The following is a 102,886-nucleotide window of genomic DNA, read 5'->3' as shown; positions in this document are numbered from 1 at the left end:
GGGTTTTTTTTTTGTTTGTTTTGTTTTGTTTTTAAGTAAGCTCTAGGCCCAATGTGGGGCTTGAACTCATGACTCAAGAGTCACATGCTTGACTGATGGAGCCAGCCAGGTGTCCTTCTTTATGATTTTTACTCTTACAAAGTCCTTCATTCAAATTTAATTATGTACTTATTTTTTAAGCTTTTTTAAGTGGTGTTATTTTTACATGTAATGCCTTAATGCATCTGCAAATTATTTTATCTTTTAAAATGTTTATTTACTCTGAGAGAAAGAGAGCATGCATGGGTGAGCAGGGGAGGGGCAGAGAGAGAGAGAGAGGAAGACAGAATCCCAAGCAGGCTTTGCACTCAGCACAGAGCCCAACCCTGGGCCTGAGCCGAAATCAAGACTTAGCTGCTCAACTGACTGAGCCACCCAGGTGCCCCATCTGCAAATTATTTTATACTACCGTATAAAGTGTGGATTGAACCTCCCCACCTCCCAGCTAATTTCTCCAACACCATTTGCTGTATAATCCACTTCTGGTTTGTGAGCTTGCTTTCTCATGCATAAAATTCATATATTGCTTGGAATGGTCTCAGGGCTATTTTTTTCTGCTTGATTTGTCCATTAATTCTTGGACAAAACAAAAGCTTTGTTTTACTTCTTTAGCTTTATAATACATTTAACAGCCGGCAGAGAAAATGTCCCTTCTTTATCTCAGTTATTATTTTTTTAATGTTTATTTTTTTTTGAGACAGAGACTGAGCATGAGTGGGGGAGGGGCAGAGAGAGAGGGAGACACAGAATCGGAAGCAGGCTCCAGGCTCCGAGCTGTCAGCACAGAGCCCCATGCGGGGCTCGAACTCACTGACTATGAGATCATGAGGTGAGCCGAAGTCCGATGCCTAACCGACTGAGCCACCCAGGCGCCCCAATCTCAGTTATTTTTATCTTCCAAAAATTTTACAGTAAACTTACCTGTAAGTTTTCCAGTGAAATATAGCCATGGAAAATTTGCCAGTTTCTAAATTCCAATTCTGTCAAATTCTTTTAAATTTTATTTTTTTTAATTTAAAAAAAAATTTTTTTTTCAACGTTTATTTTTGGGACAGAGAGAGACAGAGCATGAACAGGGGAGGGGCAGAGAGAGAGGGAGACACAGAATCGGAAACAGGCTCCAGGCTCTGAGCCATCAGCCCAGAGCCTGACGCGGGGCTCGAACCCATAGACTGCGAGATCGTGACCTGGCTGAAGTCGGAGGCTTAACCGACTGCGCCACCCAGGCGCCCCACTAAATTCCAATTCTGTCAAATTCTTTTGAATTTTAACTGAAACTATGATAAACTATAAATTAACCAGCAGAGAATTGGAGGTTTTATTTCATAAGCTCTCCTTTTAAGAATATGGATGTTTCTGTATTTTCTCACATCTTTTATACTGCTTATAGATCTCGTACTTTCTTTTCATACAATCTTCATACACTGCTGTTGTGGCTGCAATGTTTCCTGCCATCACACCTTCTAGCTGGTTCTATAGAAATTAAATAGTAAATAGAAAATATTATAAATAACATTAACTAGAAAAACTTGACTTTTTGTGTGTGTATTTATTTTGCACACAAGCTCTTTTGTGTTATTAATTCTAAAAATTTTCAACTGATCCCAGTTTTTTGGCTGTGTAATTATATTTCTGCAAGTGATCATGATATTGCCTTTCTGTATCTAAATTATGAAAGGATTTCAATCTAAAATAGAACCAAAGGATATGAAATGGAGAATCTCACACATGCACCCTCAGAAAAACAGAAATTAAGAACCATTAAATGCCAGACTTACAGAAGACCAAGACTTATCTCCTAATCCATAAACATCTGCCGAGAATCTCTCCCTATCCTCAAGCCAATGAAACCCACTGCTTGGACTCTGGTTGCACCCCCTGTCTATGTGCTCCTTGACTGGAAATACAGCCCATCCCAAGCCCTCAGCGGTCTCCCCCGAAGCTTGCTAAGGCATATATTTCTTGAATTGCAATTCCTCTGCTATTCCAAAATAAACTCAAATTTCTGATAATTTGAGCTTGCCTCAGTTGACCTCCTTCTTTAGGCTGACATTCAATGGTGTCAGAAGTGAGATCGGAAAGCCATGACCCTCCTGCCCCAGGGAAGAAGAGCCTCAGAATCAAGAAAGTCGCCTGCACTGAGCCCTTTGAGCTCAACGCTTTCACGAGTGGCCTTCTGCTTCTAGTTTTGTGAGTCTCCTCTATGATTTCGAGCTCTCTCCTTTTGGTTGAGCTCTCTGATTTTTTTTTTTTTTTTTTTTGGATTTGGATAAGGACAGATTGTCCTTCTGGTGAGTACTCTTTTGGTTTCTGAATTTAGAATGCACTTGGTTTCTGAATTTAGAATGTGCTTGGTTTATGAATTAGAATCTGCTTGGTTTAGATTTAAACTTGTGAGTTTTCCTGAGAGCAAGATTAAACTAAACTCGATGGGCATGGGTTGAGCACCTCGATGCTGCTAGAGCACATGCTGCCTTTCTGTGAGAGAGAGCCATCTCTGAAGCACAAGGCTGTTGGGTAAAGATAAGGTGATCATGGGTGAGCAAGTTTCACGGTAGGGCCCTTGCCACCAGCCAGAAAATTCTGTGCAACGAGGGACACCTGGGCACAGGTCAGATAACTAGGGCAGAGGCTGTCTGCCAGGAAAAAGGAGTATCCCGTGAAAGGCACACTGTCAGACAAAACCAAAGTCAACCCCAGTTGGGCATGTCCCCTAGGCAATCTAAGATTTTTTTCTTTGCTCTCAGGAAAACTTCAAAAATGGGATCCCAGTCATCTAAATGCTTTAAGGATGGCTTAAAGGATGCCTCCTTAGCAACTATGGTTGGTTTCATGTTAAAACAATTATGGTCTCTCTTCACGTGCATGGACTAATCTCACGGAAGACAACCTAGAACAACAGACATTATGAGAAATGTTCCAATTAGACAGGATCATTCATTTAAAAAGTGCACTCGAGGGGCACCTGGGTGGCTCAGTTGGTTGAGCGTCTGACTCCTGATGTCACTCAGGTGGTGATCTCAGGGTCGTGGGATCAAGCCCCGAGTCGGCTCTGTACTGAGTGTGGAGACTGCTTCAAGATTCTCTCTCTCTCCCTCTGTCTTTCTCCCCTGTTCATGCGTTCTCTCTCTCTCTAAAAAAACAAAACAAAAACAAAAACAAAAAAAACTTGCATCCGAAAGCAAGGGTTCCCAAATCAAACAAACAGAATGGGACATGGAACACCTATTTTAATTGGCATGCAGAAGCCCCCGGAGGGCTTCAAATTTCCAAAACAGTTTTATTGAAATATTCATTGCAAAAGGCTAATGAAAAATTAAAGGCATGAGGTACCTAATACAAAAGGCCGTGAGACTGACGTCCCTCCCGCTTCTCCTTCTACTCTCCTTCGCTTGAGTCGTTGTTCTACTGGTCCTTCGTCTGATTGGTCTCCACTCTGAAGAGACCACAATACTGTAAACAAAAGTCGGTTGTTGGTGGTCTTACAGATGCCCCCGTGTCGTCCCCTCAAAGAGACCCCTCCCGTGGGCTGACAGGATCTGAGGGATTTTCTGGTAAACTGCTACCAGTGATTTCCTTAAACGGTCAAGGGAAATTAAAATGAAAGTTAATGGAGAGGCACCTGCGGGGCTCAGCTGGTTGTCTAACTTCAGCTCAGGTCATGTTCTCATGGTTCATGGGTTCCAGCCCTGCTTTGGGTTCTCTGCTGTCAGCGCGGAGCCTGCTTGGGATTCGCTGTCTCCCTTTCTCTCTCTGTCCCTCCCCAACTTGCTCTTTCTCTCTCAAAATAAATAAACTTAAAAAAATAAAATAAAGTTAATGGGAAATCTTGCCAATTTCTGGCTAGATACCAGAGCCACACCCTGTACTTAATATTTATTTATTTTTTTAATTTCTGGGATTTAAAAATTTTTTAATTATCTTTTTAAATTTTTGAGACAGCACAAGGGGGGGAGAGGCATAGAGAAAGGGACAGAGGATCTGAAGCATGGGCTCTGTGCCGACAGCAGCAAGCCTGATGTGGGGCTTGAACTCATAAACTGTGAGATCATGACCTGAGCCAAAATCAGACGCTCAACCCACTGAGCCACTCAGGCACCTCACACACTCCATACTTTAATTTTTTTTTTTTTAACATTTATTTATTTTTGAGACAGAGAGAGACAGAGCATGAACAGGGGAGGGGCAGAGAGAGAGGGAGACACAGAATCGGAAGCAGGCTCCAGGCTCTGAGCCATCAGCCCAGAGCCCACGAACCCACGGACCGCGAGATCGTGACCTGAGCTGAAGTCGGACGCTTAACCGACTGAGCCACCCAGGCGCCCCCACACTCCATACTTTAAACCCCACTTGCTTTAGATCCTGTCGATGGGATCGTAGGAAAGCTGGCCACAGCCAGCAAAAGGTGAGAATTCTCACGAGGGTCAGCTCTCCCGAATCTCTGCCCTGCTCAGTTGAGAGACGAAGATCAAATTTCACATTGTCTCTTCCTTTCCAAATCCAAATCCATTGGTTACTGATCCTTTTTCCTCCTGGGTAGCTGTTACTTTCTTGTCTTGTTTTGTGTCCTAAGAACTTGGCAACCATCATGTTGGAGGTCCCCAAATATGGCCGGACAGGAATGTGGGCTGCAGCCCATTTGCAGGCAGGGTCTATTGCCAGCCCCAGGGGGACTCGTCTAAGTCTTTCATTTATTTAACTACCTTTGGAGAGTGGTTTTGGATCTTTGGCAGGTATCACCTTTCGCAGCCTTTGGGGGAATGCCCCTTGGGTCCGTGGCGTTGTTAAATACTGCCAGGAATATTCACTGTGCATCCTGGCTGAAACCTGACAAGATATTTGAAAAGATTTTTTTAAGTGGCTCCACGGGCAGAAGTTGGCTACATTGGAAGCTGATAAAATCTGTATCTATGCGTATGTGCGTATCTGCATCTATATCTATCTATCCATCTACCTACCTAGTTACCTTTTATGTATAACTTTTATTTCCATCTCGGGTCTTGCTGTGTTGGTCAGAAATTCCCGGAACAATGTTCAGCAATTATGAGATAATTGGCTCTTTCTTTTCTTCCTGGTTTCAACTGGAAATACCTCTGATATTTCACTATCGTGTAATGATGCGTGCAGATTGGAGAGATTTATGTCCTTCTTGCTTATTTTCGTTTTGCTTGTGTGTTTGTTTTGTTTTACCTGGCCCTCAGGTACAGTTCGTGGTACATCGTTTGCCTGTAAGACCCCCTCTGGCATGTGTTATATATGTTAAAAAAATTTTTTTTTAAATGTGTATTTATTTTTGAGAGAGAGAAAAAGAGACAGAGTGCAAGCAGGGGAGGAAGACACAGAATCGGAAGCAGGCTCTAAGCGGTCAGCACAGAGCCCAGCGCGGGGCTCAAACCCACGAACCATGAGATCATGACCTGAGCTGAAGTCCAACGTTCAACTGACTGAGCCACCCAGGTGCCCCTGTGTTATGTGCGTTTATCCCAGGTGTATCTTCTGCTGCCAAACTAACCCTTCCTCTGCCAAACAACCCTGCTCGTCTGTTCAATGTGTATCTTTTCCCATGTATTCTTACAAACCCAGCATTGTCACTTTGCCTGCTTATCTTCTTCATTTCCATAGTGTTATTTGGTACATCTCATTCTGTTTCTCACTTTTTTTCGTCAAACGCTACATTTTTAGGATGCTTCCATATTGCTATTTGTTCTTCCAATCAGATGCCTCTAATTGTGGAAATAATTCTTCAGGGTGTAGAAGAATTTTATCTGTCCTCCTCCCCGGATCTTTTAACTCTCTGTTACCACAAATAGTGCTGCGGCAGCCCCTTTGTTCACATGCCCTTAAAGAGCCGTGTGAAAATTTCTAGGAGTAGAATTGCTACATCCTGGTACCACGGACACCAGTCCACCTGCCCCGTATCCTCAGCAGAGCATGGAAATTCCGGTATCCCCATCGCTTCACTACCATTCAGTGCTTCAGAGTCGTGTAACACATGAAACCCAGTTTAAAAAACCACGTTTTTTTCTTTTTTTAAAGTTTATTTATTTTGAGAAAGAGAGAGAAAGAGAGTGGGGGGAGGCAGAAAACAGAGAGAGAGAGAGAGAGAAAGAATGAGAGAGAATCCCAAGAATCCCTGTGCACAGTGCAAGAGCCTGATACAGGACTTGATCCCTCCAACTGTGAGGTCATGACCTGGGCATAGACCAGGAGTTGGATGCTCACCCGATGACTAAGCCACCCAGGCGCCCCAAAGCACTGTTTTTTTCAGTGGTTACTTTCATTGATCTAAGTCATATTTTGGATATGTTTTAAGATAAATAATTTTATCATGAAAAAGAAATAGCCTCCTAGTTAAAAAAAAAAAATCCCCCTGGCAGGGGGCTGCTGGGTGGCTCCGTCAGTTCAACATCAGACTCTTGATTTCCGCTCAGGTCATGATCTCACATTCGTGAGTTCGAGCCCCACGTTGGGCTCCGTGCTGCTGGTGCAGACCCTGCTTGGGATTCTCTCCCTCTCTCCCTATCTCTCTGCCCTTTGCACATGCCCTCTCTTTCTCTCGAAATAAATAAACTTTAAAAAAATCCATCTTTTGGAAAAAAAAAAATCCCCGTTGGGATTGCCTATAGAAACTGTCACTTTTGTTTAAGCCCGCTGACATGGTTCCCTGACAGTAACAGTTTCTTAATCTTAAATTGTCCTTGATTTCTTAAAACACAGTCTACTGGATGTTATGGCAAAGTCATATGATATACTTTTAAGTTTAATTTATTGCTTGATATTAAGAAATACGGTTATATTACTGCTGTCAGTGACTCTGATGTATCCCTGAGAGTGACCTGGAAAACCCAAAGCATGTGACTCTCAGTATCCATTAGTGTTGGTAAACTATGGCTTATCACCTGTTTTTGTATGGCCCAAGAGCTTTTGAGAATGATTTTTACTTTTTTTTTTTTTAATTTTAGAGAGAGAGCTGGAGTGGGGGAGAGCGGCAGGGGGAGAGGAGAGAGAGAATCCCAAGCAGGTGCCACGCTGTCAGCGCCGAGCCCCATGTGGGGTTCGATCCCGTGACCCCAGGATCATGAGTTGAGCCGAACCCATGAATCAGGTGCTCAGCCAACTGAGCCACCCAGGCGCCCTGAATTTTACATTTTTAGATGGTCGAAAGAAAGATTTTCTAGAAGAATAATATTTCATGGCATGCAAAACTTATATAAAATTCAAATTCAGTGCCCATAAATACGGTTTTATTGGAACAGAGCCATGATCATTTGTTTACATGTTATCTATGGCTGCTTTCTCACTCACTCTGTTCACAGAGTTGAGTAGTTGTAGCAGAGGTCCTGTGGCCCACACAGCTGAACATATTCACCATCTGTGCCTTTACATAAAAGCTTTGCCAAACCCTGGTATAAATTTTTTAATCAACAAAAGTTTATGGAGAACCTACTAGTGAAGAATGTGCTATTCTGGTCCCCATGGGCGATTACTGTCCTACCAGGAAGAAGTCACAACCCAGGGTGACAATTCCTAGGATGAGACAACATGGGGGGGCGGGGCTTCAGGGGAATATAGCAGAGGTCTCTGAGCCACACTGGGGAGATAAGAGAAAGCTCACGGAGGTGGTCACGTGTAAGCGGACACCTACAGAGTAAGAAAGAGCTGGCCGTGTGAAGATGGGTGAGGGGAGGTTGGAGGTGGCAGGAAGAATATTCTGGGCAAAGAGAAGAGCAAGTCAGATGACCAGAGGATCCCGGCTTGTTGAAGGAACTGGGAGATGTTTGCATTATCGTTTGCATTATGGGCTTGTTTGTAGTTAGACCAAGTTTAGTTTGCATGTGAATAAATAATTGCCTGCATAGGGCTCTTAGTGATACAAGCAAAGAAGAGGGGAGGAGAAATCATTGACTGATTGGTTCACTCACTCATTCATTCAATGACCATTGACTGAGTACCTTCTCAGTGCTGAGCACTAAGTTCTGAGGACACAGAGGAAAACCTGAGGAGGTCCCTGTCGTGAAGTGAGGAAAGCAGATAGAAAAATAATTTTCACAGGTATGAAGAGTGCCCATAGCGCCATGTCAGGGGGGACCCACATCATTTCCTACCCACTTCTCCCTGGCTGCCTAGTCATTTCCCAGGCTCCCTTGCAGCTAAGGATGGACATACAACCAGTTTTAGTCAACAAGACATAGAAGAGATCTGCTGAGAAGTGTCTGGGGAAACTCTTCACATTAAAGGTGAAGCCTCACAGAACCCCATCACTTTTATCCTCTTGTCTACCTTGGAATTCGAATGTGATGGTGGCACAGTGGGATCTGTGGTAGCCATCTTGTGATCATGAGGTGATGGTCCTTGTTAGCATCATCAAGCTGCTGCACCAAACCTGGAACTATCTCCCTTCAGGGACTCCTAGTTGGTTAAGATCATTACATGTTATTGCTTAAGCCAGTGGTTCTTCCCTGGGGGTGATTTCGCTCTCCAGGGAACATTTGGCAATATCTGGAGACATTTTAGGTTTTCACTACCAGAAAGGGGATGACTCCTGACATCTAGTGGGTAGAGGCCAGGATCTACCATACACAGGACAGCCCACCCAACAGATAATTATCTGGCCCCAAATGTCAGGAGAGCCAAGGTGAGAGCCAAGGTATAAGACATTGTTGACCAAGGGTGCTCATTACTGATACAGAGAGGGTGAAAGGCTGGCCAGAGCCCCAGGAGGGTGAGTGCAGGGAATTATGTCAGCTGGCCTCTCTCCCACAGCACCTTTAGGTTAAACACAAGTTGGGTGAGAGAGGTGTGGTCCACAGCCCCTCAGCTGAGACCTCATCGTGGGCTCCTCTACACCCAGTGTCGCCACTGCCTGAATGCCTAGTATGTACCCCAGGTGAGGTGCTCATGAGAATCACCTTCTTGAACTTTCCTGGCAATTCTGCCAAGTCGGTAGGTATCATTTATTCCCATTGCACAGCTATGAAAACTGAGGTTCAGAACACTAGGGGGCCACGGTTAATGACCTGTTTGGAGACTGACAGGTTTTCTTTTGCCATTTAACCATGTCCCTTAAACATTTTGTGTTTTTGCGTGTCACTTTCCAGGTCTGTAAAATGACAATATCAACTTTATAAACCTTGTTGTGGGGACAAAAATAAATAACACACGTAAAAGCTCTTAGTACGAGTCCCGACATACAGTAAACATTGCACAAACGGCTGTTGTTGTTACTATTACTGGTATGCCCACCACAGGCGAGGAGCTGGCCTGCAGCACAGCTCTGTCCAAAGTCAAAGCCATGCCATCACGATGGTCCCTTGAGTTGCCCACTTGCCGTGGGGACCCAGAAACAACGGAGGATGGGGAGATTCTCGGAGCCACTGGAGGACAGGAAGAGTCACTGAGGCAGGGGAGAACAGATGGGAATGGAGATTCATGGAGCACTAAGGCCCAGCACCTAAATTCAGTCATTTTGTGCAGAAGCCTAAAGAAATTCTGAGGCCAGAAGACTTTGGTCCTTGGTCCCTGACCAGGCTTGGGAAAGTGTGAGGTCATAGTGTCCAGGTACCTCTCACTGAGGGCAAAGAAGATGTCTTTCCAGGAAGCTCTGTGAGTGGAGGGCCCACACAGGGCTGGAGCTGGACTTTGGTGGCTTCCCGGCAGAGGGTGTGCCCCTGGGAAGGAGGGCGTGTCCGCGCTCTTGTGCTCTTTGCTCCCGGGAATCACCATTTCCATAACGCAAATTATCTTGCTGGGATGACAGTTGGATTTCTGGGAATTGGGATTCTAGCCTCAGACAGATTTGAGCGCCTCTTGTGAAAATTCTTCTTTAAATACATCACTCAGAACTGCCCCTCTCTTGGCTCCCGAAACTAGAGCACTCTCCTCTACCTGCCCCTCTTAAATCAATACCTCAATTTTTGCTGGAGACCAAGTTTATCTTTTGTGTCTCCGTGTTGCATACGGAGGCCACACCAGAGGGTAGTCTTTCTGAAAAAACAACTAGGTAGACCCTCGGGGTGGGGGGGGGGGCGGGGGGGAGAAAATTCTCCATTTTGTGAATATGTCACTGTTGTTCATTTTATTGTTACAGGGCCTTGGAGTACTTTCAAGTTTTTGAGTTTGGGGCTATTACCCAATAGTGCTGCTATAAGCCCTCTTGTAAGTGTTGTTATGGGGGAGCCTGCGCACACGTTTCTGTTGTGTTTGCATCTAGGAACGGACGTGCCCCCGCCAGAGGGGTGGGTGTCTGTCCAGCTTTCGGAGACATTGCCCCTCAATTTCCCGAAGTGGTCGCATCAGTTTCTACGGTCTCCAGCAGCGCATGAGAGTTCTGTTCCCCCCCGCATCCTCGCAGACACTTGGTATTGTCAGTCTGAGAAACGTACAAATGTGGCTCCGCGCAGCGGGGCTGAAACCTGCACTAGAGAGAAAGAAGCCAGACGTGAACAAACATGCAGTCTGGTTCCCGTGCCCCGAAACGGGCCAAAATAATGTAAATCGTGAGAGGTCCCCGTAGCGGTACTGGGGGGAAGCACGTGCTGGGTTCCGTTTCCTGATCTGGGTGCTGGGCGTTCATTCTCTTCGCAAAAATTCTCAGTGGTTATGATTTGTGCGCTTTTCTCTAGGTTATATTTATGTATTTACTTATAAGCGTTTATTTATTTGGAGAGAGAGCGAGCATGAGCAGGGGAGGGGCAGAGAGAGAGGTAGAGAGAATCCCAAGCAGGCTCCGAGCCATCAGCGCAGAGCAGAGCATGACTCGGGGCTTGAACTCATGAACCTGAGACTATGACCTGACCCGAAATCAAGAGTCGGTCGCTAAACCGATGGAGCCACCCAGGTGCCCCCTCTCTAGGTTATATTTAAATACAATCTTCAAAAACTATTCTGTCTCAGTTTCCCCCTCTCCCTTCTTCTACTTTCCTCACAGCACGGATTGGGAACTGTCCCCATCAGAGTCCCCTCCGTGGCCCTGTGACCTGTACAGTGGCACAAGGTTTGCACTCAGAAAGGCCTGCAGTGGGTTTCATGCTCCGCCGTCTCTGTCTTGGAATAATGAGCACTTTTTGAACAAGGGGCCCATCGTTTTCATCTGGCACCAAGCCTCGCACATCGCGGAGCCGGTCCCGGCCACGGGCCGCTGCCAGTGTCTGTCCACAGATTCCCGCCGAGGTTTGGTCTTTGATGGGCACCAGGGACAGGGCTAGGCTGCCCCTCTGCCTGATTAGAGATGCCCGTAATGGCCCTGGGACAGCTCTCCCTTCTGTGAGAACCTGGCGTCGTATGTACTTGTGGATGGACTTACTGGGTCATAGGGTAAGTTGGTGCACGTCACCCCCTTGACTCTGCCCCTGCTCTTCCATCTGCTTTTTTTAAAAAAATTGTGGTATGATATGCCTAACATAAAATTTACCGTTTTTCAAATGTGTGGTTTTTAAAAAAATCTGTAGTGTTTATTTTTCAGAGAGAGATAGAGTGTGAGCAGGGGAGGGGCAGAGAGAGAGGGAGACAAGATCTGAAGCAGGCTCCAGGCTCCGGGCTGTCAGCACAGAGCCCGATGCGGGGGCCCGAACTCACGAACCGTGAGATCATGACCTGAGCTGAAGTCGGACGCTCAATTGACTGAGTCACCCAGGTGCCCCTAAAATGGGTGTTTTTTTTTTTTTTTTTTGATGTTTATTTGTTTTTGAAGGAGAGAGAGAGACAGAGTGTGAGCAGGGGAGGGGCAGAGAGAGAGCGAGACACAGAATCCGAAGCAGGCTCCAGGCTCTGGTCTACCAGCACAGAGCCTGACGCGGGGCTCGAACCCACGAACCGCAAGACCATGACCTGAGCCGGAGTTGGATGCCCAACAAACTGAGCCACCCAGGCACCCTTAAAATGTACCGTTTTAACCATTTTTCAGTCTATGGCCCCCATGACATTAAAGTACATTCACACTGTTCAACAACCAGTCTACCACCCATCTCTAGCTCTCTTTCGTCTACCCAAACGGATACTCTGTACCCATGAAATGATCCCCCCATTCCCTTCCACCTCCGCGTATGATTCATCTGTGCATCTCTCTTCCCAACTACACTGTGAACACCGTGAGGGCTGGGGCAGGGGTGTACTTATTCACCTCTGAATAAGAAAGAGCATGTATGATGCAGATGGGGCCGGGAGGACATGGCTAAGAAAATGTAGTTTCATTAAACAAACGAAAAGAATAAGTGTGTGTATAGGAGGGATATAATTTAACCCTTGTTTGAAGCCTGGGTCAGCTCTTGAGCTAATAAATCCTCTAAATTCAGTGTTGAGACAGTGCCCAGCACATAGCTGGATCCAAAATCTGTTTGCTTGCAGGATGAATGAAATATTAATAACTGTGCTACCAGTCATAAAATATTGGCCCTTTATTGAGCACTTACTAGGTGCTAGGCATTCCTAATACACAGACAGTACAGAGAAAAATGCCTGGCACTATATTTTCTTCTTTTCCTTAGGAGCATTATCACATTTAGCCTTACGATCACCCTCTGAGGTGACTAAGTTTTTGAATAAGAAACTCAGAGACATCGTGTCCCCCACTGGAGGTCACAGAGCTGACATATGGTTCCAGGTCTGCGTACCTCCGAAGTGCAGTGCTTTCAATATGTACTTGGTGATGCCTCCCCATGACAATGATCCAAAGTTGGATCTCTAACAATTTTTGCTTTTGTTTAAATAAAGCTAGTTTCCTTTTTTCTTTTTATTATAAACATTATAAACTCTCTAAAGAAATTCAGGCATAAGTGAACATATGGATTTTTAAGACTTCTTAGAATGTTCCGGGAGCCTGGGTAGCTCAGTTGGTTAAGTGTCTGACTCCTGACTTTGGCTCAGGTTGTGATCCCATGGTTCATGAGTTTGAGCCCCACACTGGGCTCCTCGCTGCCGGCTCCCAAGTGTGGAGCCTACTTGGGATTCTCTCCCTTTCTCCCTGCCCCTCTCCCACTCGCTCATGCTCTCTCTCTCAAAATAAATAAATAAACTTTAAAAAAAAGACTTTTGGGGTGCCTGGGTGGCTCAGTCGGTTGAGCATCTGACTTCAGCTCAGGTCATGATCTCACGGTTCATGAGTTCAAGCCCTGCATCAGGCTCTGTGCTGATGGCCTGGAGCCTGGAGCCTGCTTCAGATTCTGTGTCTCCCTCTCTCTTTGCCCCTCCCTCGCTCACGCTCGGTCTCTCTCTCTCTCTCTCAAAAATAAATAAATGTTAAAAAAAATTATTTTTGAGAGAGAGAGAGAGAGAACATGAGTGGGGTGGGGGCAGAGAGAGAGGGAGACACAGAATCCGAAGCAGGCTCCAGGCTCCAAGCCATCAGCACAGAGCCCGACACGGGGCTCGAACTCTCTATCTGTGAGATCATGACCTGAACCAAAGTCAGACACTCAACCGCCTGAACCACCCAGGCACCCCCCCCCTCCCGCCCCCCAAAGACTTCTTAAGATGTTCTGTCAAGATTCATGGCGACTCTATCCAGGGATGGTGGGATTTGGAAAACGTGCCCCTTATCAACTCCTCCTTTTGAGTTTTTCCTCCAGCTCAAAGGATGGATGTGTTGCATTCAGTGGCCTTTCTTTTTAGAGCCTTCTCTATTTGGAGAGAACTGAAGGTGGAGGTGATAAAAACTACCTCGTCCTTCTCCCCCCCCCCCCACCTGCGTTCCCCATAAGGACTTGCTTTCTTTTCCAAGGACTGGCCTTCCTCCAGCCAGGTCTAAGGTTGTTTTTTCTGAACACTGGTTTCTTGTTGAGGTTTGGGTGTGATAGGGAAGTGTCAAGTGAAACTGTTTTTCTCCAGGTAGCTGAGGTAAGCCTCCTATCGCTGGAAGAGCAGGAAGCAGCCCCGTGATAGGACGGGACGGGGCCGTAACTGGCCAAGGTTGGCGTGCACTGGCCCTCGGCTCTCTGGATTGGCTGCCCATGAGCTCAGTTCCTAGAAGTTAGGATATATATACATGGGACCGGGGCCAGAGCATCTTCTGAAACACTGGAAAGTGACAGCGGCAATAGCGGCATCTCCTTCCTGGGAGATTGAGGAGGACTCCCCCTCGATACGACTTCCAGCTGACAGGGAGCGGACCCAGACGATGCGAGGGTACCCGACGTAGAACCCCCTGGTCTGGAGGTCCTGGCCAAAGGTGTCCTGCGACAGAAAAGAGCGACTTCTGTGGTCTGAGGTTCGTTGGACGGTACTCTCTCCTTAGGGGGCCGGAGTAGTGGGTAGACATCTTGGGGGTCCTAAAAGTAGAGCAGACCCAAGACTCAAACCCTGAGTCTAACCCCAGTTCTGCTCCAGCTTGTTGGACCTTCCCTAGGCCTCAGCGTCCTCATCTTTAGAAAGAGCAGACTTCAGTGAAGGCATCTCAGCCAGACTTACAAGCTCTGAATTCAAGTCCCAGCCCTGCCACTCACTAGCCCAGCAACCCCGAGCAAGGAATTTCACTTCCTTGAGCCTCAGTTTCCTCATCTGTCGAATGGGAGCAGCATGACCTATCTCTCCTGCTCATTTCTTTCTTTTAAAAAAAAAAAAATTTTTTTTTTTAACGTTTATTTATTATTGAGAGACAGAGTGACACAGAGCGTGAGCAGGGGAGGGGCAGAGAGAGAGGGAGACACAGAATCGGAAGCAGCCTCCAGGCTCTGAGCCGTCAGCACAGAGCCCGACGCGGGGCCCAAACTCAGGGAGTGTGAGATCATGACCTGAGCCGAAGTCGGACGCCTAACCAACTGAGCCACCCAAGTGTCCCGACTCTTGCTCATTTCTTTATTGAGTGTTGTAGAGGTCAAATCGTAGATTTTATGTGAAGGTACATAGTGAAGGGAAACCTTGCATAAGCAGGAGGTGTTATTGTTACCCATGGCTGGATTCGATTTTTATCACGTTCTTGGAATTTTGTCCAAGGACAAGAAGATTTTGTGAAGAGTTCTGGTGGCCTGCTGCTCTGACAGGGATTTGAGGGGGGATTATAGCATTGCACTGCCTGTGGTCTTGGAGAGAGGACACAATGGGGTAGGGACAGGATGGGGCATCAGCAGAACGCAGTCTAGTCCTCTTAGGAGGTTTCCAGCTTTGGCAATGAGGGCCCCACTGCACCCACCCAAGTGTGCCCCACTGTGTATCATAGCGCCTGAAGTTCTGCCGTCGGGGAGCTCGTTCTTTTGGGTTTCGAAAGATCTTCAGGACGTGCAAATGCCCGACCTTTGGAAAATAGGCACCAGCTATAAGTGTGTCTGGCAGCGACAATAAGGAACAGGCAGATGGTCAAAGTCCACCCCTCTATGCTGCAGGTCGGCCTGGGCAGAGCTGGCCCCCCAACGGTGCCATGTGGTTGCTCAGATGTCCCTGTGATCTGAGGCTTCGTGCAGAGGTCCCGCCATGCTCTGCCGTGGTTGGGCCCTGGCTGGAGCCTCTGTCCTGGCCTAGGCCTCACGTTTTGAAGTGGGCAAGGACCAGCAGGGGAATATCCAGAGGAGGTGCCCAGATACCGGGGTGATGGGGATGATGGACTGGAACAGAGACTGCTTAAGGGATGACACGGCCTCCCCTCAGGGGTAGGCAGGACAGCCGCTGGTGACTTAAGCTCCGTCTCAGCTGAGCTTAGGAGCTGAGCTTAGCTTTAAGGAGGGCTTCCTTAAAATCTGGGCTGGCTGACAATGGAATGCTCTGCCTTGAAGGGTGGTGAGCTCCCACTCCACGAAATGTTCCAACAGGGGTTCTAAGTCTGCCCTGCGGGAATGTGGCATAAAAGAGTCCTATGCAGGAGGTGGGGCTAGATACTTCCAGGTCCCTTCTGGCGCTCAGAACCTATTAGGAGCCCCAGAAAGGAGAAAGAATACCTTGAATTGTTACCATCTAACACCTGAGAGGTGGGCATGGGTAGAGGATGGGTCTGGTGTTGAAAGAAGAGATGACAGCCTTGTCCCCCACTTGAGTCTGGCCAGTGGAGGTGGAGGGTCTTTCCCAAGAAGACCCTCACTACACTGTATGTGGGGGATGTGAGCTGTGGGTGGGACCCACATCATTGTGGGAGCCCAGGTTGAAGGCTTTGAACTTGGACAGAACTCCTACTCCGGGACTTTGGAGTGTCCGTGGGGCCGATGAGAAGTAAGTGTGACCTCAGGGTACAGCCCTTGATCCTTCAGCCTACTAATTGGCTTCCAGCCCAGGGGTCTGTGAGCCGCGCCTAGGGTTTACAATCTTTGCCTGTGTGGCACAGGTGTCTGTACGAAGGTACATGTAGACCTGTGACTCCATGTACACAGGTGACGGCATGCCTATGTGTAGACGTGGTTACCTTCACTGGTGTGGAAAGCAGGCTTGCTCACCCTTAAGTCCTTGTGTGTGTGTTCATATTTACGGAAAGCCACCGGGTGTAGGAGAGAGAAGGAAGGATTTAGAATCCAGAGAGGTGGATTCAAGCCCCAGCTCACAATGCTTCCCAGCTGTGGAAGCCCAGGCAGGTCTTTCAACCCTTCAGAGACTCAGTTTCCCACTGCCAGCCTGTCTGGTTCAGCTGGGAACCAGGCAGGCTCAGGTCCTGTCTCTGAACTTGGAGGTAGACATGGGAGTGGGGCGGGGGGAGGGGTGTGTGGCAAATGAGCTCAATTATTCCCTTGCATTTGGGGCAAGAAAACTACACGGTGTTATGAATCCACATAGGTTTATGTGTGTTGGGTGTGCTTCTGTGACACAAGAATATGTGAGCCCATTCAGGCTGCAGCGACCCATAGACCGGGGGCTCAAACAACAAGCCTTTATTTCTTCACAGTTATGGAGGCTGTGAGTCCAAGGACAAGGCGCCAACAGAGTTGGTGTTTTTAAAAATTTCTTTTAATGTTTATTTATTTTGGGGGGGGGAGGGGCAGAGAGCGAGGAAGACAGAATCTGAAGCAGACTCCAGGCTCTGAGCTGTCAGCACAGACTGATGCGGGGCCCGAACTCATGAACCGTGAGATCATGACCTGAGCTGAAGTTAGACGCTCAACTGACTGAGTCACCCAGGTGCCCCTAAAATGTTTTTTTTTTTTTTTGATGTTTATTTATTTTTGAGGGAGAGAGAGAGAGACAGAGTGTGAGCAGGGGAGGGGCAGAGAGAGAGGGAGACAGAATCGGAAGCAGGCTCCAGGCTCTGAGCTGTCAGCACAGAGCCCGATGCAGGACTCGAACCCAGGAACTGTGAGATCATGACCTGAGCTGAAGTTAGACGCTCAACTGACTGAGTCACCCAGGTGCCCCTTGTTTTTTTTTTTTTTTAAGTGCTTTTTTTCTTATAAATTTATTTTATTTTGAGAGAGAGAGAGTGCGCGTGTGCCCACACATGTGGGAGGGGAAGAAAGAGAGGGAGAGAGCGAGAATCCCAAGCAGGCTCTGCACTGTCAGCCCAGAGCCCGATGCGGGGCTCGAACTCACAAACCAGGAGGTCGTGACCTGAGCTAAAGTTGGATGCTTAACCGACTGAGTCACCCAGGGACCCCCAGATTTGGAGTCTTGTGAGGGCCTCCTGGTTCACAGACAGTCAGCTTCTCAGCGTGCACTTACGTGGTGGAAGGGGGGAGGGAGCCAGTCTCTTTCATGAGGGCTTTGCTCTTGTGACCTAATCACCTCCCAGACGCCTCACACCTAATACCATCTCACTGGGGCATGAGGATTTAATAAAAGAACCTGGGGGGTGGGGCACAGACATTCAGTCTATAGCAGTGAGTGTCTGTGGGTGTAGACTCTGGGCCCCCATGTGGGTGCCACACACGCTCCCTCAGAGGGGCCAGCTATTTGTTAAACATTTGTTGTGTGAAGCACAGGGGTGGAGAGGCGGGGCGGCAGAAGATCCCTGTGAACTGGCGCCAGAGCAGTTAGAGATAATGTAGTCGGATGAATAAACTGGAGAATGGTGTACGGGTGAGGTCAGTGTGTAACTGAGAAAAGAAAACAAAAGTGTCAGTATGCTTAGAAAAACCCCAGAAAACTTCCTGCTCCACAGTAACTCAAGGTCAGCCCCGTGTGCTTTCTCTGGTGGGTGGTTGTTCTTTTTAACACGTCACTGGCCTGTGTCACGTCTTATCAGAAGTCCCGTGATCTGCACATCACTTGGGTGTTCCTGAGCAGACTTGGACTTTGTTCTGAAGTCTGCTTTCTGCCAAGGCCATAAACGAGTTTACGAGAGCAGTTGGGTTTCCGTGCGGCAACAGTTTGCTGCAGTTTCAGGGTTACGGGTCTGGAAGCGCATCCAGGACAGGGTGAAATTCCCCGACGGGGTGCATGTGGGTGGACGCCCAGGCAAAGCTGGGGTGCAACACACGTAAAAAGAGGAAGGAAGGAGGAGGTCTTGCTTTGATGAGTTCTGGATCGGCGGAATTTTACAGTCAGAAAGTCCGCAAAGATTTAATTTCAGCACCCATAGAATTTGGGGTGTGTGTGTGTGTGTGTGAGAGCACGCGTGTGCGCGTGAAAACACAATCCTCGCAGGGCTTTAAAAGTCTGAGGACACGCTGGCCAAAGGGAGGATTTTCCAGGGTGTCTCCCCGGGGGTGGGTGGGCTTGGCCTCCTTGGCAAGCCACACGCTCTCAACTCCTGGGGCTGGTGCTGGCAGACAGAATCTTTGGAGTGTTACAGAGGAGGAGCAGGGGTAGGGGGGAGAGCAGGCTGAGCTGGGTCACCGCCGCCTGGAGGGGGAAGAGTTGCGGGAAGCACGGAGGGGGCGTGTGAACACGGTATCCAGTGCTGCAGCCCCCGCCCCCTTGCAGTACCCACCCCCATAAGAAAGGACGAGGCATGGGAAGAGTCCCTGGATTTGGAATCGGGAGGCCTTGGGAGATCCTGGAGTCTGTCTGGGGAAACGCTCCGATGGCTACAGCCTCTCCCAGCCCTTGGGGCTGCTGCAGCTACTGCTCCCTCCCTCTGGGCACAGGGCACGGTGGTTCCAGGGAAGGGGTGGCCAAATCAAGGCAGTTTTCTGGAGAAAACATTAAGAAGGAAACCACTGCCTGGTGGCATTGTACTGATGCTCTGATTGCAAGTTGCGGCGTGTCCTTTGAATGCAAGAGGACGCTACTGCGGCCATCAGCCACGGTGGAAACCGTTTCCATAGCAATGACAGCTTTTAAACAGATTATTGCGCCTCTTTTCCCAGTAGCTGGGAAATGCGCGATGTCCCCCCCTCCCCCCACCCCTGGAGCCAAGTTAGCGTATGAAGAAGAGGGACTGAGCCGGACTAGGGTGTTCTGTTGTGTTCTGCTGGTTCGGTGGTTTTGTGATCGAACAGCTTCTCTGCCAACCCCACCCATTGTGCCCTGACCACAGGAATATATGGAAAAAAGAGAGAGAACCCTAACACCATTCAGTAAATATTTCTGGCCCCGCTGACTTGGATCTTAAATTAAATAGAGCTTCAACCTAAATTTATCTTCTCTTAAGACCATGTGCTACTAAAGAGAGAGACAGAATAGAGCATTCCCGTCACCACCACTTACTGGGGTGCCCATTTGAAGAAGACCAGAGCATTCTCTCTGAGGGCACAACCTGTGTCTGGTTCGTTATCCCCAGCACCGGCCATAATTCCTGGTACTTAGTGTGTGCTTATTAAACCCTTGTTGAAAGACATAAACGAGAAGAAAGAGAATATTTTCCTCTATGATTTCTTAGGCTTACCCCACCCTACACGGTATTTTGAAAGCACAACCATAAGGCAGCCTCCGAAGGCTTTCAAGAGCATTAGTTAATTTCCATATAAGGTACAGACATGTCGTGCTACGAGTTTTTGTGTAACTCAAATGTTCCTTTTAAGGCACATCAAACAACAAATAAAGCTTTCCAAGTTGCTTGCTTCCTCCCCAGCCCATTTTCTCATTTCCTCCAAGATTGTCCGCGTGTGTCTATTGCTGCCCACTGGCCTCTGGCCGCCCTTTGTAGTCCCTCCTCCCCCATACTCGTGCTTGAAGGAGGGAAGACTCCCCGAATGTTACAGTCACCTTCAAATCTCTCTGTATTTCCCCATGCGTTTCCTCTCTCTCTTTACGTATTGTCCTCATAGTCACATGGATCCCTGAACATCTGAAATTGCAATTATAGATTGCTGGTTTTGCCTATAAGCTGGACATGTAACAGAGCACATTTTAAAGGAATGAGTTAGTCGGTAAACGCAGGAGACACGATGTAAATACATAATACATGAATATGTAATACGCTAAATAATACTTAGTAAATGCACGATGAGGCGATGATTACAAATTAGAATAGGCAGTGCAGGTGTCTGAACTCCACGGGAAACTCTGGGGGGGCTCAGATTTGGGATTCAAGATCATTTTAAAAAAATTTTTTTAAACTTCCACCGAAGGGCAAAGGGGGTCTGAACAACTTTGGAAAAATTGGGAAGCCACGGGAGTTTCAGATTAAAGACACACAAATGAAATTCACTGTTCCCATCCTGGCCTGCTTAAAATGCTGCCCAGGAGGAGATGGTTCTTTTTGTCTTGTGCATGGGCAGCTGCTTCCTTCTGGATGGAGAATGAAAGGCCCCTGCTGCTCTCATGTACATTTCCTGTAGGTTAACTACACACCCAAAGATACCCTATATATTGCACAGTTTACTAAATGAATAGTACATGTATTCATCTGTTGAATTAGTACTTATTGAGTGCTAGTGATGTGCCGGGAGCTGTTCTAGGCACCCAAGGTACAAGACCTAGCAAAACAGACAAAGGGAAGGGAGAGAGACTCAGACAATAAACAATGACACACACCAAGGTGTGATATTGCGTAACATCACATAGTACAGGTGGGGAGTATGTGCTCACGAGGGGTGCACAGAGAGGGCCTCTCTGGGAAGGTGACATTTCAGTAAAGCCCCGAAGGGAAGCAAGGGAACAAACCATAAGAATGTTCTAGAAAGAGGGAACAGCCAGTGTGAAGGCCCTGAGGCAGCGAGCAGTGCTTGTGTGAGTAGAGTGAGTGATGAGAGGTGGCAGGAGGCCTAATGGGACCAGGTTGTACAGGGCCTTCCTGGCCACTATAAGGACTTTGACTTTGACTCTGAGTGAAAGGGGGGCTGTTGGAGGCAGGAGAGTGACGTGCTCTAACTTAGGTTGGAAAAGGCCCCGTGGCTTCTGAGGGGAGAATCTGGAAGGAAGATGAGAGGACAGGAGGAGAACCAGTTGGGAGGTGATTATGGTAGTCCAGGCCAGCAGAACTGGGGCTAGACTCAGGCAGTGTTGAAGGAACTGGGGAGACAGGTCGGGGTCTGGGCGTGCTTTATGGAACCACCAGTCTTTGCTGATGGATCAGATGTGGGGAGTGAGAAAGCAAGGAGTCAGGGGTGACTTCAAACTTTTGGCCCAAGCGATTGGAGGAGTAGAGTTGCCATTTACCGAACTGTCTTGTGAAATATTCTTAACGGCCTGTGAGACAGACAGGCAGGTCTCAGGCATATTGCAAGTGAGGACAGTGGCACATGAGCTGCCCAGAGTCCCCAGGGGCAGGTCTTGGCCCCTGGCTTCCTATTGTTGCTGCAACAAAATACCAGAAACTCAGAGGCTTTGGAACAAAACGAATTCATTATCTTTCAGTTCTGGAGGTCCGAAGTCCACAATCGGGTCTCCACAGACTAAAACCAAGGTGTTGGTAAGGTCCTGCTCCTTCTGGAGGCCCCAGGGGAGTTACAGACCAGCTGTGACGTCTGGGGCATGACCTCCCATAGTTTAGTTTCCTCCTCTGGAAAATGTGGACAAGGATAGCCCTCCTTCCCAGGGCTTTTGAGGAATTTAACGGAGACAGCAGCTTTGAGGGCTGATATCACTCACATTGATGGGCAGGGTGGATCGGCGCACGGGGCAGCACTGGTAACCCGCCACCACGTCTCTGGTAGGTCTCCGGTAAGGGAGCTGTTTGCTTTGTTTGCAGTGCAATGGAGCCCAGGAAGCATCTGTCAGGGAGGAGAGCCAGGTCTCTGGATAGGTCACAGAGCCCCAAGAAGGTCCGCCGGTGCTTCTCCCTGCCCACTACCCCCTCCAGGAGGATGCTCCACCAGGCAGCCAGCGATGGGAGCAGATGTCCCCAGAGCCCAGCTCAGTCTGTGGAAGCTCAGGATGCCAAGGCCACAGCCCCCAGCCTGGAAGAGACCAGGGAGTTTCTTCCCACTGACCGGAGGCTGCCACAGGACACCAAGAAGGAAAAGACCCAGAGACGGGGCCAGCAGGGGTGGCTGAAGACCTTAATGAACTTCCTCCTGAGGACAGGCCCGGAAGAGCCCAAAGAAAAGGCCAGCCGGAAGGCAAAAGGGAAGGAGGGCCTCCCCAAGCCTGCAGAAACCCCGGAGGCACCAGGGGAGACAGCTCCGAGGAAGAAAGCCCACGACAAGAAGGCCAGTCGCAAGAAACACAGTCACAAGAAACATGTTGCTGAGGAAACCAAGGGGGCCCAAGATCAGGAGGCCGAAGGCCAAGAGATAGGGCTGCCCAAGATGGCTGCCGCCCCACGCCCTGAGGAGGCTGACCTGGGCCCAGCACCCAAGGGTGAGCAGACCATGCCTGGTAACCCCACTGCCCCAACCCCAAGGGCTAGGGTACTCTAAGCTGACTCCTCAAACCTTTCAACAGAGGGGACGTGGAAGTTGGGACAACCATCAGGGACAGCACCACCGTGAAATTTCTTTGAGGCAGAACAGCACGGTGGCTGAAAGCCTGAGGTCAGACCCCTGTTCCGCCATTCATTAGCTGTGTGACCTGGGGCTGGCGACATTCCTCCCCGAGCCTCGATATTTTTTTCGTCCATGAAATGGAGATGATAACAGTTGCTATCTCCTGGGTAGCCGCGGCCCAGAGCTGGCACGCGGAAGGTGCTCCGTTAAGTGGCAGCTGTTGTTAAGTACTCTAGTTGAAGGAGCACAGACCAAGGAGAAATGGAAAGGCAGGGAGGGAGGTGAGGGGGGAAGCCTAGCCCCCAGCATTGATCCCTGTGCGAAGACTGGGGATGGGGCCAGAGAAGTAGATAGAGCCATCCGCCCTGGAGGCCGGATCTATACTTGGCTATTTCCAGAATACACCTGCTCTGTGACCTTGAACAGATTGCTGCCCCTCTCAGAGACCTTTGGGTCTTCATTTGTAAAATAAGGAAGCTGGACCCTCCCCCCCCCCCCCCAAGGTGCCTTTCTTCTTTGACTTTCAGGTCCTGGGGTTGAATGCCCCACAGGCACCTGGAGGGAGACAGAGCTTTGCCCTGTAGCTCTCAAAACTCTCCCTGTTCTTAATGAGAAGGATGTCTGGGTTGATGCCACCTCTTTTCAGATGGAAACCTTGGCAGGTTTCTGATTTTTTTTTTTTCTTTTTGGTTAAGCCTAGTGCTGGCTGCAGCAGCCCATCCTGCTGTGAATTCTGTGTCATTTTATTGTGCTCACGAACAAAGTCAGAAAAATGTCACTGATGCCACTACTCCCGTCCCCCACACATACGCTTCCTTTCCTCTTTCTTCCAGGTGGGAAAGGTTCTGGTCTCCACCAGTCCTTGCTCATTGAAGCCGGGGGTCCTGCAGCATCCGAGGTTTCTTCTCAAGCCACAGGTCATCGGCCCGAAGAGGAACTCAGAAAGCTTGACCGTGAGTCCTCATCTTCTTAGTGTCCTCTTGCCCCGCAGCCGGGGAGGGGGCCGTTACCAAATGAGATGGATTGTTCTGGATGACTGCTTGCACCTTGGATGGTCCCTCTCAAAATGCATGTACTGATCTTGCTCCTTCTGGCGCTTCTGGTCACATTTACTTATTTTAGAGTTTCACAGAAGGGAGTCTCAGGAATTAGAACGGCCACTGGCAAATGTTCCTGCCTTATGTGTTAATGAGCATGGGACTTTTTTTAGTCTTTTGAGATTTATGGAAGGAATGTGATATGGAGGAATATAGAACTTATATATATTTTTAAATAGATGCCAGCGTGGAATAGCTCTACGTACACTCCTATACTCACAATCGTCGACCGGAGGCCAATATTGGCTTCAGAACTGTGTGCGTGTGTAATTTTGTGGCTGAACCATTTTAAGGAAAATGATCCCTCGTCCTTAAATATGTAAGCACACATCTCCGAGAAATGACTACAGTGTCACGCACAACCACAATGCTGTTATTGCCCCTAATAAAATCGATAATGAATGCTCTACTAATCTAATTCCCTATAAGGAAGGGGCATATTTTAAGAGATGTCAAACATCTATGCATCTGTCAGAGAGTAACTAAAAGGCATTTAGTTGGCTATTTTGCAGGCTGTTTATTTTGCATGCTGTTTTTTCAGACGAGAGAAGTCAGCTGGTAGACTGAGACAAGGAACAAAAGCCAAGCAGGATTTATAAATGAGAGAGAGGTGAGGGGTGAAAAAATCTGCAGTCCAGGGACCAGGGAGCCTTAAACAAACCTTTTCTGTAAACGGATCAGCTGGCAGGTAGCAGAGGCAACTCTGGGCCTATTGTCTTTGGATCAGTCAGCCGGGATATCAAAGAAAGCCATTCATGTCGTTTGTGGTTTCTCTGTAAAGATGTGGTGTGAGGCATCGATGCGGCAGGCTGTCCGTGTCAGGCCTGCTGGGGTCCCTCTGCCCTGCACCTTAGTGTCGCTGGGTCTCTACCATTTCCCCTCCCGGAATTTTGCAGCGTTAGCCTTGTAAAGTATCTCCAAGCAGAGTTCCTTGATGGCCTGACAGCCTGCTGAGGGAAGCGGGGACAAGGATCATGATTCACACTTCACAGGGAAGGAGACGAAGGCACAGAGAGGTTAAGAGACTTACTCAAGGTCACACGGCTGGCCGAACCCAAAGCAGATATTTACAAATCCGTAAAGGTCAGAGGAAATAATGAGGTCACAGGTTGAATGCTTGAAGGACTGACCTGAAATTGCCTGGGTAAAATTTTGCGCTTTGGCCTCCCGCCCTTTCCCTGTGGATCTCCCAAGCCTCTCTCAGAAGGACTAGCTCCTGGGACATGGTGCTTTTCGCCACTTCCATGGCCTAACAGCATCCTCACTTAATAGAGACTCAGTTGATCTCAGAAGTTCAAGACAGTCATTAGAAAGAGTTCTCGGGGCATCTAGAAAGATTAACTGGGTGCATTTACTTTTTTCCAGAGGATAAAATCATCAAGATGATAGTGGAATTCCTCCAAAAAGTGGGAGACCAGTGGGAGGAAGAGGTAAGGAGCAAATGGTCTGCGTAGACCCCCCCCCATCCCCCCCCTCCCCCCGGGGGCTCGCTGCTTCCTCCTCCTCCTCCTGCTCAAGGCCCGCTTGCCCAGTGCTCCCCAGCTCTAGGCTCTGTCACCTCCCTCGCCTGGGGCCACCACGAAGCACTTGGCTGCTCTTTAGTTGTTTCTCAGAGAGCCTTCCCCTCTCCTCAAGGTCAAGGGCCCGACCCAACGGTTTCTCTCATTTCTCCCACAGCAGCTTCAAGCTCCTCAACCAGAGGTGGTTGTACAGATTCCAGTGTCATTTGACAGGAAGAAATTCCAAGAGAAAAAGTCTAGCTTCAAGAGAGCGTTTTCTCATAAGAAACATGGCTCTGAGGAGGCTAAGAGAGCCGGGCCTGCAGACGTTTCCAGCCCGGAGTCCCGGCCACCCAAGAGGCCCAGCTTTCTCCCCCTGTGTGTTGGGGGCCATCAGCCCTCCACCTCCAGCAGCCCTGGTGAGCAGGCTCAGGGTTACCATAGCAACACTGCAGCTGCCTCCAGCTCTGGAACCTTCTGCGGGGCTGGAATCGGCCATTGGAAGTCAGCCCTCCTAGTTCTGACTTTTGCTCTGCTCTGAGCAGCGTGGGGAGGGCAGTAGGGAGGAGAAAGGGATGTCAACAGGTCACCTCCCTACACGAGACCTCTCTGGGCAGTCCAGCTAAGCCCCCCGTGGAAATTGTGCCGAGGAATCCCCTAGCCCTCCACATCTCTCCACAGCCTCAGCTGCTGTACCCCGGCAGGGGGCAGCTGTGCAGGAAGGAACCACAGCCTGGGAGGCAGGAGGCCTGAGTTCCGACCTGTACTTTCTACCTCATTCCCCATCTCCGTGCCTGACTCAGTCTCCTCACCTGTAAAATAAGACACTTCCCTACTGTGTGTCTATACTCAACCAGTTTTCATAGCCGTATCATTATCCCCATTTTACAGATGGGGGAGCTGAGGCTTGGGGAGGTAAAACAATGTGTTCAAGGTTCTGTGGCCCACCAGTGATGGAACCTGAGCTACAGAGAGGATCATCCTGGGTGCCAGGGAGGAACAGCCTAGCCGCTTAGCCTGGCCAGAGGAATTTACATTTTAAAAAGGAGCCCCGGCGGTGGAATTTCCGGCCACAACTGGAGATACCTTCGTGCAGGGGGATTCTGGCTCTGCTGCATTACTTCATGCCATGGAATCAGGCATTTACTCTCCAAGCCAAGATGCCAGAGGGATGAGCTTGCCAGGGAAGGGAGGAGAGGAGGGCAAAGCCCAGGAAAGCCGGTTGTAAAGAGGTGCAAAGGGGCAAGGGAGCTAGGTCTGGGCCAGTACATCAGAGCTTTGACCCTGACCCACAGCTCACCTCTGTCCCAGCAAGGCCTTTGCATGATCTAGCCGTGGGGTGAACTCTGGAACCTCTTCTAACTTGTGTGTTAGTTAACACCCTCACCCTGATTAAACACACCCGCCATTTCATCTTGCTTCTCAGGCTCGGAGGAACCCAAAGTCCAAGAGGTCCTGCCTACAAACAGCGGGGGTCTGAGTCCCTTGGAGCTTTCCACCCCAGCAGGGAGCCAGGGACCCGAAGAGGACTTGCAGGCGAACAGAGCCTTGGAATTCAGTTAGTACCCCCTCCTTTTCTCAGACACCCCTCGGAAATCATCCGGCCTGACCCCATACTGACCCAGAGAGAGGCAGTAACCTGGCCTTGACTTCCTCTGGGGGCCGCAGGCCGGGAAGGGGCAGTGTGGGGTCCAGAGCACCGACCCCTGTCTTACTCGAAGTGAGCCTCAGCAGTAAAATCACAACAGTGAGGACGCCCTCCTCGATGAGGCCGGCACAGGCCATGCCAGGAAAGCCTTGGTCCGTGGCAAGGGCTCTGTAGATGATGTGATCTTTAGGGCGTGGGTTTGCATTGGACTCTGACCTCTTCCATCTGTGTGAACTTGGATGAGTTACTTCATCTCTGGTCTCAGCGTCCTCAACTGCAAGATGAGGGTAATACCAGTTCCTAGATCCTAGAGTCCTCGGAGGCGCTAATGGAATTAATGCTGATAAAGCAGTTAGAGCAGTTAATAAGCTATTTAGAGCTAATGAATGTTACCTGCCATTTACTGCTATTATTCCTGTGGCTGTGTAGCCCTGTAGCCTGGGGAGAAATTGAGAGGCTGGTGGGGGTGGGGGGGTGGGGGGGATGGGGGGGCTAGGGGGGTGGGGGGGCGGGCGGTGGGTAGGGGCCACAGGAGGGAAACACCACAAACGGCAGCTGCTGATGCTATTATTAACCCCTTACCAGTGGCGGAGCCCTGGCTAGAGAGTAGGGTGGGGGCAGAAAGAGAGAGGGAGAGAGAGAATCCCGAGCAAATTTCCAAAAGAGAATCCGATGCAAGGCTCAATCCCATGATTTTTTTAATTTTCATTAAAAAAAATTGTTTTTAATGTTTATTTATTTTTGAGAGAGAGAGAAAGACCAAGCGCAAGCAGGGGAGGGGCAGAGAGAGAGAGAGAGAGGGAGACACGGAATCCAAAGCAGGCTCCAGGCTCCGAGCTGTCAGCACAGAGCCTGACGCGGGGCACGAACTCACGAATCGTGAGATCATGACCTAGGTCGAAGTTGGACGCTTAACCGACTGAGCCACCCAGGTGCCCCTGAAGATACTTTTAAAGATCTACTTCCCCCACCCACCCCCCATCCTATCTTACCTGCTTTTCACAGAAAATGTGCCTTGAAGGGGAATTGAGAAGGGCCCCTGTTCTAAGTAGAAGAGGACGGTGCTGGGTGAGGGGACTTTTGGGGACCAGGCCTTTCCACATGGCCTTGAGGCGCCTTCTCCTGGAGGCAGCGGCCTCTGTTATTTTCCTCGCACTTAAAGTGGCACATCTGGGTGTTCGCTGACCAATGGAGAAGTGAACGTATTGCAGCTCTGCCCTCAGGCCACTTCCGAGGAGTCTGAGGTGTCCGCAGGCCAGGGCCTGGGACACCCAATAAGTGCAAGCTCATTAGCACATGGAGACCTGTGAGAATCAGCCAGGAAGCCACTTGGGCCTCAGGAAGTGAGGACTGACCGTAGAAATGCTTTGCAAACGTTTTGTTCTTTTTTAGGAGAATTCATCCAGAAGATCATTGCCCTACTCCAGGATGCGGAAGAGCAGGGGGGAGAGGTGAGGAAGACACTCCCCACGTAGATCTTGACCCTCACTATGAACACCCCCACCCCTGCCTGGCATAATAACTTCCCTGCCCTCCCCCATGCTACATCTTTCCAGAGCCTGGCTCCTGTCGCTCCTCCTTCCCCAAGCCCCCACCCCCACCCCCATCGCTGCCGGCCACTCTTGCTCTGGCCAGGCCGCACCCTCTGCTCCCCAGCGGGTCTCAGTTTGTTTCAGGGGGTGCTGGTGTCCTTCCCCGGCTCACTCACAATCTCCTCACGGTCGGGGCCCTGGCTCAGTTTCTCTCATCTCCCCCGCAACAGGTTCGAGTCCAGGAACCAGAGGTGGCTGTAGAAAACCTGTCCCCACCCTACAGAAGGAGATCCCAAGAGAAGAAGTCCAGCCTCAGAAAAGCTTTTTCTTATAAGAGACATGGCCCCAAGGAGCCCAGGAGAGCGGGGGCCGCAGGTGCTGCCAGCCCGGAGTCCCGGCCGCCCAAGAGGCCCAGCTTTCTGCCCCTGTGTGTGGGGGGCCATCAGCCCTCCACCTCCAACAGCCCCGGTAAGCAGGCCCCGCGTGGCCATGGTCACAGAGGCTGCCTCTGGCCCCAGGCCTCCTCCAGGGCGGGCTTGGCCAGCTTCATGGCTTCTGCTTCAGGCTTGACTCTCTTGCTCTCGGCTCCGAGTGGGGCAGGGAGGTGTGGGAGGGCTGCGGAGAGGAGGGGGCCGCTGACTGCCAGCTGGACTCACCACCCACAACACACGCCCTCCCTCCACCCATACAAAAACACACCAACACTTAAAAACAAATGCCGTTTGGGGCGCCTGGGTGGCTCTGTCCGTTAAGCCTCTGACTCTGGATTTCGGCTTGGGTCATGATCTCACAGTTCGTGAGCTCGAGCGCCGCATAGGGCTCTGCTGAGAGCAGGGAGCCTGCTTGGGATTCTCTCTCTCCCTGTCTCTGCCCCTCCCCTGCTCATGTGCATGCTCTCTCTCTCTCTCTCTTCCTCTCTCTCTCTCTCTCTCTCTGTCAAAATAAATAAACACTAAAACAATAACAACAACAAATGCAGTGTGAGAGCAGCACATCGGTTTATTGGCTTAAGGGCATCAGACTCACCCGAAAGCTAAGGAGGAAACACAGACCCGGGTCTCATGAAGTAGGATATGGCCTGGGCCTCTGCTTTTTCACCACTGCCAAGTGTGAGGTATACAGTGATTCCCTTGACATGTATGGAGTGCCTACTGCATGCCACGCTCACACATGGGATCTCGTTCAGCCCACTTACAGCCTGGTGAAGTCAGGCTTGTTATTCCCACTCGACAGATGGAGAAAGTGAGGTTCAGACAGGCTTAGTGATTCAGTAAAGCCTCACAGAGTCACGGGGAAGTGGGCTCATTTAGGGGGATCTTGGCAGGCCTGCTTTGTTTCCTCCCGGACTGTGAGGAGGCAGAGGGGGCTGGTGGCAGAAAAGAGGAATGAGATTTCCAGAGGGGGTAAAGAAGGCCCCGTGAACGCCTCTGAGGCGGGCCCAGGGGACTGCGGGCTTGCTGAGGAGCCTGGGAAACCAGGACCCCGTCTGGTGCCAGTGTCTTTGGACAGTTTCTTGTCAGAACCTGGGCCCCGTGATGGACTTGTGGATTTGAAACAGGCACAAAACACTCACACCATCTCCTTTCTGCCCTCAGACCTGGAAGATGTCGAGTTCCAGGAGTCCTCGCCTGCAGAAGAGACACCTGTGGGATCCTCCGACGTGCCCTCCCAGACCAGAAGTCACCAGCCAGAGGGGGGACCTCAGCCAGACGGAGTGTTCGAATCTAGTTAGTATACCACCCTGCTCTCTCCTGGGTCAGCTGGCCTAGGGCTTCTTTTTGCATGGGTCTCACAGGCTGAATTCCAGTAGAGACTGGGAAGGCTGGGGAGACACTGGCAGGGCAGGGAGGAGGCAGGGTTGGCCTTTCAACGGGGGCTCTTGGGGCAGAGGTGCAGATGGAGAGTTCTCTTCTCGTAGAGAACCCTGTCTGCTCGGTGGGATGTAACTTCGGTGGGCTTGCTTGAATGTTTCATATCCAATTCCTGCCTTGCCCTGGGTCTCATAACCAGTGGCGGACTGGCAAACAGGCTGAGGGTGGGTGCTGAGCGGGGGCAGGGGGGAGCCCTGATTTGTAGCGTTTGCAGATTGCTGTGATGTAAATATTCCCACCGTGGCTGATTTCAAGCTGCCAACAGTTGATCACAAAAGGTCCACAAATATCCTGAATGCTTGCGATTAGGTCTTGGTGCAGGCCGCCACGTGCGTGTGGCCCTTTACAGCCCGGACCGGTGGGTGTGTTCCTGTGGCATCTGTGGCTGTGGCGTCCCCCCCCCCCCCCCCCCGCTTTCTGATGAGCTGCTCTGGGCCCCCGCTCCCATTCCTGACCACGCTACTCTGTAGCCTGGACCGGGGACACTGGGAGGTCTCAGGTTCCCCATCTGTCGAATGGAGCTGAGGTGACGCTCAACTGGCCGACGTCCTTTCAGTTTCTATACAACAAACTCAGATAAAGCTTTCACTCTCCAGCCCTAGTTTCGGGGAAGATTTTTCTTTGCCCTTCGAAACGAATCTGTGTGCTGTGCTTTAGAGACAAAGTGCCGTCTGTGATAGATGGATGTGTTGTTGCAGAACTTGTCAACAGCCCCTGAATCCTTCTTTGTTTTCCTTAGAGGAGCTGGTCATCCAGAATCTGGTGGCCCTTCTCCAAGAAGTGGATGGCCAGTTGGGGGAGCAGGTGAGGAGTGCTCGGTACCCCCAAGGCTGAGGCCTGAGTTCAATCTCTATCCCTGCATCCAGGTGACCTTGGGCATGTCCCTCAACCTCTCTGAGCCTCAGTTTTCTCTTTTGCAAAATGCGGGGGGGGGGGGGGGAACTACCTACTTGACAAAGTTTAGTGCATGTACGGAAACTGCCGGCCACATAGCAGATGAGATAAATGTTAGTTTACAATAATATAATGCTCACGAGGTTTATCCTGCCAGCCAGGACCTCCCCCCATCCAAATCCCCCTTGCAGTTCAGCTCGTGTCCCACCTCCCTCCTTCCCCCAAGTCCAGCCTGCGGGTCCTGCTGATCTCGTCCTCTGCTAGCTCCTTTTCACTCTGTCTTGTCGCACATTTCAGCATCTACGTGGTCTCCAATCCTTCCACGCTTTTAGATTGTCCTCTCCTGCTAGATAGCCTGTGGCCTCACAGATAGACTGAAAACCTCACAGTCTACTTGGAGAGAGCAAGAGAGATCGCATCTGAGGTGGCAGAGATGAGCACGGGCCGTGGACGGGTCATGAGCATAGCGGACGCTGTGGGTACCTCGCCTTCCCGCCACAGTGCACGCCGGCCCACCTCGCCGCTGCCGGCACCCGCATCTTTTGGCCTGAGGACCGGCCCCTAGAACCATTTTACCACCCACGTGGGAGGCCAGAATGATCGCCCCCTACCTCCCGAGAAGCAGCCCTCAGCTCATGGAAGCTGGTGTATACATAACTCAGGCCCCTTGCCCCTCGTAGTGCTAACTCTGAGGAGTGTGCTCTACGCGGGCTCCCGGAGCGCCCTGTGAGGAACACGCTCAGCAGCCAGTCTGCGTGGGCTGCCTTCCCCTCCGACCCCAGATCTCCATTCCCCCATCGCTGTTTCCCAGCATCACTACCTGCACCCGAGCCCTCGTCTCTGGGGGAGCGCAACCTGGGACACTTAGGTATTGAGAGGAGGCGACTTAAAGTGAGAACGAAAATTCATCCAACATCCACTCTGCGTGAGACATTTGACATCAGCTAGCTCACTTCCTCCCCTTCCCCCAACAACACTGCGTGCGGGTGGGGGTATCGTTCCTGCCATTTAACACATGACTAAACAGAGGCTCAGAGAAGTCACAGAGCGAGGAAATGCCGTTGAAGCGTCCGTTATACAAAGACCTGCACTTTTTTTTTTTTTCTTCCCCACCTTGTCCTGATGCTTGGAGGTGAACCTCGCAGAACAGATTCTGAGAGGCTAGAGGTAGAGGAAGCATTTAACAAGGAAGCTCATCCCAGGGACGGGAGGTGTCCAGCCCAGTCTGGGCTCGTGGCGTTGAAGGCGGGGGGAGCAGTTGGGGGAAGGGGGCTACCTGCCAGCAACACTGACGGCCGGCCTTCATTTCTGCTTCCAGATCAGGCGACATCCCAGCTTCAAGAGGTTTTTCTACAAGGTCTCGGACTCCTCCCTCAGGAAGCTGGCAGCCACCCTGCACAGCCAGAAAGCCCGCTCTCCTGAGCTGGGCAGGAACCTCACCAAGAGACCCTACCAGCTTGCCTTTGGCCTCACCAACAAATTTGCCAGCAACAATAGCCACGCCGTCTTCAGCCTCATGGGCCTGTGCTACAGCCACGCCAGTTACACCCACTTCCCGTACAGGGAGGCCCAGCAGGTGAGAAAGAGCCAGACGGCACAAGCGAAGACAAGTTCAAGATCCCAACAGGATCCTCTTACCGTCCTCTCCCCTCCCCTGCTGAGTTCTACGTTGGCTTGTTTTCCCGATGGAAGCTCCTTAAGACCTTTGACCTCTCTTTCCTCAGCTTTATTTTCTTTGCCCAGATATGGGGTTATTATGGAGAATTTGCCCTCTCGGTTGGGTTAGGCAGTAGCTTATGGAGTTTTTGTGAGAGACATTATAGAAACATCAGTTCTGATATCCTCAGTGGCCCTAACTCCGTCTCCTGGTTTTACTAACCATTCATTCACTCATTCATCCATTCATTCATTTAACCAATAGGTGTTAAGAGCCTCCACTGTGCCTAGCTGTGCAAGGTGCTGTGAGAGCCTGAGGATGGTTCTGCTATAGAAAAAGACAGAATGTTTACTGATGACAAAATTAAGTATCAGTAAAATGCCAGATTAGTGGTCGCTGAGGCCAATGAAGTGATTGGTCCTGGAAGCCTTCCAAAATCTATGTCAAAAGGCGTAGATTTTTGCCCTTGGAGGATGGCGAGGAGAAAGAGGGGGAGAAAGGGCCAGGAGAGCACTGCAGGCAGGAGGTAGTGAGTAAAGGTCCAGAGGTGACAGCTGATGTGCTGTGTTGATACGTTAAATTAGGAGCCTGTTGTTACTAGAGTAGGACCCACAAGTAACTGGGCTATGGCTAAAACCTATGTTCTTTTTCTCCTCCCAGAACATCACAAATCCTGAGAGCCAGAGTCCAGATTAAGAGCTGTGCTTTGCGCTCAAGTTCCCTTGAGCTATCAAACAATGGCGGCTTTGACCAGGAGCCTCGGAAGATGCCTCACGATAGCCCAATCCAGTGCTTCACAGACATGAATGAAGACGAGAGTGGATGGCCACCTGTGTCCCTGAGCCCTTGTGGGCTCTCTGAGACTGAGATACACAAAGCGTTCTTAACTGGAGGCAGAGGCCATGTTAGCGGAAGGAGCTGGGGAGGACTGGGGAGGTGGGAGACCAGAGCTCCGCCGGCTGACCTGCCCCAAACTTGCTGCGAGACCCTGTACTTGTGTGCCCTCCTCTCCAGACCTTGGGCAAGACTATGTGACCCATCGGACCCCTTCTGACTCTATCATGCTGAAATCTCCCTAAAGGGGGGCCGTCGGTGCTTTCATTCTGTGGCCAAATACACCCCACAGAGCTGGAGACAGTCTTTAAGTCCTCGTTGGATGCATGAACGAATGAGGGAGAGAGCTCCTGAGATCGCTCCTGAGATCCAGGCAATTCTGCCAGGCATTCCTTGGGAGGCCTTGGTCCTCCACTGGAATTGTGGAACCAGTCATTCTATCTCTAAACTGGGGTTTAGGGAGGAAATGGGGAGCTACCTTGACTCAAGCCTTTGCATTTTGGGGCTAACCCTAATACCGACTTATGTGCCCTTTTCACATTCATGTATTTTCTTGCTCCACAGGGGCCCAAATCATGCCCCACTATCACGTGGAAGTCCTGCTGGCATTTTTAAAATGTTAATTTCAAATGAGTCGTAGTTTTTTAAAATAAATTTTTGTCTCATCTCTCACCAGAGTGCCCAAAGGAATCATGCATTTAAACAGATGTGCATCTATATGCAACAAATAATTTATTCAGTGCACCAATGGTACTTAATGCCCATATGGATTTGTAGACGCCTCTCAGGAAGTCTGCAGGCCTCAGATAGAGAAGACCTGCGGATTGGGGATCCCTGGCCTCTCAGAATCCTTCCAACCCTGTGTCCCAGAATTCTTTGTTCAGAGAAGTGAAGCTGATGCCTTGTACCTCTCCCATATCACGCCTTGCCAAGAGTCAGTGAGAAGATGAATGTGAAGAGTTCTGAAAATTACATAGTGCCTTGTCCATGTATGGTGTTATTATAGTTATGATCTGGGTAGTTTTCAGGAAATGAGGGAAGACTTTAAGGTGGATTGCCATGGATGGTTGCACGGACGTGCACTGCTCAAGAACACCATACCCCAGGAAGTGCTATTCATTTCCTAGACATTGTAGATTTGTAGATTTATGATAATAGGTTTCTACCTGATGGCAGTAAAATGTCTTGAGAAAGGGCTCCTTTTTATTTTTGCACAAAGGTGAAGTGTGGGCTGTTAGAGGCTCTGCCTTCTACAAAGCTGAATAGTTTGAACAGCTTGGCTCACATGGGCAATTTGCCACATGTCCATTATGTACATGCATGCCCAACAGGGCTATGCACATAGCCCTTGGACACTGCCTGGAACATACGGTCATAGGGGAGAGGGTGTTAAAATATGGACTCACTGTTGTTACCCTTGGTAGATACTCTATTGCTATATTGAACATTCACTGATCACTGTGGGGTAAGGCTGGGGAGAGGGGTGAAACCTAGGGCAGAGAGGCCTTGGGCACTCAGATGGGACTGGCCTCAAACCTGAGGCAAAGTTTTAGGAAGTTCAACAAAGCATATTCCGGAAAGTCATTTTCTTTTATTGCTGCTTCTAAGGAGGTGGGGGAGAGGTGAGCTATTTATGGATTTCGTTTAGACAGTGTTCAAGAACACAGCCCCCAAATGTGAAGGATCAGAACCAGATCTGACACGAGGGTCAGGAACCTTCTGTACATTGTTTCTTATTTAGAATGATGTTCTTTAAGCTATATGACTATTTGGTATGAGTTCCCGATGCTGGCATCTGAGTCTCATTTTTGTACTGTGCTATTTAAGCAAATAAAGAAATTGACTTGCACAAAGGTCTCATCTGGATTATTCACAGTGGTGGCAAGATGGGAGCCCACCCGCCACAACTAGGCCAGTCTGGCGCCTGCAAGGCTGTGAGGGTCAGCCCCCTTGTCCCCGCCTGGGGGCCCTCTCTGGTTGCTCCCCAGGTGTCCCGTCCTTGAGCGCCAACTTGCTAAGACAGTAATGAAGTGCCCTGGGCATCAGGAGACCTGGGTTTTAGTCCAGCTCCCCACAGGCTGAGGGACGTCAGGGACGTGATACTTGCCCTCTGGACCTGACATCCTACAACTCTGGGACCCTTAGGATGACAGTTAATTATATGTCCAGGAAAATCTGGGCCAGTCTCGATTCTACACCGTCTGTTTTACTAAGTCTCTAATTTTGGCCATTCAGAACCAGGGTAAAAATGGACAGAATACAGTGTCTGGCTTTTGGTCCAGAGAACGTGGTCTCTGCTGGAAGGCATCGAAGGCCTCCTCTCCCCTCTCTCAGATAACACAGGAGTCTTTCCAATGGCTGCCCGGGGAGGGCGACCCTCTGGTGTGCATAGCTTGTCTTCTTTCCAAACCACTTTCCGCTTCCAACCCCTGAAGCCTCACTGTCATGCTCTGAGGAGGGCAGAAGAGGGCAGTGCCTCACTTCATAGATGAAAAAAGCTCAGAAGGGGCAGGTGCCTCGTGCAAGGTCACGTAACCACCCCCAGACAGAACCAGGCCAGGACCCAGCTCCCAGAACCCCCGTTTTAGGGCCTTTCCTTGTTGTCTAATCCATTAGTTCTTTTTCCCAATACTTTTTTCTCAATACTTATTGAGCATTTACTATGTGCCAGGTCTGATCTAGCTCTATGGAATAAACAAACGCAGAAGGCACGACCCCTGCCCTTGGGATGCTCGTGGACCTCGCTAGCTATGGGAATCTCGTGCCAGTAGGAATGTAGGAGCGTGGGACACCATTGTGTGAGAGTGGGGCTCCCTCCACTCACACCACAGAGGCTTTCAAGAGCACCGAGGTGCATGGGACACCCTGCTGCTTCGAATCGCTTTCAAAAGGTGGGTAAGTGACATCAGGACTTTTAATTAACCTAATTTCTGACCCTGAGAAGTCAGGAGGCTCAGTGAGTCAGAGATAATGGGGTCAGCCAAGACCTGGTTGAGTTCGGGATGTTAGCTGAGTTACAGGGAGGGCAGAGCCTCAGGGGTCATTTGGACGTGCTTGTTTGGAAGCCCAGAGTGTGCTCTGCCCTTGACCTCCACATCAGTGAGACCTCCAATTTCGAACCACAGTGACTGACACATCAAAAACCAATCCACTAGTATTGGCTTTAAAAAATAAGAAAGATAAGGAGAAAGGAACTAATTGGAGTTGCCAAATTTAGCAAATAAAAATATGGGTGGCCTAGTTAAATTTGAATTTCAGATACACAACAAATAATAGCAATCCTGGGGCCATACTCATGCTAAGTATTCATTGTTTCTCTGAAATCCAAATTGAACAAGATGTCCTGTATTTTATCCAGCGGCCCTGAAACCAATGCAAGAACAATTCTCTTAATTGCCTCCTAATGGGGAAAAGGGACATACGAAAAATGAAGGGAAATATACACAGGAATTTATTGATTCTAACTGTAACCTGACTCTAACAGAAGGGCATCTGGGCTCTGAATACAGGCTTTCAGGTAAAACAACAGTTAAGGTCATGTTCAGTTCCCCCTTGCACAGCAGGGCATAAGCATTCCCAAGTTGTGCGAGCCTGAAACCCCCCCCCCTCCCCTGGTTCACAGGTCTCAAGGGCTCTGGCCGCGCCCGCCTGCAAACCACAAGACCACTCCTGGGGGAGAGGCTAGGGGACCGCCGTGGACTTGTCTCTCCGCCCCCACATGGTCCCCGGGGCGCTCCCCTTGACTGGTCTGAGCCACAGACCTGGAGTAGGAAGAGGGTGCAAGAACACCTGAGATTTTGATTCTTCTCAGCTTCTCAAAGATAGTTAGATTCTTCCTGGCAGAACGTATTAAAGGGAGCTTGTGTGGACTCCTGCTCCCTGACGTGGTCCTGTTAGATGTAGGCTCCTCCAGGCCCTCTTGCCACAGCCCCCTGCCCTCCATGGCTAAAATTTGCATGCATCCTCCAGAGGCCCCAACCAAGCTCAGGGCTGTCTTCCACCCAGTCCTCTGGGGTTTGCATTCCAGGATTTGCAAAGCAAATACATCCGAGGCCGTGGGCAGCCCAGGCTTCCTTACCGGGCCTGGCTGGGGCTGGAAGCTATCCACACTCCAGTGAGCAGTGGGGCTAATTTTTTTCTAGCTGGGTTGGAAAAATTGAGGCTGAAGTCTTTGTTGTGGAACATTTTAACTGAGGTATGAACAGCAGACAGGGTCTGCCCTCGTGTTGCCCTCATGCTGGGGGATGGGAGGGGAAGGGACGTTTGGCCTCTGTGTCCTCTACAACCACACCAGGACTCAGGGAAGTCCAGGACGGCTGGCTCACACAGCCACACCACACAAGCCCTGGGGAGCTTATCATGACCTCATGCCGGATCAGCTCCACGAGTGATTCCAGGGAGCAGCTGAGGCAGAGTCCGGTGGTTCTAAGTCAAGCCTTTGGGACAGTGAGAGAATTAAAAACAAAACAAAGCAAAGCAAAAGAGCCTGATCTCTTGATGGGAAAGAGGAAAGTGAGTCCGTGGCTCAGTACCGCTCGATCCGCAAGGGTTTGGCCCTGTAGACTAGATTCTGGGGGGCCGGGGTCTGACACGGCCCCGTCTCAAAGAAGCGAAGTCAGGCCGGGGCCGGGAGGATGTTTAGACAAGGAAGTGCTCGCCCAGGGGAATCAGGACTCTTCACACCAACAGGCTTGGTAGTGGGTAACACCTGGTCCCCAGAAGGCATAGGGTGAGGGGACTGCATCTGAGAGCCTTGGGGAGAAGGCTCTACCGTGGGGTCATCAGGTTCTCTCCCATTCCAGCTCAAGTTTTCTCTCTCGGCTCACAGTTTCCTAGAAAAAGGACAGAGATTCATCATTTCTAAGTCCCTCATCTAGGACGTTCCTCCCCTTATTTCCGCTGAGAACATCCTTCACAGTTTCAAATGCCTCATGCAGCCCCAAGCGAGTAGCCAGGCCCCATGATAGCCAACTGGATGCATAGAAATCGGAAATCTCAATTTATACCAGAAATCAGCTATCAGATCCTGCTTTATAATTACACGGGTCTTTTGCAAATGGAGAATTCCACTGACAGAGCAGGACTTGATAGGGGTGTTTTGAAACATCATTTGATTTACAAAAGTCTGGTTAGTATTTGGTTTTGCAGGAAGGGGAAAGAAGTGGAGTGGCCTCCAGAGCGCAGACTGCACACTGTACAAGGAGACACTGCTAAGACAAAGGGTGAGCATTTCGTGGACGTATTCATGCTGTGGCTTATTTGTACAGTTTTCTGCATGTTATTTGTTCAGTTCTGTACCTTTGTACATCATTCGTACAGATTTCTAGCAGGCGGCAGTCAACCGTTTTAACAAAACCAGTATATTATCACAATCTTCCAGCAGCTGGGAATCAAGTTCTCCAGGAAAGGGTACTGTTTTCTCAGTGCACAAGGCAATATATGGGCTAGCGTTGGCCTTGACTATGGCCAGGAAGAGGCAGGTGGGGTCAGAAAGGAAACTGGGCAGACAGCATCCCAGGGCAGAGCAGGCAGTGCCTGGCTTCCAGGGTCACCCTGGGCAGTTCCACACCTCAGGGCAGCTGTATTCCTGGATCCGGCCTGTAGCTGTATTCCTGGATCTGGGATGAGGCCTGTAGGTGACCCAAACTGTCTCGGACGTGGAGAGCAGAGAGAAGTCAAGTGGGCAGGGAGCAGACCTGGATGCGAGAAGCCAAGAAAGCACATGTGAGGAGAAGTGAGACAAAAAGGGGGCTCTGCAAAGACCTGAGTTTCAAGGCCCCTTCCATGTGCTGTGTGACCCTGGCCAATCATTTGCCCTCTCGAGGAAATGGAGGCACTAGGACTAGGCCCCGTGACTTCCGATTCACTCCAGTGCTCCTTCTACCACTCAGTGATCAACACTAAGACACTGGTGACAGATGACTCGGATCCTGGCTCTGCCACCTACCTACTGTGTGACTTTGGACATGTTGCTTACCCTCTCGGTGCCACAATGCCTGGAACATAATAACTACTCTGGAAGTTTTAGCTATTATCATTACATTCACATTTGAATAGGGAGAAATTCCATAGTAACTCAAAGGAGGGGCTCTCTACTGGTAGAAATTGGAGGAGTCTGACAGAATGGGTAGCAGTTGAGAGGATGTGAGCAGCAATGAGCAAGAGGGACCTCTTCCTTTTCCACTTGTAGCCTGGAGGCAGTCCCTGGATTTCTCAATCCATCTTGCCACTTTGAGATCAGTTACACAACCCAAATCAGATGACCACTGAACTCTTACTGGAAGAGAGACGAGGCTAGCAGTGGAAAGCTAGGCTGATACATATACACAGCCATGCCCCAGACTCCCTGTAACCTAAGCAGCAGCATCCCAGCCAACTCACAGGACTATGGAAGAGGAGAATAAACGTTTGTTTTATAATCCACTGAGAGCGGGGGGGGGGGGGGGGGTTGCTTGTTATATAGCATTATCGTAGCAATAATAACTGACTAATACAATTAGCACCAGAATATGAACTTGAACATCTGATTTAAAAGACACAGGAGAGAGAGCGAGAGAGAAGGAGAGAGATATTAACGTATGGAACATCTACCTTGTAGCTTTTACTTACTTATTTATTTTTTTAAAGTAGGCTCTAGGACCAACGTGGGCCTTGAACGCAAGACCCTGAGATCAAGAATCACATGCTCTACTGACTGAGCCAGCCAGGCGCCCCTTACCCTATAGCTTTTATTCTAGCCTCTCTTCTGTTTGTTGGGAGGAATATCAGTTGGGGATCAGGAGTTTGCACAGGACTAGGCCATGGATGTGACAATGTCACTTGTGATTGTAGATTTCCTCTCTTTCTGGGTTGCTCCTCCTCTATGCCTAACCTTTTCGAGCATCTTTTTTTGACCCCCTACCCTGGTCTTTGAAGCTCAGAGTATGGATTTGCATGGAATTGCTTAAGACCGTCAATTGGTAAATTGCTTCCAGGCAGTTTCATAATCTGTTCTATAAAGGAACAACGCAGACGGAATGTGTGACCTACTGACAACAGTATTTCCCACAGCTGTGAATGTTGTTTTGTTTGTTTTTATCACAGGCTGTTGCTTTATAAAGGCACTTGAATCCTAGAAGTTTATCGGCCAAGGTAGAGCTCGCTGAGTTACACAGTTTCCACTGCTCCAATGTATAGGAAGAGGCCTGGCCCTGGAATGAAGGGACCCAAGTTTGGGTCTGGCTTCCAGATGGCACTCCCAGCCCCGAGGAAGCTTCCCTACCCCCACAGCAGACCTGCTTATGCTCTCATGACCAAACTTGACCTTGAGCTGCTAGAGACAGAGATATGGACCCTCAAAAGTCAAAGAAATGTGGAGGCTGAAGACCAAGGAACAGAGTGAGACTAATCCCAGGACACACTAAACCGATGACCCCTAAGGACCACCAATGGCCTGCTGGGTCCTGCACCCTCCCTGCCCATCCTTTAATCCAGAAAGTGACACATGCATCTGCCCCACTTTCTGCAGCAGCTCTGAGAATCTCCTCCCCACCATACTGCTTCCCACCACCCACCAAGTACCTAACTGCCCAGACCTCAAAGTGGGCCTGTTGCTGCCAGAGTGAGCTTTTGACCTTCATCTATCTGATAATCTCTCTGCCTACCCAGGGATCCCATCTGGGACAGGAACAACACGGAAGGATGTCACTTAAAATGACTTGGGGATTTTTCTGACCAATGGAGGCTTGAAGCGAATTAGATAGCAATGTGGGTCTGTCCCATTCAGAGAATATTTTGATAATCCAGTAAAATAGTTGTAGATGATTCCTGGCTTCATTTGTGTTTAAAACTGGTATTTTTCGGGGCACTTGGGTGGCTCAGTCAGTTAAGCATCTGACTCTTGATCTCAGCTCAGGTCATGTTCTCATGGTCCATGGGATCGAGCCCTGCATTGGGCTCTGCACTAACAGTGCAGAGCCTGCTTGGAATTCTCTCTCCTTCTCTCTCTGCTCCTCCTCCACTTGTGCTCTCCCTGTCTCAAAATAAATAAACTTTAAAAAAAAACCACAAAAGCTAGCATTTTTCATTTGCAAGTGTATATGTATATATGCATGTCTCTTTTAAAAAATGTTATGGCTCAGTAAAAAATTAAGACTTCGTTCTTGTCTTTAGCTCAAAGTTCAATTTTGGGGTAAACTCTTAAAAGTTGGGGATTGAGTTTAATTCATTCGCTATCTCCAGAGACAAGTAGAGTGCTTGGTATCTATTAGGTGCTCAATAAAGGTTGACTAATGGAATCAATGACAATATAATATAATTAAAAAATATATACCAAACAGGCCTAAAATGGTTAGGGCTTTTAGCTGTAGCTTGGCAACAATTTGGATCTTTACGTGTTGAGGGTCACAGCGTCACACAACTGTCTGGTTTGTTTTTTAAGTAGAGTTCTATTGAGATGGTAGTTAGTTAACCTCTGCCTATAACCCTAATATCTACTAAATTATTGAGTGCTAATTACACATCTTGCATTTTGCAGCAAAGCACTTTACATGTTGACCTCATTAAAGCTTCACAATATCATCCCTATTTTACAGGTTGGGAAATAGAGGCTCAGATAGACCACTTGTCCTAGGCATGCTCACTGAGTGAGATAGCGGCAGACCAGGGATTTTCTGTTGGGTGGGTCAGACTCCAAAGCCCAGCTCCTAACCCCCCCCCCCCCCCCCCCCCGCTCTTACTGACTCCTCCCTACTCCTTGTGATCTTCCTGCAGACTGTTCCCAAAGCTTTTCCTCCCCAGGGAATTTGAGAAACATTAGCCACACTCACTGCGCTTTGCTGCCTGGTTTTTTGGACCGTGGATGTCTTGGGAAGCCTTTTCTAGTGCCATTTGTTTTTTGTTTGTTCTTCTTGAATATTTTGCTCATCCAACTTGAGTCTTCGGCAGGGTTGTCCCTGAGTGAGAGATGAAGCAAATGGTTTGTTAATAACCTGTCCTGTGTTCCCCACCATCAGGGCCCTGCTCCAGCTCAGAAGGTAGACAGACACACCAATGCTATGGTTTTTAACCCTGGATGAACACCAGAGTTCCACGGCAAACATTTATTTTATAATCAATGACTATTTAAGTAACATTATGCCAACTAGTCAATGGAAACTCAAACTTTTATACAGTTATATGTCAATGCAATAAAATTTAAACCATGTGAACAAAAATGCCCAAGCACAAATTTTTAAAATTTATGCAAACTCTTTCAAAAAGTCTTTAAAAAAATGTTTATTTATTTTTGAGAGAGAGAGAGAGATATCAAGGAGTGGCAGAGAGAGAGAGAGAGGGACAGAGGATCCAAAGCAGGCCCTGTGCTGACAGCAGAGAGCCCGATGCAAGCCTTGAACTCATGGACCATGAGATCATGACCTGAGCTGAAGTCGAATGCTCAACTGACTGAGCCACCCAGGTGCCCCCCAAAAGTCTCATAATGAAAATTATACTTAATGTGAGAAGCAGGTATATTTTAATATATTTGATATGATATGGAGTGGGAACATCAGAAGGACCTGCTCTCTCAATACCTGCAACTGTGGCCCTGAGAACCCCAGCCTCTGCCAGAGCTGCCCCGGGGCAGGAGGCATTAGGGGAGGGGAGGGGAAAGATACCCTTTGACCCACTCTCTGATCTCCTGCTGGTGCCTGACAGTGGCCAGCCCAATTGGCAAGCAGCCAATGAGGGAGACTGGGTAATGTGGTCCCTAAAAAAAAGAAAAAAAAAAAAAACAACAACAATCCTCAGGCCCTCTCAGAATGACCTCAAAGGTAATAATGGAGAACACGTTACACAACCCAGACAACTGATGTGCATTATAAAAAAAGATTTTCTGGGGACCATCTACAACCTAGGAATATTAGCCCTCTTACCATGCTGATAGAAAATAATTTGGATTAAGGAAGGCCTTTGATAGAGTCCCTCAATTCATACTGTGCAGGGGCTACCTCAGGGTAGGATGTAACATGCCTGCTAGCTCTCTTGAACTGAGCTGGCTCCAGAGAGTAAGAAGTGAGGGGCTGCACATTCTCCTGCTGCTTTTGGAGAAGGTACATTGAGCACAAATAGCTCATTTCCCACTTGTTGCCCCCACTGAAGAAGAGAGAAGTGTAAAGGGGTGGACTGTAATCATACAAACTGGAAAAGGATCCCAGTGTTCCTAGGGCAGCTAAAGGAAAAATTCACTTAGCTAGGCCCCCCATTCCTTGGCCAAAGGAAAGAATGTGTCCCCAGTTAAAGGCAAACTTACATTGCACAGGGCTTGTTGGTGGCTTCCTTCACGTTAACCACAGGCATGGCACCTTTCCGACTTGAAGAGGCAAGGGGAGCTACAAAAGCAAAAATCAAGGAGACGTGAGTAAGGCATGGACGGGGAGGAGTATTTAGTCATTTTTGAAATAACAATAGGAAGTAAGCAAGAGTATCCAGAAACAGTAAACTACTCTCTTAATCTCAAATTCTCATGTTGACGGAGACCCAGGGCAGTGGCATCTTGTGACAGGATGGATACTGACCTTTGGTGTAGTGTTATCAACAATCCCCTCACAAAAAAGCAACCGTGTTAGGGCAAGTTTTCAGGAAAATCCCCCATAGGGGCCTGAACCTTCCATCACCTGCTATGTGTAAAGCTTTTTTTCTTTTTTAATGGAAAAGAAAATATTAATAGTTTCATGACCATTGTTCTTAAGAAAGCCCTTTTCCTATTTTCTGTGAGTATGGGGATAGATAATATATGAAGATGACTGTGTAATTTTGTAATATGTATAAATAAAAATAATGTAAACTATATTTAAGTTCCTCCACTTGAAGTTCTTCCATTTGGGGTCTCGTTGGATATCCCTGGCTTTCCCAAATCTATTTGCAACTCCCGTGTTTACGGATTTTCCTGGGACATTTTGCAACCCCCTTCACCCCTAACAGCAACATGGCCACCACTAAATGACAGATCACACTAACCTCTGAGAGGCTCCCTTCTGCCCATCTCCCACAGATGGCCTAGGCTGTCGTTACTGAGGCCCAGCTGAAGACCATAACTATACAGCACTACTGAATGTAAGGGCCAGATGTTTCTTCATCATGAGGCTCTGCACTGTAGAATGTTCAGCAGCGTCCTCGGTCTCTACACACCAGATGTTACCCACTAGCTGAAAATCAAAGATGTCTCCCGATATTGCCAAATGTCTCCTGAGGATAAAATGGCCCATAGTTCAGAAGCACTGGACTGTCTGTCCCCTCTGTCTACCCCCAGCATGAGCAAGGAATGCCAACTCAGGGCCCAGGATTGCCCAGGCTACCTGAAGATGGCTATCTTTGGACACGGGTGTGAATAACATAAAACAAATGCATTTAATTTAACAGCATGTAAGACAGCATGTGAAACACTTTGGCCAATTTTCTTACTTTTAAGGTCCTGGTATTTTACTGTGATTAAAAGGGTCAAATCTATTCCAGAGAAAGTGTACCCCTGATTTGGGGCAGATCCGCCAAGAAAGAAACTGTCATGCTAGTCTGTGCTAATGTTTGCCCTAATAACTATGGGAGTTTGGTGGATGGACCATGGAGACCCTATGAGCTGGCTTTAGTCCATCATTTGGGGACCTCTCCCTTTGCCCCCACACAGACCATCCACAGTAGCCAAACAGGTATCTTCTTCATCCTGAATGTTCCTTGCACTTTCCTTCTCTGAAACTGAACATCTAGAATAAACAAAATCTGAATTTCTCATGCTACTCTGCCCCATCCTGTCTCACAAACCATGATCATCAAAATCTTGTTCATTTCAGCTCACCTGTCACCTCCAAGAAGCATTTCCTTAATCAATCACCTCAGACAGAAGTGATCTTTTAAAAAATTTTTTTAAATGTTTCTTCATTTTTGAAAGAGAGAAAGAGAGACAGAGCACGAGTTGGGAGGGGCAGAGAGAGAGGGAGACACAGAATCTGAAGCAGGCTCCAGGCCCTGAGCTGTCAGCACAGAGCCTGATGCCGTGCTGGAACTCACTGACTGCGAGATCATGACCTGAGCTGAAGTCAGATGCTTAACTTGCTGAGCCACCCAGGCGACCCAGAAAGTGATCTTAATCTCTACGGCTACTTGACTACCTCTCACGCTCCATTTTTGTTAGTGATGTAGCGGTTACTAATTTTTTCTGTATTTTTGAGGCTGGTATCTCTGTCATCCCCTCTGCTGGAGGGGAGATTTCTTGAGTGAGGAACTGAAAATGCTTCATCTTTGAAGACTCAAGAGCGGTACTTTGCAAGCTGTCTGTAGAAGATATTAGTTGTGAAGAACCAGTTTTTAAAAATCTTTTTTTTTTTTTTTTTTTTGCAATCCATAATGGAACTAGTACTTTTGTGAAATACAATGAATTAGTAGGAAAATGACCAAGCTCTCGGATGTCCTGACAATATTTATTGCTAAAAATAGTCCTAAATGCTTACTTTCAACCTCTGCTCATTTCATTGTAAATTAGTAACAAATAGTTTGGGGACCAGCATTGGTCCACAAAGCACTCTTTGAGTAGCCCTCCCCCAGCACAGTGGCTATCACAATAAAAACCTTCTGGTACAGTGCTTCTCAAACATGGTTCTCAAAAGAACCCCCTGGAGGACTTGTAAAAAATATAGATACCTGGGTCCCACTCCCTGAATCAGTAGGTCTGTGGTGGGGCCTGAGAACTTGCATTGCTAACAAGTTCCCAGGTGATGAGTTTGCTGTCACGGCCTCTGACCAACCTTTGAAAATCACGGGACTAAAAACCTGAACAAATGTCAAGAACACGGTCCCCTTGTGGTGGCCTAGCCTCAAAACAGGTAAAGCCTCTAAAGCTAACTGCTCACATCACCACTGCACCCCTCTAAAGCAATGGTTATCAGCTACCATGTTGTTGCACATTTGCCAAGGGGCTCCAGACATAAGAAATACTTCTGGCTTCTTCTGTGAGAAGCCAGAAGTGTCCATACCTTGGGGCTGTTCTGGGCCCAGGTCTTCCACGGGTAGCTGTGTAGGTGGCGCTGAAGGAGAACATTGGGGCAATGTTTGAGATGTCACTACAGCTGGTGGCCTGGGTGACACAGATGACTGGGAGGGTGGGGATCTTGGTGGTGATCCAGTCGTTTGTACCTGCTGCTGTGATTGGACAGGTGTTGAGCTGAGTGCTAAGTGCACAGCTGGGAGTGATGCAGGCATCAGGTCAGCTGGAGAATGTGATGGTGATGAGGCCAGCGCAGTGGCAGGTGACTGCTCAAATGAAGAGCCAGCTCGTGAAACAGGTGATTCTACCCGACGCTCATGTGTGGATTCAGGTCTCGCCACAGGCGAGAACACAAGTGGACCATGGCCGTCCTTTCCTTCCTCTTTGGGAGCCCACTGTGCGTGAAGTTGTATGGATTCCTCCTCTGTCTGGAGGCTTGATTGGCTGCCTTCAGGGCACTCATTGCCAAGGGCAAGTTCTATATTGCAGTACACTTCTACGCGGGGGAACATCACTCTCTTGGAGGGAGAATTGAGATAAGCATCATCTAGGAAAACAACAGCATGGGGTCACAGGTGGCATTTCTAACCCCTGGCATCAGCATGGTGTTTGCAAAAAGGGATTTCCCATATTATTTTCATAAGCAGGATTAGTGCTTTTCAATGGCCTTTCTTCACTTACTCAAATTTATATTACTTGGTTGTGGATTGATTCACTTATTCAATGGGTATTTATTGAGCATCTATATATGTGCCAGGCATTATATCAGGCATTGAGGAATGAAGGGGACAAAAACAGTGTGATGGTTCCTGACTTCTTAGAGTGTGCAGTCTAGCATGGGGGCAGGCATTGACCCCCCAAATAATCTCAAGTTGTAACCAAGACAAGTTCTAGGTAAGAGTGAAACATGATATTAGCAGACAGGGAAGCAGGGAGGACTTAATCAGGAGGACTTCCCTGAGGGAGTGATATTTAAGCTGAGATCTGAAGGGCGAGTGAAGGTCCAGGTGGGGGTCAGGATGGATGGGGAAGAGCATTTCCAACAGGGGGAACAGCACACACAAATGCCACAAGTTCGAGGGGGCATGAGGAGCGCCTGAAAGGTTAGTGTGGTTAGAACCGGGGTGGGGGCACTGCGGGGAGAGATAGGGCTGAGGAGGCCACAGGGGCCAGACCATGCTTGTAGACAATGTTGAGGGCCCTTGGTTTCCATGGAGACCATGAAAGACTTATAGGTGGGGCGATGCTGCACTACCTCTGGCTTTGGCGAGATCACTGTGGCTGCTGAATGAAAACTCACTGAGAAGGGCCTAGGGGACCCAGGGAAACCTGTAAGGCTGCTATGGAGAGGTGTTTGGGGCTTGCACCTGGAAGGAGATAGAAAGAAATAGAAAATTCTGTTTTGGAGGTAAAATAAATAAGAATTGGCACTGGACTGATTGAAGGAAGAGAGGAGGTAGCTGGTTTGCACAGCCAGATGGACGCTGGTTGCTGGGAGGGTGACCATGGAGGGGATGGGTCGGGGGAGCAGTGAGGAGGGCACAGGTTATGAGGTTGTTTGGGGACATGTGGATTTTAGGGGGCCTTAAAGATGTCCAAGGAGAGATGACAAATGGGCAGTTGGATACATGGGTTTGGATCTCAGAGGAGGGTGAGGGTGAGGGTGTACCTTTGGGAGCCTCATCTATGGATGGTAACTGCAGCTGTGCTGGTGGCTGTGGAGGGATTGCCCAGGGAGGAAAAGCACAGTGAGAACAAGAGGGAGTAAGGACTGAGCGAGGAGAGGGGGAAGGGCAGAACCCAGGCCAAGTTTCTAAAATAGGCAAGAAAGATGTAGTCTTTCAGTAGACCAAAGAAAGTTGCTGGTAAGAATCCAGTCGAGAGGTGGGGGTTCGATATATAAAAGAGAGATAGAATAATGGATAACTCAAGAGTCCTGAGATGGTGAAGGGGTCTGAGCACAGGCAGGGTGTGGGTTTTAGGCAAGAAGAGGGTTGCTTCCTTTAACTTTCGAGGAAAGAGGGAGACAGAGAAGGGTGAGTCTGTATATTCGGTAGTGCAAAGTTGAGAGAACTTCCCTCTGTTGGCTTTGGTTTTTTTCTGTGAAGTTGTTTGGATACAAATCCCTCTGCTGGGGATCAGGGAGAGGGGTAGTCTTGAGGTGGTGATTACAGAGGAGGAGAGAATGGCTTGACAAGACAAGTACTGCACGACTGTATTTTGTGTAGAAATCCACAAGCTAGTTCTAAAATTCATATGGGATTGGAAAGGACCTGGAATATACCAAACACCTTTGAAAAAACAAACAAAAAAAACAAACAAAACAGGGGCGCCTGGGTGGCGCAGTCGGTTGGGCGTCCGACTTCAGCCAGGTCACGATCTCGCGGTCCGTGAGTTCGAGCCCCGCGTCGGGCTCTGGGCTGATGGCTCAGAGCCTGGAGCCTGTTTCCGATTCTGTGTCTCCCTCTCTCTCTGCCCCTCCCCCGTTCATGCTCTGTCTCTCTCTGTCCCAAAAATAAAATAAACGTTGGAAAAAAAAAAAAAAATTAAAAAAAAAAAAAAAAAAAAAAAAAAAAAAAACCAAACAAAACAAAGTTGGAGAACTAAGACTACCTGATACCAAGATTTATTATAAAGCTGCAGTGATCAAGACAGTATGACATTGACATAAAGACAGAGAAATTGATCAATGGCACAAAACAGAAGGTCTAGAACTGGACTCGTGACATATATAGACAACTGACTTTACTCAAAGGTGCAAAGTCACTTCATTAGAGAAAGCGTAGTCTTTTCAGTAAATAATACTGGAGGAACTGGATGTCCATATGCAAAAAAAAAAAAAAAAAAAAAAAAGAACTTTGTTTTATACCTTGAACCACATCCAAAAATTAACTCAAAATGGAATATAGACACAAATGAAAAGCCAAAAAACCATAAAACTTCTAGAAGGAAACAGAAAACGTTTTTGTGATCTTGAGTAAGGCAAAGATTTCTTAGGTAAGACACCAAAAGCATGATTCATAAAGGAAGCAAATTAATAATAAGGGCCCTATCAAAATGAAAAACTCCTTTTCAGAATACTGTTAAGGAATTGGAAAGAGAAATCACAGACTGAGAGACAATATTTGAAAGTCATGTTTCTAATAAAGGGCATTTCCCTGGGACCATGACCTGAGCCGAAATCAAGAGTCAGACGCTCAACCGATTGAGCCACCCAAGTGCTCCTAATTTCTTAAACATTTAAATAATTATTAAATTATTGCCAAATGAAAAAGCAAAAACTATATACTATTCCAGGTATAGAAGAAGCCTTCTATGTTCCCATTATCTTTCCTACATACCCTATCCTGAGTTTGAGATTTATAATTTCTATACAATTTTGTACTTTCCGAATTTATGTACTATAAAAATATACATTATTCTGTATATTTTTAAATTTTGTATCAATTGAAATAAATCATTATCCATTCTCCTTTTTTTAAAAAAAAGAATATATAAAAGCTTTTAAATAAAACAATTCAATTTTTAGATGGGCAAAAGGGCCCACTGAAAGAGTTTCCAATGGCCAAAGCTGGAACAATGTGAGTAGCAAAATAAATAAAGTAAGACTGAAAAATAACCCAAAGTATAAAATAAGTATCCACGAGTCCATACTGAAACAAACAAGCGATTGAAGAAGTACACAAATGGGGGAGAAGAGACAAATCTTCCAAGCAGAGAGATTTATGTAGATACCCTGCCCTCAAGGAAGTAAAGCCTAACTCTCACCCCTTAAGTGTGGGCTGTGCATAGTGACTTCTTTCCAAAGAGCACAGTATAGAAAGGGGGGAAAAGAGCAACTTCACAGTGGAGAAACCCAATAAACACCACTGCAGACAAGTGCAAGGTCAACATCATGGGTGATATGCCATGGGGATAGCATGTATGTACCCTCGATATAATGTGGCGACAACGGCACTTTGCCTCTGTGGTCTTCCTCTCTGGAACCCAGAACCCCAGTCTAATCATGAGGAAAACATCAGGCAAACCCTAACTAAGGAACATTCCACAAAATATCTGGCCAGTACTCAAATCTTCCAAGGTCATTAAAAACAAGAAGAGTCGGGCACTTGGGTGGCTCAGTCGGTTGAGGGTCTGACTTGGGCTCAGGTCATGATCTCACAGCTCGGTTCGTGTGTTCAAGCCCTACATCGAGCTTGCTGCTGTCAGCACAGAGCCCACTTCAGATCCTCTGTCCTTCTCTCTTCCCCTCCCCCGCTTGTGCTCTCTCAAAAATAAACATGAAAAACAAACATAAAACAAGGAGAGTCTGAGAAAGTGTCATGGATACAAGGAACCTAAAGAGACACCATGGCAGAATGTGATGTGGTCTCCTGAAGGGGATCCTGGATCAGAAAAAAGACATTAGGTTAAAAAGGAAGGAAATCTGAATATACGGCTTCAATTAATAATAACATCAATATTGGGGCGCCTGGGTGGCGCAGTCGGTTAAGCGTCCGACTTCAGCCAGGTCACGATCTCGCGGTCCGGGAGTTCGAGCCCCGCGTCAGGCTCTGGGCTGATGGCTCGGAGCCTGGAGCCTGTTTCCGATTCTGTGTCTCCCTCTCTCTCTGCCCCTCCCCCGTTCATGCTCTGTCTCTCTCTGTCCCAAAAATAAATAAAAAAAAAAAAACAACAAAACGTTGAAAAAAAAATAATAACATCAATATTAGTGAAATAATTGTAAACACTACACTATACTATGTACCAAATTTTCCACGTACCATCTCATGGGTGTGAGACATTATACTAGGGAATGAGGAGTATATGGAAGCTGTCCATACCATTTTCATATTTTTTCTGTGAATCTAGAACTATTCTTAAATAGTGGGAAATGACCAACAGAATCGAACACTTCGACCAAGAAGATATGTAGATGGCAAATAAGCACATGAAAAGACGCTGAACATCATTAGTCATTAGGAAATACAAATTAAAATCACAATAAGATACCACCACACAACCAATCAAATGGCTCAAACTAAAAAGACTGACCATTTCAAGCGTTGGTGATAATTTGGAGACACTGGAACTCCCATACGCTGCTGTGGGGATGTAAAATGGTCCGGCCACTTCAGAAAATAGTTTGGCAGTCTCTTAAAAAGTTAAACATACATTCTGGGTATATGTCCTTAGTCAGTATACGTCCCAAAGAATTGAAAACAGGATCTCGAAGATTATTTGCACATCCACGTTCATTGCATCATTATTCACAATAGCCAAGAGGAAGAAGCAATCCAAATTGTTCATTGATAGGTAAAGATGGATAAACCTTGAGGACATTATGAGAGTGAAATACACCAGTCACAAAAAGGCAAATACTGTATGACTCCATTGACATGCGGTATCTAAAGTAGTCAGTCTCCTAGAAGTAGAAAATAGGACGGTGGCTTCTAGGGCTTTGGAGAAGGAGAAATGAGTTGTTGATCAATGATATAGAGTTTCAGTTTTGCAAGACAAAAAAGTTCTGGAGATGGGTTGTACAATGTGAATATACTTAACACTACTCGACTGTCCGCTTGCAAACGGTTAAGACGGTAAATTCTATGCTATGTGTGTTTACCCTGGTTATACGTATATAGAATTCTATGATTAAATGTACATTCACCATACCACCTTGACATTCCACTCCTAGGTATTAACCCAAGAGAAATGAAAGCATGCGTTTGTGCTAAGACTCCATGAGTATTCGCAGCAGCTTTATTCATGAGAGCCCCAAACTGGATACGACCTAAATGTCCATGAATGGGGGAATGGATAAACGAACTGTGGTATCTTCATAAATGGAATGGAATGGAAAAAGGAATGAACCATTTATACATGCAATAACACGATGAATCTCAGAATAATTATACTGAGTGAAAGAATGCGGACCAAAAAGAGTCCATACTGTAAGTCCATACTAGGAATGTGTATAATGACAGGAAGTGGGGGGAGGAGGGAGGGGTCACAAAGGAGGTGGAGGAAACTTTGGGCATGATGGATGATGGTTCACTCTCTCGACTGTGGTGCTGGTTTCACAAGTGTGTGCGTGTGCGAGTGTGTGTGTGTGTGTGTGTGTGTGTGAAAGAGAGAGAGAGACAGAAGTTAAATTGTGAGAGGGAGGATGGTGCCAAAGAAGCAAGAAGGCCAAGAAGGAAGGGAGGGAGGGAGGAAGGGAAGAAGGGAAGAAGGAAAGAAGGAAAGGAGGGAGGGAGGGAGTCGGTCAGCCTGGCCAGGCACGCCCGGATGCCAGATGGATATTTTAGACAGGGCATCCTCTGAGCTCCAACCTCACTCAACGCCCACATGCACACGTCTGTGTGGGGAATGTGGATTTTCAAGCACGCCAGCAGGCAGTGCCCTTCCCTTTGGCAGAAGGCTGCTGCCGGGGGAGGCCAAGGGTGGAGAGGGAAGCTCGCCTGGCAGCAGGAATAATTAGGAGGATGTGAGTCCTTAGGAGGGCGGAAAAGGGGGATGCCAGGAGGCGGGTGGAGGCATTGAGGGCGACACCGCGGGTGTGGCTTGCTGCCAGAGCTGACCCCCTCTCCAGAAACCAGCAGGGCGGAAGGCTGGAGCGGACTCCCATTTTTCTGTTCCCAGATGGCAGGTGGGAATTAAGAGTGTGGCTCTGGGCACCAGCCACGATTTCTCAGGATGTGTCATACCTCCTGCTCGCATCTGGTGCTGAGAGGAAAATCCAGCCCCACCACACCCAAGAGGATGTAGGGGTGGAGCTGAAGGCCGCACGGACAAAGCCATGCCAACACTGGCAAATTGGAAGAGCGATCAGAAATCGTAGCCGGCACGAGGCATTTTCTTCCTTATGAGTTGTGCCTGTTCCCACTTGGAGTGATTCCAGGACCTCTGGGAAAACCCGCCATGCTCCACACACAGCCCTAATTCTTTAGCGGATGCCCGAAATGCTACTATTTGAGTCTTGTCCTTGGCTTTGAGACTGCCGTTTACACCATCATGTAAATGATGGGGCCGGGGGAGGGGGGAATGGCTCTGGGTTCCTCCCAGAGGCTGGCAGAGGGGCTACTGAGAAGTGGGGGAAACCAGAGATGCTTAGCAAGGCACTTCATAACTCTCCCCAGGGCTTTCCCTGAGAGGAAGAGAAGGAAATTCTAGGGGAGAGACAGGCAGCCAGGCTGCAACCTGAGGTGTAGACGGGTCTCCTGAGGCAGGGGACTGGTATCTGCTCTAAAATCCCGGCCCCAGATCAGGGGATCCCCCAACCCCAAGTCCCCTAGTACACGCCATCACAGAGGAAAGAGTGAAGGGGCTCCCCAGCTGGTGGTGGGAAGGACCCCAGGCCCTCGCCAGCCCCTCCTATTCCTGAGGCTCTGTAGGTGAGACCCATCTCCACCCCTTGGGTGGTCCTCCTTTTGGACACTTGGGAATCAGTCCTCACATCTGTCACCCATGTAAATGTGGAGCGGGGAAGTTGTCAGAGAAGAGTCAGGGCTAGGGGGAGCCTGTCCTGCAGAGAGCTGAGAAGAGGTGTGTGTCTCCAAGGTCAGAGGGTCAGTGGGCTGGATTGACTGTGTCTAGGAATAAAATTCTGATCAGCCCCCCTCTACAGATGAGGAAGCTGAGGTGCTGGGAGATGAATTACCTGCTCAAGGCCACACAGTTAAGTACGGGTCAGGAATCAGGATTTAACCCTCTTTACAGATTAGGAATCAGGACAGAGAAGGCAAGTGATTTCCCTGAGTTCACACAGCTGGTGGGGAGGGGAGGAGTGAGAATCCTGGCCCAGGCCTTGCCTCCAGAACCCATGTTACCTCCATCCTTCTCTCTTGCTTCTCCTACCCCTTGCGGGAAGAATGGACCCAGGAGAAAGGAAAAAGTCAGGAGAAGGGGAACTTGGGAAAGCAGGAAGCAACTTTGAAGGAAAAAAAGTCAACACATCCTACGGAAAACAAAAACCCCACGTTCGATCCCTTAATCTCGCTCCTAAAATATATATATTTTTAAGTATATACACAAGAAGCTCACCGCAGCATTCCCTATAATAGTGAACATTTGGAAACTCAAAGGAATGATCAAAATTTGCTGCACAACTGCGATGAAATATCACACAATTGCCAAAAAAGACAATCGCAAAGACCATATGACAACGCGGGGGGAAAAACACTTCCTTTGATCCAGGAATCCTATTTTCTGGAAATATGTCCTATGGGCACAATTCTAAGTATGAAAAAAGCCTTGTTTCTTTCCTTTTATCAAAGATGTTTGCCATGGTCTTCATGGAGTTAGCGTGTGTAATACACGCCATTGGAATCTTCCACACAAGAATGCACGGAGGAGGTGCAAGTGTAGGAACCACACTTGCTAAACCAACACAGGGCACAGGCTCTTCCCTCTCATTTGTTGATCAATAAGTCACTTGGAGTCTTACACAAATATAAACTAGTCATTTCTAGTTCTACATTAACAATACGATGGTCTTGGAAAGAATATAAAATGAAACAGCACGAAAATGGAATCCCTCCAGGAAGATGCGAGCTATGTGTTTTCCTAAACATGGTTCTTAAATCCAGAAACATACCTGTACAAAAGCTTATCCACTGACCCCGCGGTTACCCTAAAAAGCAGTTTTCCACGAAGATCCCAATTTCTGGCCCGGACAATGCAAGCTACCGGACCCCCGCACCCATTTTGGGAACTCCTGGGAAAGGGCATCTCGAGTTCACAAAGTAGAGGGGAAGCCTCCTCGACAGAGCCCTTCTACTTCCTGTCTTTGCCCCGCCCTTCCTGTCTTTGCCCCACCCCCAACCCACCCCTTCCTTGGGGCCCCATTTGGTACTTACTCAACCTCCTCAAGTAGGACACGGCATCTTCGTACCCTCGGTAGTAGTAGTTGTGCAGGATCTGCAAGGAGGGAAAGCGGGAGAAAAAACAGCCTGCAGCAATGGAGACAGACGACGTCCCTTCACCGAAAGAAGCTACTTTCATTGCCCTTGAGCTTTATTTGATGAGCTTTTCAAAATGTACCTATCCAGCATCCCATCCCTCACTATCTGCTAAGAAGTGGGGAGCAGTTCCTGATCATGCGTCCATAGTGACGGTGCGTTAGTTTGTGAAACCATTTACAGCTGATCATCAACTTCCCCTGGGCAGGGGAGGGTGAGATGTTTCTAATAGAACCAGAGAAGGTGCATTTGGGCCATATGAAGAACAGTTTGGAGACTGGGTTCAAATTCCAGTGCTGCCACTTCTTGGCTGTGTAGATACAACCTCTCACAGCCTCAGTTTCTTTACCTTTAAAATGGGAATAATAATAATAATAATAATAATAATAATAATAGTATCTACTGCAAAGGATGCTGGAGGATTACATGACATTGTTCACAAAGCCTTTTCATAAAGAGCCGGATAGTAAATATTTTGGGCTTGGAAACCACAGATAGTCTCTGTCTCTTCTTGTTGTTCTTTATGTTCCAGTTCTCGTTCTTCTTGTTCTTCTCCTTCTCCTCCCTCCTCCTCCCTCCTCCTCTTGTGCTTCCCTTCTCCCTCCTCTTCCTCCTTCCCCTCCTCCTCCTCCTTCTTTTCTTTTCTTCTTCTTCTTCTTCTTCTTCTTCTTCTCTTCTTCTTCTTCCTCTTCTTTCTTCTTCTTCTTCTTCTTCTTCTTCTTCTTCTTCTTCTTCTTCATCTCCTCCTTCTTCCCCCTGTCCCCCTCCTCCTTTTTCTGCTTCTTCTGTTTCTTCCTCCTTCTCCTCCTCTCCTTCTCCTCTTCTTGTGTTCCATCCTCTTCTTCTTCTTCCTCTTCTTCTCTTCTTTCTCCTTCCTCTTATTCTTTTCCTTCTCTTCTCCTTTACAACGCTCTAAAAATGGAAAGCCTATTCTGAGCTCACAGGCCAGAATAAAACCCACGCCACCTTGAGAATGGAAGTTCTGATTGTAAGCAGAAACATGAGTTCCAGAGGCTCTGATGAATACAATGCATTTGTTCCATCTTTCTTGAACTGCCTATGTGTGGATTGCTTTTATGAAACTAAGTAGACATAATCTTTACGGATAAACTAGTATAAGGCAGATGCTAGAATTCCTAATGCAACAGTTGGAGGACAAAGAATCAATCGGATTAATAAAATATCTTGTGTACCCATAGCCTGGCTAAGCATAATAGTGTTTTGAGTGTGAGTTTTGTAAATAATAATTAGACTATAAGTCACAAAACTGGCTTAGAGGAGTTATCATTCAAACAACAATTACTGAGAACCTTCTATCAGCAATGCCTTTTGTAGACACAGTGAGTATAGTCAAAGAAATGAGTAAAGCTTGATGCCTGCTTCTAGGATCACACTTCTGTGCTGAAGAAAGACATGTATTTTGTAAGTGATAAAAAAACAATTTTTTAAAACAAACTTTATTTTTGGGGCACCTGGTGGCTCAGTTGGTTAAGCATCCAGCTTGGCTCAGGTCATGATCTCACGGTTCATGAGTTTGAGCCCTGTATCAGGTTCTCTGCTGTCAGCATAGAGCCCACTTTGGATCCTCTGTCCCCCTCTCTCTCTACCACTACTCCACTCATGCTCTCTCTCTCTCTCTCAAAAATAAATAAACAGTAAAAAAAAAATAGACTTTATTTTTTTAGAGCAGTTTTGGAAATTTAAAAATAAAAACAAAAACCAAGACGCTGGCTGGATTTGGCCCATGGGCCATCATGGCTGATGCCTACATTACATGTCAGAGGGGAAATGCTCAGGTGACATTTCTCTCAGCAGTTCTGACATATCTCATTTTACAGGGGGGGAAAATTGAGACTGGGAGCACTTAGGGGTCTCATTCACATAGCTGGTTCGTGGCAAGGCCAGGAATCAGGTTTAGAAGGAAGTTTAAGGAGACGTAGATGGAGCTGTGTGGGCCCCATTGGCTCCCAGGCCTCACCACCAGTCCCTGCCCCCCTCTCCCAGTCCTCCTCCCTTCCACGTCTGTCCTCTCACCAGCAGGTCTGGCGGGAACAAGGCATGGGTCATCCTGGCGATGTTCTCCAGGGAGAACTGGAAGGAGCAGTTGAACATGCGGAAGTCGTGGAAGATGGCGGGGCAGTCCCGGGGGCAGATGTCCTGCTGCCCGCTGAAGGTAGAGATGGTGATAGAGTCGGTCCAGAAGGAGCAGGGCTGCATGCCCGTGAAGCCCCCATCGATGTAGCGCTATGGGGGGGCAGGAAGAGTGATAAATGCTCATCTGGGGTCAGAGGTCCTCTTCCCCACCCAAGGAGTACACCCAGGAAATGGGTCCCTTGGGACAAACCTTGAGACCCAGGTCCAGGTGGGTGCGTGGTGTGTCCATGGTGGCCCCCAAACTCCCAGCCCAGCGCTCTGTCCCTACACTGTGTCCCCACAGCCATCTCAGTGGTGCCGAGGTGGGGCTCCCAGGCCTCTGTGGGGAGAAGGCCTTCCATACTCTGGATAGAGCAGGAGCAAATGCTCCTCCATACACCTCCCCTCCCAGGCTACCCCACCTGAACCACTCAACTGATGAAGGGGGCCCTGGGATGGCGCCTGTTCCCATGGCCTTTTGAGAAGGTGAACACAAGGTGGGTCCGGGCAAGTCTCTCCAGACCGCCGTGGGTCCACACTGCCTCCCTCTTTTAGGTCAGGTATCCTCAGCACTCTCCAGGGCACCCCTGATCATGGCCTAGCCACCAGCCACCACACTTCCCTTCCCTCCTGGGGCTTCTGTTTCCTCAGCTATGAACACAGGACCACAGATCCTGAGGCTCTAACTCTCTGGGGTGCCTGGGAAGTACCCAGCTGACATGTAATATGTGCTCCATCTACTAGCTGAATCCTGGGTCTTATTTTCTTTCTATATAAAATGAGAAGGGGCATGAGTTAGAGCCTCCTCCTCGGAGTGTGGGGCCTGGACCCGCAGCACTGGCATCAGCCAAAGCCGGTTAGAGGTGCAGAGTCTCTGGCCCCAGGTCTAGTGGATCAGATTTTGCATTATTTTACAAGACCTCCCTGGGTGATTCATATGCACTAGCCTAGATGACGTTAAAGGTCCCCATTGTTCCAGGTACCAATGTCACAGGGTCTGTATCCTACATTCTCTGTCAAGTATGAGAAAATCCAGCAAGCCTATGGAGTTTTGACTAGCCAGGCTCAATAATGGGTTGGTGGGTCCAGAGTGAAGCCCGATATATGGAGGGGAAGTTCATCTCAAAGCCCCAGAAATCCGTCTACACTGGGAATTCTAAGTAGAAAAACACAAGAATCTTTCCAACTCTTGGTCTTTCCACTGAATCCTGAGACCACCCCCAACCCAGGGGCCCTCCCAGATGAGGGCCATAGGGACCCGAGGCACCCCTGGGTCCTGGCTCACCCCCTCCCATGCCGAAGCACTCACCACGCCCCGGTAAGTTGGAGGAATGAGGCCACAGTACACGGGGACAAAGCAGCTGCAGTAGAGTGCCTGTGGGGAGAGAAAGGGCTGAGATACCCTGGCAGCTGGGTGGGCTGGGAGGGCTCACCAGCAGGCTTCTGGGTCACCACCATCCTGGCCCTTCTTAAATCCAAGGCAGACGCACTGCCCTGGGGAGCAGAGCCTCGAGTTCAATTCCTGGCCTGGCCCTAACTACCTGGGTCCTCGTTACCCTACTAGGTAGTCAGGGCCCGATATCCCAGCTTTAAAGAGAGGGAGCCGCCTCAGTGACCTCCAGGGTCCCTTCTAGCACCATGTCTCCACGAATCCAGTGGAACCCAACAACCATTCATGTATGTGTGGCCAGGTCCAGGCTCTGGAATCAAAGGAGGGTGAGACGCCCACCCTTACGAATGCCCAATGAGGGAGAGTAAGCATGTCATTTACTAATGACAGTACATGGTGAGACAGGTGCCACGATGGAGATGAGCCAGGGCACTGTGGCCCCAAAAGAGGAGTATCCAACCCAGAGGAGTGTGGGGCAGGCTGGTGATGATGGAACGTACCCAGAAAAAGCAGCTAGAGTCTTGTCAAGCAGGTGAAGTGAGCTGGGAAGGAGGGAAGGGCATCCCAGGCAGAGCACCTCAGGTGCAAAGGCACAGAGGCCTGCTTTCTGTGGTTTGCTCTGGTTGGCATGAGTAAGAGTGGAGCTGATAGAAGAGGGCTTGGAGAGAAAAGTCTTGAAGAGCTGAGTGCTAATAAACCCAGGGGGACACGAAGTAGGTGGAGGAGGTGTCCACACCCACTGCCTATTCATTCCCCCATGGCCACAATCATGGCCGTGCCAGTGTGGGGCTGTGAGGATGGGTGGCAGGGCCTTGTATTCAGGAGAGGAGAAGGGGGTGGAGACATGGGACAGAGGGAGGGGCCCGGAGAAGGGGCCCCTTAACCCTTTTGTCCTGAAAATTGGGCAGACCCACAGCGCTGTCCAACAGTAATCATTCATGACTGAAATTTATATTAATGGACAGAGTGCCCTTTCCGAAGTGATGCCCCACTGGGTGATAATTCAACCTTTTTATCAAGGGCCGTTGGAAGACAGGCGACAGAATGGGGGACCGTCTCCACAAACTGGGCCCCACTCCCTGGGCCCCGCCCCCACACCCTGGGCCCTGCCCCTTGCCTCGATGAGCTCTTCCTTGGATGTGTACTCTGAAACCACGACACTCTCTCCATCTGTGAACCGAGTGAGGGACACGTGGAGCTTCCCCGTGGCGGCCTTGTAGGAGTCCTCAGGCAGGACCTTGTACAGAAACTGCCTCATCATCTGCACCATCTTGCAAGATGGGGACAAGGGTCCAAGGAAGGATTTCTTCACCTCGGCCACACCTACATTGAGGACCCTGAGGTACTCATCTGTGGAGGAAGCAGAGAGGAGCCGGCGGTCAGCAGCTCTTGGACAAGAGGGGTCGCTGATGACTATGCCACCTCACGCCGTCTCCAACAGATGGGAAACCCTAGAATTCGGAAGCAGGGCCGGTCTCCGGGGTCGGCTTGTCGTTCTGTGCACGAGGAGAACAAAGCGCGAAGAATGAAGTCACTGGCTCCAGAGAGTCCACGGCTAGTCAATGGCAGAACTAGACCCAGGCATCCTGCCTCCTTTCATATCGAGGACAGGGGACCGCTTTCCTACCCCGCACTATTTTCTCCGGCGTCCAGTCACCACATCTGGAAATCTACCACCGGACTGCATTCTTCTGGGGTCTTAGGGGCTTTTTGCCCTGGGTGAGATTCCTCTTAAAACACTGATACGGTGGAAAGCCTTCACCAAGTGACACCTTGTGACACTTGCTTAGTGCCCACTAAATCTGTGAGCAGGGAAGGGGCACTGGCCTTGAGGCGAACTTTGTCTTGAAACGATTGCGTCATCTTCCCTTTATAGCCCCTGGTACAGGCGTGAGAGAGAGAAGGCCCTGAGGTGTGGAGCACAAAGGCCAGGTCTCCGGGATGGGGAGAGGAACCTTCTCCCTCCTTCTGGGAGGAACAGGTTGCATAAGGACCTACCCATGCGAGATGGGGTTTGGAGGGCAGACGTGTTGTTCAGGCGATTGCAGAGAAAGGTGTAACCTGTCTCCAGAATTCCCCTGGGGACGTTAGCCTTGTCAGCTCAAAAAGAAACTGCAATGTTGCCGATTCTCACAGCAACACTATGAGGTAGGTATTTCCAACCTCATTTTACTGATCCGGAGACCGAGGCTCGGAGAGATCGGTCAAGGTCAACTGGCCCAAGGTCAACTCCCTGGCGAGTGCACAAAGTCGGATTTTAACCTAGACCCCAGAACCCATACTGCGCCCACTCCACTAAGCCACAAGCTTCTAGAGCCGGGCCTGTACCTGTTACTCACCAGTTGCTGTTAATGTCTACCCTGTGCAAACCCTCTGGCAAAATCGGAAGCAGAAATAGCATTTGGGAAGTTGGGCAGTCAGGAGCTCTCTGGCCCTGGAGGTAATTAAGCAGAGGTGGGGCAAGTACCTCAGTCAGAGGACTTATCGAAGAGATTCCTGCGTGAGTGCTAAGATTCCTTCCAACGTGGAGATTCTTAGATTCTTGTGGGGGTGCCCGGCAATATATCTGGGGAGTTATCGCGGTGGATATTATTTTCCTACTTACAAATAGAGCGGCTGAGGCACAGAGAGGTTAAGTGATTTGCCCAAAGTTACACACAACAATTTGGAGACAAACCAAAGCTCGGGACTCTCTACACCCTCATGTTTTACGGTTCAGATTATTTCCCATTAATCCTGGAGGTGAATAGGATAAAGAGATTTAGCATTGTTTTACAGATGTAGAAACTGAGGCAGAGAGAAGCTAAGTGCCTTGTCTGAGGTCGGAGAGCCAAGCAGTGTTTGCTCCCACTCTAAACCCCACCTTCTTCCCCTGGGCGTTGGACTGATCCCAGAGGCTGAGCCAGCTGGGTTGCTATGGTGACAGCCTTCTTTTCTCCCCCCACCGACATCCAGAATCACAGCTGCATATGTGTAGTAGGGACTGACCTGAGCGACAGAGCATCGTAGCTGTCACCCTCTTACAGGGGAGGGTGCTCCTGACAGGTGGGAAGGCCCTGCAGTTTTGGTAAGGCTGGCTTTACCATATGCCAACAACTTGTACCAACAGCGTTTTCCCTCAAGGGAGGGCGATGGCCAGCTCACCAGTAGTGAAGTGACTGCACATTTGGACGCCAAGAGGCTAGGTCACAGACTTCTCGCCCACAAGACCAGTCAGGATGGGGAGGCAAACCAGGGTGGGGGCATGCCATTTCAATGAGCAGCTTGAGTGGCCTTGCATGGGTTGGTGGCCTTTCCCACAATGCCTGTGGGCCAGGAACCCCTAGTTGAACTTGCCCCCACACACCTGAACTCCCGGCAGGAGATGCTCACTGGGACTGCTGGAAGAAAATTTGCTCCCATTGCACAAGAAACACATGTTCCTCGTGAAAAAAAAAAATTTTGAAAAATGCAGAGAAGCAAAAAGATAAAAATTGAAGGGTTTTGGGATCCCTCCAACCAGAGATTAACATCTAGTTTATGTCTTCCCGGATTATATATTTTATTACATGTATTCTACTTATAAGAATACATACATGGAGTCATATAATATACATTATTTTGTAATTGATTGGTTTTTTTAAACCTAATAAATCATGTCTTTCCACATCAGTAAATACCTGTTTATAACCCAATTTACACGCAGCGTGGAAAGCTATTGTAAGGTTGTACCATTATTTACCGAGGAAGTCCCCAGTAGGGGTCGGTTATTTATTTTGTTTCTTTGCTTTTTCTATGCTTTTCTATGTTTCTTTGCTTTTCAATGCTGCAGTGAAGAATCTCATGCTAATTGTGTGTGTGTGTGTATGTGTGTGTGTGTGTGTGTGTGTGTGTGCACGCGTGCCTATGTCTTGTTCTTAATTATTTTCTTTAGGATAAATTCCTAGAGGTGGGAATGCTAGGTCAAAGGCATGCATGTTTCATCTTGCAATGCTTATCTGAATCATGGCATTTGTGTATTATCCATTTACAGCTTACTCTCAGCTCTTCATGAGTGGTGATGGGCGACAGGAACAAAGCAGTGACCGAGATAATAGAAATAGTATAGACCTCTCCAATATACTGACATCTGAAAATGGCGCTGTCTAGAAATCAGCAGTGCTCAAGCCAGAATCATGTAGCCAGGGAGGGAGGGGACAGGAGATTGTCTGATTTCTCCCACTCGGGTGCCCAGTTTAACCTTCTTTCTTGCTGTGCATTGGGACTGTATAGCAAAGGATGCCTTTATCTCTGCCTCTCCTTGTTTCCTTTTCGAGGGCTCTCTGTGTGTGTCCCTGTCGTCAACATCTCTGACCATCCCTTTCTCTGTCTCTCTTTGTCTCTCTCTCCCTTCTTTCTCCCTCTTTTCCCAGCCGAGAGAGAAGCGACTAATCTTCTGGTTAAACAAGTCTCTGCTGGTAGAGAGTCAAGTGTTAAGCATAGCAATTGCTGGATGCTGGGAGGAGGGATAAATTTAGCTTGCTTCTTTATCTCTGTACTTTCCAGCACCTTCTCCCATTTAAAGGCCTCCTTCCAAGCTGCAGGCTGCTGGGCTCCGAGACACAGTATCCCACACTGACCACAGCAAGATGGGATTTAAAAGCAGCACCACAGGAAACTCAAGGTTGGCTCTCCCACCCCAGCCCACACTTGCCACATTCATTTCTGCTTCCTCCCACCTCCTTTCGCACCTTTTATTATCTAAGTGCAGTCTGTCTCCCAAGCCAAGAAGAAGATTCTTTGGGGGAAGATCCTTATGGTCCTCGCCTCTCTAAGGCCTATCACTGCACCCCGCCTGCGGAAGGCCCTCCAGAAACCTTTGCTAGAAGCTGGAAACTCCTCAAGGACAAGGGATGGGCCATACTCACCTTTGCCCACCAAGCAAGTGCCCACGACACTTGATGGGCGTTCAATATTTATTCAGTATGTGAACAAAGAAACATAAAAACCTGACAGGGAGGAAAAGCAAGCATTGGAGATGCTCCCAGGGAAGAGCTACTTGACTTAATTACCTAGTAAAAGCCTGAAGGCAAGGTCATCCCAGAGAGACGGATAGATAACAGGGTCAACGGTATTGATAACTGTGGCCAATTGACCAAATTTTATGCATCTGTCGTGCCAAGAATTTCAATAGAAAAATAAATACATAAGATCTTGGGACTGGGAGGTTTTGAAGGGCATTTGGAAGCTACTCCGGGTCTTAGCCACAGAGTCGTTTTACTCTTTTTAGGACCAGATCCATTTCTTGGAAAGAGCGCAGGCTTTGGAGCCAGGGAGATGTGGTTAAAATCCCAGCTTTGCCACATACTATCTGGGCCATCACTGGCAAGTCAAATAAGTTCTTCCAGTCCCAATTTTAGAATCTATAAAATGGGAATAATACTACCTTACTGGGTTGTGATGAGGCAGATCGCTTTTTAGGTGCCTGCACATAGTACTTGCTCACTATCAGTTACGCCAGGGATTCTCCTTGTGACCACGGAGAAGTCTTCTTGATGTTTCTGGCTTTCAGCTTTCTCATTTGAACTGGGGACAATGATCCCTGCCCCCACATCTTTATCGAGGTGGGCTCAGGCTCACTTTTGGATGCAAAGGAGCAAAGTAAAAACACTGTGGAGACGGGACAGTGTGCCTCTGTTTCAGGGTGCAGTAAGGCGCTAGGTCAGCTGTAATGTAGTGCTGTTGCTATCCACACTCTCTCCCTCTCTTGCCAACTTGGGGGGCTCTACAGATTTAGTAGGGAAAAGGGGCAGGGCTTAGAAGTATCACTGAGGAGGAAGGAATAAGATATATATTTATCTTATGTATTTGCTTAAATCTAATGCCTCTCCCCCCTCCCCCCCCCCCATCTCTTTGTGAGACCAAGGATGGTCTCAATCTGGCTTATCCTTTCGTCCCTAGCGCCCGATATGGTGCCCGGAACACGGTAGGCACTTAATAAACATGATTGCATGCATGGATAATGAATAAATGAATGAACCTCAGGAATCGAAGGAGGGCACTGAGGTCCAGAGAGAGAAGCAGCTTATCCGAGGTGCCCCGAGAATAAACCCGCTTCTCTTCCCCTCCTCCACACGGCCTCTTGCTAAGTGAAAAATCCTGGAAAGATGGGCACGTGGCGGCCGACAACTTAAACTGCTGGGGATCTCCTTCACAGGGTGCCCGGATGGGGTCTGCGGCGGCGCGGGGTAGATCTGCGGTGGAGGATGGGACTGAGCGGCCCCCCGTCTCCCGCCGACTGGTAGCCTAGCAACAACCTCGGCTCAGCCAATCACCGCCAGGCGCCCCCCCATCCCCCCTCCCCGCCGCTGGCCGTGCTTCCCAGCAGCGGGCGCGGTAAGCAGGGGGGAAGCGGGCGGCGCAGCAGCCGCAGGGGAGGCGGCGGCGAGCAGAGCTGCGTTCCCAGGAAAGCCCTGCAATTCTCGGAGTCCCTGCACGGAGCACCTGGGAGTGTGCAGCTCCTACCTGGTCCCTAATTGTAGGCTGAATTATAGGCTGCCTATCCCCGTGGGTGTATCCTGACTGCCCGACTGCACTATAATAATAAAAAATTCCTATTATCTTAACAACAGTCATTTACCCATTCGCACTTGCGATCTCAGTGTTTCTTCACAGTGACAGCGTGCCCCTGAGGGGTAGTGACCCTGGTTTTATTCACCTTTTTATTTCCATACCCCACACGACAGGGGCATTGATTGAAAAACGATTTGGCTTGAAGCCGCAGCGTGGCCACTGGAAGATCCAGAGAGACCTTCTGGGGCAGCGATTTTTCAGTCGGGGAGCCTTTATTCAAAAGAAACCTCAAGCGGAAATCCGATATATACAACAGCTAGAAACAGGGCTGTTCTAGGTTGAAGCCAAGTGGGGTCTCAGACCCTGCCCAATCGCCCCATCCCGCCCTAGGAAGGAGGCTGCTGAAAGCAGCCGAAGATTCTAGGAGCCTAGGTCAAAATACGAAACCAGACGAAATCGTCTTATTTTACGAATTAGAAATCGAGCCCAGGATCAAGATGACACTCAATAAATCCAGCTGGATGGCTGGATGGTTGGATGGTTGGATGGACAGAGAAATGAATAAAGATGGTTATCCCATAGGCCACAGTCTATGTTAACAGAAACTGGAACTAGAATGTGTGAGAAAATTCACATTTTTCTACTCTGTTCTGAACGCATTACAGGCTTTTGCCAAAGGCAAAACCACTCTGACCTAGTAAGCACTTAAAAAAACAAAACCTCAAAGCCAATACTCTTCTACGGATAATAACAATCTTTCACACAGACCTTTTTCTAGCCCGAAGAGTTTACTAAATTGGCTTTAAAAGTTCATATCAGCTTATATCAGGTTGCCATGGAAACAGCAGTGCCTTCCTGCGGTTCATACCTGGGTTCCTGTCAAGGTACCCATGGGGGTCTTTCCAGGACTGGGGCCTCACCCTGCCCCTGTGTGCCTCTTCCCAGAATCCAGGCGCAATCTCCCTGACTTGTCACTGAAGGATCTACTGATCGACTGGAGATAAAACAGGCAGAGAGGGAATGTATCTAGAAAGTTCTCTGGAACCTCAGAATGTTCTCAGGGTCGTTGCCTCTGCTCTTTTCTCTCTGACTGTTTTCTGTGGTGGACCAGAAGTCTCTCTGGGATCTTGCTCCAAGGTAGAAACCAGTATTGTCCCCTTTCCAGGCTGTGGCCTATCCCACCCTACAGACTCTCCTTGCACTACTGAGGGGACCCTACGGTAGTGCAAGAGCTGTGAACTTGTCACCCACTAATCTTAAAAGTTGTTTTTGTTTCGTTTTACTTTGTATTTTGTTTTGTTTTGTTTTCTGTGTGTGTTGCGGTGGGGAGGGGAGCAGGGTCAAAAGACCTCCAAGTGAGTCTCTGCTAAACAGAAAAAACATCAAGAGATGTTCAAATTAGGGTGCCACTGCGGAGGAACACCTGTGTCTCCCTCTCTCCAAATCACGGTAACGCAAGTTCATTTCTGCCAACTGGAGACATTCACTGCCCCCGCTGTCCGAGACTTTGGAGAGACCGCTCACCATCCATGTCATAGGAGTCTTTTCTTTTTTTTTTTTTTTTGAAACTCCCCACATACATTTTATTTTCATTAAATGTCTAATCTATGTCATGGGAGTCTTGAAGTTCTCTTGAGACCACAGTGTTCTCGTTTATGACACTTACCACGTTTGACACTTAGCACTTTCTGGTGCTGAGCCGGGCTCTGAGGCCTCATTGTCTCATTTAATCTTCACAACTCCTTTGAGGTAGGTACTAAGGTTATCTCTTTATACCGCAGGAAACAGAGGCTCACCAGTAACTTGCTCAAGGGCACACAGCTGGAAAGCCGCAAAGCTAGGCCTCCAAAGCCTGTGTTCTTTCCACCGCTTTGTCTCTCAGAGCCTCTGCTTCCCACTGTGAGGCAAGGGGGTGGTTCTCACGAAGGCTCTTGGGATCTGCCTTTCTGGGACTTAGCTTAGGCACACTTCCTGAGGGCTCAGATGTCACCGGGAGACAGGAAGGCTCCCTTTAGAGCAACGGATCCCAAACCACACCTTCAAATATATGTTCTTCTATCCCCACACCCAAAGCCCCTCCTCAGGGGCAGTCTGTCTCAACTCTTCTGGGTAAACACAATCCTGCTTACTTCCCTTCGACACACACTTTTTTAAAAATAATCTCTACACCCAACCTGGGGCTCAAACTCATAACCCTGAGATCAAGAGCCACACGGTCTTGGACTGAGCCAGCCAGGCGCCAAACCCAACCCCCATCTTTTTTTTTTTTTTTTTTTTTTACCATACAGACCTCACCCTTAAGTCCAGCTTAAGATCTGGGCCCCCTCCCTGAAGCCCTCCCTGCTCACCCTCGCTCTTAGCTCTCTGTCTCTCCTTACTGTCCACACCGTTTATATCAGGCTGTCTTGAGTGGCTTGTCCTGTGTCTCTGGCCAGCTGCATCCCTTGAGGACAAGGCCTGTATTAAGAATATCCTTCCCCCCATACTGCCTAGCACAGTGTTGAACACTTAGTATTCAAGGTATTCAAGAATGAATAAGTAAATTATTTAATGTTCCATAAGTAGGGACTATTTCTGTTTTGTTCCCCATTATGCCCTCGGCACTTAATTCAGTACCTGGCACACTGTAGGAACTTAATAAATGTTTGCTGAAAGAATTAATAAACATGTTTTAAAAAATGAATGACCGGGTGGCTCAGTTGGTTAAGCATCCGACTTGATTTCGGCTTAGGTCATAATCTCGAGGTTCCTGAGTTGGAGCCCCCATCAGGCTCTGCGCTGACAGTGTGGAGCCTGCTTGGGATTCTCTCTACCCTGCCCACCCCCCCCCCCGCCTCGCCCCTCCCCCACTCACTCTCTCTCTCTCTCTCTCTCTCTGTTTCTTTCAAAATAAATAAACTTAAAAAATGAATGAATGAATGAATAAATGAGTGAATGAATGAATGATGAGCTGAAGAAGGAGATCAAAGAACCTCTTTTCTACTGCACTGACAGGAATCTTTCCAGCTGTGAGAAAGCAAACCACAGGGCAATTTTCTCTGTCAAGCCTGGTCCTAATTCTTGCCCCCACATCGATGGGCACAGGCCCTGAGCTGGGGCCAAGAAGGAGATTCTTCCTTACAGGGTGGTTTCACGAGGGCAGAGCTGGAGCAACAGGTCAACTCCTGAGTCAGACGGGAGTCAAACTGATCTGGAGGTTTGTTTATTGTTTGTTTGCCTGTTTTCCCTGTAGAATTGGTTTAGAATTGGTTTAGAAATGGATCCACCAAATGCCACGAGGGATCCCAGATTAGATCCTGGGGCAGAAAGAAAGACATTACTAGAAAAAACTGGCAAAATCTATAGTTATAATAATGTACCAGTGTTGATGGCTTAGTGTTGACAAGCGTATCATACTTATGAAGACACTCACATTAGGGGGGACTTGGGTGAAGGACATATCACACTATCTGTACAACCTCAGCAACTTTTCTGTAAATCTAGCAATATTCCAGAATTAAAATGGAAAGAAACCAAATGTCCATTGACTGATAAATGGACAAAGATGTGGTATACACACACACACACACACACACACACACACACAATAGAATACTACTTAATGATCAAAAAGAATGAAATCTTGCCATTTGCAACAACACGGATGGAACTAGAATGTATTATGCAAAGGGAAATCAGTCAGAGAAAGACAAATATCATGTGATTTCACTCCTATGTGGAATTTAGGAAACAAAACAGGGGGCACCTGAGTGGCTCAGTTGGTTATGCATCTGACTTCGGTTCAGGTCATGATCTCACAGTTTGTGGGTTTGAGCCCTGTGTTGAGCTCTGTGCTGACAGTAAGACACTAGAACCTGCTTCAGATTCTGTGCCTCCCTCTCTCTCGGCTCCCCCCGTCCCCGCCCCCGCCCTGTTAGTGCTCTGTCTCTCTCTGTCTCCCAAAAATGAATAAAAAACATTAAAACAAAAAAGAAACAAAACAGATGAACATAGAAGAAGGGAAGGAAAAATAAGATTAAAACAGAGAAGGAGGCAAACCATAAGAGACTCTTAGATATAGAGAACAAACTGAGGATTGCTGGAGGTGGGGGTGGGGATGGGCTAAATGGGTGACGGGCATTAAGGAGAGCACTTGTTGGGATGAACACGGGGTGTTTATTTATTTATTTATTTATTTTTTTAACGTTTATTTATTTTTGAGACAGAGAGAGACAGAGCATGAACGGGGGAGGGTCAGAGAGAGGGAGACACAGAATCTGAAACAGGCTCCAGGCTCTGAGCTGTCAGCACAGAGCCCGACGCGGGGCTCGAACTCACGGAGCGCGAGATCATGACCTGAGCCATAATCGGGCGCTTAACCGACTGAGCCACCCAGGCGCCCCGAACACGGGGTGTTTATATGTAAGTGATGAATCACTAAATTCTACTCTGAAATCATTATTATACTGTATGTTAACTAACTTGGATTTAAATACAATTTAAACATTAAAAAAAAAAGTTTATTATAATTGAAGTAAAAAAAAAAAAAAAGGGACACACACACAGATGACCACGACTGTTAGGCACACAGTGCCCGCCACTCAGCAGGGGCTCAGTTAATGCCTGCTGATGTTGGGGGGAACGGATTGCAGGCTGTCACCCCCTTGAGTTGCTTTGCAAATTGTTAGATGTTTCTATGGTGTAACCAACATATTCAAAGAGTTTTACCAGATTTGCCATTCAATTCTCTTCAACTTAAGAGTCCAGGGGCGTCTGGGTGGCTCAGTCGGTTAAGCGTCCGACTTCAGCTCAGGTCACAATCTCACGGTCCGTGAGTTTGAGCCCCGCGTCGGGCTCTGGGCTGATGGCTCAGAGCCTGGAGCCTGCTTCCGATTCTGTGTCTCCCTCTCTCTCTGCCCCTCCCCCGTCCATGCTCTGTCTCCCTCTGTCTCAAAAATAAATAAATGTTTAAAAAAAAATAAAAAAAAAAAGAGTCCAGAAGACTGGGGGAAAAGAACTTTTATCCACTCGGTTGATCAAACACGTTACTTGGAGTGAGTTAAAAAATCCTGATCTCAACACGGTAGCGCAAGTTACAACCACCATGCGGTGATGTCATTTCTAGCATTTTATAAAAAGTCCTTTTTGCACTTATCATGTCATTTGATCTCATTTTCTTAACCAATGTGCAGATGATCGCCTAGCCACAGAGTTTGGCAGGAAAGCTGTAGAGTCGCTTGCAAAGCAACACCTAAACTCATGATTTACGAGGACAGAGAAGGTAGAAATGAAGAGAGAGCTCAGTCTTGGTTTTGTTGTATAAACCCTGGCAAGTTGGCTAATCTCTCCAAATACCTGTTTCCTCCTTTCTAAAATGGGTAGAAATACAGTGTCTGCCTCGTGGGGTTGTGACAAGATGAGAGTAAATAACTCATGCAAGGCGTTGAGCACATTCTAAGTGCTTGATAAATAGCTGTTAATAGCGTGACACTAAGACATGAATCAGGGCAGAGTACTTTTTACGGGACATGCTGCCATCTTGGGCAGATAAGTAACTCTGGGGATGATTTCTGATGAAGACATTTTGATTCCAAAAGCGCACCCAGCAGCCGGGATTGAACTCCCGGTTCCATCTGGGACACATGCACATTATATGCACGCGTGGAAGCGCGATGCCCGCGGAGACACATACACAGGCACGCATGGGAAAAAATGGAGGTTCTCATTCTGGTCTTAAAGAACTTTGGGGAGACTTTCCACTGCAGCAGTACAGGAACCTTTCCAGCTTCAGGAATGTAAAATAAAATTGTGAGACACAGGTGAACTCACCAGAAAGAAGGGGAAGAAAGGAAGGAACTGAAAGTCAGTGCCATGAGAAGAAAGCTGGTAATGTAGCTATCAGACCAGAAACTGGCGGCGCAGAGGCGGTAGTCCTGGGCTGTGTGAGGGGCACTGAGACCCCCCCCCCCCTTAAAGTCGGGACACTCCGATAACTGCTGGACCAGTGAAAGGTGTCAGTAGCTTATCTCTGCCCAGGGCTCTGGGTGAAAAGATAGTCTCTCATAAAAATTCAAAGCCCCCCAAGCCTGCCTTACATGTGGTTTACAGTTAGCATTGACACAGCCTACCAGAGTAATGACCATGAAAATTGATCCTGAGTGGGTGAGAACCCAGGGATGCTTGGCCAGGGCCTGGCAAACCAGCTCAGTTGGGTCCTGTCACTGCCCAGGCCACACAGAATTTGCAAAAAAACCAAAAACAAACCACTAAGTCGTTGTACAGATGAGCTCACAATTAAAATATTAAAAATATTAAGGGTGCCTGGGTGGCTCAGTCGGTCGAGCGTCCGACTCTGGATTTCGGCTCAGGTCATGATCCCAGGGTTATGGGGTCGAGCCCCGTGTTGGGCGCTGTGCTGAGCGTGGAGCCTGCTCGAGATTCTCTCCTTCTGCCCCTCCCCTGCTCATGCTTACTTGCGCACGCTCTCTCTCTCTCAAAAGAAAATTAATTGGACAAGGTCGGAGTCTAGTAATCTTTGTGTGTGTGTGGTTTTGTTTTGTTTTGTTTTGTGTTGAAAGAGAGAGAGAGGGAGAGAGAGAGACAGACAGACTCTCAAGCAGTCTCCATGCTCAGCGTGGAGCCCAAGGGGCTCGATCCCATGACCCTGGGATCATGACCTGAGCCAAAAGCAACAGTTGGATGCTCCACCAAAGAAGCTACCCAGGTAGTAATCTTTGTTTCAATAAGTTTAATAAGTTCATTCGGACATTCTTCGGTGAAATGTGAAAAATGCTGCTTCACCTATGCTTTTCTGTTTCAAGAGAATTTTCTTTGTTACTTATTCTCCCCTTCACTCAACATGCCTTCATCAAAGACCTGTTTTGCCAGGCACTGTGCCAGGAACACCATGACTTCCTTCTCCCTCACTGTAATGGCTAAAGGATGTGCTCGCACTCCCAAGTTAGAGATGGGAAAACCGAAGGGGGAGGCAGGTCACTGGCCGGCCAAGGACCCACAGTGATGAGTGGCAGAGCCGGAAAGCCAGCCCCAACCTTCTCCTTCCTGGGAACCGCACTCTCCACCACCCCCGGGGGTCTTGTTCCTCAACTGACCCAAGAAAGGAGTCACCAGGGCCAAGGTTCTCACAAAGTGGTCTTGTCCTCCCAGTACAGGCCCCTGAGGGCCAGTGGGCCCACCGCCTGGAACACACCTGGCCACCTGCCAATGACAATAACTTCAGCCTTGGCTCCAGGGCCCCAGGAGGCCTTTGGTCACTGGCATGGCAGGTGGGAGGGAGACCAGGACACCTGTAGTGGACTCCATCTCCGTGGAAGGGTCCTGCCGTGCCATGTATGTGGGGCAGGGTCCCTCTGGTGCTCTCATGTGCTCTTTGGAAGCCCACTTCCTGTGCAGAAGGACAGCGGGCCTTCCTTTCTGAGAATCAAGCACATTTGCTCCTCAGGGCTCTCAGCCTGGAACACTCTTTTCTCTGAGCTCACGTGGCTCCTCCTCCCTTCCTTCCACCTCAGAGAGGCCTCCCCCGACCAGCCCAGCGCACCTGAAACCTCACCCTTTAATCCACCCTTGAATCGTTTGCCACACCCTTCTCCTGCTTTATTTTCTCCTTGGAGCATGCACGCTGATGTTTTTCTATGTGTTTGGTTATTCATGGCTTATTCCATCAAGACGAGGTCAGCTTCACGAGGGCAGACGGCTGTTTTGTTCACTGCTGGAACCTGGAATGAATCAATGACTGGTCTATTTTATCACTGCAATTCAGCCAGATCCTGGTCCTCAACTTCTTTGTCTGCACGCTAAGTGGATTAGACTCAAACGGTGGCTTTCAAACTTAAAAATAAATAAATAAATAAATAATCATTGGAACCTTCCTCTAAATGAAATGTTAAGAAGAATGGACAATAGCAGGAGTATACTTCAAAAAAAAATTGTTTTTTAAACGTTCCTTTATATTTGAGAGACAGAGCCCAGTGGGGGAGGGGCAGAGAAAGAGGGGAAACACAGAATCTGAAGCAGGCTCCAGGCTCCGAGCTGTCAGCGCAGAGCCTGATGTGGGCTTGAACCCACAAACTGTGAGATCATGACCTGAGCCGAAGTCGGACACTCAACCGACTAAGCCAGCCAGGCGCCCCCGGGACTATACTTCTTGAAGCTGCGGGGAGGTCCCAGGGCTTCTGTGTGTGTCCTCTCCCTGTTCCCTGGCTCCTCCCTCCCCTCAACCTCCCCTATTCTCATAGATCGATGGGGTTCTTCGGAACACAGTTTGGAAAACATTGGCCAAAGCAAGGTCCACCTCCAACCAGTTACTTCCTCTCCCGAAGTCTAAATACAATCATCTGTAAAATGAAAAAGTTGGACTCGCTGACCTTCCTTCTATGAAATTCTAGTATTATAAGTCTAATCAGCTCCATAAATGCAGAAACTTATCTAAGAGTCAGGTAGACTCCAAGATAGAAATTGCAAAAACGCGTTCAACGTCATGCCTGCCGACAGCCAGCAATCATCGGGAGTTTATCAAGCATTTCTTGTTTGACAAGCAGTTTGTGGAGCCACGGGACTCATAAAATCTCAGATTGCTCAACCAGCTAGTTGATGAAACAAGACACAGCCCTCGAAACGAAATCATTAAGACCGTCTACCATCAAGTGCTAGAACAGGTAGACAGGTTTTATGGGCAAATGAGAGATCATGGAAAGAGATCCAGTGGGGTAAAATGGGAAGGTATCTTGGAAGAAGGTGACATCTCTCCAGAGAAAACCAGAAGGCCATTTTAGGTAGAGGGTGTAATGGCTGCTGTGTTGCACCGTCCGGGCCCCGTAGCAGGACTGAGGTTCTCACACCCTCAGCTGCCCGGAGGGCGGCCTACTGATGGTTCGGAGCTGAGGCCCTCCCAGCCAACAGAAATGGACTTGGCCCGGTGGTTATGGAGTCAGGGTCTTGGTCCCAGGCCGAGACTGAGTTTTCCATCATTGCCATGTCTCCAGTTATGGTCGTTGTGGCAGAGACTGCTAATTGTCCCCACCATCCATTCTCCGCTTCTTCCTTGGGACTTGAACCTACGGTTTTGAGCCAGACACGTGGCTTCCCAGAATAAAGTCTACATTTCCCAGTTTCCTTTGCAGTTAGATATGGTCACGTGACTAAGTGCAGATCCATGGGATGTAAGGTGACATGATGTGTGTCACCTCCAAGGCCTGCCCTTAAAGAGAGGAGGTGTGCCCTCCGCTTTTCCTTCCCCACCTAGCTGGAATAAAGACATCATGGGGAGCCCTACTGGACTGTAGGCAGCACAGTGGAAGGAAGCTTGGTCCTAACTCTGTGGAGCCACCACACTAGCTTTGGGAGGCTGGAGTGCAAAAGGTCACATAAGTGAGCAATGCTCTTCTGTCTTGCTGAAGCCTCTGCTATCCCAACCAAAGCAACTATAGTATCAACCCCTTAGTTGGCAAAGCTCATTCATTCATAGGAACCACTGTGATTCCCAGAGCCAGGCCGTGGAGAGGGGAAGGCAGGCCTGATTCTCTCCCATTGTACAGCCACTGAGCTAAGCTCAAGATGGCTGGTCCAAGGTCACTCACTGCTGAGTGGATTCCTGGGCCCAGGGGGGAAAGGAAGGGTGGAGAGAGTTTAGACCTTGGGATCACACCAGCTTTGGTTTGAACCCCACCTCCCTCCTTACTGAACCCTACCGTGAAAGACCAGGTGAAAACAATGTGTGTGGCAAGCTAGGCTGATGATCTGCCTCTAGGACATTTTGGTTCTCAGAATCCAGAGGGCCTGATGCCTAATGAGGTGCTCTTTCCCATGAGGATTCTGGCGTCTGAGGTAAGGGCTATTCTCTGGCTGTGGGAGCAAGAAGGAAACCAGGATTCACTCTCAGGGGAAGTGATGTCTGAGGTAGGCCTTGGAGGATGGGGAGACGTTACGTGGGGAGAGAAGAAGGGACGGCATTCCTCAGAAGGGAACAGCTGGAGCAAAGGCACAGGGATATGACTCATTCTGAGACTCCATACCGTGGGACTGAAAAGAAACGCTCCCAATCCTAGCCCTGGTCCAGAGTCCCAGCCTTTTAATATTTTATTTAGTGGTTTGGGGGTTTGGAACGGTGGGGGCTGGGGCAGAGGTTGGGGGTTGAGAAGGCAGCATGACAGTGCTTGGAAAATAATTACTTAAAATTTTTTTTTTAAGTTTGTTTATTTGTTTTGAGAGGGAGAGAGAAAGAGAGAGAGAGAGACTCTGAGTGGGGGGGGGGGCAGGGAGAGGGAGAGGGAGAGAGAATCCCAAGCAGGCTCTACACGCTGCCAGAGCAGAGCTCGACGTGGGGCTCAAACTCACAAACTGAGATCGTGACCTGAGCCGAAACCAAGAATCAGATGCTTAGCCAACAGAGCCACCCAGGTGCCCCAGGAAGATAATTACTTTTAGAGGACAAAACAAAGTCCCCTGATGAGCACATGGTCCCTCCTCTCACCCACTAGGAGATGCTGCGTAACAGCCACTGAAGCAGGTGCCTGCCCCCACAGTCTGTGCTGTGTGAGCAGATCCACCCGCCTCCGTGCCCCTGGGCTTCCTCAGACTCACAGTGTTTCTCTGCACAGAGATACATGGTCTGAGACGTTCATGTAAAAAACAAAGCCTGGTGAGGCTACATGCAACTTACAAAACAAAACAAAGCTGGGTGGGAAGGCTCTGGACGAAACCCAGGTGGTAAATGCTGATAACTATTGAAGTTACAGGATGGGTTCTTGGCCGGGGGGGGGGGGGGGTGGTGGTGGTGAGTGTCCATGATATTGTCCTATCTCCAACATGTTTGGAATTTTTTTTTGTTAAAAAAGTTATTAATAAGTTTTTTTAATGTACATATATTTTTATAGCAGCATTATTCATAATAGCCCAAAGTAAAAACACCCAAATGTATATTACCTGGTGAATACATAAATAAATAAAACGTGTTATATCCACACAATGGAATATTGGATAAGAGAAAGAATGAAACAACCACACATGTGACAATATGGACGCATTTGAAAACATTCTGCTAAATGAAAGAAGCCAAATACAAAAGATCACGCATTGTGTGAGTCCATTGATAGGAAATGTCCAGAATAGACAAATCTACAGAGACAGAAAGTAGATTAGCGGTTGCCAGGCACTTGGAGGGGGGCGCGGGGTGGTGGTGGTGTAGGAATTCAGAGGTGACAACTAAGGGATATTGGGTTTCCTTTGGAGATAACTAAAATGTTCTAGAGTGGATGGAAATTGAATGGAAAAAGCCATTCCCCATTAATAATCGGACAGAGAATTTTCATTAGGCCAGTACTGTGATGGGCGTTTTACAGGTTTCCATACGAAATGCTCCAGCCATTTCCACTGCCTCCTGGTCAGACATTCACAGAGTCTTAGGGAGGTAGTTTTCCAAAGTTCTCTGGGTCTCAACCCTGGCTGCACACTGGAATCCCCTGGGGGTTGGATAGACACTGGTGCCTGGGTTCCGCCCCTGCCCCAGGAGGATGGTGATTTAATTTGCTTTAGGCAGTGAGCATTAAAAAATTTTTTGTTAACGTTTGTTTTTATTTTTGAGAAAAAGAGAGAGAGAGAGACAGAGCACAAACCGGAGAGGGGGAGAGAGAGGGAGACACAGAATCCGAAGCAGGCTCCAGGCACTGAGCTGTCAGCACAGAACCCCACGTGGGGTTTGATCTCTCAAACCGAGAGATCAGGACCTGAGCCGAAGTTGCACGCTTAACCGACTGAGCCACCCCAGGCGCCCCATGAGCAGTGGGCATTTTAAAAGCGCCCCGGGTGACCTGAATGTGCAGCTGAGGGGAAGACTGTTTTAATGACTAGAAGAGAATATTGAAATTATGACATTAGAGTATGGCATTCTATCATTTTTTTTTTTAATTACATGTATATGAGATTATAACATAAACAGTATTTCTCCCTGCGCATTTCAGTCTGGGAATCTGGAGACCTTGGGTCTACAGGTCATCTCTGTGACTGCACCAAACAAAGGGGACCCATGGGAGCAGCAATCGGGCAGGCAGGTGGGTCTCTCAGAGGGCTGGTGCTCCCTTCTTCCGGAGCGGCCCTTTCCCATCTTGGACAACTCTTGCTGAGCCCAAAGCCGCTTCTCTGACACTTGCACGTGGCCCCTGACCTCAGTCAACCTGCACCATTCACCACTCCCTGGAGGTACCCCCTTACCCCCACCCTGCTGTGTTACTGTTGTGATGTAATTTGAGGTCCTCACGAGAAGCCTGGGCTCCTGCCCAACCTATCTCCTACCTGTGGAACTTCTCCTCACCATTTTCTTTTTTAATGTTTATTTTTGAGAGAGCACAAGAGGAGGAGAGGCTGAGAGAGAATCTGAAGAGGGTTCTGAGCTGACAGCAGAGAGCCCGATGTGGGGCTTGAACTCACGAACCATGAGGTCATGAACTGAGCTGAAGCAGGACACTCAACAGACTGAGTCACCCAGGTGCCTCTCTCCTCACCTTTCAGACACCACCTCAGATGCCACTTCCACGAGCCATCTCTGGAGACGTTGCCCCCTTCCTCTGCACTCCTATGCCTTTGAATTTCTGACATTCAGCTGGAACTCTCCTGTGTTATACCTACCTGCTTGCTGCCCTTAGGTCCGAGTAGACTATAAATAAGTTCCTTGAGGGTGAAGGCAGAGTTTCATTTTATGTTATATGTCTGTGTCCTCTGTAGAGCCTAGCATAGGCTCAGCAAACACTTGTTGAATGAATGAATGAATGAATGAACATAGACCTTTACTGCATCACTAATGAAAACCAGGCACTGCGCTAAGTGGTTTTACAAACACTTTCACGTACCCCAAATCGGTCCTATCACAGAGCTTGGCACACATTTCCAGAAGATGGACCCCCTGCTGCTTCGGCTTTCCCAGGAACAAAACATACAATCTCAGGGCAGAAAGCACAGGCTGGCAACAAGAGGAGGGAATGTGACCCGGAGGAGAGAGGCCCCGCGTGCCACATGTTGAAGAATTTTCTAAAAAAGAGACAAACCTCAGGGACACCTGAGTGGCTCTGCTGGTAAAGCATCTAACTCTTGGTTTCAGCTCCAGTCATGATCTCACGGTGTGCGGGTTCAAGCCCTCCGCTGAGCCCCCCATCGAGCCTGGCAATGGCAGCATGGACCCAACGGCAGCTTGGGATTCTCTCTTTCTCCCTCTCTCTCGGTCCTTCCTCTGCTCGTGTTCTCTCTCCCTGTCTCAAAAATAAACTCACACAAAAAAATAAATAAATAAATAAATAAATAAATAAATAAAGAGAGACAAACCTCTGGTTACATGGTGATACAGTGATTATTTGCACCTAAAATATGAAATCATCTACCAACAGACTTTTGGAACTATTAAGAATGTTCGCACGTTTGCTCAATATGTCAAAACAGTCAACCTTCCTTTATATCAGCAATAATCAATTAGATTAGAAAATGCCATAGGAAGAAAGAACCCGTATTTCACAGAAACAAAAACTAATAAATTCAATAAAGACATACACAATCCTTATTGAATGGCATTAAAGGCCAGAAGAAATAGAGAGAGACTATATTTACAAATGGGAAGATATAATTTCAGTTAAAATCCCAGCAGAGCTTTTCTCAAGGGGAAAAGCGGGGTCAAGAATAACAGAGGCAATATTTGAAGAAGAAATTGGAAGAGGAGCAGAGGAGGAGAGGCGTTGCCATATATAATAAGGCTACAGTGATGAAAACAGTGAGATGTAGTGCAGAAATGCACAAATTCACCAGTGGGAGAGAAGAGAGACGCCAGGGACAGACTCTTGAGAGTCCGAAGCTTGAGTAAGCCAGAGGCAGCATCTCAAACCAGTGTGAAGAGGGTTGACTGTAAATGGTGTGGAGAAATTGTTTCTCCCACGGCAAAACAATAAGAAACTTTGATTTCTCCCTCAAACCAGCCACAAAATAGAATTAAGGATTTTTTTTAATGGATTAACGAAAGAGCAAAAACCTTCAGAACTTTTGAAAGGAAATGTAGAAGAAACCATTGTAACAAAGTAAAGATATTAAAACAGAAATTATAAGAGGCAAAGTTTGAAACATTTGTGTTAAAAGTGACATTTTCTGAACGACAAAAGACATCCTAAGATAAAAAGACAAGCCACGGAGTGGAATAAAAGGGCTGTAATGTCTAACTGGCACATGAATTCGTGTGCTGTGTAGAGAACATCGACTGCAAGTTAAAGAGAACAAGATGATGGTAGGAAAAACAAAACAAAACAGGAAAAGCTCACAAGCAGGCAGGTAAGTCACAAGAGGGCACACAAGTGGGCAGGAAATACACAGAGATGTTTAACATTACGACCAATCAGGATATGACAATTAAATAAGCAAAATAAAATGTGATATATTTTCACATGCATTAGATTGACTTAAAACTTTGAGGTCTGACAATATCAGGAATTGACGACATTGTGGGAAACTTAGAACTCGCACGTGCTGCTGGAAGAATGATTTAGTCAAGTCTGGTAACGTTAATGGGAATGCGTGTCCTAGAGAAACATTCGATGTGGGCATGAGAGACACGAAGAAGGGTGTTCACTGACGTGTTTATAACACAAACTTGGCTGTTCCATCAATGGAATGGCTAAGCGAGCCATGGTATACTCTTAATGGAATATATACGGAAAGAGGTAAAGATGTTCAAAGAAAGGAGTCCTCAGGTAAAGATGCTCAGGAAATGGAGTCCTCCTTCTTGTTCTGCTTCTAACTGATGATGGGATGTTGCACAAGTCGCTTGTCTCTCTTTCTTGAATGCTCTCCCCAGATATTCTCACAGCTGGCTCCCTCACCGGCTCCAGGTCCGTGCACAAATTCAACCTGCTCAGACAGACTTCCCTGACCCCAGGATCCACACAACTGACATCTGTACTCCCTGACGTTGCTTTGTCAAGAAGAAGCATATTTCTGGGGTGCCTGTGTGGCTCAGTCGGTTACGTGTCCAACTTTGGCTCAGGTCATGATCTCACGGTTAATGAGTTTGAGTTCCGTGTCGGGCTCTCTGCTGTCAGTGCAAAGCCCCCTTCGGATCCTGTCTCCCTCTCTCTCTGCCCCTCCCACACTCGCTCTCTTTCTCTCTCTCTCTCTCAAAAATAAATAAACATTTAAAAACAACAACAACAAAAAGAAGCATAGTGGTTTAAAAGATGAGTGTGCATAATAATGAAGCAACAGAAAGACAAATAAAGAAACTGATCCCATTCACAATTGCACCAAGAAGCATAAAATACCTAGGGATAAATCTAACCAAAGATGTAAAACCTCTGTATGCTGAAAACTATAGAAAGCTTATGAAGGAAATTGAAGAAGATACAAAGAAATGGAAAAACATTCCGTGCTCATGGATTGGAAGAATAAATATTATCAAAATGTCAATACTACCCAAAGCTATCTACACAGTCAATGCAATCCCAATCAAAATTGCACCAGCATTCTTCTCGAAACTAGAACAAGCAATCCTAAAATTCATATGGAACCACAAAAGGCCCCGAATAGCCAAAGGAATTTTGAAGAAGAAGACCAAAGCAGGAGGCATCACAATCCCAGACTTCAGCCTCTACTACAAAGCTGTCATCATCAAGACAGCATGGTATTGGCACAAGAACAGACACATAGACCAATGGAACAGAATAGAAACCCCAGAACTAGACCCACAAACGTATGGCCAACTAATCTTTGACAAAGCAGGAAAGAACATCCAATGGGAAAAAGACAGTCTCTTCAACAGATGGTGCTGGGAGAACTGGACAGCAACATGCATAAGATTGAAACTAGACCACTTTCTCACACCATTCACAAAAATAAACTCAAAATGGACAAAGGACCTGAATGTGAGACAGGAAGCCACCAAAATCCTAGAGGAGAAAGCAGGAAAAGACCTCTTTGACCTCAGCCGTAGCAATTTCTTACTTGACACATCCCCAAAGGCAAGGGAATTAAAAGCAAAAATGAACTACTGCGACCTTATGAAGATAAAAAACTTCTGCACAGCAAAGGAAACAACCAACAAAACTAAAAGGCAACCAACGGAATGGGAAAAGATATTTGCAAAGGACATATCGGACAAAGGGCTAGTATCCAAAATCTATAAAGAGCTCACCAAACTCCACACCCAAAAAACAAATAACCCCAGTGAAGAAATGGGCAGAAAATATGAATAGACACTTCTCTAAAGAAGACATCCAGATGGCCAACGGGCACATGAAAAGATGCTCAACGTCGCTCCTCATCAGGGAAATACAAATCAAAACCACACTCAGATATCACCTCACACCAGTCAGAGTGGCCAAAATGAACAAATCAGGAGACTATAGATGCTGGAGAGGATGTGGAGAAACGGGAACCCTCTTGCACTGTTGGTGGGAATGCAAATTGGTGCAGCCACTCTGGAAAACAGTGTGGAGGTTCCTCAAAAAATTAAAAATAGACCTACCCTATGACCCAGCAATAGCACTGCTAGGAATTTACCCAAGGGATACAGGAGTACTGATGCATAGGGGCACTTGTACCCCAATGTTTATAGCAACACTCTCAACAATAGCCAAATTATGGAAGGAGCCTAAATGTCCATCAACTGATGAATGGATAAAGAAATTGTGGTTTATATACACAATGGAGTACTACGTGGCAATGAGCAAGAATGAAATATGGCCCTTTGTAGCAACGTGGATGGAACTGGAGAGTGTTATGCTAAGTGAAATAAGCCATGCAGAGAAAGACAGATACCATATGTTTTCACTCTTATGTGGATCCTGAGAAGCTTAACAGAAACCCATGGGGGAGGGGAAGGGGAAAAAAAAAAAAAAAGGAGGTTAGAGTGGGAGAGAGCCAAAGCATAAGAGACTCTTAAAAACTGAGAACAAACTGAGGGTTGATGGGGGGTGGGAGGGAGGGGTGGGTGGGTGATGGGTATTGAGGAAGACACCTTTTGGGATGAGCACTGGATGTTGTATGGAAACCAGTTTGACAATAAATTTCATATATTGAAAAAAAAAAGAAAATTTCCATTTTCTTTTGGTAAATAGTCAGTAGTGGAATACCAGATCATAGAGTATTTCTACTTGTCAAATCACTTTGTTTTATACCTGAAACCAATGTAACAGTGTGTGTTAACTATACTTCAATTAAAATAAAAAAGGAAAAAAAAGAAGACGAGTGTGCAGATGTTGGGTCAGAGTGGGTTCTAATCCCAGCTGTACCAACTACTGCTTGTATCACCTTAGGCAAGTTAGTTAAGCTTCCCGTGACTCGGTTTCCTCCTCTGTAAATGGAGATAATAATAGTTTTCACCTCAGAGGGCTGTTGTGAGTGAGTTGATATGCCAAAGACTTAGAACGGTGCCTGATATAAAGGAAGTGCTAGTAAATTACACGGCAGTTAACTTGAATGAAGACGACTGGAATGCCGTGAGATAATAAACCTCACAAACATGCTGCTGAATGACGAGGGTAAGTCCCACATGCACCTCACTCCTCCTTGAACTACTCTCCTGATTGAAATGAATGAGTTCTGACAAGTCCTTGAATGCCAGAGGATGGAAACACCACTTACTCTCCCAGATGGTGTATTTTAAGAAGTTGCAATAAAGATATGACGAGGGTGGGAGCAACAGAGCAGGTGAGTGGCACAGATACACAGAAAGGGACAGAATCCCAGAGGCAGGATGTCTCCAAGGGCAGGAATTCTGTGACTATCAGACGAGGGAGTGGGGGCTCTCACCCAGCCGCTTTTTGAAGGCTTGTTCTAGGGTCCATTGTGTGACTGAAACATTAACTGCGACATGCAAAGAGGTCTCTGTGCATTAAAAAAGATGTAGAAGGGCCAAGAGACACCTGAAAAGATGCTCAACTTCACTCATCCTCAGGGAAATGCAAATCAAAGCCACAATGAGATAGTACCTCCACCTGTCAGGGTGGCTAAAATCAAAAATATAAGAAACAACAAGGGCTGGCGAGGATGTGCAGAAAAAGGAACCCTCAGGCACTGTTGGTGGGGATGCAAACTGGTGCAGCCACTCTGGAAAACAGTGTGGAGCTTCCTCAAATAATTAAAAATAGAACTACCCTATGACCCAGCAATAGCACGGCTGGGAATTTACCCAAAGAATACGGAAACACTAATTCGAAAGGATAGGTGCACCCCTATACTTACGTGATTTACAATAGCCAAATTATGGAAGCAGCCCAAGGGTTCACCTATTGATGAATGGATAATTACTCAGCCATAACAAAGAAGGAAATCTTGCCATTTGTAACGACATGGATGGACTTTGAGGGTATAATGTTAAGTGAAAGAAGTCAGTCAGAGACAGACAAATACCATGATTTCACTTCTTTGTGGACTTTAAGAAACAAAACAGACAAACAAGGAGAAAAAGAGACAAACCAAAACACAGACTCTTAACTATAGAGAACAAACTGATGGTTACCAGAGGGGAGGAGGGTGGGGGGATTAAAGAGCACACTTACCATGACGAGCCCTGGGTAATGTAGAGAATTATTGAATTGTTGTATTGTACACCTGAAACTAATGTGACATTCTATGTGAACTATACTGGGATGTAAAATTTTTTAAATGAGAAAAAAAAAAAAAAGATCTAGAAGGATCTAAGCAGAGCCCTTAGCACTGGCTACAGGAGGGAGGCTTAAAAAAAACAAAAAAAAATTCCATTTACTTTTGCACTGTTCGAGTTTTGTGCAGTGAGAAAGAGTTAATTCCTTGTGAAATACTAGAAAGAAAAAGTGATTTGCCCATAAGAGGCCCTCAGTAGATGGGCGTTACTATTATTCTTTACAAGGAAGACAGACAGACTTCTCAGCAAGCACAGAGGTGCCCAGGAGGGGAAGGCAGTCCCGCCCGGCCTGCTTTTCTCACACAATGCAGCTGGGCCTTCTATGAGGCTCACTGGCTCTACCTTCAAAGTGTATCCTGAACCCATTCATACTGTCCTCATCACCCAGCCACCGGCTGTGCTCATCCCTCGTTAGACACAACGGTGGTCTCCCTGTTGCTGCCCTTCCCCCTCCGACTCACTCTGCCCAGCAGCTGAGTGAGGTTCCTTAAAAACCCCAGCCGGGTTGGGGCGCCTGGGTGGCTCAGTCTGTTGAGCGTCTGGCTGCGGCTCAGGTCATGATCTTGCAGTTTGTGGGTTCGAGCCAGCTCGGAGCCTGGAGCCTGTTTCAGATTCTGTGTCTCCCTCTCTCTCTGCTCCTCCCCCGCTCATGCTCTTTCTCTGTCTCTCTCTCCTTCAAAAATAAATAAAAACATTAAAAAAAACCCAGCCGGTCGCTGATGCTTACCAAGCAAGCAGTTCCCATGTGTCAGACTCTGTGATAAACCGGTCCCTCTAGCTCAGTTAATCCTTTAACGACACTGGGAACTCGGTACAAGACAGAATTTCCACCTTACAGAGGCGGAAACAGAGGCACAGAGCATTCGGTAGTTTGCCCCAAGTTCGTGGTGTCACGGGTGCACCATCTGACCCCTGCCTGCCTCTCCAGCCTTGACCCCCACCCCCTCCTCCTCGCCCTTACTCCCTGGCCCCCTGGCCGCTCCTCCACCTAGAACGTTCTTTCCCCCATCTTCAAACGACCTGTGCTCTCATATCACTCGGGTCCCCTGTTTGAATGCCGCCTTCTCCGAAAGGGCTCAGAAGTTCCCCCAGGGAACCCAGAACCAAGGCCTTACCCATTTCAATCCCGCAGATGACCAGGGCCGCAATCACTGCCCCCGCCGACGTCCCGGCAAAGCGATGGGTCGTTTCCAGCATCCGGGGGGCCAAGTCTCGAAGGGCATCCACGGCCCCGGCCTGGTAGAAGGAGAGAAATCCACTGCCGGAGAAGGAGATGGAATGAGGAGTGTCTGGGTCCCCCTTGAACACCTGTTCTTCCATCTCCTTGGCCCCTCAATGCTTGCCTCTGGCTGCTGTCCTACTGGAACTCAGGGCCAAGCTTCCCTGCCGGCCCGGAGCCTAGAGTGGGGCCGTCTCTCCCGGGTCGGCTGGGACACTCACAGGTGGCTCAGGCAGCCACCACCTGGGCTTGTCGGGCTCCTCCGGGAGGCAGTCCCAAAGGCTGGTACAAGGTCTCAGGCCCAGGCCGAGGGACAGAAGGCACCCCGAATGTGCGAGCGGCGTCCTGGACCTCCGAGCGCGCCTCTGGCTTCATTGTGTGGCTAGGTTCATCTCTGGCACAGACTCCTCAGCCCTTGTCCCATGCTGCGTTCAGCTAGCAGACCGGCAACTGCCACCAGGGCCATCCCAAAGAGGCAGGCACTGCTCAGCTCTCAGCCCAGGAGGCTTCACACACTGAGTTGCAAAACCTCCACTGATGGTTATCATAGGGTGTCTCTGACACGCTGCGGCAGCAAAGGAATTATGTGTTGGCCTCCCTCCAAGAGGATGGTGTCCCCTCCCCGACAGGGGCAGGGCCGGCAGGTTGGCTATGGTCTTTGAGGGGGACCCACTCACTCCACCCGTGCCCCCCGACAGCATTGCCCCTCCCCAGGTTCCTTCTCCAGGCTCTACGGGCCCCGCAAGGTGTGTTACACAATTGTTTTTATTTGCTCTTATGCAAGACCGTGTGTGTTTGTTCACGTGTTAGGACTGGCCACGGGCAAAATTGTAAAGGAAGAGAAGTCAGGCTTCAGGGCCCCACCCATCACCACCTCACCATCTCTCCCCACCTTTCCTCTCCAGCCCTACACTGACCCACTCACGCTCAGCACCCTCTCACCAAGCGCCAGACTTCCATGCTGTCTCCTAAGTATACAGGAAAAAAGTCAACCTGAAATCTAGACATTCTAAGTGATGGGAGCTTCATACTGTGTGCTCTTCTGATGATAAGTTGGAGAGGGCAAAATTTAACCCCGAGAATGAACAGCCTTGGGAGGCCAGACAGGGGGGCATTGGGGTCAGGGCCGAGAGGTGTTTGGAGCCCAGAGGGCAAAGGAAGTGGTGCGTGGGGACCAAGGTTGGCTCCAGGGAGCATCGGTCATGCCCCTTCTGGAGCTGTGTAATGTGGCCCGGAGAGGAGGGTCCTTCCTCAGCCCACAGATTTCTCTGCCTAGGATACCACAAAGCCGCAAAGTGGCAAAATCACATCTCTCCCCTCCCCCCAACCCAAGACCATACAGTGGTAGGACCAGAATTAGCATTGAGACACCAAGTTCCCCACTCGACGCTCAGCCCAGCTCCACACTCTGTTAGGATGCGATGTCAGTGCTTCCCCCTGTCCCAGGGAACCCCCACCAACTCGTGGCCCCACGGATCCACACTGGAATCCACAATGAGGGCAACTCCCCGGATTCAGTTAGGAGGAAGTTTTCTCTCTTGGGTGGATAGTTCCAGATATATAATTGTCTCCTCCATCTGGGAAGGGACCTTTTGATCAACTGTGTGTTGTAACAGGGACAACGTGTGCGTCTGTGAGTACAGACAGAGGGACGCGAGGCTTTACTGCTGGTGGGCAGGATGGCGGGACGTGACAGGTGGAGTCCAACCAGCTTTCGGAACATGGAGACCCTGCCTCCTTCCTGGGAAACCAGGTCAGCTCCACTGAGTATTCGAGCACCCAGCTCTGTGTCGGGGGCCCGGGGGACGGGAGTGTGTAGAAGCACCATCCTTGAACTCAGACACTCGCAGGCTTCTTGGGAATAAGGCAAAGCCAACGTGAAACAGCCAGAGAAGCTCACACGGCAGTCTATAATTAAGGACCAAACTGCGCAAAGCTGAGATTCCTGCCAGGGAAGTTAAGATCCGAGGGTGAGTAGCGTGGGCTGGACCCACCAGAGAAGCCATGCGGTGGACCCCTGGGGTGGGGGGATTTGAAGAAACTGGAAGGAAGAGGGAAGGTATAGTGGCAAGGAACAGTACAAACTCCCCGCAGAAGGCGGAAAGGGCGTGATGGTGGGCAGTTACCCAGGATGAAGGGCTTTGGATCACACCGACACGAGTTGAATCCCAGTTCTGCTATTTATTTTTTTTTTAAATTTTTTTATGGTTATTTACTTTTGAGAGAGAGGGAGAGACAGAGCATGAGCAGGGGAGGGGCAGAGAGAGAGGGAGACACAGAATCCAAAGCGGGCTCCAGGCTCCGAGCTGTCAGCACAGAGCCCGACGCGGGGCTCGAACTCACGAACCGCGAGATCATGACCTGAGCCGGAGTGGGACACTCAGCCGACTGAGCCACCCAGGCGCCCCCTCCCAGTTCTGCTATTTATAGGGAGCGTGACCTGCGTGTGAGGCTCCTGGCCTCAGTTTTGCTCATCTGTGAAAGGGACGATAATACCTATGCTGTGGCTATGAAGGTTAAAGATACGGCTGTAAAATGCCTGGCACGTGGTACCTCTGCTATTATTAAGGGGTAGTAAGGGTGGAGGCTTCTGGAACAGATGGACCTGGGAGATAAGATAATAGAAACGTGGGCTCTGAAGAGGGAGGCATGATCCACTCTCGACCTTCGGGAGCTGGCAGCGGGCTCGGACAGGGCAGTGAGACCAGGACTGGAGGGTGGGGAAGGAGAACAGCACTGTATCCTCCTAGAGATGTTGGTGGCCAGGCCAGCGCCGAAGCGGAAGGAAGACGAGGTAATGAAGCCAACGCTGCAGACCAGGTGACTGGTTGGGTGAAGAGGGGTCACTGCTGATGCCTCGTTCTCAGCCTGGGGGTCGGGAGGGGTAGGGCGGCCTTTGCCTAACTGGAGGAGACTGGGACAGGGCAGGGGAAACTGAGTTCACTTGAAGACGTGTCTGAGAGGACAAGACGATGAGGGAGCTGGAGGGGGGGAGGGGGGAGGGAAGGCTCCGGAGAGGGGGCAGAGACCCCTGCCATTGAGACAGGAGAGAAGGGTAAGCATTTGGAGGTTGGCACAGGGTTCCGTTGAAGAAAGACAACCTCGGGCCAGTAGTCTCCTTCCAGAATCATGTTGCCATCCCCAAGGAAGCAGGAAGCAAGACCACCTTGCTCTGCACAGGCTGCGAGGCCTCGGGAAGGCTGGGGCCCGCCATCCTTTCAAGGACGGTGCCCTGCCCTGACGTGGCCTCAGGAGCCCCCACCGCCCCGGCCTGGCTGTTGGGTCGGGCTGTCGTCTTCGCTGAGGGCACTTATCTGCCGGGGACGATGGAGGCCCCGGCAGGTGCAGCACAGCCTCTCTGCAAACGGGCAACCCAGAAAGTCAGGATAGCACACGAGGAGGCCCCGTGGGCGCTGCTAACGTGTTCCCCCAGTGCTGACCCCGGCGGACTGCTTCTCGCATCTTCTCCTGCGCCTCGGAGCCAAACCACTGGGAAGGTTCATCTCGTTTCCCCTGGTTCCGGATGTTATACTGAAAGCCCCGAGAACTCCAAGTGGACGACGTCAAGAAAGGATCCCACTGCAACATTTCTGCGCCTCGTTTTTCAGGTCAGCTCATAATCCTCTCAGGTGTTTTGAACGAAGTTAGCACGGCCCATGTGACTCATCGGCCCCTGGGGCAATCACAGGCAGGAAGAGGAGACTGCTTACCGCACACAATCCCATCAAGATGACCCCAAATGAATTTATGGAAGAACCAGCAGTTCCCATTCGTAGAAAATGTGTGACGCCACCCAGGACACGGCTCTCGGGGAGAAGGGCAGCGGGGAGACTGAGTTAGCCTTTCACTGACGATGCCCCGCCCTCTGCTTAAATGTTGTAAAATATTTCTTTAGTGAAGAAACTTCGTTGTTTCTTGAGGCGAGAGAGTATGAAGGTCACAGCATCGCCCGTGAATAATCTTGCCGATAATGTTTAACCCGAATCTGATTAAGACTTACTTTCCAGTTTACAGTGAACGCAGAGTGTGAAGGAAAAAGCTAAGGGTGCCGGGTGAAAACAACCAGACAGATTGCAACTGTGGGCAGGGCTGGTAGATACTGTGGTTGCTCCACAACAGTCGTTCCCGGGCCACTTGTTCTTTGGCCACTTCCCTATAAAGCAGCTAAAAGACCTGATACTTGATTTCCCAGTGGGCTGCCCACCCCCCTCCCTCCCCCTTGCATCTAGAAACAATCATGAGATCCAGTTCTTGTCATTGTGAAGTAAGGGGAAATCTGCTAGTGGCTTCTAGGAAGTATTTTCCTCCTTGGTGAAGGAAGAAGGTACAGAGAGAAAGCCCCTTTGGCTCCATCCTCCATTTTTCCTGTCTGAGATGCTGCCCTGTGAGAATGTGATGTTTGGAGCTATGGCAGCCATCTTGTGCCCATCAGGGGAAACATGGTGGACACATGGATTTTATTCATTATCTATTGCTGTGTCACAAATTACCTCAAAACTTAATCTCTTAAAGTAACATTTATGACTGTACATAGCTTCTGAGGATTAGGAACCCAGAAATGGCTTATTTGAGTGGTTCTGGCCCAGGGTCTCTCATGAGGTTGTAGTTAAACTGATTCTCAGGGTTGCAGTCATTTCAAGGGTCATTGGGGTGGGAGAATCCACTTCCAAACACACTCTCATGGTTGTTGGTAGGCATCAGTTCTTTGCTGGCTATTGATAGAAAGCTTTGATGCCTTGCCACATGGATCTCTTCAGTGGGCTGCTCACAAGATGACAGTTTGCTTTCCCCAGAGTGAGAGATGCAAGAAAGTGAGAGAGAGAGAGAGAGAAAGAAAGAGAACAGTGTGAACCCACGTTGGGGATTGTAGTCTTTTTATAACCTAATCTCAGAAGCGATGCTATCCTTTCTGTCATATTCTATTGGCCACATTGATAACCCCGGTAAAGTGCAGGAGGGATATGAATACCAAGGTGGGAACTGTTGAGGGCCAGTCTGGAGGCCAGCTACCACACTGAGGATAGCAAAAGAGAAAGAAAGAAAAAGCCTGAGTCCGTAAGAAGATTGTTGACTGACTGTACCTATCCCCCAACCATTTTGTACACTTTCTATTATGCCAGCTAACTGGGTATCTCAAATGTTTAAGCCACTGTTGATTTGATACTTGCTGCGAAACACCTCATGGCTAATGCAAGGGCTATTAAATATTTCCAGTAAAATGTAAACTTGATCTTGAAAAGAACAAATAAAATATGCCATGGGTTTTTAGTAAAAACAAGAAGAAATACTTTAAGGTAGTTTGTTATGTTAGATGAAATCATCTCGATTTGTGAAAATTCTGAAAAATTTAAAAATTTTCAGGAAATTTTTATAATACCTTTTAGAAACTGCTTATCAACAATGACTTTTGTTAGAAGAAGTAGAATATTTTTCTCTCCGGTGTTCCTCCTGAAAATGAAGTGGGGCTCTTGCTAATTAATCAAACAGGGCTCTAACACGCATCAAACATGCATCTAACACTTTGATGCATGTGGCTTGATTTCTGGATACTTGATCGACTATAGGTGTATTCTCTGTGTGGTGCAAAGGTTCACACCTTTTCTAAAAAGTCAGCAATTTTTAAAATTAAGGCTGAGGGAGAGAGGAGAAAAATGTGACACAAGGGAGTTGGGGACAGAGCTTCCTGGCATGGTGTCATGGTGTCCTTTATATGACCTTGAGATAATTCATGCAGCCTAAATCATATCTTCCCATTATGAAATAGCTCCAACATAAAATACCAAAAATAGAAGAACAAGTATCCGAGGACCTACCAGACATATTGAACAATCTTAACATTTCACCACATCTCAGTCAAATATTTGTTTGGTTTTCAAGAAACGAAATATCGCAGATAGAGTTGAAACCTCCTTTTGAACCCTTCCCCTCTTTTCTAGTCTTATCTCCCTGCCCCACTCTCCTTCCCATGGGAAACCAGGTCCCACATTGGACAGAACCTACCTCTTCCATGTTTTTATAGTTCTATTACACAAATATGATTTATAACCATGTATACTGTTGTTTCATAAATGTTTCTAAATTTCACGTAAGCAAACCCATTGATTTATTCTGCGATTTGCCATTTTCATTCGGGTTGTGACACACGGTTCTCATCTTTTGCATTTCGCTGCTTTTGGGTAACCCATTATGGGACCGTGGGGCAACATATTTATCATTCTCCTGCTGATGGACATTCTGGTCGTTTCCAACACTTCACCATAACAGCAATGCTGAAGTGGTCACCCTTGTGTACATCTCCCTCTGTAAGGTATGGGGATTTTTCGGTCTCCGTATGGGTGTATCTGAATTTATGGAGGGGACTGAGTGATGATGGGAAAGCCCAATGCCGTTGAAAGCAGATTTCTATTACAGTGGTTCCCCATAACAGTGGCGATGCGCCCCAAGACCCCCCCAGTGGATCCCCCAAACCCTGAATAGTAGTGAGCCCTCTATGCATTATGTTTTTCCTGTATGTACGTACCTATGATAAGGTTTAACTTATAAATTAGGCACAGTAAGTAAGAGATTAACAACAACAATAAAACAATTATAACAAAATCCCATAATAAAAGTTTTGTGAATGCGGTCTCTCTCTCAAAATATCTTACTATGTTGCGCTCACCCTTCTTCCTGGGCTGGTGTGAGATGACAAGATGCCTACATGAGGAGATGCCGCGAGGAAAATGACGCAGGCGTTGTGACGCAGCGCCGGGCTACCACTGACTTTCTGGCAATACGTCAGGAGGACGGTCACCTGCTTCCGGACCGTGGTCGACCACTGGTAACTGAAACCACAGACAGCGAACCAGTGGTTGGGGTGGCAGGGGGACGGGGGTGGGGGGTGATGCTGCACTTACATTTCCAGAGACCAGGGCACATGCAGGCCCACCTGGGGAAACAACGGGTTTGGTCAGGAAGCAGAGGGATAAGGGGAAGGCAGGGCCCAGAGCCTTTCCTGTGTTTTCTGCCAGAAACACAAGGCAGGTGGGAGGAAAAGCTTGGGTTGGCTAGTTTGAATAATGTCAGGGGCTGTGGACCGTAGGAGTGGTCTTTAGCTGTCTGGTCCCTGGCCCTGGGTGACTAGGGCAGAGGAATATTGCCTCCTGGAGTATAGGAGCCCACGGAGGAGGTGGGTCGGAGTGTGGGCTTGCGATTGCTTGTTGGCATAGGAAAGGTGTTTCCTCGAATTGGCTAGCCCTGGGGGCTTGGGGGCGTGGGCAGTCTCTCCTCAGTCAGGGATGCCACACAGGCCAGAGCAAAAGAATATACAAAATAAGAAAATAGAGTTAATGCAGAGGGCACTTCTCCAATTGGACTATTGCTCTCTAGAATGGTTGGGCCAATTTACGTTCCCACCGAGAGTTTATAAGAGATCTAATTGCTTTGCTTCCCTTGTATTACCAGAATTTTAAAAATTGCCAATCTGCGTGATGTGAAACGCTATCTCATTGTTCACCTGACATTTTCCTGGTTCTTTGTGAGGCTGGGCATCGTTTCATCCATCCCTTGGTCAATCCAGTTTCCTCTTCTCTGAATTGCTTTTTCTTAGCCTTTTTCCTTTGGGGGTGGGGGCAGTATATGTCTTTTGTCAGTAAGGAATACATGTCGGTACGAATACTAGCTAATATTAAATGCGTCGCAAATAGCTTCTCTCAGTTTGTGACTTGTAACTTAAAAAAATTTTTTTTAAGTTTATTTATTTTGAGAGAAACAGAGACAGTGCAAGTGGGGGAAGGGCAGAGAGAGAGAGAGAGAGACAGAGAGAAAATCCCAAGCAGGTTCCTCACTGTCAGCACAGAGCCTGATGCGGGGCTCAAACTCACGACAACATGAGATCATGACCTGAGCCAAAACCAAGAGTCGGAGGCTTAACCGACTAAGCCACCCAGGCACCCCTTAATTTTTTTATGCTGTCTCTACAATACAGAAGTTTAAAATGTATCATTCTTTTTCCTTTATGATTTACGTTTTTGTGGCTTGAAGTCATAAAAATGCTTTCCCATATAAAATAGAATCTTGGTTATTTTAAATGATTTAACCATCAAGCCTAAGCTATCGGTTCAGTCTCCGTCGAAAAACTACAGTCTGGTGGGCAATTTGGCACCATCTATTTTAAAATAAATACTTGTAGAAATTTATCCTACAGACATACTCACAAGAGTCCCCAAAAATATATGCACAGGGTTGTTAAATACAGCAACATTTGTAATAGCAAAAATCTAGAAGTAACTAAATATCCATCAGTGGAAAGAAAGCTAGCTAAATGAATTATGGCACAGTCATATAATGTAATTCTCTGCAGCCACAGAAAAGAATAAGGGAGATCTGGATGTGCTCATATGGAAAGTTCTCCAAGATATATTAGTAAGTAGGGAAAATGAAAATAAAAAACCAAGGATCCAAACAGTATGCTATCATTTATGTTGAAAAGAAAAAAAAAAAGATTCTCTGTGCACGCATGTAACATTTCAGAAATAAAACTGAGGGTGGTTACTTTGGAGGAGGGGGACCGGGGTTTGAGGGCGGCAAGGAAACCCATTTTTCATTGCCAATCTTTTGTGCTGTTTTCACTGTTATTTCCATTCCTGTAAACAAAGCAGTATCGTTGTGGATGGTCCCATTTGCTGTAAGTTGCTATTTGTTTTGTCATTTGAAATATTCCGAGGTGAAGAGGGCCTCTCGTTCCAATAGCGGAGATGAAATTGAATTATTAGAAATGGGGCAGGAGACTGGGCATCCGCAGGACAGTTTCATTACATGTGTTCTGGAGCTGGGTCGGAAGGGCAGCGCTCCCAGCAGAGAGCAAGCCGGGTGATGAGATTCAGACCCGCCGCTGTCTGGGGGACAGGGGGGTTGTCTGAGAGAAGAGGGGGATGGGGCGCTGAGAGATGTGGGGGGAGGGGACACAGGAAAGACAATGGAAGGTCGGGGCAGGTCTGAGCCAGGAGGATCCACCCAGGTCCCTGCAGTCCTGGGCTGTCTGAGTCCCGAGGTCTGGGCCACCTTGCGCTGCTTGGCTGCAGGGTGAGGAGAGGCACCCTTTTCCCCAGTGGAGGAGGGGAGCCCCCAGCTCAATGCTCCTGGCAGGCAGTTCTCTGGAGAGGAAGAAAAGCCATGCTCAAAGTAGGAAAATGCTCAGCCTGCAAACGAGCATTAAAGGCACTTGAGCCTACCCTGGAGATTTAAGAAGGAAAAGGAATCAGGTCAGCAGTCATAGAACAAAGACGAAAAGTGCTGCCAGGGTTAAACCCAGCTGCTCCTTTCAGGGCAGAGCAGTGTAGCTGGTGAGGGGCCCGGGCTCTGTGGGTTCGAATCACAGCTGCAACACTGCCCCGCTGACAGGTTACTTCACATCTCTGTGCCTTAGTTTTCTTATCTATAAAATGGGAAAATAATTATATTTACCCCCATAGGGGGTTGCCCTGGCATATAGTAAATGCTCATGAAGCGTTAACCTCTGTTCTTCTTTCCTTATTTACCACCTTTGTAAATTCACCGTGGCTGAGGCCCTGGCAGGGACAGGGTCAGCACATGTCTGTCAGACACGTCTGTCGTGGATGAACATTAACCACGTTCACAAGCCTGATGAGTAAACTGTAAGCCAACTTGTCCATTTACATTGGCCAGCACAGCGGGTGGCACCATCATCCTTCTCTGTGCTCCCCATGTGGGAACCTAGACTGGTGCTCAGAGGCTCCCTGGGGAGTAGAAACGGTTCTGTGCTGTTATTTGTTTCCACCTGCTTGCCTGTCAGCCCCTTAGGGGAAAGCACTTTGGTACATAGGAGGATCACAATTCATGGCTGTCAACAAAGTACTTGTTGAATGAGTAAATGGTCATAGCGCGTCCCCTGTCATAGGGACACTAGAAATGATCTACATGTTGGACAACAGGGAGTTATTATTAAATGTGGTCCAGTCACCCCACAAAACCACACAGTCGTTGAAAAGGACGATTACTGCAGTTATACAGAAAGATCGAGTTACGCTTATGATGTAGTCTTAGAAAAACAAAAGAAAACAAAATAGGCTGCACATGATGTTGATCCATCTTGGTGATATTTCATTAACTGAAAAGGCAACGCTCAGAAGAGGGAGTATAATAAGCAACCATTTGTGTCAGAAAAGGGGCAGAGAATATAAGGTTTCACGCTCAATTATAAGCATAAAATACTTCTGAATGACACACAAGAGACTGAGAACACTGAGGGCCGGTAGGGAGGGGACAGAGAGGTGAGCAGTGGGGGACAAGTCACTGACAATTCTTCTGTACCTTCTGAATGTTGAGCCATCTGAGAATGTTTCCAATTCAAAAAATCAAATAATTTCAAATACCTGCTGGAAAGAAAGAAAGAAAGAAAGGGAAAAAAGAAAAGTTTAGGGGGTGCCTGGCTGGCTCCATCAGCAGAGCAGATGACTCTTGATCTCAGGGTTGTGAGTTCGAGCCCCACGTTGGGTGTGGAGATTACTGAGAGAGAGAGAGAGAGAGAGAGAGAAGTAAAATAAAACACTTGATGATACATAGCAAAGTAAAACAGATCCATAATTTTTTCCTACTATATTCCTCAATTCTAAGGTATGGGTTTTGCTCCCTACATTTTAAAGTTTCTGATATCAGAATGAATCTCATAATCAATGGACATCCTTAATAGGTTCTTGCAGTGGTTTCTTTTTTTCCCTAAAATGCTTTTAGTAAATGGATGCTAAGTCTTAACATTGATGGTATTTTAGAATCAAGGAAAAACAGTACATAAAAATGTGGCGTGTGGAAAGGGATTGTAACAACAAAAACTGTTATGTGGTGAGGTGATGGGGATCTTTCTACTTTACAATGGTCCTGACTTGTATTTTTGTATCATCTTTTCAATAGTTTGTGGAGGTTTTTTTTTTTAATATTTATTTATTTTTGAGACAGAGAGAGACAGAGCATGAACGGGGGAGGGTCAGAGAGAGAGGGAGACACAGAATCCGAAACAGGCTCCAGGCTCTGAGCCTGACGCGGGGCTTGAACTCACGGACCGCGAGACCGTGACCTGAGCCGAAGTCGGCCACCTAACCGACTGAGCCACCCAGGCGCCCCTGTGGAGGTGTTTTAAAACATATTTTAAACCATTTTTTTAGGACAATCAATGGTTTGAAGGGAGCTGTTCCCCAGCAGCAGGGGTTAGCTAACCCGCAAAGCGGTAAATCCAGGAAAATCACCCCTTCCTCAGCTTGGTTTAGTTTAAATAATTATCAGAGCCAAGTCCTGGGCCCTCCATTTAGCTGTGGTTACAAGGAAAGACTCACTTCCCTGGAATTTCTTCCAAGATACCACCTTCCAGGAATCTTGCTTCAAAAATTGATAAACACTCACTCTGCCACCAGGGGTGTTCATTCCTGCAATCGGTTCGGAGCTCAGGTTTTGGTCCGAACCATCACCATGGTTCACAAGCATTTGTTGAGTTGAGAACGCTGAGAAATCCCAGTGCCCGCTGGTCAGTCTGTCATTGCAGTGAAGCACACGGAACGTCATAACCAGAAGGTGGTCCAGGAAACCTGTTGCTTCCACTTGAGCCCAGTGTGCTGAGTCTACCCTACAGGACGCAGTTCTGACATGTGCTCTGTGGGTAAAGGATTTCTTAATCAAATGAACAAGTGTAAGAAATACCGCAGATGAGATTGGGGATAAGAACTTGGAGATCCACAGGGCACACCTTCATATTAAAGGCTCTGAAAAGTCCTGGGTGGCAATTTCCTTTGCTTTTCTGCTTAATAGAGATTCTTCACTTATTCCTAGCTAATCAAACCCTAAATCTGTTTACCCTCTTCAGGGCAACCATGTCCCTCAGGGTAACTAAGTCCCAGAACGAGGGGGATTAAGAAAGAGCAGGAGAACGCAATTGTGGCCAATGAGACAGAAGAAATCTGCTGGGGGATTCTAAGAAAGCCTTCTTTGTTTTTTAAAGAGACACGAATAAAAATTATGCATCCAGGATGACATGATATTATAACAGAAAATCCTAAAGGGGCGCCTGGCTAGCTCAGTTGGTAGAGCATGTGACTCTTGATCTTGGTACTGTGAGTTCGAGCACACATTGGGTATAGAGATTACTTAAAAATAAAGTCTTTAGGGGCACCTAGGTGGTTCAGTCGGTCAGGCATCCAACTTTGGCTCAGGTCATGATCTCATGGTTCGAGCCCCATGTTGGGCTCTGTGCTGACAGCTCAGAGCCCAGAGCCTGCTTTGGATTCTGTGTCTCCCTTTCTCTCTGCCCCTCCTCTGCTTGTGCTCTCTGTCTCTCAAAAATAAAAAATAAAAAAAAAAAACACTAAAAATTTTTTCTTAAAAATAAATAAAATCTTGGGGCGCCTAGGTGGCTCAAAAGCAATATACAGATTCAATACAATCCTCATCAGGAAATCCAATACAGTTTTCATAGAAATGGAACAAACAGTCCTAAAATTTACATGGAACCAGAGAAGATGCCAAATAGCCAAAGTAATCTTGTGAAAGAAGAACAAAGCGGGAGGCATCATGCACCCCGATTCAAACTATATTACAAAGCTATAGTATTCAAAACAGAATTCAAAACATTCATACAGAGCCCAGAAATAAATGTATACAGTCAATTTATGACAAAGGAGCCAAGAACATACAATGAGGGAAGGACAGTCCCTTCAAGATGGCGCTGGGAAAACTGGACAACCACATGCAAAAGAATGAAACTGGACCACTATCTTACACTATACCCCAAAATTAACTCAAAATGGATTAAAGACATGAACATACGACTTGAACCCTTGACACTGGTGTTGGTGATGGGTTTTTAGATTTGACACCAAAAACAAATGCAACAAAAGGAAAAAATAAATATTGGGACTACTCCAAACTAAAAAACTTCCGTACAGCCAAGGAAACCATCAACAAAATGAGAAGACAACCTATGGAATGGGAAAAATATTTGCAAATCATAAATCTGCTAAGGGGTTAATATCTAAAATGTATATTTAAAAAAACTCATACAACTCCATAGCAAAACAAATAATCTGATTAAAAATTGGGAAGAGGAGGGGCGCCTGGGTGGTTCAGTCAATCGGGCGTCCGACTTCGGCTCAAGTCATGATCTCGCAGTTCACGAGTTCGAGCCCCGCGTCAAGCTCTGTGCTGACAGCTCGGAGCCTGGAGCTTGCTTCGGATTCTGTGTCTCTCCCTCTCTGCCCCGCCCCTGCTCATGCTCTGTCTCTCTCTGTCTCTCAATAATAAATAAACGTTAAACATTTTTTTAAAAAATGGGAAGAGGATCTGAATAGACATTTTCCGAAGAAGCGCTCAATATCACTAAATGTCAGGGAAATACAAATCAAAACATCAGTGAGATACCATCTCACACCTCTTAGAATGGCTATTATCAAAAAGACGAGAAACAACAAATGTTGGCCAGAGTGTGGGAAAAAGGGAACTCTGGTGTACTACTGCATTTTGGAATGTAAATTAGTGCAGTCACTATGGAAAACAGTATGAAGATTCCTCAAAAAAATAAAAACAGAGGCGCCTGGGTGGCGCAGTCGGTTGAGCGTCCGACTTCAGCCCGGGTCACGATCTCGAGGTCCATGAGTTCGAGCCCCGCGTCAGGCTCTGGGCTGATGGCTCAGAGCCTGGAGCCTGTTTCCGATTCTGTGTCTCCCTCTCTCTGCCCCTCCCCTGTTTATGCTCTGTCTCTCTCTGTCCCAAAAATAAATAAACGTTGAAAATAAAATAAAATAAAATAAAAACAAAAAATACAATCCAACAATTCCAATGCTGGGTATTTGTTCAAATAAAATTAAAACAATGACTCAAAAAGGTATCCGTGCCACCAGGTTAGGAACAAAAGGAATGAAATCTTGCCATTGCAACATGGATGGACCTTCAGAGCAGTGTGCTAAATGAAAGAAGCCAGACTGAGAAAGACAATACCATGTGATCTCACACGTGAAATCTGAACAAACAAAAACAAAAAACCCAAGGAAGCTCATAGACACAGGGAACCAATTGCTGGTTGCCGGAGGCACTGGAGGGCTGGGGTGGAGTGGACAAAATGCGTGAGGGGACTCAAAGGTATAACCTTCCAGTTCTAAAATAAATAAGCCCTGGGAATGTAATATACACCATGGTGGTTATAGTTAATACTGTATTGCATATTTGAAAGTTGCTAAGAGAATACATCGTGAATGTTCTCATCGCAAGAAAAAAGTTTGTAACTACGTGTGGTGACAGATACTAACTAGACTTATTGTGGTGCTCATTTTACAATATATACAAATATCCTAATTATTATGTTGTATACCTGAAACTGTTATATATCAATTACACATAAATTAAAAAAAAAAAAAAGTCACGCATCCGATGACTGAGCAGCTCCTATGGGACCACAAACCATCCACAGGACAAAATTGTAAAAAAGCAACTATGAAGTCACTGAAGAGTGATCAAAGCACACAGGTAATGAGGAGGAATCAACACTGGTAAGAAGGGGATAGCGCTGGATAGGTTTGTTTTCTTTTCTTTCTTTCTTTCTTTCTTTTTTTTTTTTTTTGTAAATTTTTACATGAGGGAATGCCCATCAGGTGCATGTGGGGCGGTCAAAACTGGAATACAAGCCCACAGTTGTGCTGGCATGAAAAACGAGAGGACAGAGTTCTGGTGAACACATGGCTGGCAAGTGAGGAGCGAAATCCTAGAAGGAAGGAGCCACAAAATGGGAGTCCCAAACTCTGTATGTAGACTGCACAACTCTCTGAAGCCCACTTGTGCAGGACAGACTTCAAGCAGCACAGTTAAGGCTAAAAAGGTCTACACTGAGACAGACGTCCATCCGCTCACATCCACCAGAGGGGAGACGGTGTTTGCAAAGTGGGAGTTCAGCCACGCCAACGGCCTACCAAAACAAACGCACGCAGAAAGCAACACCTTTTAGAAGAACGACAGGAATCGGGAGTCTACATCGTATCGTTTGCAATGTTCAGGATACAATCCAAAGTTACTTGACGTTAGAATAAACAGGAAAACGCGGCCCATATGACAGAGAAAACTCAATGAATGGAGACCAACCTCAAGATGACCAAGATGTTAGAATTAGCAGATGAGCATTGTAAAGCAGCGATTATAACTACGTCCAAGAACATAAAAGAAAATAAAGGAAAGGACCGGCAATAAATGAAAAATTAGACATCTCGGCAGAGAAACAGAAACTATAGAAAGACCATAATGGAAATTCTAGGACTGAAAAATACCCCAAAGGAAAAAGACTGAAAGAAGAAACAGCCCATTTTTTTTTTTAATTTTTTTTTCAACGTTTATTTATTTTTGGGACAGAGAGAGACAGAGCATGAACGGGGGAGGGGCAGAGAGAGAGGGAGACACAGAATCGGAAACAGGCTCCAGGCTCTGAGCCATCAGCCCAGAGCCCGACACGGGGCTCAAACTCACGGACCGCGAGATCGTGACCTGGCTGAAGTCGGACGCTTAACCGACTGCACCACCCAGGCGCCCCGAAACAGCCCATTTTTTGGCTGCATCAAGAGGTGATGATTCTTTTACCACTGTCATCTTCTAGTCGCGAGGATAGCTAGCGCAAGGATGGGGCCCGTGCGCCACACGAGGCAGAGCAAGAAGATGGACGGGACCCGGGTCCTTAATGATATCAGTCAGCCACTGGATTAACCAACCTAGGACCTTCCCTGATTTCTTGTATTGGGAGAAAAATTAAAAGTGCTTATACAAGCAATTTCTATTTGGGTTTTATGTTACTTAGATGAGAAAGAAAGCATCATAAGTTGTAACACTATAGTAAAGAACTTGGCTTAATTTTGCTTAACCCAAGGTTGACCAAATTTCTGTGACCACATCTTTTTTTAACTATATCTTTGGAAATGTCAAGCACACTTAGGTGAGTCCTGTGTCGGCCCTAGTTTCTACCTTCTAAATCTGTGCCATTCAATTATATCACCTGTAGGAAGTTAGAGGCCGCAATCTGTTTTGATCATACGAAAAAGGGGAATACATAACAACTGTCCAAACTGAGGATTTTGAAACCTGCCCGGAATCTTCTTCTTCTTCTTTTTCTCAAAAAATTTTTAATGTTTATTTATTTTTGAGAGACAGAGTGCAAGTGGGGGAGGGGCAGAGGGAGAGGGAGACATGCAATCCGAAGCAGGCTCCAGGCTTCGAGCTGTCAGCACAGAGCCTGACGGGAGATCGAATCCACCAACCATGAGATCATGACCTGAGCCGAAGTTGGACGCTTAACCGACTGAGCCACCCAGGCATGCCTGTCTGGAATGTTCTATTAGAAAATGTCACGTTTGCAAATTACCGCAAACCCTCGTTACTGAAAATGCGGTGTGTGAACCAGCAGCAGCAGCATCTCATATCCCAGACTCACTGAATCGAAGATCGGCATTTATTTTTTATTATTTTTATTTTTTAGAAAGAGAGCACAGCAGGGGAGAAAAGCAGAGGGAGAGTGAGAGAATCCTAAGCAGTCTCCATGCTCGGGGTGGAGCCTGACACAGGGCTCCATCCCACCACCCTGAGATCATGACCTGAGTTGAAATCAAGAGTCGGATGGCCTGAGCCACACAGGCGCCCCTAAGATCTGCATGTAAACAAGACTTCCAGATGATTCATACACATACCGAAGTTTGAGAAGGACTACTACAGACAACACGTTGCAGTATAGATGTTAGCTGCGTTATCATTAATGAAAACAAAACATAGTAATTAGTTAATTTCTTAATCTGCTTTCAGAGACCTTCAGATAATCATCTCATTTGGCTTTCACATCAATACTGAGTTGGAGGTTTTTTTAAACCCCTGTTTACAGAAAAGAAAATGAGGCTCAGAGCAATAAAGTGATATTTATTATACTGAGTTTCACTAGTCCTATCCTGGGGGTAAAGGTGGCCAATTCATTATTCAGATGCTGTCATGGTTTTTGATAATGCAGACATTTGATGTCCAACTAGACTGGGTGGTCAGTCCCTTCCACCCCTTCGGACATCCCTTCCAGTCTCTGCTACGATTGTACTCCTCTCTCAATGCCCAGGGCTGTCCTGCCCCTTAGGAGGAAAAATACGACAACCCAGTTCACATAGCCTTTCCTGTCTGCTTAGCCAGGCTTCAGAGAGGACTCAAGCCCCCGTGGGGGTTCTTGAGCCCAAGGCTGAATAGCCAGGGTAACAGATTCCAGGTCTAGAAAGCCAGACGGGTGCTTACACCAGCCTAGCAAGGACTTTTAAACTCCACTCCAGTTGGAATGGCCCGTTCTAATCAA

General features: G+C 47.9%; 2 protein-coding genes across 2 annotated transcripts; one reads left to right on the top strand and one right to left on the bottom strand.

The window, feature by feature from the left end:
* The first annotated feature begins 22,070 nt into the window (after positions 1 to 22,070).
* BNIP5 (BCL2 interacting protein 5) lies at positions 22,071 to 33,585 on the top strand. Its single transcript, XM_030317064.1, has 11 exons — positions 22,071 to 22,566; positions 23,525 to 23,644; positions 25,154 to 25,218; positions 25,466 to 25,706; positions 26,714 to 26,845; positions 28,328 to 28,386; positions 28,674 to 28,935; positions 30,063 to 30,194; positions 31,078 to 31,142; positions 32,551 to 32,808; positions 33,550 to 33,585. Exons 1-11 carry the CDS (start codon positions 22,071 to 22,073, stop codon positions 33,583 to 33,585), a joined length of 1,866 nt encoding a protein of 621 aa, XP_030172924.1.
* A 5,647-nt stretch (positions 33,586 to 39,232) lies between these two features.
* Positions 39,233 to 85,750, bottom strand: PNPLA1 (patatin like phospholipase domain containing 1). Its single transcript, XM_030314551.2, has 9 exons — positions 85,448 to 85,750; positions 60,297 to 60,529; positions 59,099 to 59,164; positions 57,691 to 57,900; positions 55,555 to 55,615; positions 46,707 to 47,264; positions 43,994 to 44,072; positions 42,531 to 42,656; positions 39,233 to 39,419 (listed from the first exon to the last, which is right to left on the bottom strand). The coding sequence occupies exons 1-9, from the start codon at positions 85,650 to 85,652 to the stop codon at positions 39,272 to 39,274; spliced, it is 1,686 nt and encodes a 561-aa protein (XP_030170411.2). The 5' UTR covers positions 85,653 to 85,750; the 3' UTR covers positions 39,233 to 39,271.
* Positions 85,751 to 102,886: the final 17,136 nt, after the last annotated feature.

Source organism: Lynx canadensis, chromosome B2 (assembly GCF_007474595.2).
Source record: "Lynx canadensis isolate LIC74 chromosome B2, mLynCan4.pri.v2, whole genome shotgun sequence".
NCBI classification, from domain to species: domain Eukaryota; kingdom Metazoa; phylum Chordata; class Mammalia; order Carnivora; family Felidae; genus Lynx; species Lynx canadensis.
Note: the sequence above shows the minus strand (reverse complement) of the source record. Positions and strands in the feature narration are given on the sequence as shown.

Coding starts and splice junctions, on each gene's coding strand:
- BNIP5 (XM_030317064.1), top strand. CDS start 22,071: ATGCTCCACCAGGCAGCCAGCGATGGGAGCAGATGTCCCCAGAGCCCA. Junction 28,936..30,062: donor CTCCACCTCCAACAGCCCCG/GTAAGCAGGCCC, acceptor TTCTGCCCTCAG/ACCTGGAAGATGTCGAGTTC. Junction 31,143..32,550: donor ATGGCCAGTTGGGGGAGCAG/GTGAGGAGTGCT, acceptor TTCTGCTTCCAG/ATCAGGCGACATCCCAGCTT.
- PNPLA1 (XM_030314551.2), bottom strand. CDS start 85,652: ATGGAAGAACAGGTGTTCAAGGGGGACCCAGACACTCCTCATTCCATC. Junction 57,901..59,098: donor CTCCAACTTACCGGGGCGTG/GTGAGTGCTTCG, acceptor GCCCCCCCATAG/CGCTACATCGATGGGGGCTT. Junction 44,073..46,706: donor GGGCCCAGAACAGCCCCAAG/GTATGGACACTT, acceptor TTGCTTTTGTAG/CTCCCCTTGCCTCTTCAAGT.